This window comes from Mesoplodon mirus, assembly GCF_964341445.2.
Source record: "Mesoplodon mirus genome assembly, chromosome: 6".
NCBI classification, from domain to species: domain Eukaryota; kingdom Metazoa; phylum Chordata; class Mammalia; order Artiodactyla; family Ziphiidae; genus Mesoplodon; species Mesoplodon mirus.
The window spans coordinates 30,573,559-30,695,454 of NC_138982.1; the positions used below are offsets into that span (position 1 = coordinate 30,573,559).

At 47.8% G+C, this 121,896-nt stretch overlaps 3 protein-coding genes across 5 annotated transcripts; 2 read left to right on the top strand and 1 right to left on the bottom strand.

The window, feature by feature from the left end:
* Nucleotides 1–17,560: 17,560 nt before the first annotated feature.
* On the top strand, nt 17,561–86,757 carry COLQ (collagen like tail subunit of asymmetric acetylcholinesterase). 2 transcript variants are annotated; one of them, XM_082625690.1, is made up of 17 exons: nt 17,561–17,983; nt 54,744–54,856; nt 55,964–56,065; nt 60,713–60,757; nt 61,087–61,113; nt 63,137–63,208; nt 65,001–65,063; nt 65,567–65,593; nt 66,255–66,299; nt 66,728–66,763; nt 69,393–69,473; nt 73,909–74,014; nt 79,983–80,122; nt 81,328–81,447; nt 81,782–81,902; nt 83,281–83,383; nt 85,077–86,757. In XM_082625690.1, exons 1-17 carry the CDS (start codon nt 17,878–17,880, stop codon nt 85,144–85,146), a joined length of 1,377 nt encoding a protein of 458 aa, XP_082481816.1. In that variant the 5' UTR covers nt 17,561–17,877; the 3' UTR covers nt 85,147–86,757. The 2 variants fall into 2 exon arrangements, with proteins under 2 accessions (XP_082481816.1, XP_082481817.1); XM_082625691.1 differs by lacking the exon at nt 17,561–17,983 and adding an exon at nt 39,101–39,191.
* Nucleotides 86,758–91,452: 4,695 nt separating this feature from the next.
* EAF1 (ELL associated factor 1) lies at nt 91,453–105,438 on the bottom strand. The gene is made up of 6 exons (XM_082624863.1): nt 105,155–105,438; nt 103,236–103,330; nt 101,288–101,424; nt 99,458–99,648; nt 97,564–97,797; nt 91,453–94,720 (listed from the first exon to the last, which is right to left on the bottom strand). Exons 1-6 carry the CDS (start codon nt 105,255–105,257, stop codon nt 94,674–94,676), a joined length of 807 nt encoding a protein of 268 aa, XP_082480989.1. The 5' UTR covers nt 105,258–105,438; the 3' UTR covers nt 91,453–94,673.
* Nucleotides 105,439–105,519: 81 nt separating this feature from the next.
* On the top strand, nt 105,520–120,880 carry METTL6 (methyltransferase 6, tRNA N3-cytidine). 2 transcript variants are annotated; one of them, XM_082625410.1, is made up of 6 exons: nt 105,520–105,668; nt 106,347–106,759; nt 107,705–107,836; nt 111,820–111,990; nt 118,099–118,240; nt 120,197–120,880. In XM_082625410.1, exons 2-6 carry the CDS (start codon nt 106,535–106,537, stop codon nt 120,376–120,378), a joined length of 852 nt encoding a protein of 283 aa, XP_082481536.1. In that variant the 5' UTR covers nt 105,520–105,668; nt 106,347–106,534; the 3' UTR covers nt 120,379–120,880. The 2 variants fall into 2 exon arrangements, with proteins under 2 accessions (XP_082481536.1, XP_082481537.1); XM_082625411.1 differs by lacking the exon at nt 105,520–105,668 and adding an exon at nt 105,677–106,018.
* Nucleotides 120,881–121,896: the final 1,016 nt, after the last annotated feature.

A 121,896-nucleotide genomic window follows, 5' to 3' on the forward strand; every position in this document is an offset into this window, starting at 1 on the left:
GAAGTTCCTAATTCAAGAGCTGTTCACTTTTATAAAGACGATTGAAACTGATATATAAGGCGGGGGGGTGGGGGGATGGTAAAAGAAATTTGGAGCATGTAAGAAAGGCCAAAAAGAAGTAATGATATATATTTTATTTTATTTTTATTTTATTTTTTTGATGATATATATTTTAAATTGACCTCAGTTCAAAATATGTTTTTGAATTTGAAAACCACAGGCCTCTTCCAGAGTGCCTCAATTCTGAGAATCTGTACTCCGATGAATTGAAATATCGTTACAAACGGAAATCTTAAAATACGGTTATGTATGCTTTTAAGGTGGATGCGATGTTTAAAGGGAGGGCAGGAACATAGGGAGAAGATAAGAGACAGAAGAAGACTGCCACAAAGTAGAATTTTCCAAGGAAGTTGTAAGCTTATCCAAATTTCCCTGTGAAAAACGGTCATCTGAGTAAGTATACCCTAATAATTCAGTCACTGAAGATACACTTATTTTGCTAACTTAACCCTTAGACCAGTGGTTCTCAAAGTGTGGTCCATGGACCAGCAGCAGCACCTGGAAACATAAGAACTGCAAATCCCCACCCAGCTTCCAAGACTTCTGAGTCTTGGAAACTCAGAAATCTGTGTTTTAACAAGTCCTCTGGGTGATCTGATGCACGCTCAAGTTAGACCTGTTTACCCCAGATTCATAAGTTTTTAGTTCCAGGCATCTAAGAGAGAAAACTTGGCCCATTTTTCTGCTATTCAGGTGTGCCTCATTTCCAAAACACAGTGTGTCAGGAGGGGGAAGATGGTGTCAGGCATGAATTGGTTCTGGGTGACAATGTCACATAGTTGGACAAAGAGTGCTAAGCTCAAGAGAAGGACCAGCTGTGTGCCCCCTGCAGATTCAGGGTGGAGAGCTGGCGAGGATGCAAAAGGAACCAAGAAGACTTCTGAGAAGGAAAGAGCAGGTTGGAAAGCACAGGCTCGACTCAAGAAGAGCAGATAGTGGGAGAATGGCCACGGTTTTTTTGGTGCTCTGCCTTCAAGAGGTGGAGCTTAACTCTCCTTCCTTTGACTGTGGCCTGGACTCAGTGACTTGGTTCCAGTGACAGTGTGTCACTTCCGGGACTAGGTCACAAAAGGCTGTGGCCTTTTCCTTTTTCTCACTCTTGGATAGCTGTACTTGGGGAAGCCTGTTGATGTGTCATGAAGACACTCACAAAGCCTTGTGAAAAAGTCTGTGTGGCCAGGAACTGAGGTCTCTGAAGAGCCTCCAGCCCCAGCCAGGCCTTCAGATGACTGCAGAGACTGGGACCCCTGCACCGCCCCGCCCTGCCCCACAGTGTGACTCAGATGGCCCTGGCTTCCACCCTTTACCCCTCCCATCACCCACACTTGCACTCGAGCCCTCAGAAGAGGAGGACCTTAAATCACTGGGGTCTCTGTGTGTTTCCCCCTCTTTCGACTACAGCCCATCCCCGCAGGGGCAGAGGGAGGAGCAGTGGGAATAGATACACGAGTGAGCACGACAGGGGACCTCTCCCTGTTGCCTGGCACTACGGCACCAAAAATGCCTGTACTCAGAGCTGGAAGGGCAGTGGTGAGCAGGAACACATCTCCAGCCCCGTGTGAGGATGCATCAGGATTAACAGGTTAGGGCTATCTGAATATAGACTTGAACAGGAGTACTTCCTATAGGGAGAACCTGGGAGGGCACTGAGGACCTGAACTCCCCACAGAAGGGCTGAACTATTATTATGAGCAGGTCATACCTCCAAGCCTGGAGAAACCCGTATTACAAAGACACAGGCTGCAGTTGTGTTGGTGGCACCTTTAACGTGCTTTCCCCCCAGCTTTTTTTTTTGTCCTTTCGTTTTCATTTAATTAATTAATTAATGGCTGTGTTGGGTCTTCATTGCTGCGCACGGGCTTTCTCTAGTTGCGGCGAGCAGGGGCTACTCTTCATTGCGGTGCACGGGCTTCTCATTGCAGTGGCTTCTCTTGTTGCGGAGCACTGGCTCTAGGCGCGGGGGCTTCAGTAGTTGTGGCATGTGGGCTTCAGTAGTTGTGGCACGTGGGCTCAGTAGTTGTGGCTCACGGGCTCTAGAGTGCAGGCTCAGTAGTTGTGGCACATGGGCTTAGTTGCTCCATGGCATGTGGGATCTTCCTGGACCAGGGCTTGAACCCCTGTCCCCTGCATTGGCAGGTGGATTCTTAACCACTGCGCCACCAGGAAAGTCCCCCCCCACCTCCTGCAGCTTTACTGAGGCATAATTGACAAACAAAAATGATATATATTTAAGGTTTACAGTATGATGTTTTGATAATATGTATACATTGTGAAATGATTACCACAGTCAAACTAACTAACATATCCAACTCCTCACATAGTTACCATCGGGGGGGGGGGGTGGTGTGAGAACACTTAAGATCTACTCCCCTAGCAAATTTCAAATAGTATACAATATAGTATCGTTAATGTCAGTCACCATGCTGTACATTAGGTCTTCGGAACTTATTCATCCTGCGTAATTCTGCAGCTTTGTTCCCTTTGACCAACATCTCCCTATTTACCCCACCCACAACCCCTGGCAACCACCATTCCACTCCTTGCTTCTAGGAATTTGACTATTTTAGGTTCCATATATAAGTGAGGTCCTGTAGTATTTGCCTTTCTGTGCCTGGCTTCTTTTATTTCATCTAGTGTAATGTCCTCCAGGTTCATCTATTGCTGTGATCTGAATGTTTTTGTTTTCCATAATGGCTGTACATTACATTCTCACCAACAGAACACAGGGGTTTTTTCTTGTCAGCACTTCATCTTTTATTATTTTGATAATAGCCATCAGGTGTGGTGTGATATCTCATTGTGGTTTGATTTGCATTTTCCTGATGATTAGTGATGTTGAACACTTTTTCATATACCTGTTGACCATTTGGGTGTCTTTGGAAAAATTTCTACTCAGGTTCTTGCCCTTTTTAAAATCAGGTTATTTGTATTCTTGCTTGAGTTGTTTGAGTTCCCTATATATTTTGGATATTAATTCCTTATCAGATGTATGGTTGGCAGATATTTTCCCCATCCCATAGGTTGTTCCTTCACTGTTTCTTGTTTCTTTTGCTATACAGAGGCTTCTTAGTTTAATACAACCTCATTTGACTATCTTTTTTCATTGCCTATGCTTTTTGCGGTCTTATCTAAAAAAGGATTACACACACCAATGTCAAGAAGCCTTTCCCCTATGTTTTCTTCCAGTATTTTTATAGTTTCAGATCATATGTTTTAGACTTTAATCCATTTGAGTTGATTTTTGTATATGGTGTGAGATAAGGATCCAATTTTATTCTTCTGCTTGTGGCTATCCAGCTTTCCCAACACCATTTATGGAAGAGACTGTCCTTTCTCCATTGTATGTTGTTGCACTTTTTTGAAATCAATTGACCATAAATGTGTGGATTTTATTTCTGGGCTCTCTGTTCTCTTTTATTCATCTACATGTCTGTTTTTATGTTAGTCTCATACAATTTTGATTAATATAGCTTTGTAATATATTTTGAAATCAGGTAATGTAATACCTCCAGCTTTGTTCTTCCTGTGCAAGATGGCTTTGGTTATCAGGGTCTTTTGTGGTTCCGTATAAATTTTAGGATTGTTTTTTCTACTTCTCTTAAAACTTCCATTGGACTCTTGATAGGGATTGCACTGAATCTTTAGATGGCCTTGGGTAGCATGGAAATGTTAACAATATTAATTCTTCCAATCAATGAACACAGGATATATTTCCATTTATATGTGTCTTCTTCAATTTCTTTCATCAGTGTTTTATAGTTTTCAGTGTACAGATCTCTCATTTCCTTGGTTAAACTTATTCCTAAGTATTTTATTTTATGCAATTGAAAATGGAATTGTTCTCTTAATTTCTTTTTCAGATATTTCATTGTTAATTCTAAAAAGACAACTGATTTTTCTATGTTGATTTTATATCCTGCAACTTTACTGAACATGCTTATTAGTTTCAGTAGCTTGTTTGTGGAGTCTTTAAGGTGTTCTCTATGTAATATCATGTAATCTGAAAACAGAGACAATTTTATTTCTTCTTTTCCAATTTAGATGCCTTCTATTACTTTTTCTTGCCTAATTGCTCTGGCTAGGACTTCTAATGGTATATAGAATAGAAATGATGACAGTGGGCACTCTTTTCTTGTTCCTGATAGTAGAGGGAAAACTTTCAGCTTTTCACCATTTAGTATGACGTTAACTGTCAGCTTGTCATATATGGTCTTTATTTTAACACGCTTTTTAAAAAGTGCTTTGTAAGAGGTTTTCTGTGGAAAATTGGTAAAATCAAGTGAGATATAAAGTTTTATTCAAAGGGGAAAACTCAATTAAGAGAATGCTTTAAATTGACCCTTGTGTTGTGGGAAAAGTTGAAAGATCTGAACCTTTGGTACTTTGAGGGGTATTAAGGGACATAAAACAACAAAGATACAAGAAATAACAAGTACTAATAACCAGGTTTAAAATTTTTTTTTTAAATATTTATTTATTTATTTATTTTGTTGCGCCAGGTCTAGGTTGCAGCAGGCGGGCTCCTTAGTTGAGGCTTATGGGCTTCTTAGTTGTGGCTCACCAGCTCCTTAGTTGTAGCCTGCAGACTCCTTAGTTGTGGCATGCGAGCTCTTGGTTGCGACATGCATATGGGATCTAGTTCCCTGACCAGGGATTGAACCCGGGCCCCCTGCACTGGGAGTGCAGAGTCTTAACCACCAAGGAAGTCCCAGAAAGCTTTAGGTTCTTAAACAAGCTCTATCACATCCCCCTTTCACAGATCCCAGGCAATAGTTCAAAGAGGAATCATAGCTTTTGCTGTCAGTTTCAGGTATAAACCAACTCTCATTTTCAGGCTTTAGAAAGTCCAGCTCAATCTATACCAAAACTTCAACCTCTCATCCAGTTCAGATGCCAAGGGGTGTTAGGTACCCACACCTAAAGAGAATTACTGATGCTCTCTTATGTGCTTGACACCTGATCTGTTTCCTGCGCCCTGCACCATCACAGTGGTCGGAAAAACGTCCTAATGCATCTGCTCTGTAGCAGCCTTCCTTCTTCATGGGGTAGTACAGGGCTAAAAGAAGCCATGAGCAGTCCTCTCCTCCCACCCCACCAGGTCCATAAGCAACATGTCTTGTATATACAAGAGTCTAAACATTCCCACATATAGGCTGAGAGGGAAACCAGCATTCCTTAAGCACCCACTGTGTGCCAGGCACTTGCCACATGGTAATTCCTTTCATTCTCACAAAACCCCGGAGCCCAGTTTGCAAATGAGGAAGCAAAAGCTCAGAGAGGCTTAGCAACTTGCCTATGATCACACAACCAGGAAATGGACTTGAATCCAGTTCTTCTGAATTGTATCCACTCCCAAATTTATATCCTGAAGCTCTAATCCCCAGTACTTCAAACTGTGACTGTATTTGGAGATAGGGCCTTATGGCTGGGCCGTAATTCAATCTGACTGCTATCCTTATAAGAAGAGGAAATTCGGACACATAGACAACAGGGATGTCCATGCACAGAGGAAAGGCCATGTGAGGATGCAGCTGGAAGGTGGCCATCTACAAGCCAAGGAGAGAGTCCTCAGAGGAAGCCAAACCTGCGGACCCCTTGATCTTGGACTTCTAGCCTCCAGAACTGTAAGAAAATACATTTGTTGTTTAAACCACCTAATCTGTGGTCTTTTGGTTATGGCTGCCCTAGCAAATGAATATACTGGACTAATGCATTTTCCAGACAGCATGTGGAGAATCACAGAATGTAATTGAGGATATGTCAACATCTTCTCCTCTGAAGACTATTTCTCAGGAGTTGTTGACATGGCATTGAGGCATGAAAGCCAGAGCTGGACAGAGCTAGTTGTTTTGTTCCAGGCTGGGTGCAGGCCTGATGTGAGAGGAGTCTGGCACATGGTGGAGAGAGCCTGGGGGAGGCAGGGGGAGAATGCATTCGCCCAGCCCTCAACTTACAGAGGGGCCTCTGGAACCTAACATTTATAGGCCAGACTGTGTGAAAGTGCCTCACACGTGTCATTTCATTTACAGCTAAGGCCTCTGCAGCTGCACACTTGCATTTCCCTTGGCAAGAGGCAAGTCTGTTCTGAGACTTTGCAAGGAGAATCTTGACCCAGGCTGAATTACTCTTAGGGATTTTGGATATCTTGCAATGTAGTTAACTATTTTGCATATACCATGGAAATCCATTCATTAGTTCATTTAATGTTTATTGAACGACTACTGTGTATCAGATTTGACACTTGGGCGGATAAAGAGAAGGACCAGTCATGGGCCTTGTGTTCAAGGAATTAATAATCTACTCAGAGAAATAAGACATGTATCAAAATAACTATATTGCAAGGTTGAAAGCACAGACTAGAGCTCCCTTTATATTAGCACATATACATACACATGAACGTAAGTATTCTTCTTTTTGAATAGTTTAAGTGTCTCCTACCACGTGGCAAGGCATTGTATAAGGCATTTTAGAAGTGGTACATTGAGGGACTTCCCTGGCGGCCCAGTGGTTAAGAGTCCACGCTCCCAATGCAGGGGGCAAGGGTTTGATCCCTGGTCGGGGAACTAAGATCCTGCATGTTGCATGGCGTGGCCAAAGGAAAAAAAAAAAGATAGAAGTGGTATATTGAATCCATAGTGTGGAAGAGGAGACCCCTCTCCCCACACTTACACCCTGGGCCACCCCTTCTAAGGCCATGTGCCCATGCCCTCCAAAAAACAGGAGTTCTCGGTCTGATGGGTCAGAACCCAGGATCCTCACAGGGCCGTGTTGCTCATGAGTGGGCTCACTCTGCCTTAAAGATCAGCTCTGTGGCCTCCTGAGAATTCCTAGGGGCTGCCTACCAGGTCTGGCCTTGCCCGCCTCCTCCTCATTCTTGTCTCTGGAGGGGAGGGGAGCAGAAGCCCAAAGAAGGGCTGGTCGTCTCAATTCCCTGGGGAGGAAGAAGCAACCCTCTGTGGCTTCCAGGTCTGACCCACATTCCCCAGCTCAGCCTTTGCCAGAATCCGTCTTGGTTGTTACCACAATTAATAAAGTGTCCCCAGTTCCCACTTGGGTGCTGAGACTTGCATGCAGCCCCCTAGTCAGGTCCTGAGTGGGGAGAGGTGAGTCCCAAGGTTGGCTGTTCCTAGTGCAGGGAATCTCAGGGTTCATCCCCGACCCTTCCTCAGAGCCCCATAAGGGATGTTATCTCCACTGAGCTCTGAGAAGTTTCCTCAGCCGGTGAGCGGCCAAGCTGGGATTCCAACCAGGTACTGTTTGACTTGAAACCGTAGTGCTGTTGCCACCATGCACACTGCCCTCTAAGTGCAAGAATGAAGATGAGGGAACCACCGGGGACGTTCCCAGGAGCAAATGCATCCCTCCTGGCAGAGTTTTCATGGAGGAGGGAACAGTTAAACTTGGGAGATCTGGGAGGATTTGGCCATGCAGGGAGGGGTCTTTCCCAGTGGAGGGGAGAGCAGGAATTCTGGAATAGGTGGAATAGGAGACAAACATGAGGCCAGCATTCCCTGCTGGCAGCTCGCAGCAGGAGCTGGAATGCCCTGCACACATGGAGAATCTTCCCCCATCGCCCAGCCGTTCACACTGGGAAGCGACCGCCTGTGTTGCAGGCCACCAAGATCTGCATCCAGCATCTTAGCTTGTTCTCTTTCATCTGAGGACTCTCTGGCCGTGAGGCCCTGCCACTGGCCCCCGAAGGGCCATGGTCACGCCCACCCTGTGCCTGGGCAGGTCCCCTCAGGTGCCTCCCCATTCCCTGTGGTGTCTGAACCGGGGCTGGTGGTGTGTAGAATGCAGGCTTTGGGGTACTTGTGTTCTAGCTCTGTGGCCCTGGTCAGGTCACCTAAGCTGCCTTCATTGGCCTCTGTTTCTGCATCTGTAACATGGAGGGAGTGACAGCTACCTCCCAGAGTTGCTGTGAGGCTTTCAAGAAATAACAGGCGAGCTCCCCTGGTGGCGCAGTGGTTGAGAGTCCGCCTGCCGATGCAGGGGACACGGGTTCATGCCCCGGTCCGGGAAGATACCACGTGCCGCGGAGCAGCTGGGCCCGTGAGCCATGGCCGCTGAGCCTGCGCGTCCGGAGCCTGTGCTCCACAATGGGAGAGGCCACAACAGTGAGAGGCCCGCGTACTGCAAAAAAAAGAAAAAAAAAAAATGAAACAGGTGTGCAAGTATAATAGGTGTTTGATGACCGGTGATTGGCATCAGTGTTTTTATCCCTTAAGATCAGAAAGGCCTCAGAGTCTTCCATGAATCCCTCCCTGAGAAGTACAGTCAAATCTCACCTCTTACCTTCCTCATCGGCTCTGGCACGCCTCCTGCCAAATTCCTGTAATCTAGACGGCGGTGGGCCCTCCCCAGATCACCTCTGACCCTGGTTCCACAGTCCTGGTCACTCCAAGTCTCCTCAGCACTTCTGCATATTCCGAAGAAAGGCTTTTCTCTCCTGCCCAGTCTCTACTTTGTCCTACACCAGCCCAGGATCTGTGAGAAATGTGCCCTTCATCGGTTCTAGTAACTTTATAAAGACCTGGGGGGTGGGGAGGCCTTTGACTGGGGCCAGTGTGATGTGAGACAGATAGAGCGGTCCAGAGGGCTGGGGAGAGGCTAGGGGTCTGGGCTCAGCAGAGGTGTAGCAGCATCACACTAACGAGGAGGTGTAGGACGCGTGCAGATTGGTGCAGCCGCCTTGGGGAAACACGACCGGCCACACTCCACCCTAGAAATACACCCAATCTGGGCGTTATTCACCGTCTCCCTCATCTCCACCTTCAGGACCCTCCTAAGGGGCCTCCTGCATCCTCCCACGTCCATTTCTAAGTCCCTTTCTTGCCATTTGTATGCCAGGGTGATCCCGTTAAAACAAGAGTCAGAGCTTGTCGCTCCTCTGTTCAAAACCCTCCACTGGCTTCCACCTTAAAACGAAGCCCAGACTCTACATGACCTGGCCCCTGTGTCTTCTCCCACCCTTTCTCCCTCACCCACCCCTGCTTATTCTACTCCAGCCACAGGGGCCTCCTTTCCGCGCCTGAGACACACCACGTCCCCTCAGGTCTCTGCCAAGATGTCACCTCCTCGGGGAGGCCCTCCCTGATTAGTCCTCTCTCCATTCTGCATCACACTGAATGCCTGGACTCCGCTTCTTGTCTGTCTTGACACCTTCACTACAGTGCAATTTCCTGAGGGCAAGGAATTTTATATATTCAGTTCACGCTAAATCCCTAACTCTTAGATCTTTGCATGGGACACAGCAGGAACTCAGTAATTATTTTTGAATGAATGAATCCTCTGACTTCTCTCTTACCTTCCTGAATCATTTTTTTTTTCTATTTCCATCTTCTCCAGTGTAGCCTTGTCCATCCACCTCCTAAGGACACATATGTGTTTGCAAAACATTCGGTAACTGTATATAAGGAAACAGGTTATCACATAATCCATGGTAACCACATGGAACATTTTTTTTTTAATCTCTCTAGTGCTTAAAAAAAAAAATCACTGCTCTCTTAACCCAGATTGTGTAGGTATATATTTTGGCCTTGCAGATAGCCCTTTCCCTGTGGCTGAGCATTTTTAAAGCACTTTAAGACTTTAAGGAGGGGATTAAATACTGCACATGCTGAGGCCCTGGTTTGCAGTTTGTTCCCACACAGCCTGCAGGATGGGGAACCTCCTGGTTGCAGGAACCATAGGGCCTCACTGAACGCAAACCCCAAAGCGGTGAGAGGCTGCCATGCCTGTGTGTGTTCTCCTCCTCAGGTTATTTTTTCCTAAAGTCTGTGGTTCTAAAACGTCCCTCAGCAGCTGCTGGTATTGCTTGCATTGGCCAAGATGTCCCTTCCCACAACAGGGGTGGGCATGTGCATAATTTTACAGAGCTGGGGCGTGCTCCTTTCCCACACTGTGGAGTCGTGGGCAGCCCTGGCCTAGCAGTGTGTTAGGAGCGAGCCGTCCTGTTCCAGGGCCTCAGCAAACAGCACAGCCCCACGCCCTCGATCTCCACCTTCAGCTGCAGAGACTAGATCCAAGCTTTGAGACCGATGCTTTGCCTTTACCTTCGGCCAGGTCAAATTATGGCACGGCCCTTCCTCCCCACCCCATCCAATCTCTTGGAATCCAAGGTGGGAGGGTATTGGTGATGGGGAGAGGCGTGAGGTGAGGTCGGGGAGGTGATGGGGTCGGGAGTGATAACGTTCTCGCAATAAAGTATCATGGCCAGTACAGACAGTAAACTAGGAACATGCATTTGGTCTGGCTAGAAGACGATGAAATGAATGTCAACTATGTTTTCAAGGGCTCACCCTCTGGGAAACCTCAGGCAGACCCACCACCCCACCTGTGAGAGTGGGGCTGAGGTCTGTTGTATAGGTATGTATTTTGTTACATGTAAGCCTTTGGTGGCCTAACAATTCTTTTGAGCTCTTTTATTTCTGTGATTCTTGAAATATGTAACATCAGGAAACTGGCTTTGCTCAGGATTCAGGATGTTTTCCCTGCCTGTGGGCTTCAGTTCAAACTCCATCCAACCTTGGTTGTCACAGATGATTTTGGGGTCTCCTCCGGCATCTCGAGCCCTCTCTGACTTCCTCTCTTAAAGCTGTGACCTTCCCATTTCCCTTCCAAGAATGTGGTTTCCCCTCTTCATAGCTGAATGATTCTTGGACCCACAGCATTTCTGAGTCTGGTAGAGACGAGGTTGGCTGATGATATTCCCTTGGGGAGCAAGTCTGGCCTGAGGCCTTGGAGCAATGGTGGCATCTGGCTCGGGTGTCAGCGGGAGGTTTCAGGTCTAGTCTTGCCAGTGATCGCTCCGCCTGCTGGACAGTGGCCTGAATCTCTGCTGCTGCCCCTGGAGCCTCACAGAAGCCTCAATTTTCTCATCTGCAAAATAGGAATTAACGTTAGTCCTGCTGCCTTGCTCATGACCGTCAAATGAAAAAAACAAAACAAAACTGTTAAACAAGATTTTATAAACAGTAAAGCCCTGGGACTTCCCTGATGGCACAGTGGTTAAGAATCCACCTGCCAATGCAGGGGTCATGGGTTCCAGCCCTGGTCCAGGAAGATCCCACGTGCCACAGAGCAACTAAGCCCGTGCACCACAACTACTGAGCCTGCGCTCTAGAGCCCGTGAGCCACAACTACTGAGCCCACGTGCCACAACTACTGAAGCCCACACGTCTAAAGCCCGTGCTCTGCAACAGGAGAAGTCACCGCAATGAGAAGCCCACACACTGCAACAAAGAGTAGCCCACGCTGGCCGCAACCAGAGAAAGCCCGTGGGCATCAACGAAGACCCAATGCAGCCAAAAATAAATAATAAATAAATTTATTACAGAAACATTTATATATTCACTTAAAAAGAAAGTAAAGCCCTACATCACAATTATTTATTTAGCGCACCAATGACGTTTATTGTATAAAACAGAAGTAAAGGGGAATTAAATAATAGGAATTAAATAACAATAGATTTGGGGTCAAGGTTCTTTTAGGGGAAAAAGCAAAGTAAATGGGTTTCTTTTCTGCAGAACTTCCCAGGGGCTTTGGTATGCTAGTATATAGTATACATTGCCAAGAGGGACATACAATAGGCTGCATTTCTCAATTTATTTAAACCCGTCTGCTTTTTAAAAACGGAGTTAGAATTGGTGCACCTCCAGCTCAGCCTGGGGGAAGGCTGTGTTGTAAGGTTATTGTCACTGCTGTGACTGCACTCCAGATGCAGTGGCTCAAGGCCCGCCCAATGCAAATCTCTTCTCTGAAAGTGAGGACAACCACACCTCCTGCCCTGCAGAGGACCAGCGGGCTCACGGCCTGGGGGAGTCTGGCTAGGCACCTTAGACTTACTAGCAGCTTTCTCAGCTGAGCTTTCCATTGCGCTGCGAGGCTCCATCAGTTCTGGCTCCGACTTTAGCCTTTGCTGCGGGACAGGGCTGTGAGGAAGGGCTCTCCCAGGCTTCCCAGCTGCCCTGTCTTGTCTGCCTGCTGCTGACGCAGCTGCCGGCGGGGGTGGCCGGGGCCTTGGTGTAAGTGAATCACCCTTCATGCTGGGCCAGGAAGACCAGGCTCACAGCTCTGTTCTCTGCCAGGACCAGACAATAATGGTCTGTCTGCCCCTCTCAGCACGTCGGCAGGGACTTCTTGAACCTTGAACATGCAGGAAAGACACCTTTTCCCTTTCTTCTTTCTTCTGTACTCCTAAGATAGCCAAGAATTTGATTTCGGGAAAAAAATCCTTTTATTTTTAAATTGCAAAGTAAGTAATGCTCACTGTAAGAATTTCCACTAATACAAATATGATTTGTATAAGGTTTAAAAGGTATAGAAGGCTAAGAAGGTGTTATTTGTATAAGATTGAAAAGGAAAGTTTCCCTCTTTTTCCCCTTAGCCCACATGCTTCCATCCCCAAGTGTGTAGTGTACCTTGTTCTAGGGTTTCTCTTTGCCTTTCTCTTAGCACATATAAATAATTGATAAATAGACTTGCTTTTTTGGTCAGATTCACTGCAACTTTCCAGTTTCACTCAACATGGACAAGCTCCCATGTCAGTGCATAAATGGGAACTATCTTTTTCTTATTTTTTAAAGTCACATTTATAGAGGGAAATTTTTTTTTTTTTTTTTTTTGGCTGTGACACGTGGCTTGTAGGATCTTAGTTCCCCAACCAGGGATCGAACCCATGCTCCCTGTAGTGGAAGTGCGGAGTCTCAACCACTGGACCGCCAGGGAAGTCCCCTACTGAGGGAAAATTTACATAAAGTAAAACTTACTGTTTTTAAGAGTACAGTTGGCTGTGTTTTGACATAGGAGACAACCACTGCAATCAAGATAGAGAACACTGCTCTCACCACCAAAAGTTCCCTTTGCAATCAACTTTCTCCTCACAACCCTAACTCCTGGCAACCACTGATCTGTTCTCCATCCCTAGAGTTTTCTCTTTCCCAGAAGGCTGTGTACATGTAATTAAGCAGGATTAGCGTTTTGTGTTGGCTCCTTCCACTTTGCATGATGCGTCTGAGATTCAGCCATGTCCCTCGTTTCGACAGTTCATCACATGTTACTGACTACGGTTGCCTTGTACACAGTTTGTTTATCTAGTCACCAGTTAATGGCCACTTGGGTTGTTTCTAGTTTTTGGTTATTACAGGTAAAGTGGTTATGAACATGCACATACATACTAGTCTTTGGGTGGAAATATGTTTCATTTCTTTTAAACAAATACCAAAGAGTAGAATTGTTGGGTAGTGTAGTAAGTATATATTTAACTTTATAAGAAACTGCCAAACTGTTTTCCAAAATGGTTGTGCCATTTTGCATTCCCACTAGCAACTAGGAGAGTTCCAGTTGCTCCACATCCTCACCGACTCTTGGAATTGTCAGTCTTTTTAATTTTAGCCCTTCTAGTAGTATGTAGTGGTATTTCACTATGGTTTTCATTTACATTTTCCTAGTGACTAATGAGGTTTAGTATATTTTCATGTGCTTGTTTGCCATGCATGTATCTTCTTTGGTAAAGTATCCATTCACACCTTTTGCCCATTTTTATTTATTTATTTATTTTTTTGTAGTACGCTGGCCTCTCACTGTTGTGGCCTCTCCCGTTGCGGAGCACAGGCTCCAGACACGCAGGCTCAGCGGCCATGGCTCACGGGCCCAGCTGCTCTGCGGCATGTGGGACCTTCCTGGACCAAGGCACGAACCCGTGTCCCCTGCATCAGCAGGTGGACTCTCAACCACTGCGCCACCAGGGAAACCCTTGCCCATTTATTTTAATTGGGTCGTTCCATTATTATTGAGTTGTAAAAGTTCTTTATGTATTTTGAATACAAGTCCCTTATCATATATGTGTTTTGCAAGTGTTCTAGTTTTTGGCTTGTCTTTTCAATTTAACATTGTCTTTTGAAGAGCAGAAGTTTAAAATTTTTGATGAGTCCATGAAAAATTTTTTCTTTTTATTGTTTGTGCTTTTTGTGTCCTGTTTAAGAAACCTTTTTTCACAGAAGCAGGGATGGGAGGGAATGGGAAGATATTGATCAAAGGGAACAAAGTTTTAGTTACGTAGGATGAATAAGTTCTAGAGTTCTAATGCACAGCATGGTGACTATAGTTAATAATACTGTAGTGTACACTTGAAATTTTCTAAGAGAGTACTTCTTAAGTGTTCTCACTAGAAAAAAAATAACCATGTGAGGTAATGAATATGTTAATTAGCTTGACTGTAGTAATCATTTCACAATGTATATGTACATCAAAAAAATCATGTTGTTACACCTTAAATATATAGAATTTTTTAAAAAGAAATATTTGCCTAATCCAAGGCCACTAAGATTTTCTCCTGTTTTCTTCTAAAAGTTCAATGATTTTAGCTTTTACATTTAGGTCTATGATCTACTTTGAGCTAATTTTTATGTAGGGGGCAATGTAAGGGTTATGGTTCATTCTTGTTTGTTTTGCATATGGAAGACCAATATTCCAGCATCATTTGTTGCAGAGACTACCTTATTCTTTGTAATGACTGTATAATGTTTCACTGAATGGAGTGAAAGCCTGTTTCAAATCTGAGGCTGTGATGAATATCCTTGCATCTAAAGCACTGGGCAGTTGAATGAGTATTTCTGCGGAATCTCTGGGTGAAATGGCATGTGCATGTTAAGTGTTAAGTGATGGGAACCCCAGATTGTTTCTTAGTATCCCCCCCACCTACAAGGCTTGGGGTGGAAGGCTCTAACTTTGATTGGCTTTATTGGTGTAACCTTTCACAAATCTCAGATAATTTCTTTCTGGAAAAATCCAATAGCTTGTGTTATTAGATTCTGAAAGATTCAGAGCCCTTCCAGAAGTGTTTGAAGAGAGATAATAATTTCTGCCTCAGTCAGTTAAGGTCACCTGATGTGAAATAGGCTCATAAAACACATGGTCCATGGGACACAGAAATTTACAAAACACGATTTAATAAATATTGGGAACTTATAAATACCTCTGTGCTGGGGCCTCCCCAGAGGGTAGAGGTTCCCGTCGTAACTTGACATCAGTAGTGACTTCCCCCTGGTGGCCTGAGTGTACATTCAGCCTCCTGTATGCAGGCCACTGTCCACAGTCTCCATGCTCGCCCCAGCCCTCCCTGGACAAGGCCCTGGCCCACAGCTTAGTATGGCTGGAGCATAAGTTTATGTCACTTTTCCTACTTTCTTTTCATCTTACAATGGTGTGATTGGATCACATTAACTGACATTGTTGAGGATCTATTAGGTGACGAGGACTGTCCTGGGGCCTGTAGGGGTGCACAGAGCTCTGGAACAGTCCCTCATATATTTTTTTAAAATATTTATTTATTTATTTGGCTGCGCCAGGCCTTAGTTTCGGCATGCAGGATCTTTGTTGCCGCGTGCAAGATCTTTAGTTGTGGCACGAAAACTCTTAGTTGCGGCATGTGGGCTCTAGTTCCCTGACCAGGGATCAAACCTGGGCCCCCTGCAATGGGAGCGCGGAGTCTTAGCTGCTGGACCACCAGGGAAGTCCCAGTCTCTCATCTTTAGAGATGTTAACACAGGTTAAAGAGCAACATACGGTGGTTTAGAAGCAGTTCAAAAACAATACCAGCAGGTGTCACGGGCAGGACATAGTGACATAATCTGTGCCAACTGCATGGTCAGTGGTGAAATCTGTGCGCTGAGAGAAGGAGATATCCCTTTGTTTCTCACAGGAGGAATCAGAGCTGGACGGTAAAAGTTCAGATTCTGGCACCAAGTTACTTAAAAGTTACCTTCCCCCCACATAGCCTGCATCTTCTCCAAGCCACCCAAAGCCCACTGCTGGGGCCAGAGGTTTCCAGAGTTAATGAGAACAAGCCTGAGAATTCCCTGGTTGGACTTGGCCAACAATCACGATCCTTCTATTAAACATTTTGGGAACAGCGACATGGGGTACCCCCTCTTTAAGCTGCCCTGTTAATTTTGAATGTAACTCAAGTATATTCTTCATGCTTTTCTTATAAATCCTGTATCAGTTAGCTGTTGCTGCATAACAAATCACCTTAAGACCTAGTGGCTTCAGGACACTGAAGGCAAAAACAACAGCCATCTCATTTGCTCATGAATCTGTAATTTGGGCTGCGTTCATCTGTGTAGTTCTTCAGCTGGTCTCCCCTGGTCACTTCTGTGACTGCCATCATCTGGGGACCTGAATGAGGCCAGATGATCCAAATTGACCTCACTCTCATGTCTAGTGCCTCTTCTGAGATGGCCAGACAGCCAGGGGCCTGCTGCTTCCCACTTCCTGTGGCCTATTCAATAGTCCAGACTTTTTAATGTGGCAGCTGGTTTCCAAGAAAAGGCAAAAGCAAAAGCTGCCAGACCTGTTAAGACCTAGGCCTGGAAATGGCACAGTGTCACTTCAGCCACATTCTGTTGGTCAAAGCTAGTCACAAGGCCAGCCCAGACTGGACGGGAGGGGAAACAGACCCTGACTCTTGTTGGGAAGAGTGGAGTGTACATACAGGGATGGGAGAGATTGTTGGTGGCCATATCTGCCGCCCATTTACGATGGCTCCGCGGGTTTCATTTTGGCTGTCTCTATACACAATTTTAAATTCATGTATGAGTCATCCCGCGTTACCTAATTTAACCTTTCCAACAAGGCTTTAAAGGGGAATGCCTCCATTGTATGAGAAAACTGAGGCTTAGAGAGATCAAGCAATTTGTCCACGGTCACAGCAGAGCTGGAGTCAAGCCCCTCTGGTGCTGGCGCCGTGGGTATCGCCTCATCCTATGCTTTCACCCAACCCCACCTTCCCCCAGAGTGAGGCTCAGCTACTGGACCCCAGAGTCAGGAGCTACCACACCATTTCTGAATTAGCTCCCATGAGGCCCTGGGAGTATGTTATGTAGATCAAAGCAAAATGTGGGTTATTATTTTAATTATTTATATAGAGAGACCTAAGGATCTCTATAACAGTCTTTATAAACTCATAAGAGGATTCATCAAAGGATGTGACACTTTTTATTTGAAGAATTTTGTCTGGCCGAAGGTCAAGTCAATGATGTTGTTTCCCAAATGCAGTTTGATCAATAATCATTCACTTTGCAATCCATTGACACTTTTCATTTTTTCATGCGCTGCTTTGCATGGGATAAAGGCTGTAGATTCTGGAGAGAGATAAACACTTTTTTATGGAGAAAGCTGTCTTGGAAACTGTAAAATCTCCCCACCCACACCTCCGCGTTTTATTGGATGATTAAAGAAAAAAAATCCAGGGTCAGCTTTACATTTGTCCCCCAGTGGGTAAAAATGTCACAGACTGACAGCAGAAGGATTTGTCTCCACGGAAATTCAGTTTGAATCCAGAGGTTCGAATGGATTCTGTGATGCTGCTGGACACCCCAGCTGTGAGGCGATAGGCACTGGTGGATAATCAATGAGGAAATCTGTCTGCCCTTGAGGACTGCTTCTAGTGGATGTTTGAGATCTGGCTGCCTTTTTAATCACCTCTTCAGTAGCCTCTTACCTCAGTCGCCAAAGAAGAAAATTCAGATATCTTAATTTTAATGAGGGCATTTGATCCAGTGCTCAAGATAAATATAACCCTGTGTAGTACGGAGAAGGTTTAGTGGGAAATGGTTGGCATTCTTTCTTGGTAAAGGCATGGGGAAAGGAGAGAGAGGGAGAGAGAGGGAGGGAGAGAGAGAGACGGAGAGAGAGGCAGAGAGAGGGAGGGAGAGAGAGAGAGAGGCAAACAGCGTGGGGAAGACAAAGCACAGATAAGCGAGGCTCCTTGCAGCCCTCCGTTGAGAACTTGACACTTTCCAGACCGCAGCCAGCATGGTTGTCCTGAATCCAGTGACCCTGGGAATTTATCTTCAGCTTTTCTTCCGCTTCATCGTGTCTCAGCCCACTTTCCTCACCAGCGTGCTTCCGATTTCAGCAGGTAAAGCAGGACCACAACTTCCCTGTCTCCCCTGTGTCGGGCAGGGGGAGGGAGGAGGGCTGTTCTGCAGCCGTCCCCCTCGGGGTGGAGGGAGGCTGGGAGGGAGCCGGCCCCAGCAGCCTCCGGTTGCCCGGCCAGCCCCCGTTGGGACGCCCCTTCTGTCCTTGTCCCCGCCCGGCTGCTCAAAGCCAGAGACCCTTAAACAGACTGTTTCTTCCCCTCACTGGCTGCTGGGTTGCGTTTGGGTCGGGAATTGTGGGGAGCTTAACAGAGGCAGAGAGGAAGGCAAGTGAGTCGTCCAGACACTTCGATAAATACAGCCCTGAACCCTTCGCGGGGGGCTCGGCCCACAGAGGATGCTGTGCAGCGGGCTGACCGGGAGTCCCGTTGGTTGTCCCGGGTCCGGGGGCCCCTGCAGCCTCAGGACCAGGTCTCCGTCTCTCCGGCCCCGTGGGCTTTCCTGCTGGGCTTTCTCCCCGAGGTGGGCTTCTCTTTGGCCTCAGCGAAGAGGGGAGGTGGAGGGGCTGCAGGGGGCAGGCGGGCCCGGAGCTGGGCGTAGCGCTGGGGGTGGGGAGAGGGTTCTTTCCGCCCGGCCTGGCAACCTCTCCGAGGGCTCCAGGCTTTGCCCTTGTCGGGCCCGACCCCGGGCAGGGGAAGTATTGGGTTACCGGCACGGCCTCTTTAAAGCTTTCTGAGGAAACTCCGATGTTTCCGGAGGGCTTGAGGGGGGCGGACAGACCCCAGGCTTGGCAGCCGGCCCCATCACAGCCCCCCTCAGTTCTCGGTCACCCCTGGCTCTCCCCAGAAAAAGCCGTTTCCTTCACACCCTCCAGCACGCAGCTCAGAAGTACTTGAGTTGAGGCAGAAGTTTCACTGCCACCGCCTCTGCTGGGCACAGGCGCTCCAGGAGGGAGGGCACAGCCGCTCCAGGAGGGAGAGCACAGCTCTGGATGCAGTCCCCAGCCCTCTCCATTCATAAGAATGGCTCAGTGACCCGTCGAGCTGCCAGCATCTGTGGACCCTGAGGGAGGGACGCAGAGGAGGGCATGGGGCTAATTATAAACGTGTGAGGGGCGGGAGGAGGGCAGGCGGTTTGCGGAGAATGTTGGAGGTGGGGGGCAGGAAAGGTGGCCGGTTCGGCATGTCCCACCCCCAGTTCAGGCTGAGAGCGCCAAGCTTCTGGGAGTGAGTGGGTCGTTATTCCCCAATTCAGGGGGGAAGCTTCATAGTTAATTTGGTCTGCTTGCTGGTTCTTAACCTTGTTTGGGCCATAGCTTCCTTGGAGGATCTGCCAAAGGCTCAGGACTCAAAGAAACTCAGTCTTCTGGTCCCAGCCCTGCCTCTGGCGGGCTCTCTGGCTTCTGGCAGGTGGTTGGCGGTAGACTGTAAACATCATGCGGGCAGGGACTGTGTCTGTCTTGGCCATTATCACTAGTTACGCGGGGAAATATCGGGTAGATGCCCAATAAATAGTTGGTGAGTGGATGAGTGCATGAAGGAATGAAAACTTTTCTCATCTGTAGATTGGAGTCTGCCATCATTTTGTACCACTTAATTTAGATACAGCCAAAATGGCCAATGAGTTCTGAAAGCTGGAGAGAAGAGGACCTCTGATTTTCTTTGAACTCCTTGCCCTCAAGAGAGCCTCGGCATAGCTTAGACATCTCTTAGGCAAGACTTGGTACAGACCGTTCCAGTCAGGGTAACAGCAGGAAGGAGAAGTAACTCAGACGGTTCGAGAAAAGACTGGAATGAGGGGCCCGCTTTCAGGGGTGTGGGTGGGCTTAGGGGCGCCAAGAAGGAAGGTTGAGACATGAGCAGCCGAGGGAAGCCTTTACCACCCCGGTGCTTGAGGAGACAAGAGGACCAAGTGGGGAACTGGATCCCGGGGAGATCTGGGACCTTGGAGGAGGGGCCACTGAGAGGAGCCTTGGTCACGAGGGGACCCAAAGCAGAGAGCAAGCGCAGAAGAAATACCCCGACCGCTCTCCCCTCCAATCCGACCACCTCTTGGCAGTGCCTCTCATGGCCAAACCCAACCGGAAGCTGGGGCAGGGGAGCCCCTTGAGGCAGTCATGGGGGTCAGCCCCTGGCTGAGTGAAGGGAGTGGAAACTGAGAAGAGGTAGCTCACCTGTCCATAGGCACTTCCTCGTAAACTGCTACATCCAGGTCTTCTGGTGGGGAATGAGCTCTTTAAACATTTGGTAAAACAATGGGGTAGCTCTGGGGGGAATCACTAAGGTGTCAGCTCAACAGAGCAAAAACATCTGCTTCCTCCTGCTTCCTCACTTTGTTTGTCCCCTTCTTCTTGTCGCCAGGGCTTCCTGATAGCACAGTTCAGAAATAAACTTATGCCCTGAAACGGGAACTGTTCCTTAACACAGGAGAACTTTAATCCTTTCAAAATAGTTTCCCACAATCTGATGTGAAATAGTCTGTATTCAGAAGCTCATGGATTCTTAACTCTTCTGAAGAAGCCCAGCCCTGTGCACATAGTGAAAAGTGCCACCAGGAAGTCTTTTCATTCCACCCACTGTAGCTTAGTGAGCGCCTACTGTGCGCCTGGCACTGTGCGAAGAGGCTGCAGGGGACACAAGACAAGCAGAACACGGCTCTGCTCTGGGGGAACCGCAGGTAGCGCAGGCCCCAGAGACGGGCTGGGATGGAGGAAGCGCTCTTACAGGCCTGTGGGCTGGTTCCTTCCTTCACTCTCTTCAGAAGAGACTGGATTCCAGCAACGCCAGACACAGCACAGCTCTCTGGATCAGATGTTCATTGCCTGGCAGCCTCCACTATCGGGTCCCCGAGAGGAGCAGGAGAGAACAAAAAGCATCAAAGAGTACAAAATTGATGATAGCAATCCCAGCACGAAAGCACCTGCCCTGGATACAGAGAAAACTAGCTCAGGCCCGCACTCCAAGCCTGTGAACTCTTACGTGGGACATCATCCTCGCAGGCTCAGTGAGCAGGCTTCTCGAGGGTGGTGACGTAGCCGTAGCACAGGAGATTGGGGAGGGGACTGCTGCTTAAGATAGACACAGTGACAGTAAGAACAACAAAGGCAGCTGATAAAACTGATTACAAGAAAAATGGCAAAGAACCAGGGAATAGTTCTGAGATCAAAAAGGATAGCCAATTGGAATTATTTCTAGAGCCTCCATTCTGTTTGTATCCCCTGAAGGCACCACTGACTTACTGCTCATTGACTGGTTTGCACTGTGATGAGCATGAATGACCCAGTGAAGACAGACTTGTACTCACTTCATTTTGCCTAAGAAGGCAGAAACGTGTCATATATATTAATTTCTATTGAACATGACCCTAAGATTTAAAGTGTCAGGAGCCCTAACTTTGGTGTCTTTTAACTCCTGCCGGGCAATACACCACGCTAACACTCAGTGGCTGAACAACAGTTGTTTATTGTTGAAGTTCATGTGTCTGTGGATCAGCTAAGGGTCAGCTGATCTGGCCTGGGTTTGGAGGGCCTGGCTGGACTCGCTGTGGTCTGTGCACTGACTCAGCCCCAGGGTCCATCCACGGATGCAGCTCCGTTGTTGTACAGTTTCTAGAATGTGGTGGCACAGACCCAAGGACAGTGATATTTATAGAATGAAAGGCCTTCTGCACACTTCAGTCTCTCACAGCACCCAGGATGGGTGTGGCCTCACTCCTCATTTTCAGATGGAGAAATGAAGGCTCAGAGAGGTTAAGTGACTTGCCCAAGATGGCACAGCTGGTGTGGGGAGAGCTGGAGACTGGAACCCTGCCCACTGACTCTAAGTCCAGAGCTCTTACCAATGTAGACCAAATCTGCTATGACCATGGATAAACAGTGATAGTAGCTTTTAAGGTCCTGTACCCCAGCCTCCAAAAACCCAGCTCCAGGTCTTTATCCTCTGAACTCTCCTGCCTTCTCCTCAGGACATCAGTGCCTGAAGCTCTTAGCAAACGATTGAGACAAGGACTTCATACTAAAGGTGCACGACTTGCCAGGGTACTGGTTTGTCTTTCTTTGGAGGTATTTGTGTTGTAACAGGAGTTAAAGATCTAAGCTAAAGGATGCTCTAGTGAGATGAGCTTCAACCTGCACATTTTGGGGAATGAGGCTTCCTGGAGCCAGGGGAACCCCATTTCACAGACATTCTCTTCAGGCGTGTGAGCCCATAGACACACGTGGCTTCCCTTTTCCAACATGGGATTTCTCAGGCAGGCAGGAACTCTCCCGATGATGTTTGGGTCCAGGGCTCAGGACAAGATGGAGAGAAGACCCACCTCCAGTCCTGGAGAGTGAGTTCTTGTGGAAGCTTATGAGTTCTGTCTGGGTGCTGCAATCTTCTCCTGTGGGTGCTGGAATGTGACCAGGGCAGGCGTTTTGTGGCCTATAGGACGTGGTGTCCAGCCCTGCACTCCCCTGACTGGAAGCCAGCCAGGCCACTGCTTGGGACCAATCATGTTCTTGGCAGTAGATTATGGGCCATTTATTTGTGTCTGATGCTGGTCGGCTATTGTTTAATGTTCTGTAATGTACTTCCCTGCCATCTCCTCTGATTTAGCTCCCCATATTTCCTCTGGATAATATAATCAGAGAGGCTTCTTAAATTAAAGGGCCCTCCAGGGGTCCCAGCTTGCCCACTTCACCCCACCCCAAGCCTCTGAATGAAGCAGTGGACCCCTCTCCAGCTCACAGAGGGGTGGGTGTGAGAGACAAGGACTTTCTCTCCAGAGATCCAGGCCAAGCACCGACATTGTCACTCACCACACCCAAGCCTTCTTTCCTCAGACCCACGACCATACAAAAACAACACAGCTCCAGAAGGAACAGAAACCCCTCTGACTTCTGTGAGTCACCAAGTAGGCTGGGGACCCGTCTTCTTGAAACACAGTTCACGTCGTAACTACTGCTCGCGTTTTTCTTACAATTGGTACCAAGTGCCCCCAAACCCCTTATCTGGCCAAGCTTTTTCACAGCTGCAGTGTATTTGCTCTTCACAGTTGTCCCTGCTGTGGGAGCCTTGGGTCTGAATCCTGCCTCTGGGTGAATGTAGGGCGCTCACACTGTAACTGTGGTGTGAGCCCCGACTCCCTCATCTGTAAAATGGGTATAGTAGTCTCACAGGATTGCTATGAGCACTTATTCATTCAACAAACACTTAGTAAGTCCCAACTCTGGTACCTGGAACTGGGACGCAGCAGTGAGCAGACAAGAACATCCTGCCCACATGGAGTTCCTGTCATCACCCTGAGAAGACTAGTCTGCTGGGCTGAAGGGGTGAATGAAAGACCCTTACAGTAGAGCTGGAGCTCGCAAACCACCTGCCCAAGGACCGAGTCCAGTCTTCACGTGGAGCTGTACTCAGCCATCATGTTGCAGTACTTAAAAAAAAAAAGAGACAGAGAAAACTTTTAAAAATTGCCTTAGTTGCTAACATTTAAAACTCAAGTGATTTAACAAATTTTTAAAATATATTTCTGATGTCTCTTAAAAACCAAAAAACCTCTTGGAAACCAGGGCAACCTGGCAGTCCTGACCCACACCACAGCGACTGTTTGGCATGGAGAAGCTCCTGAGTCCCCACTGCGCGCTCCCGTCTCACACCTGGGCTGCCTTCCTCGTTACCTCTGCCTATCTGGACCTTCTGGGTCAGAAGCCCTGCTGGTTTGGACCCTGCCTCATCCTTCTTTAGCAGTCTAGGCATTTTTCCAGACTTCCCAAGCTCTTCAAAGCTCAGTTTGAAATGTAATGTTCTGGATCGGTGGTTCTCAAACTACAGCACTGGTTCTCAGCTCTGGAGAGCTGAGAATTACCCGGGATGCTTTACAGGCGCCCAGCGTCCAGGCTGAACAGACCAATTTCACCAGACTCTCCGGGGCATGGGATCGGGCACTGAGAGTGTTGAGAGCTCCCCAGGTGATTCTAACGCCTAGCCATGGCTAACCATTATAGCCAGCATCAGCATCACCTGGAAGGTTTGTTAAGACAGACCGCTGGGCCCACCCCCGGAATTTCTGACTCATTGGGTCTGGAGTGGCGCCCATGAGTTTGCACTTCTAATAAGATCTCAGACACTGCTGATGCTGCAGGTCCACGGGCTGCGCTTTGAGGACCACTGCTCAAGGTTGCCCCTGAGTTCCTGTATTAGTTTCCTATGGCCACTCAGTGGTCACATTGTCTTCTTCTTCCGTGTCAGTCTTCCTCTGCCTCTCTCTTATAAGGACCTTGTGACTACATTTAGGGCCCACCCAGATAATCTCCCCCTCCTAAATTTCTTAATTTAATCCCACCTGTAAAGTTCCTTTTGTCTTATAAAGTAACCTTTACAGGTTCCAGGAATTAGGGTCTGGACCTCTTTGGGGGCCATTAATCAGTTTTTCTCCTACAGTTGCCTTTTCCATTGGGTCAAGTGTCCCCCGAGTGCTTTCTTTAAGGACATCAGGATCAGAGGCACAGGCATGAATACTGTCGTCATTTGGATCCCTTTCCAGAGCAGACCCTGAGACAAGGATTTGGGTGCAAGTGGTGTGCTTGGGAGGTGATCCCTGTAGGGCATTGGGAAACCGAGACAGGGAAGGGAAGGCCGTCAGTCCTGGGGGAGTTCACGAGCCGATTCCTGCTGTGGGCAGCTGGGGCTCAGATCTCCTGGGACCTCAGGGAGACAGGGGACTAGGATATTGATCCACCAGCTCCTGGGGACATGCTTCCCCAGGCAACTTCCACGACTGGGGAAGCCTTCTGGCATAGTTACAGGTGCTTGTGACAGGAGCTGGCAGCCCACGGGGCCTGGTGAGTGCAGAGGCCTATGACAGGGAAGCAGCAACATCTGCCAGCAGCTGTGGTCCCGCTGGCCCTTTTGCAGTTGCTTGCCCACCCGCCCCTTCTGGACAGTGGCGGTTACAGCTCAGCACCCCCCTGCTGTGATACCAGAGCTGGGGTCCAGTAGCTAAGGGAGCTGCCACTAACACTAATAAAGTTACCTTGCATAGAGCACTGCTTATTTGCTAGACTCTTTACGTACCTGACTTCTAATCTTCACAACAATTTCACAAGACATTAGTACCCCAGTTTTACCAAAGAGGGGACTACCATTCAGAGAGATGCAGTCACTTGCCTGAGGTCACATAGTGCCAGGGCCAAATTTCCAAATCAGGATTTTCTGGGCCCCAAATTATTGCAGAGGCAGAACAGCCTATTGATTAGGAGTAGGACCTCTGGTGCCATGCTGCCTGGGTTCAAATCTTGTGTCTCCCTTAGCTTTGTGATGTTGGGCAGGCAAATTGCCTTCTATGTGCCTCAGTTTCGCTGCCTGTAAAACGGGGCTCAGAGTAGGGTTTCACTCACGAAGCAGTTGTGAAGATTAAGTGGGCTAATTAGGAACACAAAGAACTGTAAAAAAGTGCCTGGTGTGTGATGTATAAACCTTTTCTCTCATTATGTCCAGAACCCCACGCTGTCTCTACACATGCCGGGAGGTCATGATTTCCCCTAAGGTGCATTTGCGTCAAAAGGCAAAAGTCCCAAATACAATACAGACAGTCACTTTTTACTTAAAATATCCAGTGGGTTAAGGCCAAAAGAGGGGCTCAGCTTTCATCCATTTTGCATTTGTGAACCAGTCCCTAAAGCAGGGACCCATTGACCAGGGAAGGAGGCTCTTCTCGTGATGACCAGCTTTCCCAGATGGCTTTAAAAATACACCTGGCCCTATTCCATCGCCCAGCCTGGACCTTTCGACTCCATTCAAGCCCGCCCTTATGTCTCCACGGCAACCAACATAAGCACAAGCGGGAGGCAGTTGCCCGGAGCTGCGACAGCTGCAGAGGAGGCCTGGTGGCTGCTGAGGGCTTGCACCATGAACCAGCTGAGGTCTGAAAAAAGCGAGGAGAGAAAAGAAGGAACCGTGAATGGGAGCTGGACAGGCCCCTCCCCTCCTGGGTCTCCCTGCTCCTTTCCTCACGCATCCTGACACCGCTCACCTGGTCTTCTTGGCATCTTTCTGAGAAGTCTGGAGAGAGCACTGGAGCTTTCCTGCTGCAGCTGGTAGATTTCTCTTGGGACACATGCTCCAGGAAGGACCTTCTGAGACCTGGCATGGAGGTCTTGGGGACCCAGGCGGATGGGGGATGGGGTGATGATGGCCATGCTACCTGTGGAGGCCTACCTGCCGGACTGGGGCTTTCTTACTTTCCTCTGACTCAGGGTTTCTTCAAGTGTTTGAGGAGGTATGAGGGGCCTCTATGAGGGGCCTGCCAGGTGCATCATTATTGTCGAGAGTTCAAACCAGCCTGCCCTTTTTGCCCAAACTGAACTGGCTCGGTTTCTGAGATCATCTGCATTGGGGTGGACCTCACAGGGTGGCCCCCAAAAGGCCTCCAGATCCTCTGTGGTCATCCGGAAACCAGATTCTCCGCTGCTGAGGTTAGTGTTCAGGATTTAGGGGGGTTCCAAATGAGGACAACCCTTTCCCTCCTGTCCGCCTTCCTGAGAGCTGTGTCGGGCAGGTCGTGGCGGGGAAAGTCAACAGTGGACACGAGTGTCCTGAGCAAAGGCCTTGGGTCTGGGTGGCGCTCTTCCACGCTCCGTGGCTGCCCACGAAGTGAGCACCGGGAGGCCGAAAGGCTGGACAATTCAGGCCCTGGCAGCGCTTTCCCCAAAGTGTCTGAGTAAATGATTTCTTTTCTTTTTTTTCCTTCAATATCCGAGTTGACTGTCCAGCCCACGCTTCCTCTGCTGCGCAGTCAGGAAAGCGAGAGGGCACCTGCCTGACCGGCATGGGGCCTGCTGCTCGGTCCAGGTCCAACTAGAATGCGGCGGCCTGGGGACGGTTAGCCAGCGGGCTTGGCCACCTGCCTGTTTACTGATGTTCCCTGAGAGGGAACAGTGGCAGTGCTAAGGCACGGAGGTGGAACTCGGGAAACCTGGGTTCTCTCTCTGACCTGCCACTGACTCTAGGACCCGTGTACTGTTGGACCAGCCATTTGCTGCCTGTGAGACTCAGTTTTCTCATCTGTAAAATGAAGGGATGGACCAGATTCCAAAAATCCTTTTAGCTGTAGACTTTCTTTGACTTTGTGGCTCGCAAGTCACTTGCTAATTTACAGAATTAGCTCCTCCCCAAAGAAGGGGTCTCAGCACATGTTTCTCTTCCGAGCATCGGCACCTGAGAACTCACGACGTGGCAGGAAAAGGCGTGGGGTTCAGGTTCAGACAGCTGTGGACTTGAGTGACATCTTTGTGACCCACTGGCTGAGTGATCTTGGCCAAGTGGTCTTGGTTTGCTTTCTTAGCACCTCAGTTTCCACCTCTGTAGAATGGGGTTAGTAAGTGTACCTGCCTCATCAGATGGCAGTGTAGTAGGTACAGAGCTTTGCGCTGTGCCTGGAACATAGTTAAGCTCTCGGTCAGTGGTTACAACCATTATGCCAAATGGCAGTGAGAGTGTTGGAATCTAGGCTGCTTGCCTTCTCCTGGGATGATGCGTTTTTACTCTAATCCCACCTGCTCTTATTCAGTGGCTGGAGAGGTTTGTTCCTGGTGCTGAAGAGTTTCAGAATTCAGAGTCTCCATCGAAAGCCTGCACTGAGCGGGAACCATCACAGTGCATGGGCTTCGGAACCGGAGGTCTGGGCTCAGAAGCCCAGCTCCATAGGACCTTAACTGTCAGAGCCTCAGTTTTCCTCCCCTGGAAAAGGGGGGCATAATAGAGGGTAATTCGAGGGATTGTGCTGAGAATCAAAGGAGGAAGCATGGGAGGGCACGATCTGGAAAGCACGGGCTCACACCTGAGGATGACGCCTTAGCTACTGAGTCCTGAGCTGATGGGCACAGTCCACCCACAGACGCCTCCCTGAGCTGTAAGGGAGAAAGCTCTCACCTCCCCAGACAGGGTGAGCACACTAGGAGCCCCCAGGGCGCTGCAGCCTGAGGGCATTCCCCCCACTGGAAGTTGTGCAACCCTGTGTGGATCCAGCTGGTAGACAAGTCACTTCCCATATCCAATTCATCCGAGTCAGGAGAACGGGGCCCTCTGTCCACGTGGCATCTGCCTTGTATGGAATAACAGGCTTGCACCCTTCCAAATGGACAGCAATGTCAAATCACCAGGCCTGCCAGTGTGGGTCCTCCTGGGAAATCAGAGGCAGATTATTAAACATGAAAATTTCACACGGAATGCCAGCAAACGGTGGCTGACTTGACAGAGATGCTCAGTTTTCTGGCCGCATAGCCATCTGCTGCCACTTTGCATTTTGTTTGACTTTTTTTTCCTACATGAGGCAATAAAATCCATTTGAATGGATTCAGACCATCATCATCCTCATCATCCTCATTAGCATGTTTAAATCTGTCTCTGTCTCTAAATTAATTATGACTATTACTTGATAAATGTAGCTTTTGATACACATCCCATCAATCAAATGACCAATTTTTATTGCACCTCCTACTATATACTTAACTATTATATTGAACAAGAAGATTCACAAGACAAACTAACACAAGGAGCCCATAGTCTGTTTGTGACATTCAAATAACACAAATGGATGGGACTTCCCTGGTGGTCCAGTGGTTAAGACTTTGGCGCTCTTGATGCAGGGGGCACAGTTTCGATCCCTGGTCTGGGAACTAAGATCCCACATGCCTCATGGTGTAGCCAAAAAAAAAAAAAAAAACAACCCACACAAATGAAATAATAAATGAGAAGTGAAGTGGGTCATGGCAGCAGTATCTGGGGTGCACAGGTGGTTGGCATTTGAATGAACAGAGCAGTAAAGATAAGTTGATCTGGGTTCAAGTCCCACTCCCACCCTGCATGTTACTTATGTTACCGAGTGTTGCGATAGGTGATGTTTGCAGGCTTCAGAGTTTAGAGAATGTTTTTGTTTCCTGCTTTAGGTCACAGATAAAACATCTTCTGGAAAACAAGCAAACAAACAAACTTACATCTTCTACCAGAATAAAGCACAAATCAGTTAAGATTTAAACATAAGATATGAAAGCATAAAATTATTAGAAGAAACTTTGGGGGATTTGGGGGGTAATTTTAGTGGGGGGGGACCCAGAAGCCATAAAAAAAAAGGCTTCTACAATCAGTTCTACCAGATAAAAAGAAAAAATTTGTGTATAGGAAAAACAATTAAAAAAACAATGTCAAAAGACCAAAACAAACTGGGGGAAATATATGCAAGTCATATCATAAAATGATGCTTTTTAAAATATATTTTTTTTAAAATGTATAATGGAAGACCAACAACCTAATGGAAAAATGGAATAAATACATATGGCTCTAAAACGTGTGAAAATATCCCAGCCTCATTCACCGTAAGAGAAATGCACATTAAAACCACACTGAAGTGCCATTTTTCATCCATCAGATGGGTGAAATTCAAAAGGTCTGACATCACGTGTGCTGGTGAGGGTATGTGGAAATAGATACCCTCATCCACTGCTTGTGGGACGGAATGTGAATTAATGGAGACTGTGGAGATGAATTAGGCATCATGTGTAAAAACTACAAATGCACACACTATTTGACCCAGCAATTCTATTCTAGAAATTCATCCAATGGACATGCTTAACAACATATACAAAGATGCATGCAAAAGGTTATTTTATTGTATCATTGTTTTGTTGGGTTTTTTTGGAAGCGTAGTTGATTTACAATGTTGTGCCAGTCTCTGCTGTACAGCAAAGTGACTCAGTTATATACATTCAGACATTCTTTTTCATATTCTTTTCCATTATGGCTTATCCCAGGATACTGAATATAGTTCCCTGTGCTGTACAGTAGGACCTTGTTGTTTATCCATTCTGTATATAATAGTTTGCACCTGCTAATCCCAAACTCCCAGTCCATCCTTCCCCTCCCCCTCCCCCTTGGCAACCACAAGTCTGTTCTCTATGTCTGTGAGTCTGTTTCTGTTTCATAGATAAGTTCCTTTGTGTTATATTTAATTTAATTTAGTTTAATTATTTATTTAAAATAAATGTATGTATGTATTTATTTATTTATTTATGGCTGTGTTGGGTCTTCGTTGCTGCGCGTGGGCTCTCTCTAGTTGTGGCGAGTGGGGGCTACTGTTCGTTGCGGTGTGCGGTCTTCTCATTGCAGTGGCTTCTCTTGTTGCAGAGCAACGGCTCTAGATGCATGGGCTTCAGTAGTTGTGGCTCGCAGGCTCAGTAGTTGTGGCACAAGGGCTTAGTTGCTCCACGGCATGTGGGATCTTCCCAGACCAGGGCTCGAACCCGTGTCCCCTGCATTGGCAGGCAGATTCTTAACCACTGCACCACCAGGGAAGTCCCCATTTGTGTTATATTTTAGATTCCATATGTAAGTGATATCATATAGTATTTTTCTTTCTCTTTCTGACTTACTTCACTTAGTATGATAATCTCTAGTTGCATCCATGTTGCTGCAAATAGCATTATTTCATTCTTTTTTATGGCTGAGTAGTATCCCATTGTATATATGTACCACGTCTTCTTTACCCATTCATCTGTTGATGGACGTTTAGGTTGTTTCCATGTCTTGGCTATTGTGAATAGTGCTGCTATGAACAGAGGGGTGCATATATCTTTTTGAATTATAGTTTTGTCTGGGTATATTCCCAGGAGTGGGATTGCTGGATCATATGGTAATTCTATTTTTAATTTTCTGAGGCACCTCCATACTGTTCTCCATAGTAGCTATACCAACTTACATTCCCACCAATAGTGTAGTAGGGTTCCCCTTTCTCCATACCCTCTCCAGCATTTGCTATTTGTAGACTTTTAAATGATGGCTATTCTCACTGGTGTGGGGTGGTACCTCATTGTAGTTTTGATTTTCATTTCTCTAATGATTAGTGATGTTGAGCAGCTTTTCATGTGCCTCTTGGCCATTTGTATGTCTTCTTTGGAGAAATGTGTATTAAGGTCTTCTGCCCATTTTTCGATTGGGCTGTTTGTTTTTTTTGTTGTTGTTGAGTTGTATCAGCTGTTTGTGTATTTTGGAGATTAAGCACTTGTCTGTAGCATCATTTGCAAATATTTTCTCCCATTCCATAGGTTGTCTTTTCTTTTTTTTTTTTATGGTTTCCTTTGCTGTGCAAAAGCTTGTAAGTTTGATTAAGTCCCATTTGTTTATTTTTGTTTTTATTTCTGTTGCCTTGGGAGACTGACCTAAGAAAACATTGGTACAATTTATGTCAGAGAATGTTTTGCCTATGTCCTCTTCTAGGAGTTTTTGCTGTCGTGTATTAAGTTTAAGTCTTTAAGCCATTTTGAGTTTATTTTTGTAGGGTGTGAGGGTGTGTTCTAACTTCATTGATTTACATGCAGCTGTCCAACTTTCCCAGCACCACTTGTTGAAGAGACTTTTTCCCGTTTTATATTCTTGCCTCCTTTGTCGAAGATTAATTGACTGTAGGTGTGTGGGTTTATTTCTGGGTTCTCTATTCTGTTATGTTTATCGTTATGCCTGTTTTTGTACCAACTCCACACTGTTTCGATTACTGTAGCTTTGTAGTATTGTCTGAAGTCTGGGAGAGTTATGCCTCCTGCTTTGTTTTTTTTCCTCAGGATTGCTCTAGCAATTCTGGCTCTGTTATAATTCCATATAAATTTTTGGTGTACCATTGTTTATATCAGCAAATGTTTGCAAATCACCCAAATGCACATTAGTACAGGGCAGGGTGAACAAATTATGGTTCTTCCAAATGAAGGAATATTACATAACCATAAGAAAGAATGTGTATGCATTTTATGCAGTAATACAGAATACTCTTAGAAATACTGTGAAGTATCACAGGTATAGTATTATATTACAGGTAACCGTTTGAGCAAGAGAGGGAAATATTATACCTACTTATTTGCTTCTGTATGCAGAAAATATTCATGGAAGAATACACAGGAGGCTAATTGATAATAAATAATTGGAACTGGGACAGGGTAGGAGAGTTTTCAAGTATACGCATTTATACTTTTTGAATTTTGAATCACATGAATGTATTACCTTTTCTAAAGAATTAGACAAAATCCCGTATATACATACAAAACAGAGCCTCTCATCTGGAGCACAGGATGGGATTTTTCTGTCTTTAAAAGTCCGTTAGACCCCAATTAGCAAAGGGAATTGAGATCTCAGAGACTTTCCAGAATGGTAGAATCACGTAATTATAGCAGTGTTTATAAGGTTCCTTTTGCCAACTTGTTCAGTCAGTAAGCTCTATTGCTCAGTTGAGTTAAAGGGGGTCAACCCAAGGTCCCCCACTTTCTGGAATCCAGGGACTTCAGTGACTCATGAGACCAATGGGTAGAAGTGTTCACTGTGCCAGTAGGCAGCCACGGGCACCCAGGGACCCTGCTTCCCTCTTCCCCACCTGCTGTGGACCCTTGGATAACAATTACTGGAGGTGATGGGGCAGGGGTGGAGGCTCTAGGGAAAGGGCTAAGTGAGCCACATGGTTTTGAATCATAAGTGTCCGTAGAGCTGGTGGAAATACAGGGTCTTTCCACTCAGCCCCAGTTGTCAGCACATGTTTGAAACAGCCGACCCTTTGGGCTCAATGCAGCTGGAGGGTTTCATCTCTGACCTGTGGCCAGATCTCCCGAATAACTCTAGAAACTTGGCCTCCCCCATCAAGCCAAAGCAGAAGAGTTAATAGGACTCACTGATTTATCCTGGCCGCCATAATCAAATTCAGAGCCAAGGCACAGCCAGCCCTGAGGAGGTTTCTTGATGTTCCCTCAGCTCCTAATAACATTGCCTCCTTCTTCCTCTCCATTTACTACATACCATTTGGTCAAATTAGAACTTGAACTCAGAAAAGCAGATGCCTTCCTTTAGATAACATCCAAAAAATTCTCTTGTGGGAGGAAGGAGAGATGGGTTTGTCTCCTTAGATCTACGCACAAGGCAGTCACTTCTGATACATGACTTACTACAAATTAATGGCCGGTGTGAGGTGATTTTCCTTCATCCTTGTGGCTTGGGCAGCCTTATCGGGGGGGTGGGGTGTGGAAGGGGATGTCCACCTCATGTCTTTCCTGAGGATTTGGTTACTTGCTCAAGGTCTCCGGATTAATGGCTACAGGCTCCTCCAGGCGACGCTGGTGTCCTGGTTCTGTGTGCAGCTCCAGAGCGCCCAGATATTTGCTAGCAAGGATGTTGGATGGCCCACCCCCAATCCTAACCCTGTGGAGGTAACTTCTGGTTCTCTGTTGCCTACTTAAATTTTTTTAAGTTTATTCTTTTTTATTAGGAAAAATCCCAAACATTCAAAAAAAAGTGGAAAGAGTTGTCCAGGGAACACCAGTATGCCTACCGTTATGGGATGCCTTGCATCTCCCCCCTCCCCCAAAATGCATATATTGGAGTCCCAACCCCCAATACCTCAGCATGTGACTGTATTTGGAGATAGGCCTTTAGAGAGGTGACTAAGGTTAAGTGAGGCCATAGCAGTGGCTCTGGTCCAATCTGACTGGTGTCCTTATAAGAAGAGGAGATCTGGACACACAAAGAGACACCAGGGATGCTTAAAAAGAGCAAAGGCCATGTGAGGACACAGGGAGAAGGTAGCCATCTGCAAGCCAAGGAGAGAAGCCTTGGGAGAAACCAAACCTTCTGATACCTTCATCTTGGACGTCTAGCTTCCCAAACTGCAAAAAATGTATTTCTGTTATTTCAGCTGCCCAGGTACTTTGCTATGGCAGCCCTAGCAAACAAATACACCCAGCACATAGATTCTGCAGTCGTTATCATTTTGCTATATTTACTCTATCCTCTATCTGTTTATCCACCTTATTTTATTCGATGAATTTCAAAATGAGTTGCAGATCCCTTGCTCACCTTGAAGAGTAAACTATTCAACAGAGAAAGTAAATGCACACATGACTGAACCCTCTCTGTGGCCAGGATAGTCAGGAAGGTCGGATTGCATTTACCAACCAGGAAACTAGGACCCGAAGATGAGTGATCATGAGGTTTGGTTAGAAAGACATGGGACTGGGTGTTGGAAACGCCTCCAAGCCCAGCTGGCTGGGACACACCTGCATTTGTCTGAGGTTCCCTGCTCATTCTCGCTGGCTGATGAGGGTGTGGGGCAAGGTCACCACTTTGTGCTGGTCACCTCCAGAAGTCTCCAGGGTCAGACATCTGGATTCAGCTGATGTCTTCAATTCAAGACATCTGGCCAACTACCTACCAGCTGTGTGTGACCTCAGGCGCATCCTTAGATCTTGACCGTCATCTGGAGATGAGGCTGATGATACTGATATCACCGCGTGCAGTGGCTGTGGGGACCAGGGAAGGGTACCGGATGCTCACGAGCGTTCCTGTGGCTGGTGCTTCACCCCCCATTGGTGTAATGCCACCTGCTGTGACAAACAAACGCCAATATGTCCGTGACTTTGTCTAGTCAAAATTCATTTTCTGCTCGCCGAAGAGTCCAGTAGCCCTGGTTGGGGGTGGCCAGCCTCCTCACTGACATCCAGAGATGCAGGCCCTTTCCATCCTGGCTCCAGCATCGCCCAGGACCAGAGTCTCCTGCATCCAGGCAGAACCATAGGTGGTTCAGAACCATAGCTCCCTCACTGCGGGGGAGATGGGCAGTGCCACTGCTTCTCAGGGATAGCTCTGGCCTATGGGGTGGCGGGGAGCACACATTCTGGGGGAGTTCCAGCCTTCTCCTCACAGCCCCAACTCCGAGGAGGTCCTGGGATGTAAAGTCAGCAGCTGGGGGTTAAGAGTAGAGAGAGCCAGCCACCAGGGAAGGGCCAGGTTGGAGGGCAGCCGCCTGGCCCACAAGAGCAGGGAAAGCAGCAGGAGCGGGGAGGGCAGTCTGACGGGGAGCCATCACCGGGGCTGGGGAAGCGGCCACCAGGAGGCCACCTTCTCCCAGGGCTGCACGAGAGTCCTGTTGAACTCTGAACCCAGTCCTAGCCGTGTGGCCTGGACCAATCTGAAATTTACAGATTTCTCCTCTGTAAATTGAGGGTAATCGTTCTCTGAGGATTCAGGGCGATAATGCGTGGGCTGTGCTGAGTCCGGTGTTGTCACTGTTTCATGGATTTTGCTAAACAAGGCCCAGCAAGTAAGCAGTGCAGATGCCACTCCTTCCTCTCATCTCTGGGAGGCAATACCCATAAGTCATGACCCTCTTTCCTCAGAGTCCTTCTCAACACAGTGTTCCAGGAAATCTGCACCCATCGTTGGCGTTAGCAGATGATATGAAAACTCTTTGTCCTCCAGAGGCTAGACCGTGGGCGTTTTTGTCTCTCCGTCCTGGTGGCATAGCAAGGGCTGGACACATAGTACGTGTTCAATAAGTGTTTGTGGGCTGAAGTAGGATCTGTTACAGGGCTCTGCTGTGGACAAAACACTGGATCTGTGTCAAAGAAAAGATGATTCTGATGCTTGGTTTTTTTGTTTTTTTTTTAAGAAGGATATGTATTTATTTTTGCTGTGTTGGGTCTTCATTTCTGTGCAAGGGCTTTCTCTAGTTGTGGCAAGTGGGGGCCACTCTTCATCGCGGTGAGCAGGCCTCTCACTATCGTGGCCTCTCTTGTTGCGGAGCACAGGCTCCAGATGCACAGGCTCAGTAGTTGTGGCTCATGGGCCCAGTTGCTCCACAGCATGTGGGATCCTCCCAGACCAGGGCTCGAACCCATGTCCCCTGCATTAGCAGGCAGACTCTCAACCACTGCGCCACCAGGGAAGCCCAATTCTGATGCTTGTTGAAAGAGTAAGGGAGACCTTGATGGAGACTACTGCCGTGGGTGGCAAGACTCTCTCAAGAGGGGAGAGAGATTGGGCTCAATTCTGAATTGAACAGGAACAAGTGGGGATTTGTAGTCAAGGAGCAGATCGAGGGGTTGGTAGATAGAAAATTACCAAGAGACCTCAAGGGTAGGGGGATCTTGCTAAAGCCACTTAACAGGATTCTTGCTGAAGGCAGCCCAGGTGATAAGGAATCAGGGGTGGGGGAGATGAGGAATTTGATCAGATATCAGGGGTGAACGGATCTCAAGGGTGGCGATTCTCTCTAAACTGACTTAGCAGGCTTCTTGCTAAAACTGGACTCAGCAAGGAAGCCCAAGGTGGGGGCCTGGTTCAGAGCCTGACCAAAGTTTGGTCAAGGAGAGCATGTCTGGCAGTGAGAAGACAGACCCCAGGTCCTCCAGCCTACTTCTGGGGAGTCTGAGTCCTTGGGAAGGGTGCCGAGTTAGCCAGGCCACACAGCCTCTCTGGGCAGCAGGGGTGGGAGACACGGCCAGGGGAAGATGCAAAGCAGACTCCACTTTGGGGGCTCATCAGGAAACAGGCCTGCATGTGGCAGCAGTGGGGACAGGGGTGTTGGCCTGGTGCCTGGGAGGCAGTATTCCAGAAAGGTCTTCTGGCCTGGGTGATGAATTCCAGAGCTGTGATTAAGACAAAATACTGTGAATATGACACCTGCTGACAGCTGCAAGAAGGCCCCGGAAACTTTTACTATGAATTAGATTTTGCAGGCAGCTCTGCTGGGTGAGCTAGTGCTTGGGCCAACAAGAGGCTGCGTCGAGGGCAAGGACTGCTCTCCAGGGGAGAAGAGAGGAGTCTCAGGAACCATCTCTCCTGGGAGAAGCCGGGGCTGGAATGGGCTTAGAGCGCATCTGGTCCAACGCTCCCATTTACATTTGGGAAAACCAACACCCAGCACGGATGTGAGTTCTCCAAGGTCACGCCGCAAGTTACTGGCCACACAAGACTGGAGGCCAGGCCTTCTGATCTCAAGCTGGCATGCTTGGCTGAGGGGCAGTTAGGCAGTGAGCACACCTCCAGGTATTGGACTTAAGGAAATTCAACTGCTAGTGCCCGGAGAGACGGAGACAGAGAATGAGACCAAGTTAGAGATAGCGAGACAGAGAGAGAATGGGATCGAGGCAGGAAAGAGAGTCGCAGAAGGAGGGAGACAGAAAGAGACATTGGTGAGCCTGAGACATTAGGTTGGGAGTAGAGACGCGGACACCTGCAGGGCTGGACAGGACCTCAGTGATCCTCTAGTCAGCCACCTTCGTTCGGACAATCATGAAACAAAGTATAGCTGAGTGGTTTACTTGTGTAAACCTTTTGAGGAGAAGTTTGATGTGGAATGGTAAAAAAATAAATGCTTCAGGTGCTTAAAATGGCAAAACTTCCGTCTCTAAGGGTTTTTGAAATGAGGCTTGAAAAACTGAAGAGCTGCAGGAACAGGCCCTGGCACCGGGGGATCTGGGTAAATGTGATGCAGAAGACCTTTCTGCCCTGGGCTGGGTTTCAGGACTCCATGCCCTCTGTGCCGTCTTCCCTGATGTTTCTGCGAACAGAGGGAAATGCTCCAGACAAGGAACAGAGCCTAACCCTCTCCTCCCTCATTCCTCCCATCATGGTACCAGCAGATATATATACTTTTTAATATTTATTTATTTATTTATTTTGGCTGCACTGGGTCTTAATTGTGACATGCGGGATCTTTTAGCCACAGCATGAGGACTTCTTAGTTGAGGCATGTGAACTCTTAGTTGCAGCATTTAGTTGTGGCATGCGTGTGGTATCTAGCTCCCCAAGCAGGGCTCGAACCCAGGCCCTCTGCACTGGGAGTGTGGAGTCTTACCCACTGGACCACCAGGGAAGTTCCCCAGCAGATCTTCTCTACTTTCAAAGCACAGCTCAAATGCCACCTCTTCCAGGAAGCTTTCCCTGATTTCTCACTTGTGTCCCCTGCCCCAACTGGTACCCATCACTTCTTCTTGTAAATCCCTCCAGACACCCCAGCCCCATGTTAGCCGCTTTTATTTTTCCACCTCGTACAAGTTATCTATGAAAATGTTGACAAAAGAGCCCCTATTCTGTGCTAGGAACTCCAAAAACCTTGCTCTAATCCTTACAACGAATGAGCTAGGTGAGTTTCGCCATATCCACTCGACAGGTAAGTAAGCCGAGACTCTGAGAGAGTGAGTAATTTCCTCAAGTTCAGATAGCCAGTAAGTGGCAAAAGCAGGGCTGCAGCCCAAGTTTGCCTGACTCTAGGGCCTGTACTCTTTCCACAACACTGACTGAGACGTTCCGAGGGCAGGGACTGTGTCTAGTCATTGCGTCTTGCAGGCATTTGGCACTAACTCACTGTGTATTTCTGAATGAATGAAACAGCAGATGAATGAATGAATACAAGAAGTATCCTTTCTTTTGAAGGTTGTAGCTCAGTGGTCGGCAAACTAAAGCCTGGGGGCCAAATCCAGCTTGCCTCCTATTTTTGTAAAGAAAGTTTCATTGCAACACGGCCACACGCATTCCTACCTGTGTTGTCTATGCTGCTTTCATGCACCATGGCAGAGTTGCGTTGCAGCAGAGGCCATGAGGCCCATAGAGCCTAAAACACTATCCAGCCCTTTCCAGAAAAAGTTTGCCAACTCCTGTTATAGCTCATGGTCCTTACTAAGCTGGTTAAAACAGCAGTGCTTACTGCTTTTATGATCTAGAATATTCTGTATGTTTGTGTGCATGCTTGTGCATTGGGTGCCTATAAAATGTCAGATTTCCACGTGTATCTGGTATATGTCACTTAATCATTTTACAGGGAAGTTTCATCTAAAAAAGTTTGCCTCATGGGCCCTTTGAAAATATATATATAAATACATATTTAAAAAATTAAGTTTAGCTTTGTTGCCAGCACTGGCATAGATGTGGTGACATTCCCTGGAGCGGAGGCAGGCAGACTTCCCCCCACCCCACTCCCACGGCGGCTGGGGTGACAGTGAGGATGGCCCTGTGAGGCTTGCCAGAGTACAAAGCAGCCTGTTTAACGGGTTACCCTCCGTTTCCCCTCTGCTGCAGGGGCATCAGTATCCTGGGCTCCAGCCCCACCTCCTCCCCTGGGCTCTCCCTGGGGAGCTCTTCCTCTCCCAAGCCACCCCCAGTGCATCCTCCTGAGAGGCCAGAGCTCTGCCTCCCGTTCCTGCTCCTGGGAGCTCAGGACTGGCCTCCGGACCCCTGGCATCTGGGGCAGAAGCGACACCAAAGCAGGGATTGTCCGACTCCCACCCCAAATGCCCAGCAGGCCAGGCGCTGGGAGCGCTGGGGGCGTGACAAATCTCAGCCAGCCTCCAGTGGGTGTCCCCCCGCCAGTCCGCCGGGGCCTTGCCCATGATGATGGGGCCATCCCTCAGCCGTACTCACCTGCTCAGCATTTCAGGACTGCTCTGTTACTCAGCTTGCTGCTTGGGTGAGTTGTGTGAGTGTGCGTGTGTTTGTTGTTTTGGAAAAAAGACTCTTGGAAAGCAAACTTGTTCTGGAGGTTTCAGCAGCCTTTAAATTTTAAACTCCTCCGCCGATGTTGGAATTGCAACGTAAAGGGGTTTGACATTGGAGTTGATGGGGATCTTGGCGCACGTGCGTGTGTGTGTGTGTGTGTGTGTGTGTTTGTGGGTGTGTGCCTCTCTTGTGACCCTGAGTGGCAGGCTGGCAGCTGCTGCTCCCTTGGCTTTGAAGTAGCATGGTGTTCTGTGGTCCGGGGCCACCCTGGCACCGGGTGGCCAAGACACTCTCCATCTCTCTCCTGGCTGGCTGGCAGCTCCAGGCTGGGTCATGCAGCTCACTGTCATCCCAGGGGCAAATGTCTTCTCTGTAGGCTGTGTCCTCACCTGCCTCCCAGGCCTGCTCAGTCAAATCGCAAGGCAGCAAACTCCTAACATGGTTTTTCAGAGACGTTCAAATAACTTCAAGCTCTAGGATCAGAATATTTTTCTCAAGGTGTACGTGGTATGAGTGGGGTTGGTGTGAAGAAAGTTGTAAGGTGCAGCCTTCTCTGGAACCTGTGAATCGGGGAAAACCAGGCAAACTGCCGCTGGTCAGGGTGAGAACTTGGTTGTAGCTGAGCCATCTGACTCACTGTCAGAACCCTTAGTGATGCTACGAGCGTGTGCCCTCACCTCTCCTCTCTTCGGGCTCTTGCGAGCGCAAGTTCCAACAGGCAGGGGAGGCCCAGAGCGGAGGGGGCGGAAGTAATGAGCCCTAGCAGCTGTGAAGCAGTTAGTGCGTGGCTGCACCTGTAATTTTTCCAACCTGCAAAGGCAGGATGTGTGTGTCACGTCGTTCCTTTGCTGCCTTCTAATGACACATTTGCTTGATTTGAGGGGTTGCTGCTTGATGCAGAAAAAGGGGGCAGAAACAGAAAAGGCTGTCTCGAGTGCCCTACTGATGGGCTGGTCTGGTGAGTGAGAGACCCAGCCGGACACAGGGGTGATCCTGGGGTCATATGTGTAAAAAAAGGACTTTGGAGGTGGTTTGGGCCAAATTCCTTGTGGTGCAGATGGGGAGCCTCAGGTTGAAGAAGGGAGTCGTGCCGGGTCCCATGGTCACCTGCACCTGGACTCACACTTTGATCTAAGTCCCTATGTTTCCAAGAGTAGGTCAGAGTGAATCACTTTCCAAGGATATGCACCACACTCAAGTGCGTAGTTTGTCCAAAGGGCAAAAACAGCATTAACAACAGCAAAAAGAAGAAAACCCCAAATGTTTGCCAAAAGCCTGCATTACACTCAGCATTGTTTCTACCTGTGACGTGGCCCTGCAGTGGCCACACACAAAATGGCTTTTGTGTCTGTAAGTCAGGGCGGGCAGTCCCGAAACTCCATGGGGGTTGGCATTTCCAAGGCAGCTGCCTGGGGCTGAGCCACGTAGGGCACCCGGGTTTCTGCAGGCGCCGTGTACACACACACACACACACACACAGGATTGTTTCCATTACAACAGAGCCTCTGGGGCTTTCCAGGCTGGACCCGAGCTCAGACACGACTCCACGGAGGCAGCCTAGTCCGGAGAGACCCGCAGGCCACTCAGATGACACCAAAATAGACATGTGAAGGCCTGTTTTAGTGATTGGGAGGAAGAGGCGAGGGGAAGCTGTTCCCAAACACGTCCACCTGATGGAAATATTCTGAGCTGGAATGAGCTGGAAATAAACTAGACGGCGCTAAAAACAAACCTCTCCAGGGAGCTGGGGGGCAGGCAGAAATAGATGGTCCTCACCTGCTGAAGATGAAGTGGGGGGAGGGGGAGGGGACAGAGGGAGGGGGAGGGGTGGACAATGCAGTAGCCTCGGCAGGAGCAGCTGGTCGTGTGTCTTCCCTAAGGGACCTCCAGCCTCCAGGAGGGAGTGAAGGAGGGACGGCTCTAAGGGGCCAGGGTCTTTCATCAGTGGAGGCTGCAGAGGGTGCGGACTGCAGGAAGCACCGGGGCCCTATGTGGTCTGCAAACAGGAGTGATGAGCAGTGCGCCTTCGGTACACGAACCTGCCGCCCCCCGGGTGCCCCTGGCTGGGAGAGGCCGTGCGGAGAGCCACAGCTCAGCCCTTGCTGAGGCCCAACCGAGGCGGAGGAGAGGCTGCAGCTGGGGCCGGGGAAGGGCTGTGGAGAGCTGCCCGCCTGCCCCAGGCCAACCACAGCAGCTTACACTCTAGGAGAGAAACAGGGAGAGGAGTGCCATTGCTGCTGACGTCAAGCCTTGTAACAACACAGCGACCTGGCTGCCTGCCCTCCGGCTCTGCCGCGGCTCCTCTTCTTGGACACAAACAGCCTCACAGAACGACAGCCAACGGGGCCACTCTGTGACCGTGATGGATCAAGATAAAAACAAGGCTACTCTGTCACCATGCCAGACACGGACACAACAAGACTATCCCCCAGCCAGCGGGCCCTCTGTCCTTGCTCACGTGGGTAACTGTGCTGCTGCTTTATGCCCACAGCTCCTGTCTCCTCTTCTTCTGGATGAGAATTAAGATGTAGCCACAGGACTTCCCTGGTGGTCCAGTGGTTAAAAATCTGCCTGCCAACGCAGGGGACACGGGTTCGAGCCCTGGTCCGGGAAGATCCCACATGCTGCAGAGTGACTAAGCCCGTGAGCCACAACTACTGAGCCCGAGTGCTGCAACTACTGAAACTCATGCACCTAAAGCCTGGGCTCTGCAACAAGAGAAGCCAGTGCAATGAGAAGCCCGCGCACTGCAACGAAGAGTAGCCCCCACTCGCCACAATTAGAGAAAGCCCACGCGCAGCAATGAAGACCCAACACAGCCAAACAAACAAATAAATAAATAAATTTTTTTTTTTTTTAAAAAGATGAAGTCATAGACTAACCCTCATGTCCTGACAGCAGCCAGTCCAGAGCAAGGCCAGACTTGGCTTCCCCATAAGCTCCCGCCAGCATCACGTAGCAAAAGCCCAACTCCTAGAATAAATCCTTCCTCACGGCCTCTTACTGAGATGCCGATGGGTCCCCTAGTGTGCGTCCTCCCTCATGGCGATGAGGCACTTTCTATCTCAGGTGGTTGTTCCAGGAACCCCTGGCCTTCTTCTTAGCTCCTGATCTTTATTTCCACACACATGCAGTCATAGTGTCCAGATCAAATGACTCTGGAACCAGAGTTCAAATCCTGACTCTGTCGCTTACTAGTTGTGTGACCTTGGGCAAGTTGCTTCACCTCTTTGCCTCAGCTACTGGATCTGTAAAATGGGGATGATGATCATGGTAATAATAGTACTTAACTCTCAGGGTTGCTCTGAGGATTAGGCGAATTTATATGTGTGAAGCATTTAAATGGTGCCTGGCATGTAGTAAATTTTAAAAATTAATTCAGCAAACATTTTCGGAATATCCAGTGTATGCCAGGTGCTGTGCTAGACCCTATGGATCAAAACTGATGCCCATCCTCACAAAGAGCACAAAGAAACACCCCATGGATAGAGCTAACATGGGGTAAACCCGGAGAAAGCATAGCAGGATCCCTCGGTCTTGGCCTGGGAATCGAGGAAAGCTTCTTGGTGGAGGGTGAACCTGACAGTTCTCGCTGTAGAGTAAGAGTCTCCAGGACGGGGCTGGGTGTGGGAGGGCAGAGTGGGCCCTGAGCAGAGGGCGCGGCAGCTGCCTACAGGCAGGGGCCCATTTAGGCACCGCTCTGCCCCCACAAGGCCTAGTCCAGTGCCTGGCACAGCACAAGCACAGATGAACAAATGTCTCACACTAAAGCTGGAAGCTTTCCTCACAACCAGTGCCTTCTCTGACTATTCTATCTTAGACTCTGACCACTGTTGCCCCAGGTGCCCTGCAACATCAAAATCACCCTGCTCCTTCCTCCTCTTTCACCCCTGCAGTGCACTGACCCCCAGTTTCTTTCTCCCCAGGATGTTTGCATGGCCCCTTCCTTCCAGCCCTCACTGCTTCCATACCAGCGCAGGCCCTCATAGGATATCTCCACAGCCAGCCTGCAGCCTGCTTGCTGCCTGCCGTTCTCTGAGCTCTCCTTGCCCACCTTGCCCCTACACCGTCTTTCCCAGCACCGTGTTGATCCTACTACTCCTTCACTCAGCACCTTCTGTGGCTCCCTACTACATTTTTTTTTTAAGTTTATGTTAACCCTCTTATCTATTTATTTATTTTTGGTTGCATTGGGTCTTTGTTGCTGTGCGTGAGCTTTCTCTAGTTGTGGCGAGTGGGGGCTACTCTTCATTGTGGTGCACGGGCTTCTCATTGTGGTGGCTTCTCTTGTTGCGGAGCACAGGCTCTAGAGCGCAGGCTCAGTAGTTGTGGCACACGGGCTTAGCTGCTCCACGGCATGTGGGATCTTTCCGGACCAGGGCTTGAACCCGTGTCCCCTGCACCAGCAGGCGGATTCTTAACCACTGTGCCACCAGGGAAGCCCCCCTACTACATTTTGAATAAAGCCCAAACCCTTTGGTGGGGGATCCAAAACTGCGCGATCTAGCCCCAAACTAACTTTCCAGCCTTCCTCACTTACGCTCTTCTTTCCAGATTCTCCTCTCCCATTAGACCTACACCTTAAAACTTCTTGCTTCTGTGCTCTATTTAACTTATTTAGAGGGTCTGCCTGCCCTTGCTCCCTTCCAGAGAACCTTCTCCCATAGCCTCAGTGGAGCTGGCAACACACTGAGATGCTGCTGAAGATTGGGCCTGGTCCCGGGTGGGTCTGCACAGCCACCCCAAGGACCTGTCACTTGGCTGGAAAAAATGTGTAGGGCCATCAGAGTCCCCTCATGGATATTTGAAACAAGAGCCACAAAGGGATGTTCCAGGCAAAACAGATGCTGGAGGCAAAAGATTTGAGGTGAGACTGGGTCAGCCATCATGCAGTGATGGGGGAGCGAAGATGCAAAAAAAGACAGGGTGGGTCAGCCTGTGGCAGTTAGTGCCCATCTTGCTCTCATAAAATAAAGGCAGAGCCACCTGAGTGAGGATGACACCAGTAAGCAGAGCCGAGAGGTCGGGAGAGACGATTCCTGCTGATGTCATTGAATTCCAGGTACAGCCCTGCCAGAAGCCATCTGCCTGAGGACTCCTTAGTTACGGCCAGCAAGATGGCAGAGTAGAAGGACGTGAGCTCACCCCTTCTTACAAAAACACCGAAATCACAACTGAACAACCATTGACAAAAAAACCGCTGGAACCTACCAAAAAAATACCCTACATCCAAAGACAAAGAAGAAGCCACAATAAGATGGTAAGAGGGGCGCAATCACAATAAAATCAAATCCCATACCCACTGGGTGGGCGACCCACAAACTGGAAAACAATTATACCACAGCAGTTCTCCCACAGCAGTGAAAGTTCTGAGGCCCATGTCCGGCTTCCCAGCCTGGGGGTCTGACAATGGGAGGAGGAGCCCCCAGAGAATCTGGCTCTGAAGGCCAATGGGATTTGATTGCAGGACTTCCACAGGGCTGGGGGAAATGGAAACTCCACTCTTGGAGGGCACACAAGGTCACGTGTCCACCAGAACCCAGGGGAAAAAGCAGTGACCTCATAAGAGACTGGGACAGACCTACCTGCTAGTATTGGAGGGTCTCCTGTGGAGGCGTGGGGCAGCTGTGGCTCACTGTGGGGACAAAGACACTGGAAGCAGCAGCTCTGGCATGTGCTCATTGGCGTGAACCCTCCTGGAGGCTGCCATTTCCTCCCCAAGACCTAGCCCCACCCAACAGCCTATAGGCCCCAGTGCTGGAATGCCTCAGGCCAGACAACCAACAGGGTGAGAACACAGGCCCACCCATCAGCTGACAGGCTGCTTAAAGTCGTCCTGAGCACAGCCCTGCCCACCAGAGGGACAAGACCCAGCTCCACCCACCAGTGGGCAGGAACCAGCCCCTCGCATCAGGAAGCCTGCACAAGCCTCTTGGATAGCCTCGTCCACCAGCGGGCAGACAGCAGAAGCAAGGAGAACTACAACCTGTGAGCTTGCAGAGCAGAAACCACAATCACAAAAAGTCAGACAGAATGAAACAGCAGAGGAATATGTCCCAGATGAAGGAAGAAGATAAAACCCCAGAAGAACAAATAAGTAAGTGGAGATAGGCAATCTGCCAGAAAAAGAATTCAGAGTAACAGTACTGAAGATGATCCAAGATCTCAGAAAAAGAATGGAGGCACAGATTGAGAAGATGCAAGAAATGTTTAACAAAGACCCAGAAGAACTAAAGAACAAACAAACAGAGATGAACAATACAATAACTGAAATGAAAAATACACTAAGAGGAATCAGTAGCAGAGTAACTGAGGCAGAAGAACGGATAAGTGAGCTGCAAGACAGAATGGTGGAATTCACTGCCACAGAACAGAATAAAGGAAAAAAGAATGAAAGGAAATGAAGACAGTCTAAGAGACCTCTGGGACAACATTAAATGCACCAACATTTGCATTATAGAGGTCCTAGAAGGAGAAGAGAGAGAAAAAAGACCTGAGAAAATATTTGAAGAGTAATAGCTGAAAACTTCCCTAACATGGGACAGGAAACAGTCACCCAAGTTCAGGAAGTGCAGGGAGTCCCAGACAGGATAAACCCAAGGAGGAACATGCCATGACACATAGTAGTCAAACTGACAAAAATTAAAGACCAAGAAAAAATATTAAAAGCAATAAGGGAAAAGCAACAGATAACATACAAGGGAACTCCCATAAGGTTATCAGCTGATTTCTCAGCAGAAGCTCTACAGGTCAGAAGGGAGGGGCACAATATATTTAAAGTGATGAAAGGCTAGGACCTACAAGCAAGAATTCTCTATTCAGCAAGGCTCTCATTCAGATTCGACGGAGAAATCAAAAGCTTTACAGACAAGCAAAAGCTAAGAGAATTCACCACCACCAGATCAGCTTTGCACCAAATGCTAAATGATCTTCTCTAAGTGGAAAAGAAAAGGCCATGACTAGAAACAAGAAAATTCCAAATGGAAAAGCTCAACAGTAAAGGCAAACATAAAGTAAAAGCAGGAAATCATCTGCGCACAAATATGCTATCAAAACCAGCAATCGTGAGAAGGGAGAGTACGAGTGCAGGATACTGGAAATGCATTTGAAATTAAAAGACCAGCAACTTAAAACAATCTTGTTTATATACAGACTGCTATATCAAAGCCTCATGGTAACTGCAAACCAAAAATCTACAATAGATACGCACACAAAAAGGAAAAAGGAATCCAAACACAACATTAAAGTTAGTCATCAAATCACAAGAGAAGAGAACAAAAGAGGAAGGGAAGGAAAAGGACCTGCAAAAACAAATCCAAAAAAATTAAGAAAATGGCAATAGGAACATACATATCGATAATTACCTTAAATGTAAATGGATTATATGCTCCAACCAAAAGACATAGATAGACTGGCTGAATGGATACAAAAATAAGACCTGTATATATGCTGTCTACAAGAGACCCACTTCAGATCTAGGGACACATACAGACTGAAAGTGAGGGGCTGGAAAAAGGTATTCCATGCAAATGGAAATCAAAAGAAAGCTGGAATAGCAATACTCATATCAGACAAAATAGACTTTAAAATAAAGACTGTTACAAGAGACAAAGAGGGACACTGCATAATGATCAAGGGATCAATCCAAGAAGAAGATATAACAATTGTAAATATATATGCACCCAACATAGGAGCACCCCAATATATGAGCCAAATACTAACAGCCATAAAATGAGAAATCAATAGTAACACAATAATAGTGGGGGACTTTAACACCCCACTTTCATCAATGGACAGATCATCCAGACAGAAGATCAATAAGGAAACATAGGCCTTAAATGACACATTAGACCAGCTGGACCTGATTGATATTTATTGAGCCCTCTACCCAAAAGCCACAGAATACACATTCTTCTCAAGTGCACATGAAACATTCTCCAGGATTGATCACACGCTGTGCCACAAAGGAAGCCTTGGTAAATTTAAGAAAATTGAAATCATATCAAGCATCTTTTCTGACAACAACACTATGAGATTAGAAATCAACTACAAGAAAAATACTAAAAAACACAAACATGTGGAAGCTAAACAATATGCTGCTGAACAACCAATGAATCACTGAAGAAATCAAAGAGGAAATTTAAAAAAGACAGGGTGAACAGATGCACAGAAGGAAGCATAAGAGAGGAGAGGGGGAGAAGAGGAGGGGGAGGGGGAGAGAGAGGAGGTGGGAGTATGGAGAGGAGAGACTGGAGGGAGGGGAAGGAGAGGGGAAGAGAGAGGAGGGGGGAGGAGAAGAGGAGTGCCAGGAGTTTCAGTTCCTGCTCTTCCTAACATTTGGCAGCTTTATGATAAACCTCCCTTTTCTCCCACCTGAGCCGGTGTGAATGAACTTCTGCTTCTGGCAGTCAAAGTGGCCTGAATAGAACATTGTCTCTACCTGCTGCCTCCCCCTGGGGAGCCTTCCTCCTCCATCACCCCTGCCCCATGCAGTCCTTCAAGGCCTAGCTCTAGTGCCCCTGACTGCCCTAGACAGTTCCTGGGTCTGGAAGACTTCCTGTCTGAATCTTCCCCAATCTTCCAGAGCTAGCAGGAATGCCACCTTCTCCAGAGAGGCTCCCATGTCCCTCCCAGCTGGTCATCACCTCTTCCTTGCTTCTCTGAATTCCCTCAGTTCCTTGTTAACTTACCTGGCCTGGGGCAGATGCTGCTTTCGTGTGGGAACCAGATTCTGTGGACTGTTCATGACCAAGCCAATCTCCAAACATGGGATAAACCAACAGTTTCTAATGGGGCCATTTTGTTTTATTTTGTTTGTTTGTTTGTTTGTTATTTTTTAATTTTTATTGAATTACAAAGTTGCGTTAGTTTTTGGTATACAGCAAAGTGATTCATATATATGAATATATATTCATATATATGATATATACATATATATATCAGATTGTTTTCTATTATGGTTTATTACAGGATATTGAATATAGTTTCCTGTGCTATACAGAAGGACTTTGTTGTTTATTCACTTTATATATAGTAGTTTGTATCTGCTAATCCCAGACTCCTAATTTATCCCTCCCCCATCTTTCCCCTTTGGTAACCATAAATTTGTTTTCTATGTATGTGAGTCTCTTTCTGTTTTGTAAATAAGTTCACTTGTATCATTTTTCTAGATTCCACATATAAGTGATATATTTGTCTTACTCTGACTTACATCACTTAGTATGATAATCTCTATGTCCATCCATGTTGCTGCAAATGGCATTATTTCATTCTCTTTTATGGCCAAGTAGTATTCCATTGTATGTATGTACGTACCACATCTTCTTTATCCATCCATCAGTGGACATTTACATTGCTTCCATGTCTTGGCAATTGTAAATAGTGCTGCTATGAATGTAGGGGTGCATATATCTTTTTGAATTAGAGTTTTATCTAGGTATATACCCAGGAGTGGGATTGCTAGATCACATGGTAGCTCTATTTTTAGCATTTTAAGGAAACTCCATACTGTTCTCCATAGTGTCTGTACCCATTTACATTCCCACCAACAGTGTAGGAGGGTTCCCTTTCCTCCACACCCTCTCCAGCATTTGTTATTTGTAGACATTTTGATGATGGTCATTCTGACTGGTGTGAAATGGTGCCTCATTGTAGTTTTTTTGTGTGTGTGTGGTACGCGGGCCTCTCACTGTTGTGGCCTTCCCCGTTGCGGAGCACAGGCTCTGGACGCACAGGCTCAGCGGCCATGGCTCACGGGCCCAGCCACTCCGTGGCATGTGGGATCCTCCCAGACCGGGGCACGAACCCGTGTCCCCTGCATCGGCAGGTGGACTCCCAACAACTGCGCCACCAGGGAAGCCCCTCATTGTAGTTTTGATTTGCATTTATCTTTTTTTTTTCACACTGTATTGTCATTTTTATTACAAATGTAGTGAACACAGGTCAATAATATGGGTTCTATTCATTTGTTGTTGTTACGTAACTCAGTTCTTTTTTTTATTTTTTATTTATTTATTTAGTTAGTTATTTTTATTTTTTTTATTAGTTTCTGCTTTATAACAAAGTGAATCAGTCATACATATATATCTGTTCCCACATCCCTTCCCTCATGCATCTCCCTCCCTCCCACCCTCCTATCCCACCCCTCCAGGCGGTCACAAAGCACCGAGCTGATCTCCCTGTGCTATGCGGCTGCTTCCCACTAGCTGTCTACCTTAGGTTTGGTAGTGTATATATGTCCATGCCTCTCTTTCGCTTTGTCACAGCTTACCCTTCCCCCGCCCCATATCCTCACGTCCATTCTCTAGTAGGTCTGTGTCTTTATTAGTGTCTTACCCCAAGGTTCTTCATGACATTTTTTTTCTTCTTAAATTTCATATATATGTGTTAGCATATGGTATTTGTCTTTCTCTCTCTGACTTACTTCACTCTGTATGACAGACTCTAGGTCTATCCACCTCATTACAAATAGCTCAATTTCGTTTCTTTTTATGGCTGAGTAATATTCCATTGTATATATGTGCCACATCTTCTTTATCCATTCATCCGATGATGGACACTTAGGTTGTTTCCATCTCCGGGCTATTGTGAATAGAGCTGCAATGAACATTTTGGTACATGTCTCTTTTTGAATTATGGTTTTCTCAGGGTATATGCCTAGTAGTGGGATTGCTGGGTCATATGGTAGTTCTATTTTTAGTTTTTTAAGGAACCTCCATATTGTTCTCCATAGTGGCTGTACCAATTCACATTCCCACCAGCAGTGCAAGAGTGTTCCCTTTTCTCCACACCCTCTCCAGCATTTATTGTTTCTAGATTTCTTGATGATGGCCATTCTGACTGGTGTGAGATGATATCTCATTGTAGTTTTGATTTGCATTTCTCTAATGATTAATGATGTTGAGCATTCTTTCATGTGTTTGTTGGCAGTCTGTATATCTTCTTTGGAGAAATGCCTATTTAAGTCTTCTGCCCATTTTTGGATTGGGTTGTTTCTTTTTTTGCTATTGAGCTGCATGAGCTGTTTATAAATTTTGGAGATTAATCCTTTGTCAGTTGCTTCATTTGCAAATATTTTCTCCCATTCTGAGGGTTGTCTTTTGGTCTTGTTTATGGTTTCCTTTGCTGTGCAAAAGCTTTTAAGTTTCATTAGGTCCCATTTGTTTATCTTTGTTTTTATTTCCATTTCTCTAGGAGGTGGGTCCAAAAGCATCTTGCTGTGATTTATGTCATAGAGTGTTCTGCCTATGTTTTCCTCTAAGAGTTTGGTAGTTTCTGGCCTTACATTTAGGTCTTTAATCCATTTTGAGCTTATTTTTGTGTATGGTGTTAGGGAATGATCTAATCTCATACTTTTACATGTCCCTGTCCAGTTTTCCCAGCACCACTTATTGAAGAGGCTGTCCTTTCTCCACTGTACATTCCTGCCTCCTTTATCAAAGATAAGTTGACCATATGTGCGTGGGTTTATCTCTGGGCTTTCTATCCTGTTCCATTGATCTATCTTTCTGTTTTTGTGCCAGTACCACACTGTCTTGATTACTGTAGCTTTGTAGTATAGTCTGAAGTCCGGAGCCTGATTCCTCCAGCTCCATTTTTCGTTCTCAAGATTGCTTTGGCTATTCGGGGTTTTTTGTTTTTCCAAACAAATTTTGAAATTTTTTGTTCTAGTTCTGTGAAAAATGCCAGTGGTAGTTTGAGAGGGATTGCATTGAATCTGTAGATAGACCAATCACAAGCACTGAAATTGAAACTGTGATTAAAAATCTTCCAACAAACAAAAGCCCAGGACCAGATGGCTTCACAGGCGAATTCTATCAAACATTTAGAGAAGAGCTAACACCTATCCTTCTCAAACTCTTCCAAACAGTTTCAGAGGAAGGAACACTCCCAAACTCATTCTATGAGGCCACCATCACCTTGATACCAAAACCAGACAAGGATGTCACAAAGAAAGAAAACTACAGGCCAATATCACTGATGAACATAGATGCAAAAATCCTCAACAAAATACTAGCAAACAGAATCCAACAGCACATTAAAAGGATCATACACCATGATCAAGTGGGGTTTATTCCAGGAATGCAAGGATTCTTCAATATACGCAAATCAATCAATGTGATACACCATATTAACAAGTTAAAGGAGAAAAACCATATGATCACTTCAATAGATGCAGAGAAAGCTTTCGACAAAATTCAACACCCATTTATGATAAAAACCCTGCAGAAAGTAGGCATAGAGGGAACTTTCCTCAACATAATAAAGGCCATATATGACAAACCCACAGCCAACATTGTCCTCAATGGTGAAAAACTGAAACCATTTCCACTAAGATCAGGAACAAGACAAGGCTGCCCACTCTCACCACTCTTATTCAACTTGGTTTTGGAAGTTTTAGCCACAGCAATCAGAGAAGAAAAGGAAATAAAAGGAATCCAAATTGGAAAAGAAGAAGTAAAGCTGTCACTGTTTGCAGATGACATGATACTATACATAGAGAATCCTAAAGATGCTACCAGAAAACTACTAGAGCTAATCAATGAATTTGGTAACGTAGCAGGATACAAAATTAATGCACAGAAATCTCTGGCATTCCTGTACACTAATGATGAAAAATCTGAAAATGAAATCAAGAAAACACTCCCATTTACCATTGCAACAAAAAGAATAAAATATCTAGGAATAAACCTACCTAAGGAGACAAAAGACCTGTATGCAGAAAATTATAAGACACTGATGAAAGAAATTAAAGATGATACAAATAGATGGAGAGATATACCATGCTCCTGGATTGGAAGAATCAATATTGTGAAAATGACTCTACTTCCCAGTGCATTTAGCTAATAAGTAATGATGTTGAGCATCTTCTCATGTGCCTATTGGCCATCTGGATGTCTTCTTTGGAGAAATGTCTATTTAGGTCTTCTGACCATTTTTTGATTGGGTTGTTTGTTTTTTTGTTGTTGAGCTGTATGAATTGTTTGTGTATTCTGGAAATTAATCCCTAGTTGGTTGCATCATTTGCAAATATTTTCTCCCATTCTGTAGGTTGTCTTTTTGTTTTGTTTATGGTTTCCTTTGCTGGCAAAAGCTTATTAGTTTGATTAAGTCCCATTTGTTTATTTTTACTTTTATTTCTATTGCCTTGGGAGACTGACCTAAGAAAACATTGCTACAATTTATGTCAGAGAGTGTTTTGTGGGGCCACATTGGAAATTTTCATTTTCAGTTGTCACAGTGGCTGAGGTGAGAGGTTTCCCGCAGAGTGGGACAGAATCATACATGAAGAGTGGTTCCATGTCCCACATGACTCTGAAATGTCACATGGATGATACATACCCTGTATAATTATCTCATCCTAGAAACTAATTCTCTTTGACATCAAATTTGTTGAACGGTTGTAGTATGAAACTGAGTTTTCTGAGACTACAACTGCTGAGTAATGACTGTGCTTTGTTTGGTTGGGATTTTACCCAGTGTTTTTCATCATTTGAGAAAATCACATTGCACAGTGGGCATGTCACTTGAAGCATTTGTGTTGCCTCTATTGCACCTTGTGTTTGTAGCTGTTACATTCACTGCGGTTTCACATATAGGTGCAAGCATCTAACTACATCATCATGTTTCCCGATGTGCTAGTGCCTGACCACTTATAGTCAAAATATGCATTTTGGGCTTCCCTGGTGGCGCAGTGGTTGAGAATCCGCCTGCCGATACAGGGGACACGGGTTCGTGCCCCGGTCCGGGAAGATCCCACATGCCGCGGAGCGGCTGGGCCCATGAGCCATGTCCTCTGAGCCTGCGCATCCGGAGCCTGTGCTCCACAAAGGGAGAGGCCACAACAGTGAGAGGCCCGCGTACCCCCCCCAAAAAAAAAGCATTTTTATATCATAAATCACTTTTCTGAGAGTTCTCTTTTATATTATATTCAGAGCATTATATTGATTTTTTAATTGTATAGGTATGTTGTATTATTTATGAATTTCATTTTAGGATAACAAAGGGGTCTTTAAAAATATTCCTTACCAATGGGGGCATTGTGTCTGAGGGTGCTGAGGACCATTGGCCCTGCCCGTGGATGCTCCTCTGCTGGGTGTGAGGGTGTGGGTGTGCTCAGGGCCGTGATTCCCGGGGCTCTGGAGCTGACACAAGCCACCCCACACCGTGTGCCTCCTGGGGAGCACCTGCTGGTTGCCTGATGTGTGAGGCAAGTCCTGGATCACAGGGTGGAAAGAGAAGGCGAGCACTGTCCCCTGGGAAACAAGACTGAAACTGGGTTCAGGGCAAGAGGAGTGCAGGGGGTGGGGGGAAACCCGCCCATGTTCTGTGAGATCAGAGGTTTGGAGAAAGGGTGGAGATGGAGGTGCCATCACGAGACCAAAACTGGGAGCTGGAAAGTTACAGCTTTGGGCGATTATGGATCTCACTGCTATGAATGTTCTAGTACGTGTGTTGGGTGAACGCGTACTCCCTTTTCCATCGGTAAGCACCTAGGAGTGAGTTGCCGAGCTATCGTATGTGCCTCTATTCAGCTGTAGTAGACAATGCCGAGAGTTTTCCAAAGAGGTTGAAGCAATTTCCACTCCCACCAGCCAATGCATGAGCCTGAATAGGAGCCCTATTCAGCAGCAGAACAACGACAAGCAATGACCAGGAAGCCCCTCACAGACACTGTGTAGAGCAAAAGAAGGACACAAGAATTCACATTCATATAAAGTTCAAATACAGGCACAAGGACTCCCCAGGGCTAGCAGCCAGGGTGGTGGACAGGGAGCAGTGCAGAGACTGGACAGGAGCTGAAAGGGCTTCCAGAGGCCAGGGAGTTCTGTGTCTCCACCCAGGTGCTGGCTTCTAGGGTGTGTCCATTTTGCAGTAATCCAGTGGGCTGTACGCTTAGGATCCGTGTGCTTCCTGCCAGGTACACTTCAACACTGAACGTGTACTAACATTGAACACGGGCATGTGACAAGGAAGCTATAAGAATCCAGGGCCCTCTCTTCATCTCCTCACACCTGTGTCTGGAGACATTAAACCTTAGCTCTCCAGTGAGCCTGGGTGACCTGGAATGTCTGTGTAGAATCTGGAGTCACATCTATGTTTGAAATCCTGCCTCTGGGTCTGATCAGCGCTGCGCCCAGCCCTGCTGCCTCCCCCGTCAGAGCAGTTCCTTCTGGGCACAGCATCAAGGGTATTAACAGACACTGCCTTCTCCCCAACTGTTGGGGGCACCTTATGAGTAAGTTTGAACTTGGCATTCCTTGTCCCATCTACGGAGTGACCAGTCAGTGTCTGGAGAAGCAACCCTGGACCTCGTGGTGGTCACAGTGGCCGCAGCATCTGTTCATTTATCCAGTGAAGGCAGGGGAGGGCTAGGCTAGGTCAGGTACAGGCAGGAGGGGCGCTCACACCCAACAGCCTGGAAATGAGACTCGGAGATGAGACGTAGTCTTCCCGGGCGTGGTGGACACCCAGAGGCCCTAGCACTGACCCCACGCTAATGAGCATTGTTTTCTCTGAACAGCCCTTCCCGGCCTGGATCAGAAGAAGCGTGGCGGCCACAGAGCATGCTGCCTGCTGACCCCGCCGCCACCCCCTCTGTTCCCACCACCGTTCTTCAGAGGGGGCCGAAGTCCGGTGAGTAGCTCTGGGCTCGTGAGAGAGCAGAAATGCAGGTCCCAGGGCCACCACACAGCTCACCTTCTCCCCCACTGCTCCGTGGGAGTCTGTCCAGAGGCATCTCGCTCTCTGCCCTCAGGTGGCAGGTAGAGCCCAGGTTGGACATTTAGCTGTTTCTGGTACGTGTCTGTTCTCCCACCGCCTTAAACAAGTGATGGAGGGAAGTGCTTCTCAGCAGGGAATTGGACTTGGCAAGGTGTCCCATCCTCTCAAAAACATTGAGGCGAATTTATAACTTTCTGGGCTCCTATCAGTGGCTCGGACATGGAATTTTCCCTTCTCCCCAAGTGCTTGTGAAATTCCCTTCCACAGCCCGAATTGAACTTACACCATATCCATGAGGTGACACAGGAAACAGTCCTGTGAGAGGGAACGGAAGTGGGGAGAGAGGAAAAGGTGAGGAAAGGGCAGGATCAGAGAAGCTGACGTAGAAGACAGCTGGCCAGGGCATTTCAGGGATCTGAGATGCTCAGATCTTTCCAGAACCTCTTAGACCTGTACCCTGCAGTACAATAACCACTGGCCCTATGTGACCAGCTCCAGTTGAGATGTGCTGAGTGTAAAATACACATTGGATGCATTTTATAAGAATGTAAAATATCTCAGTAATTTTTTTACATTGAATATACATTGAAATAATAATACTTGGGATGTATTGGGTAAGATAAAATACTTATTAAAATTAATTTCACTTGTTTCCTTTTACCTTTTTTATGTGGCTACCAGGAAATTTTGAACTATATAGGTGTCTCCCATTGGTGGCTCACATTTTATTTCTCTTGGACGGTGCTGTCCTGGACATTGGATAAAAGGCCCCTGAGTGAGCTTCCTAACTCCATCCGAGGGGTCATTATCTCTCTGTAATCCATTCAAACCAGGTTCGTCTCAGAGCAGATAAGAGAATGGAAACTGGGGAGCCAGAGGTCTCCTTCTTGAGACGCCCACTGGGGTGTCAGGGAAACGCCAGCCTCAGGGGCTGGGCTATAGAACAGGTCTGTGTCCAGGAGGTGACCATTCTTCTGTCCCCCAAGTCTGACCTGTAACCTGTGTCGCTTTGCCTTGAAGCTTCTCTCCCCAGACATGAAGAATCTCGTCCTGGAACTGGAGACCACACGGCCCCCATGCGTGCAAGGGTCGCTCAGCTCCCCCGGGCCTCCGGGGCCCCAGGTCGGTGCATCCCCCAGGCCCTACCCCGCTGTCCTCTGTTCAGAGCAGGGATGCCCTCTGGACAGAGCTGCCCCTTTTCAGGTGACATGGGGTTGTCTTCCTGCCCTGGACAGAACACTGGTTCATCTCTGGGGGAGTCTGCCTCCCAGCCTTGACATCCTACTCCACACAATGGGAATAAATAACTTCCCTTGCAGTACTGGATTTGGGGGGGTGACCCAGTGAGCTGCTTGGTCGCTTGGGCACCCCCCAAAGTGGTGATAATGGGTGTGGTTATTATTATAGTTATCATCAGACAAACATTTGATGACAATGTGACCCCACCAGTGGACCCAGAGGTACCTGCATTCAGGCCAGAACAATGGAGGTAACAGGGAACTTGTTACCCTGAGCTCAGTTTGGCCCCCAGATACTGGCACCACGTAGCTCACCTTTCCCCACCAAAGCTCAAGTAAGAGTGAGAAGCAGGCAAAATGCTACAGAAAGGATTTTCTAGGCAGACAAAGAGTACCCTCCAGAGACCCTGTCTCATAGACTCCTGGCCCCTCTGGCTGGCCTGGGAGAGGGGGTCCATCGAGGAGGAACATCCCTCAGCCTGGGGTCTGGGCCTGCCATGGGGACGGGAAAGAGGAATTATGTCACCCTTCCTGGGGAACCCCTCCTGTGGCTTTCCATCACGGGATGAAGACTAAGACAAACTCCTCACCCTGGGAGCAAAGCCCCACACGCGGGGACCCGTTATCTCCTGCATCAGCTCAAACGACCACCACTGCCCACTCAGTGTAGCCACAGTGCACCTCCTGAGTCCTCAAGCCCCCAAAGCTTGCTCCAGCCTTAGGGCCCTGAGGCTTGTGGCTCCGGCTGTTTGGTACATTCTGCCTTCTGATTTTCACCACGGCCAGCTCCTTTGTCCCTCAGCACTCAGTGTGCCCACCACCTCCTCAGACATGTCTGCTCGGCCACTCCGCCTGCAGTACCCTCCCCATCACTCTCCACCCAATGACCTATTTCCTTTCTCGGCATAGTTTGCTCACGTTGTTATGGTTTTCTTATTTTTTGTTCCTAGGCTCTTTGGTCTCCCCTCCATAAAATGTCAGCTCTATGGCTGGAGTTGGCAAACTATGGCCAGGGGTCCAATCTGGCTTTTTTTTGTAGTTAAATATTATCGTCTCTGGCTGCTTTTGCACTAACTGGTAGAGTTGAGTAGTTGTGACAAAATTGCTATATCAGAGCCAAGCCTAAGATATTTCCTATCTGGCTTCTTACAGAACCAGTAAATTGACCCCTGGTCTTGCGAGCAGGGACATTGCCCGCCTTGCTCATGCTGTGTGCCCAGCCCACACCAGTGCCCAGGGTGTAGAGCTTCCCCATCAATATTTGTTGAATGCAATGAGGAAAACAGGTGGACCAGAGCTGCCACAGAGGGGCTGGGGAGTCCGCATAAAGGAATGGTAGGCACCCGAGGGTCAGCTCTGGGGGGACTTCTATCTTCCCAGCCTTGAAGTCCATGCTGACAGCAAGTGATAGCACGTGAGAAACGATGCTGAAAGCTCAGCCTCCCTGCACTGGTGCCGAATCAAATCTCAGAGACAGAGTTTTGGGTGAAGTAGGAGAGGACAGCTTTATTACTTTGCCAGGCAAAGGGGGCCACAGCGGGCTAATGCCCTCAAAACTGTGTGTCCCAACCCCAGAGGACTGGATGAAGAGTTTTATAACAGTGGTTCAAGGGTGGGGTCTCTGACAAGATTAGGGTGTGAGCAGGGCCTGCCCTCCTTTAACCTCATCTCCTCATCTTGATGAGCTTCTCTGGTCCCTTTAATCTTGCCTCAGGTGGTCTCTTGGCTGATCCTCCTTTGTTCGAATCCACCCTTTGGAACTCAGGGAAGGTCATAGAGGCTTGCCTACAAGAAACAGGGGACAGTAAGGCCAGACACTATAAAGCTCTTAGAGGAAAACATAGGCAGAACACACTATGACATAAATCACAGCAAGATCCTTTTTGGCCCCCTTCCTAGAGAAATGGAAATTAAAAAAAAATAAACAAATGGGACCTAATGAAACTTAAAAGCTTTTGCACAGCAAAGGAAACCATAAACAAGATGAAAAGACAACCCTCAGAATGGGAGAAAATATTTGCAAACGAAGCAACTGACAAAGGATTAATCTCCAAAATTTACAAGCAGCTCATACAGCTCAATATCAAAGAAACAAACCAATCCAAAAATGGGCAGAAGACCTAAACAGACATTTCTGCAAAGAAGATATACAGACTGCCAACAAACACATGAAAGGATGCTCAACATCACTAATCATTAGAGAAATGTAAATCAAAACTACAATGAGGTATCACCTCACACCAGTCAGAATGGACATCATCAAAAAAATCTAGAAACAATAAATGCTGGAGAGGGTGTGGAGAAAAGGGAACCCTCCTGCACTGTTGGTGGGAATGTAAATTGATACAGCCACTATGGAGAACATTATGGAGGTTCCTTAAAAAACTAAAAACAGAACTACCATACGACCCAGCAATCCCACTACTGGGCATATACCCTGAGAAAACCATAATTTGAAAAGAGTCATGTACCACAATGTTCATTGCAGCTCTATTTACAATAGCCAGGACATGGAAGCAACCTAAGTGCCCATCGACAGATGAATGGATAAAGAAGATGTGACACATATATACAATGGAATATTACTCAGCCATAAAAAGAAACGAAATTGAGTTATTTGTAGTGAGGTGGATGGATCTAGAGTCTGTCATACAGAGTGAAGTAAGTCAGAAAGAGAAAAACAAATACCGTATGCTAACACATATATGTGGAATCTAAAAAAAAAAAAAAAGGTTCTGAAGAACCTAGGGGCAGGACAGGAATAAAGACGCAGACATGGAGAATGGACTTAAGGACACGGGAAGGGGGAAGGGTAAGCTGGGACAAAGTGAGAGAGTGTCATGGACATATATACACTACCAAATGTAAAATAGGTAGCTAGTGGGAAGCAGCCGCATACCACAGGGAGATCAGCTCGGTGCTTTGTGACCACCTAGAGGGGTGGGATAGGGAGGGTGGGAGGGAGACGCAAGAGGAAAGAGATATGGGAACATATGTATATGTATAACTGATTCACTTTGTTATACAGCAGAAACTAACACACCATCGTAAAGCAATTATACTCCAATGAAGATGTTAAAAAAAAAGAAACGGGACAAAAAAAGGCCTCCGTGTCTGGGACCGCCACAGGCCCCGCTCAGTTTCAGAACCCACAGCGAACCCATGGGAAGGGTGTCCCTGCTGCCCCCAGACTGCGGTCTCCAGCCCCACGTGCATGCTTCCAACCTCGTGCAATCCCACGTGTGTCACTCCGAGGCTGTGCTGCCGACTCTGGGGACACAGTGTGAGGACCAGCAACACTGGCATCACCTGGGAACTTGCTGGAAACGCAGAATCTCACCCTCCCCATCTCCATCCCACACCCTTCAATCGGAATCTGCATTTTAACAAGACCCTCCAGAGGAAATCAGTCCACATCAAAGTTTGGGAAGCGCTGAGCTAGGGAGAGCACAACGGCCTGATACATATTTCTAGTCCATTTCAAGAAAATGGAAAAAAGTGGGGCTTGGAAAAGAAAAAAGAATGAAACTGAAACTCTCCCTCCTCCCGTCCCTAAAACAGGAGAATAAACCAGAGATAGTGGTTCCCAAACTTTTCTGCACATTAGAATCCCCTGGGATGCCTGTGTCCCTCGGGAATTTTAAAAGATCCCCAGGGGTTTCTAATGTGCAGAGAGGCTTAGGAACCCCTGGCTGAGGGGTTGTTGATCATTTGGACAAGCCTCATAGAAATCCTGTTTCAGACAGGCTTTGTGTGAGGTGTGCTTACCTGCAGACCTTGGGGATGAAGTGGTGGCCTGGGGGTTTTGGTGGCTTCCTCTCTGCTGTCCTGGGGAGCTTGGAAGACAGTTGGCCAACTGAGCATTTCATAGGCGCGTACGCTGAAGGCAGCTGCGTCCTGCTGTAGGGGGTGTCAAGCTTTAGTGCGACGGGCCCTTGAGTCCCTGAGCTGGACTCCGCCCCGCTCCCGTGGCCGGGCCGTGGGACAAAAACGTACTCTTCACATCTTAAAACAGACTTTTGCTGTACCTGGTACCCATAGATCCACCATGGGAATTTCTGTGTCAGCTGCTCCTGCGAGCAAAGCCTAACTTCCGTCTTGTCTGGGCCCCAGGGAAACTTGGCAAGAGCAGCCGAAAAGACGTGAGAGGTGGTGCAGCATCTCGTTGTCAGCAAATAGCATATCCTCACGTCTCTTTAGCCGCTCTCACCAAGCACTCAGGATGTTTCGGGCAACCCAAGAATTCCAGGGAGAAAATGAAAATGACAGAGAGTAGGTGTGTGACCATTAATTACAATAATGGTGCTGCTGGAAACAGCCTAGAGGAAGCAAGAGGCGGCGGCCTAGGGAGGGCGCCTGGGCTGGAGAGTGTGGAGTGTCCTTCCTGCCGTGCCTGGAGCCCTGAATCTGCGGAGAGAACGAGGCTGCTGAGGAACTAGGGCCCCAAGAGCCCCTCCCGGCCTTGGCTCCCTCCCACCGGCCCGCCTTGGGCTCATGCATGCTTTCTTCACTTCTTATCTTGATTGTGTAGGGCCCGCCTGGGCTTCCCGGCAAGACAGGACCAAAGGGAGAAAAGGTACGAACCACCTGTATCTTCACCCCACCTCTCCTTGGTAGTTCCAGCCTGTTTTCTGGGGGCGCCACTGAGGGTTTTCAAGTTCAGATTTCAAAGCATGTGCTAATCCTGCCTTAGTGCGTGAGGATGGGCTCCGGGGTGACTGGGCTGCTGAAGGTGTGGGACCCCACTGGTGCATCTGGGGGGGCCCCCTGACGTGGCGGGGGTGCTGTGAACCACCAGGTGACCAAGCCGCATGGGCATGCCTGCTCATTAGCCCTTTTAAGCCCTCTGATTCCAGAACTTTTCCTCCAAAGCAGCCTCTGCTTACCTGTCTTCTCCATCCACAGGGGGAGCTTGGCCGACCGGGAAGGAAGGTATGGTCCATGCTGTTCTGTCAGCATTACGCGGGCAGCTGTGCTCGGCGTGCGTGAGTGTGTGCACTTCTAGGGGTGGGGACCAGCCGCGCACCTCCGTGGCCCTGATACCCGGATGGCTGATGACAGCACTGCCATCCTGATGAGGACAGTAGTGACCTCGTCTTTCTGCCCACTTTTCAGTCAGGAGCTGCAGCCTGCTACTGGTGGCATTCAGACTTCTGCCAGAGGCTGCCAAGCCTGGCCAGATTTCCCCCAGCCTCACACCACCTCATCCTTCCATCCATCAGAGAAACCCTCCAAGGCCTCAGCCAGCAGCACCAAATGACTCTCACTGTCAATTTGATTAAAGTGGAATAAAGTGTCAGACAGAAACAAATGGCTTTGCTTTAAGGCCCAGCTGAAATAAATGGGAGTTACTTCAGGTCACAGGGACTCAGTAAACCAAACACATGTTATTAAGGTTCTCATTAGTGTCAGGAAGGAATAAACCCCCTGCCGCTTGCTGTAGTCAGTGGATGCTGACACTGAAATTGTAGGTCTTGGTGATATAGAAGGAGGTTCAAAACTTTGGCCAAGAAAGATGCTTCTGGTCCTAAATATACATTACTATTTTCCCAGTTAAATGTTTTATTCAAATACTTTCACTATCAATAAGAGCCTCAAACAGACCTTTGTAAGGCAAAGTGCCAACCCTTTAAGGCACAGCTGACCACTCCAGTCAAGGCCCAGTGGTCGACTGAAGTGCTGGGCTGGGAGGATTCCGCCATCGTCTCCATGCTCAGGACTAACAAGGGCCGTGATTGATTAGTGATGTCTGCCGTGGATGAGGCAGGCAGGAGCAGGAACTAGTACACATGCCAGCACCTGTGATGTCTGGGTAGGGGCTGGGCCTTCCACATCTCCAGCTTGGCTAACTGTAACTAGCCAATGGGTACAGAGGTCAACATAGACCCCAGGTCGCTGCTCCCATGCTCTCTCTTTTTTTTTTTTCCTGGTACGTGGGCCTCTCACTGCTGTGGCCTCTCCCGTTGCGGAGCACAGGCTCCGGACGCGCAGGCCCAGCGGCCATGGCTCACGGGTCCAGCATGTGAGATCCTCCCGGACCGGGGCATGAACCCCTGTCCCCTGCACCGGCAGGCGGACTTTCAACCACTGCGCCACCAGGGAAGCCCGCTCCCATGCTCTCTTGCAGGGCTTACTCTTCCATAGCTCCTTGGCTTATGTTGGGTTCCCTAGACACAGAGATAGAGATGGTCCATGCCATGTGCAAGTGAATTAATGATTAAGGGAGCTCTCTCCAGAGGAGCCTGAGGGGAGGGGATACCCAGATGGGGCAGGGAAAGAAACCCAGCGTGGGGTGGTATCAGATGACATCCAACTTCAGTCTGATCCCTAGGGGAGCTCTGGAGTGTGAACGGCACCAGAGAATTTGTCCTGCCTTACCTTGATGTAAGGGGGCTAGGCTGTTGACTGCAGGAAGGGGAGGTACATCAATTGCTGGGCAGCTCCAATTGCCCCCGGCAAACCCACACTTGCAGGTTGTAAGAAGGAAGGTGTTGGTACAGCAAGGAAGGTAGCCCCTGGGAAATGGGCATGCTGAGCAGGGGGGAAAGAACTTGAGGGAGTACCCCCAGCATCTGCTGCTGCTCTCCAAACATAATCCTCTCCCCTCCTACGTTGTCTCCTTGGGGAGAACCTATGGGAATGCAAGGGACATTTGGGTGGGTGGGTAGAGATGATAACTATCGAAGAACCAAGAAGTTTAGAATCCCTTCCCTACCACCTTCCATTTCTTGAATAGAACAATCTTGTGTGTTGACATAATGTGACACCAAGGGCTTAAACTCATACCCGAGTGGCCCAACTTTCTAGGCCATCAGTCTTTGGAGGGTGGGGATGAGGGTCCTGGGGCCATGCTTGGAGGCCCCATACTCCCCTCTAGGCCACAGAGGCAAATCTGTGTTTTTAGAGGGAGGGAAACAAACCCAGTTGTCCTGACTTTTGTTCTCTGTCTTTGAAGGGCAGACCTGGCCCCCCAGGTGTTCCTGGCATGCCTGGGCCTGTTGGCTGGCCCGGCCCTGAAGGCCCCAGGGTAAGTGTGGCAGCTCTCAGGGCTCCAGTGGCATCAGAACTGGAGGGGAGAAGATGGCGGCTCCCCAGGCCCCTGGCACATAGTCGGTGAAACTCACTTCCTCCAGATGGGGAGGAAGGAGAGAGCCTGAGGACTGACCCGAGGTCCCTAAACACTTCCTCCTTTGCTTGGACTGCAAGACCTTGGTCAGTCCCACAGCTCAGCTTCTGTGGGAGGAGAAACGAGGGGCTGCCGCCTCTTTCCCAGGGGCCCTGTCCTCCTTTGTCCTGAGAGTTAGTGTGCAATTCTTTGGTTCCCTGAGATGATGCAAGAGGGGCTTGTGTCTGGAAAGCTGTTGGCCTGTCATGCTAATTGGGCAGGGGGTGGAGGGTGAAGGCGTGGGAGTTGGGGGCTGGAACAACGGAAATCCTATATTCACAGAGGGATTGTCAAATGCTGGTGAAATCCCCGTCCTCAGACAGGTTAGGAAAAGCTAATACATCCACACCCATGTCTTTTTACACACTTTGGTCATAGACTATTGGGTGCAGAGGCCACGACTCAGAACTTTGACCTGCAGAAGTCAGGGGTGAGCAGGTGAATGTCACTGTCTGCTCTGACTCACTTACTGGCTGTATTTATTCTGAGGATAGAAAATTGTTCCCAGTCCTCTTAGAAAAAGTCCCAAGGATATTTCTTTAAAAATCCACTGTATAGAGCTGAGCCGTCCAATATGGCAGCCACTAGCCACATGTGGCTACTGAACCCTTGAAACATGCCTAGTGCCACTGAGGAACTGAATATTTAATTTTAATTAATTTAAGTTTGAATTTAAAAACCTGTACTCAATTCAGTTAGTTGAAAATATTTAAGTATTTTGGAGTAAATTGAGTACGTGAATCTGCTTTTTTAACTATAAATTTTTTGAAATCTAAATATAGATCAAGTATTTTAGATGAAAGTTCAGCACCTGAATTGAGATGTGATTTAAATGTAAAATACACAACAGATTTCAAATATTTATTATGGAAAATGGAATGTAAACCTCTCAGGAATAATTTTTACATTGATGGCATGTTTAAAATGATAATTAGATTAAATTAATTAGAGTAAATAAAATATGTTGTTAAAGTTAATTCCATCTGTTTAGTTTTACTTTTAATGTGACTTCTAAAACAAGTTTAATATTAAGTATGTGGTTCACCTTATATTTCAACTGTTTAGCGCTGGTTAAAGTTTTTTAGCACAAAGGGCACTGAGAGTTCCAAGTGTAAACCATTCTGAGGGGTAACAGATCCCACCCATGAATCCTAGTCCCCTGCCTCCGTAGTATACACCCAGAGGCTGATGTTCAGTCTGCTTGGCTGCAAACTTAGGGTAACAGTATATGGAAACATCAGAAAAGTCCTCACTATGCAAAGAGTAGAGCAGATGTAGTTTTTTTGGGGGTGCAGATACCTTGTCCTTTGAGGCCTCAGTGCCTTCATGCTCTCTCCCCCTCCCTTTCCCAGCCTCCTCTGGGAGAAGATCAAATATCAGTCAATTTACAACATGTTAGTGAGCATTTAGTTTGAAGATCTGCTCTACCTTGGACAATTTTATTCTATGTTTCATGTCAAATACCAGAATGAAGTGTGGAGTCTGTAGTCTTGGGCCCCTGGGAGCCAGCAAGGGAGGATTTGGGGTCCTCAGATTCACAGGCCAGCCCCAATGTCCCCAGTTCCATCCTGATCTTGCCCATGCCTTTCCTGGTTCAGTTTCTCTAGGAAATGTCACTGTAGGTCTTTTTTCCCCCTTCTTCTGATTCCCACAGGGTGAAAAAGGTGACCTGGGGATGATGGGCTTGCCAGGGTCAAGAGGACCAGTGGGCTCCAAGGTCAGTGTGTTGGTCCAGATAGATTTTTCCAGGTCTTCTTACTAAGGTTCTGGAGCAGCTGATGTCTATAAAGTGGGGACTGGGTGGCTGCTGTCCTGGGCCGGGGATTGTCACAGATATTGGAGAGCCCCTTGCCAGAGTGTGCTTATCTTTACCAGCCCTCTGGGGGACATCGTGTCCTGGGACACAGGGGCAGAGGGATGCCAGTCCTGCCGTTATCTTGGGCAGCAAGGGTCAAGCCTCTGGACAACAAAGCAGATGGAAACCTTTGTTCGGGCCTTTGGGAGAGTAAGAAAAGCAGTGTTCTTTTTAGGCCGGGTTTAAACACAACCCTCAGGGACATCTTTGTATTTCCTGCTGCAACTCCCCCACCCCCCAAAAAAAACGTGCAGCTCAATGTGGAGACACATCTCACCACCACATACAGGGATGGCCTCCGCTCTTGCACCAAACCCAGAAGTCCTACAGGGCTGATTGTCAATTCACCTTCTGCTTTCTTTTAGGGCTACCCTGGATCCAGAGGGGAAAAGGTTGGTGCTTATCTCTGATGGCTCCCCAGAGCCTGGTCTGGGCTGTTGGGTCTGGGGTCTGTGATGAGCAGAGGATGGGCCCAGGGGTCTCTTTAGTCAGCGACTGCAGCCACAACTCCTAGATATTACCCTGTCCTTTGTCAATGGGCTGCGAGACAGGAGTGAGGGGCCTCCTAGCCAGGGCAAGTGGGTTAGGGAGGACCTCCCGGAGGAGGTGAAGGCCCCTCAGGCAGGACAGTGAGAGCTGAAAGTTGTGCTAGGTGCAGTGTGAACACAGCTGGCATGGGGTGCTGCACAAAAATGGAAGATGTGTCCTTAGAGCAAGCTTCTACCACACAACCTTCTTGTCTGTCAAAAACGGAGCAAAAACCAAAAAACCCAGCCAGACCCTGGGGACAAATTTCCTAGAGGATAAGAGAAAATCTGGGACCCGGAATTTTCTGTGGGTTGTCCTTTATTAGTGTAGAGGTCTTTGAGGTCCAAATAGAAGTTTATCTCACAAAGCATGCCTTCCCTGGGCCAGTCTCCTAACCTCTGAGCCTATTTCTTTGCCTGGGAAGTGAGGGTGCTGACCTATGGAGCTTTCAGTTTGAAATGCTCCAGGCCCCCCTCCCCCCCAATGGAGTTAACTCATTGACTCTCTCCTGTGGTTTCCTCCTAGGGATCCAGAGGTGAAAGGGGTGACTTGGGTCCCAAAGGAGAAAAGGTAATGGGCGTTGCATAAAAATGATAAACTTCAACAGAAGTGGCAGCCCCTGCCCACCCCCAACTTGCAGGCTGACTGGCTGAATGAATGAATGAATGAATGGCTGACTGACTGATTCACTGACTGACTGACTGACTGGCTGACTGACTGACTGACCGACTGGCTGACTGGCTGTCTGTCTGTCTGTCTGACTCACTGGCTAGCTGAATGGCTGACTGACCAACTGGCTGACTGCTGGCTGGCTGGCTGTCTGACTGACCGACTGACTGACCGACTGACTGACTGGCTGGCTGTCTGACTGACCGACTGACTGACTGACTGACTGGCTGACTGACAGGACTTTATCTTGAAGAGCTGACCAAACTCTTCCTCAGCCCTTTCAAGCATTATTTCAGAGGCAGTCACTGTGTTTGTTGTTCTCTTCACAGGGTTTCCCAGGACTTCCTGGAATGTTGGGGCAGAAAGTACGTACCTAGAAGTAGTAAAAATAGGTCTCAGTAACAAATTAGACCTTCCAAGTGCAGCGAAAAGAGGTCTGCCTCTCCATTCATCAGGCATGAAAAGCGGGTTTTGCTGTGGAAGTTTCTAGTTTGAAAGGGGAGCAAGTTGTTGAATGCATCAGTGGGACCTCCCTCCAGCTCAGTGGGAGGAAGGGATTCCCCACCTGAGTGGAGAGAGGCGTTCCCTGCATCTTCTGTCTGTCAGAGGGCTATGGGACTGTTCAAAATCAGAAAGCTTTGTGCCCGGGCACTCAGACTGGAGCAGCAGTGGTCAAGGGCCCTGGAGTGGGTCTGAGACCACTGCTGACTGCACCCAACTCAGTGCTCCTTCAAGGGGGCACATGCACTGCCAGAGGCCCACAGAGTTATTTTAGTGGGTAACAGCTAAAACATTTTTTATTTGATAGGTAAATTTATTATCTGTTTAAGTATTTAGTGGGATTTGCTTGGGACAAGACTTAAATAAGGAGTTAATTTGGTTGACTTAAAGAAAAAATATTCAGTGAATAACAATAGAATGGTGTGCAGATATGATAAAAACCATGAAAGTGACAATTGAGTGACAGACTTTTTTAAACTTTTACTTAAGGTTAGGGAAGAGTTATGGGGGTGGCGAGGGGAGTGTCAGAGAAAGGGTGCTTGAATGATCACTTAGGACAACCATCATCACAATGGTGGTTCCTCATGCTGTAAGGCACTGACATTGGAAACTTATTTTTGCCTAAGCCTCAGAGCATGATATTCTTCAAACAGGCAAACGGGATGCTTTCTTAGAACTCTAAATTGTTTTCAAGTTCACCTTAAAATTTTATTTTCCAAATTTGAATGAACAATTTTTATCTGACTTTCTCTTGTCAGTAGATCATATTTAAATAATTTCAATCATCCGACATGATTATAATTTATCACTGCCTAAAGCTGTCAAAAACTCTGTCTCTGCTACCTACATAGAGTGTTGGGTTAAAAATAAATAGATTAATTATATAAGCAAGTGAAAGGAAACATTAAGAGAGACAAATAATTTTATTTTAAAATACTTAGTCTAGGTTTTCATTCAGTGCAACAGTGGACATACATTCCTGTAAAATTAAGTGTGACAGCTTCTCTGGTCTCTGCACCATTTACTAGACTTGCCATACAGAGTTCTCTCTCCCTCCCAGGGCAGCCTGTTTAAGACAGAGCTGATATGATGACCATAATTAGGTCTTTGGAGAGAAATTAGATCAAGACATTACTTCACCAGATGCTTCCAGCTGGTGAAGACAAGGACCACACTTTCTTCAGACGATCTTTTCCAAAAAATTATGCTGTTTATGCTGCTGTTTTCTCCCAGCCAAACAAGATACCTCTGAGCTCCCTCTAAACAGCCAAGGAAAATTATGCAAACATCTCCATGGCCACAGAGAATCCACCCTATCCTAGCAGGCCAAAGGACATGACGGACGGGAAAGAAATCGTAGGTTTAGGGACAATTCTAGGTGAGGCAAAATGTTGGTAGCTTGACAAATTCATTATACTGGCTGAGCCAACAGGTAATTTCAGAGCTTTATGCTTGATCCTTACTGTGTATTGGTGTTCCCTGGAATTTTCCATTGTGTTGTACCTCCTCTGGCCTCCCTGGGAGAAGTCGTCCGGGCGTTTATCCTCGTCTGAGTGGCTGGGTCAGCTCTTCACGGGCACCAGCTGTTGCCTAACAGAAACTCTCATGGCTGCTGTTGCTAAGCTTAGCTTGTGTGGTGCCTTCTGGGCTATGGAGGGGTTACTGGGAGTAGGAGGGATGCCCTGTGGGGTGGGTTCATGAGCCGAAGAGGCCACCACTGGGCTTGGAATCCTGGAAGAACATGGGGAAGGAGAGGTGAACCAAGATGGAGAGGTGGGTTTTACAAAAGGCTGGCCTTAAACTCTGGAACTCTGCAGTTGGTACACGTGGTTCTGATGGTTCCAAATAGAGCTTTTCAATTAGGACTGTTGCTTACGCTGCTTTCCATGCCTTTTACAATAACTAGATTGAGTGTGTGAACATGTGTCTGGAACATCTCTCCCACTAAGAGTTTTTATCTGAATCAAACAGGAGTGAGGTGGAACTCAAACCAATGTTTTACTGAAGAGTGGGGAAATATATAACGTGAGCAGAAACATCCCAGAGATGACAGTTGTCAAAACTGTGTCCAGTCATTCAGAAACCCATAGATTTGAATTTGTGCTAAAAACAAAGCAAAGCACAGCATAAAATTTCAACTAAGGGAAGGCATTTCCCCCATTGGTGTCCCAGGCACAGGGGACTGAAATGCAGGCGCCTCCCACCCTAGCCTCTCTGGATGGGGATTTAGGAGCCAAAATGTGTGCTGCCCGGCAGCTGCCTCTCTCAGATAGTAACCTCCCCACCCGCGGTAACATTCTCCTTCCCATCCTCTTCCTTGAAAAACCTCTCTCCCTTCACACGACCTCATCGCTCTCCCAACCTCCCAGAGCAGCCTGCCTGGAAAAGACTGGGAGTGAACAAGGACAGGCCCCGTGGCTGGAGATTGGATCGACCTGGAGCTGAGCTTGCTCCCTTTGCCCTCATTCCTCTCTTGCTTCTCTTTCTTTCCAGGGTGAAATGGGACCAAAGGGCGAGCCCGGGATAGCAGGCCACCGGGGGCCCACAGGAAGACCAGGAAAACGAGGCAAGCAGGTATGGATCCCAGGGCTCACCGGACCTCCTGAGCTGGGGTGCGGTGTAGAGAGGTGGGCAGGGTGGGGCGGACAGGTCAGGGACGTTGCGGGGACACAGTCTCCAGCACCCTTTGGGCTGGGGGGGCAGTAGCAGCACCCCTTCCGGGGCTCCTGGGCTCTCCACCGAGGCGGGAGTTAGAGACGGATGGGGTAGGATGCCCGTCCAGCTGTGTCAAGGCTAGAGGCAGGAGTGGGTCTTCGGTTCATAAGAACAGGTCTGTCTTATCCAAGGCAACTGGGAGTGGAAATCAGGTCTGCTCGTTCGCCCAGAAAACCTGCTTTTTGCCTCAGTGCCCCAGACACAGATGGAGTTCTGGAATCAGCCCAGATATTTTCCTGCTGTTCAAGGATCTGCTGGGTCTCAACAATAGGGTGCTTTCTCCTCACTCAAAATCCCCATTTGTAAATGACCCCTTTATTGGCACTATTCAGGGTTTAGGGAAAGTTTTCATTCTGAATTCCCCTGGTCAGCAGGCTCTTGTGTCAAACCATGTGATGTGAGCTGTCCCCAGGGCCTCAGAGAACCTCTCCCCTTTGCTCGAATGAGATGTGTGCCCCTTACTCTTTTGGTTGCCAGTCTGTTGGCTTTTTACCTCCTTTCCCATTATACATGTAATATATGATCATCACAGAAAACAGAAAATTCAGAAAACTAGGAAGGAAATCATCTAAAGACCTAACACCCAGGTACAACCATGTTACCATGTATGTACACTTCCTTCCAGTATTATTGCTTCCGTGGACTTTCTAGTCGTTTGTTCCTTTTATATCCGATATATACTTATTGTATCCTAAATTTTTAAAAATCACAGCACACACATTTTAACTTGTTACTGCATTCATTAAGCACTCTTACTCTTAAACATTTTTTTTAAATCTCTGCATCGATTTTGGTAAATAAGTAACCAGAGTAGATATCTTGGACAAGAGAAGCCTAACCAAATTATAAATAATGCTGAGAAGTGAATGTGTTTGGGCACATTTCCATTCTTTCCTTAGGCTAGATCTGTGGCTTTCAGACTCTGGCTTCCATCAGAATCATCTTGGGGGCCGATTAAATACAGATTCCCTGCCCTGGGTGCACTGGTGGTGGTCCGAAGTATGCCTCTCCTCTTCCCCAGTGTCGAGGCCTCACTTCCCAAAGACTCTGATACAACTGGGGCTGCAGCATGGGTTGTTGTTGTTTTTAAAGCCCCACATGAGTCTAATGTGCACCGGGATTCAGAACCACGGTAACACTACAAAGCCAATTCTGGTCTTTTCGAAATGAACTTAGGAAAGACATAGACTCCACCCTGATGAATCAGCTTCCATGATGACTTTGGAAGTCACAAAGTTCCAGTTTAATTTTTAAAGATTTACAGTTGGTGGCATGGCCGCGGGTGGCTTCACAACGATGCCACAGATACCAATGTCCTAAAAACTAGGCTCAGAAAAAGAAGAAAAAAAGGAAAAATCTTTTCAAAAAAATCGTTTTCTCCGCTACTGCTGCGTTCCATCCAGAATGTGTTATGCTTGGGGTTCGAGAAGCCGGTCGGCTTCTGTCATCTAGTTCTTTCCTTGGGCAGTGTTTGTCTTGTCCTGGTGAGGGCCGAAGCCAAGAAGGCTCTTTCTTGACCCTGTTGAGAATGATTCAGTCGGAGCAATCTTAAAAACGACACCAGAACCACATCTGGGAGCTCAGAGAAGTTAGGGAAATGAGCTCATCTTCCTCCAAAGACATTATAGACACCCGAGTGTGCTCCAGCCGAGACTGGACTTGTCAGCCTTGGGAGCGGGCCATGGTACTTTCTTTTTGTCATGAATTAATTGCCTAGTAGAGTCTTACATACAGAGTGTTTGTTGAGCCATGGTGCTAAGAGTCTCTGGAGGTTATGGAAAGTCAACACAAATCCTGGAATCAGAAATCTGGAAGGGGATCCAGGAGTAAGAACTTCAGATCCAGAAGGACTTTAGAGACCACCGACCCAATTCCCTGCATGTAGTCACCAGAAAACCAGGGGCCAGGGAAGTGGCCTGACCGCCCAGGACCCCCAGCCAAGCCAGCTTCCAAGCAGGGTTAGAACCTGGAGATCTGAGACCAGCTTCTTCACAGCAATCTTCACATCAGCCTCCTGCTTCAGGCCTGGCCCCCAGGCAGACTCAGGACAGCAGCTCTTGACTTTATCACACAAATCTTCAGTCACGGAGACACAACTTCCTTGACGGGAATCACCAGACTTGGTGGCAGTAAAGGAATAAAGAATGCTTTTCCTGGAAAGCGCTGCTCAGTGACTCCTGCTCACAGGGGACGAGGCTGTTCTGAATAGATGGCTGAGCAGCAGAACATCTGATTACCGCTGAGGTCAGAACAAGGAGCTTTTCCAGCTCCTTCAAGCTGTGGCACTTCCTGTGCTCAGAGCCAGCTGATGTGGCTCTTAGAAGAACAAGCCTTTGCTGTGGCTATATTAAGACGGTGTGACTTCCTTTGCTATCTGGGACCCATCTTGGTTGCCTCACGGAATGCTAAGGCAAGGCTTAAGACTCCCTCCATGAGGGTGGAACTGGAGACAAACTCTGACCTCACGATCCAGCATTAAGTGTTTAAGAACTCCTTGGACATTGCCGAGAGCGCCCCCAGGGCCATGCTGACAAGGCGACAGGTCACCCCTCACATGGTGGTGAAAGGCGTGCCCGGCCTGCCTGTTCCCCAGGCTTGGGAAAGGTTACATTTCATTAGGTGGGCGAGGTAGCCACAGCACAAGGTTATGAAGGGGACCAGGCCAAAGCCATCAGGCACCAGTCACCGTCCTGGTCGGGGCCCGGGCACGAGTGGACAGTTAGCAAATGGCTTGGGGGAAAGGATCTACAGGTGTGCCAGCCTTGGTTTCTGGGGTCATTCCTAAGGGCAGCTCTGGGGGGGAGATGTGTGCTCTTAACCCTCCCTGAGCAGACAGCAAAGAGGACATGTTGTGTGGAAAGACTATACCTGCAGGTGTGCCTTTCGTTAAGAATCAGGACTTTTCTAACTGTGGGAAAAAGATGAAACCAAGCCAGTTGCTATGATAATCAGCTTGGCCCACAAAGCCCTCGATTCTGTGCAAACCACTTTTTCACCTTTGAGATCTCTGTTAGCCTCACAGCAAGCCTGTGCAGGTGTATATTGCCTGGCCCCGTTTCACAGATGAGAAAACTGAGGCACAGAGCAACAACATGAGTTACCCAGGGTCTCATGGCCAAGATGAAAACCTAGATCTCTCGACCTAGAGCCAACAGACTACATCCGCTTTGTGTGTTCAGCTTCTCCTCCTTCCCCATTTGGTCTGGGGAAAGGAGGTGAACAAAACAGATTCTGGCCCGCAGGGAGCTTCTGTCTCCTGGAGAGACACAGAGGAAATGACCACACGAACAATGGTAGTTATGATCAGGGATAAAGGCCGTGAAGGAAAAGGGCCTATGACAGGGAGAACTGACTTGGTCAGGCAAGGTCAAGGAAGGCTTTGCCGCAACTGCATTTTAGCTGGGAGTTGAAGGATGGGAGGGAGTTAACTAGGCAGAAGGGTGGGAAGAGGGGTTTGGGGCCGAGAGAAGAGTCTCGAGAAGGGAAAGAAAAGGCATGGTGCTGTTGGAGATCAAAAACGCCAAAAGGCTGGGACACGCGTGGAAAGCCTGGCCGTGCAGGGCTGTGGAGGCTGCAGTGAGGAGCCGGGTCTTCATCCTGAGAGCAGCGGGAGGCCACGGGGAGGGAACAGCTCTTGTGCTGAGACAGAAATTGTCCTGATGAGCAGGCAGAGGCCTGCTGCCAGGTGACTGGCCTAAATCCCTGCTCTCTCCTGAGCCTTTCTTTCCTCACCTGCCCAGTGAGGGGTGTGGTTTGGATTGGTTCCTATTCGCTGTCAGGTGCTATGTGTCTAGGACAGAGCAAGAAGTGATGTCTGTAGAAAACAAATTTACTGTTACCCGAGGGGAGAGGGATGGGGGGAGGGGCATTTTAGGGGTATGGGATTAACAGATACACATTACGATACATAAAATAGATAAGCAGCAAGGATTTACCGTGTAGCACAGGGAACTATACTCAATATTTTGTAATGACCTATAATGGAATATAATCTCCAAAAAAACCCCACCAAATCACTACGATGTACACCTGAAACTAACACAATATTGTAAATCAACTATACTTCAATTTTTTTAAAAAAAGTAATGTCTATAAGCATGCATCCATCACTGTCTCAAATGTCACTTGCCCTGAGGTTTTTAGGAGCTTGCTGGTCCCTCTAGGACCTCTGGGACTGCATCCTCCCCCTGGCACTTGCTCCAAAGTGCAAGGTGGTCCCTAATTTAGAGATGAATGGGGGAGGAGGTTTGCCATGTCCTGCTCTTATAACAGGCTCTGCCTTTCTCTCTGTCAGGGGCAGAAGGGAGATAGTGGAGTTATGGGCCCACCAGGCAAACCTGGGCCTTCAGGTCAACCTGGCCGTCCAGGCGCCCCAGGCCCCCCAGGTCCCCCGTCTGCAGGTAAGAGCTACACTGCTTCACCTGATCCACACTGTTGCCCTCCTGGCCAGCCTCCCAGAGAGCACAGGGAGATGTCAGCAGAGGCCTGCCTTGTGTTCTGAGTTGGAAAATGCCTGAAGCATTTCAATATATTTCTAATTTATCCACAATTAGGCCCATTCAAATTTTACACGAGAGAGATAAACACTATTCTGGCTTTGTTTTGGCATTTTGGAGAACACATGGAGGAGTGAAAAAGAAAAGAAAAATCACATTGGTGATGTCATTTACACTTTAAGTGAAAAATAACAGGCAAGTATTTCATCAACTAACACCCTTTTCTAGAAAAATGTTTCATGGCTCCAAGCAACGCTCTTAAACCTAGAAGTAAAGATGACATTGCACATTTTTCTGTCTTACAACACAGTGTTATAAAAGAGTCCTTACAGGTTTGCATCGAATATAGAAAGAAATCACTGTAAAGGAACGAAAGTCTACCATTGAAGAGGGTGCGGGTACACTGCTACCTTGTTTTACCTTGTTTAATTTGAGGAGCTAAGCCTTTTATTTAGCTTGTCAGCTCAGAGGAAGGCCTTCACAGCACATCATCTATATAAGCGCAGCATCTCTAGGTCCAAGAATACTGTTTACTGACGGTGCAAGATTCTTTGTCCTCAGTTATACGAAAGGAATCAAAATTTTTATTCTAATCCTTTTCTTAAGAAAATGAAGGCATTTAAAAATCCCAAAGCACACTTTTCCCCACTGTGGGGAAGTGTGTACAACCACGTCATGGGAAGGTCAAGAAATGTCATTTTGTTAATCCTTTAAACCAAATGAAAACTGGCTCTGAGACTCCAACCTGCTAGGATGCCAGGGAAATTCAATCTCAGGCATTAATGGGGTTCTCTCCACTTCTTCAACTGCCACAGAACCGTGGGGCAAAGATCCTGGGGAGTTATGGCAGATAAACATCACGGGAGGTCCCTCCAGCCCTCGATGTGCCCCATTCACCTCTGAAATGCCTGTTGCCCAAGGCCACACGGTCAGACACGTGACCACCTTCCTCACGCCAGGCTTGGCTACCAGATCGTCTCCAAGCCTGAGAATCCTGCTCCCTAAGGCTCAACCGTCCCAGGAAGGCCCCACAGCTGTCCCTCCTGAGACCTTGGCTCTCCTCCAGGATTTGGGGGTCCCCGTGCTCCCACATCTGGGGTGATCCTTCCCTTTCTGTCCTCCAGCCCCTCCCTCCTCACACTCGTCATACAGCGCCGCCCCCTTAGGAGCTTTTCTCTTTTGAGAACAGAAGGCAGAAGTCTTCAAACAGTACCTGTTTCTCAGCAAGGGCAAGAAAGCACAAAGTCTTGCCACCTCCTTGAAGTCAGGAAGGAAAAAATAACGGAAGAACAGACATCAATTACTGTGACGAGTTATCCTGCCCCCCTTATTTCTAACTGTTAGGGGAGCTGGACTGAGACGCACCTCAGGCCCTGTGTCCATGCCCGGACCCTGTTTCCCTGCATTGACTGGATGATCTGGATGAAGGTTCTTCCAGCCAGTCCTTTCCCTCCTTGGTTCGGACGCATAACGTTCCACTTGAGCCCATGACCCTGAGCTGCCAACCCCAGAGACTGGGAGTGTGGCCTGAAGCCCGGGTTTTGCCTTTGGAAGGGATGCTCTTGATTCTTGGGGTATTTAGGAGCTCACAAAACTGAGGAATAGCCAGGAGGCGTGCAGTTGGGGGGCGTCTCAGCAAACTAAGACCTCACTGGTCTCACTCTGTGTATCTGACTTGAATCCTGGTTCCCTCCTAGGGCCTGGGGTAGGGTGAGAAGGGCAGGGCCTGGAGACCCTCAGCAGCTCCCTCAGATGCCCGCTGTTTTGTCTTGCTAACCCCATCCCTGTAGCAGGGCCAACGTAATCCTGTTTTCTCTCCTTGGTCCTCTGGCACCTTGTCTTTCAGCCTAGTATGCCCACCCCCTTCCCTCTCTACCACCCCATCCTCTCCGAGATCCCAGCCTCAGTGCCCTCTGCCCTCCAGTGGACTCTGCTGTCTGTTGAGCTGGAGCATATTCCTACAGTCCCTCTGGGTCCACGTGGCCTGAAATAGTGTTCCTGTCATCCTCTGGTCCAGGGGTCCCCAACCCCCAGGCCTGTTAGGAGCCAGGCTGCAGAGCAGGAGGTGAGTGGCGAGTGAGTGAAGCTTCATCTGCCGCTCCCCATCGCTCGCATTACCGCCTGGAGCATCCCCCTACCCCTGCCCCCCATGGAAAAATTGTCTTCCAGGAAACTGGTCCCTGGTGCCAAAAACGTTGGGGACCACTGCTCTGGTCCACCCCACCAACTCCTCTCCTTCCTTCAAAGCCCTCTCTTCAATAAGGCCTTCTTGGTCCCTAACGGGGTGAGTCTCCTTCCCTTGGGCCCCAGTCCCACGTTGCATCTGCTACGGCCCCTCCACTGTTAACTGTTTTCTGCAGATGTGTTTCCTCTTCCTTCTAGATGGCAGGTCCTTGAGGCAGGGTCTTGGCCAAGTCAGCTTTGCATCCGCATGGCGCTGGGCAGGTGGGGTGCATGGGGCTGGCCCCTGCAGGTGCTCACACACCTGGTCTACTTTGACTCTCGGGCTGTCCCACCTGCATTACCGCAGGGCAGCCAAGCAGGATGCGGGCCGGCTCTTTGACTGAGGTCCCCTCCCTGTGCCTTCCTTTGGGTCATTTCCCTTCTGGGGAGCCTCCCAGACAGAGTGAGGCTGCTGAAGAAAATGGGGCAAGAATCCTGCTCTTTAGACATGTTTTTGGGGGGATGGGTAGAGAAGGAGAGGGAGGAATTTCAAAGAGACCCTCCTGTGCCCGGGACCAGCTGGACCATCCTCAGGAGTCGGAACATGCCTCCAAAGCGATTTCTGAGACTACCTTTGGGAGCCTGAAGAAGTTCCACTCTCAGGAAAACAATGTGTCTACCTACACCCAAGATTCTGCTCACTGCTTCCCAGAGCTCCAGACCCCCTGCCCCCGATCCATCTTGGGAGATCCTCAGGCTCTGTGGACCCCAGGTCAAACTGCCTGGTCTGGTCCATCCTTCTCTTTATAGAGGAGAACTTTGAGCCTCAGAGATCACAGAGATTCCCCAAGGTCACAGAGCCGACTGGTGGCCACTCCTGGTCCAGAATTGCTCTGTGACTCCTGGTCCCGAGACCCTCCCACGTAGCCATGCAGCTTCTGCAGGGGCAGAGTGGGATGGGGGTGACATGGAGACGACTCCATGGCTCCTCTGCCTTCTCCCGGGTTACCCCTCGGACCTGCTCCCACTGCAGCGGCCAGTGGAGATGGGAGGCTCCCTGAGCAAAGATGCAGCAGAGCTGGGTCCTCCGGCTGCCGGGGATGGGGGAGAGGCTGCCTGCTGGACAAGCTCCGAGGGGCTGACTTGGGGAAGTTTGGGTTGCTGTGCCCTTCAGTGCAGCCTGGCAGGAAGCAGGCAGGGGTAATGGATGCCCTTGGACAGCTGGGAGGAAGCGGCAGGGAAATGATGGTGGGGGGGGGAGGGGGGCAGGAAGCAGGCTCCCTGCCACATCCTGTCGTCCTATCTGGAGGCCACCTCTGCTTCTGGTGCCTGGTGCTGGGGGGCGGGACGGTTCTGGGGAGATGGAGGCGGCAGGAGCTTCTCATTACCCAGGTTAACCAAGAAAGAGGGGCTGGGGACGGGGGAGGGAACCACGGCAAAATGCCTTTAGGATGTAATTTGCAATAACCAAATTACAAATTTGGCTGAGTCCTTCCTGACCCCAGACAGGGCATAAGTGAATCATTGTGGTACCTGGGAATTGCCAGCTTCCTGCGAGCATCAGTATTCCCGGGCACGTGTCTTTTGAATGGCATAGTGTTAAGTCAAACATGAACTCAAATCTCAGCCTCACCACTAATTAGCTGGATAATGGGACAAACTCCTGAGCCTCTCTGAGGCTGTGGTTCTGGAGGAGAAGTTGGCGGTCACAGAGCCTGCTGGAAGGCGGCTCCCATGCTCTCCTGTCCTTGGTTAACTCCCCAGAACATTCCTGAGCTGGTGGGGTCTCTGTCCCTCCAGGCACGAGACTGGCGTTCCTCCCAGATTGTATTTGTATTTCTTGTTAGAACGAGCGACCATAACTTGGTGTAAGATGCTGGCAAGCCTCCCTTCCCGGCAGGCTGGCAGCATCCCCATCTTGGACACGTCTGTCCACCGGCTCAGGAAGGCTCAGGGTGTGGGCATTCCTGCTGGGGTCTCCTCCTCCAGCTGCAGCTGCTTCCTCGGGGTTCTGACCAGACCTCTCCCCCCGGGGTCATTTTTTCCCCACCCTTGTGGGATCTGCAAACCATGTCCCCAATTGCTGACTGCCCTCAATACAGTAATACAACCTGAAACCAATGACTGGCTGATCTCCAAGCTCCCCCTTATTTTCCCGGCAGGAGGGGTACTTACTTATTTCTGTTTTCAGTGCCCATCTTTTCCTCTCTTTCTTCTCTCCCTGTTGGTGGCTCTGGCTTTAGCACTTTTCTGCCAGCCGGAGTGGGACCTCTAGTCTTTTCTGAAGACCTTCCCTTTCCAGTTAGTCTGCATTCATTCATTCAGTTATCAAACATGTACTGTGCCCCTACTTTGTGCCACGCCCTGGTGAGTGAAAACAGGCATCCACTTGCCTTTGTGGAGCTGACATTCTCCTGGGGGAGATCCAGCTGGCCTGGATAATCTCACAGTGAATAGAATCACAGAGATAAGTGCCAGGAAGAAAAGGCCTGGGGAACTAAGAAACTGTACTCAGTGTGAACAGGATGGGAGTGTGAGGATTCAGAAAGGCTTCTCTGAAGAAGTGATGTAGGAACCCAGATCAGGAGTGAGCCAGGAGGTGCCTGGGAAGGGAGGGATGGTGGGTGAAGAGGAGGATAGTCTGCTGGGGGGTTTTGTGCAAAGACCATTTCCCGAGACCAACGGCTCTCAACCTCGGTGCTCACTTGTGAGAGCTTTGAAAAGCACGGATGCCTGTGTTCCATTCTCAGCAGTCCTGATGGAATTGGTCTGGAGTGTGGCCTGGGCATCAGGGCCTTTACAAGTCAAGGTGAGAACTACTACCCTAGTAGGCCTCCTACCTTTCAGGGAGTGAATTTCCTGATCACATCTTTTCCGGACACTTTTTTCAGAATCAGGTAAGAACAAATAGGCTGAGCGTTTTCAAACATTCCGTTTCTTCCAGAAGAAATCAAAGAAACCCACATTCAGAAATCCCTTTGTTAAATTCCTATATATAAGAACAAAATAAAATGAGTAACAAAATAATGAGAGTTATCAGCCAGCAATGCACTCACCAGGAAGAAGTCCCCATTGGGAATGGTCTAAACATAAATAGGGATTGTTTCCCTCCTACAACAAAGAAGTCCAGAGGTGGACAGTGGCTGGCTTTGGTTCAGCCTCTAGGTCTCGCTCTCAGGGCCCCAAGCCCCATGAGGCCCTGGTCTTCCCTGCGATCTGGCTTCTCTTCTCACACTTGTTACTTCATTGTTGCAGCACAGCTGCTGCAGCACCAGACATCTTGTCTGTCTTCCAGACAGGAAGAAGGAGGAAGCTGTGTCTCCCTCCAGCTATGCTTCTCCCTTATCAGGATAGACTTCCCCAGACACTCACCCTTCTCCCACCACGGATCTTACATTGGCTGACACTGTGGCATACGGTCACCTCCAGGAGCAAGGGGGTCTGGGAGGTAGAATGCCCATCTGTCTGGTCTCTAAAGTATAGAGAGAGGGAAGGGAGGAAGAGGGTTGGGAAAGGTGTTGCCACACCCAGTGTGGTTAAGGGACTCACACCTTGGACCAGAAGTGTCTCTCTGGACCTCTCCTCCAGGCCTCCCTGAAGTCCACGCTGTGGACTTCAAAGTTCTTTCTGTCATGAAGGTTGCTGACATCTCTCTGGGCTGTTTGGTTTTCTCTTCCTTTGCTAGTAACAGCAGTCTGTTGCTTCCTAGGGCACCTTGTAATGGGACCCAAAGGGGAAAGAGGATTTCCCGGGCCTCCAGGAAGATGTCTTTGTGGCCCTCCCATGAATGTGAATAACCCTTCCTACGGGGAGTCTGCGTATGGGCCCAGTTCCCCACGAGTTCCTGTGGTAAGGCTCTTCCGGGTGGAATCTGGGGTGGTCATCCCTCAGGACTCTTCACATGACTGATGCTCCCCGGGCTTTGTAAAAGCCTTTTAGTAAAACTTATTTCCTCCGTTATACTGGGCACAAGCTCGTTACAGGAAATTGGAAAATAAGGGAAAATCAAAAGAAGAAAACCAAGGTTGTGGGTCTATTTTGGAGTATTTTCTTTGTCTTTGTGTGTGTGTGTGTGTGTGGCTGTGCCGTACGTCTTGCAGGATCTTAGTTCCCCGACCAGGGATTGAACCCAGGCCTTGGCAGTGAGAGCGCGGAGTCCTAACCACCGGACTGCCAGGGAATTCCCTTCTTTGTCTTTTCTAAGAAAAAAAAAAAAGATAGAAAACTTCAAATAAATACAAAAGCAGAACAAATAGCATAAGGAACCTCTTTGTACTCTTTACTCCCGGCTAATCTTGTTTCCTTTTTACGCTTACTCATGACAGCCTACCTACCTTAGATTATTTTAAAGTAAACCCGGACATCAATTCATAATTTGAATGGGTAGGTAACACTCTGCCCATCATGTGGCTGTGCTGTGATTTACTTAACCAGAGCCCAATTGTCACATATGTATCAGGTGCTCCCAAGCTTTTCCCTGATATAAATAACACTGTTATGAACATTTTGAGTATAGGATTTTTGTTAAGAATCATTTCCATGTGTTGAATTACTTGATTAGATGACATCACCTTTTTATTTATGTCTTTGTAACATTTTTTAAAAAAGATTTATTGATTTATTTATTTGGCCGTGTTGAGTCTTAGTTGCAGTCCGCGGGGTCTTCGTTGAGGCGTGCAGGCTTAGTTGCTCCACGGCATGTGGGACCCTAGTTCCCCAAACAGGGATCGAACCTGCGTCCTCTGCCTTGGAAGGCAGATCCTTAACCACTGGACCACTAGGGAAGTCCCCAAGTCTTTGTAACATTTTAAATGTTATAAATTTTAAACCACAGTAGATATTTTTATTTCAAACTCAGACATTAGGAACTGGATTGGGAAGATGTGGGAATCAAGACATTGGTCCCCACTTCAGGAGGGAGGCAGGAGTGTAAAAGCAAACCCCCCTTCCCACTGATCACCAGCCCAAGGTCAGGGATTGTTTCCTCCTCTGGCTCTTCCCCCGCCCTCCGGAGAAGTGTTTCCTGGAATCCTCACCAATGTTTCCTCCGGCAGATATTTGTGGTCAACAACCAGGAGGAGCTTGAGAGACTGAACACCCAACACGCCATTGCCTTCCGCAGAGACCAGAGGTCTCTGTACTTCAAGGACAGCCTTGGCTGGCTCCCCATCCAGGTACGGGGCACGCAGCACACACGCCATCAGCAGAGGGACGCATCTCCAAAGGAAGGAGAGGCCTGGCGCAGAGCTTTCCATGGAAGTCTGAGCGCCCTCCCCCAGCCCGCCTCTGAGAGCTCGCCAGGCCCTGGCTCCCCACGTGGAGCTCTGCTCTGGGCCAAGGCTCCAGACAGGCTCCCAGCCCCGCACAGCCTTCCTGCCAACCACAGAGTTCTGGTTACCGGGGAGGCGTGCCTTCCCCCACCGCCCTGCCCCCGCCCAGAGCCTCTGTCCCCGGTGCCCGGCTACCTGTCCCACCGTACCGGTAACCGTGCTGTGTTTCTCTGGCCAGCTGACGCCTTTCTACCCTGTGGACTACCCCGTAGACCACCGCGGCTCCTGCGGGGACGGGGTCCTGCAGCCGGGGGAGGAGTGTGATGACGGGAACGGCGATGTGGGTGACGACTGCATCCGTGAGTGGCCCCAGCTTGAACCGCCGCCGGGTGGGGTCAGGCCAAGCCCTGGACACCAGCTGTGCTGGTTTGGGACAGTTCTGGAGCCAGAGCTGGGCTGCTGAGGGGACGACCCTCCCCACTGAGGCCAAACGTGAGCCCTCCCACCGTCCAAGCATGGCAATGGGGTTGCTGTCAAGGATCTTGGCCCCAGAGAAGCCACCGGGCCCTCCCTTTCTTTTGAATCCTACTTCTTGGCAAAACCCACGTTCTAATCCAAATTCTTACCAAAAGATAAAGGTGATGCAGGGCTGAGAGGCAGACGGGAGAAGGCAAGAATCTGAATCAGGACTCACTTTTAGCAGACAGAGTCCTCATAGTAGAGCTCTGTTTGGGGGAGTGGGCAGCGGCTGGGCTGCCTTCAGGCTTATGGATGCTACCGGGACAGGCAGGCAGCATAGGGCTGAAGCGTCGCTTTTCTTTCTTCTTCTTTTTTTTTAAAAAAATCAAGTGACAAAAGCAGGAGATGAGGTGGAAAGCATGAGCTTTAGATTCAGATAGAGTTTGGACACAGGCTCTGGAAGCCACTGAGTCACCCTCAGGCTCAGAGAGGAGGCTACACGGTGAGTGGGGTGATGGAGGGCCTCACTTTCCCCACCTGAAAAATGGGTACGACCGCACCGAACGCTCAAGCCTTTAGATTCTGTGAGATTCTGTGAGCTGACGTGCGCGTGGATTGTCTGGGTGCCGTGAGGGCTCGACATCCCTTTACTGCATTATTTTTAAAGTCCTGCTGTGAGAAGCCAGGGCTGGGGACATGTAGGTGCAAAGGCGGGTTCCTCGCCAGCAAGGAGCTCAGAGGAGGATGAGAGTGCGCAGGGGCAGGCGCAGGATGAAGTGTCTGGTTCTCTCCGTGTAGCTGCACTTCCCGCGACAGCTCCTGGGCGGTGATTCCTAGGATGCTGGCTCTGCCTGGAGTCCCCCTGCCCCTCGTGGAGGTGACACAGCAGGAAGGAACTAATAGGGTCTCGAAGCCCTATAAAAATGAGGGTGGGTTCATACTCCTGGCCCCTCCCCTGGTGTGAGAACAGAGATCCCGTGGAAGACGGTCTGGCTCCCGAGGGACACAGGAAGCTCCCTGCAGACAGACAAGTGCCACCAAGGCTGTGACATGCCCGGTGCTCCCCGTCTCCCTACCCTCACCTCGTGGGAACCCGCGGTGGTCCTGCGACGGAAACAGTGTCCTCCCGTGGGATTGGGGTCTGAAGCTCTGGACATCCCTGCAGGAGGGTTCAGGCCCTGTGGGATGGTGGGGGGTGCTCCTTCAGGCCACATGGTCCTGCCAGGCTGTCCCCCACCCCGCCCCCCTCTCAGGGCTTCACCTCCTGTGTCCCTTCAGGCTGTCGCCGGGCCTACTGTGGAGATGGTCACCGGCACAGGGGCGTGGAGGACTGTGACGGCTCTGACTTCGGCCACCTGACCTGCGAGACCTATCTCCCTGGGTAGGGACCACCTCGCGGGCTGTGACCACAGCCCGGCCTCCCTCCCTCCTGCCTACTCCTCTTCCCTTCACAAATATTCCTGAATGCCTCTGTGCTCCTGGGGCTTTCTGGACTCTGAGGTATGGTGACATACAACACATGCATGTCCCTGGTCTCGTGGGAGGACAGTACTAAACACAGAAACCCACATGTCACTCAGAGCAGTCGCCCGCCCCCAGCTCCGCCTGGGCCCCGGGCTGCAGTGCACCGTGGCCCTTGGATGAGCAGCTCCGTCGCTCCCGTGACCACACTGGTCTCCTGGGAGTGGGCCTGCCTGGGAGGGGGGCTGGTGGAAGGGGGAGGTATCCGGGCATTTCAGAGACTCTAAGCATCTGTAACCTGAATTCTCTGGAACCACTGGGCAGGCCTGTGGGTACACATGAGATCTCACCAGCCTTAGTATCTAACTTTGGTGGCTCCAAGGTCCTCCCAGAAACCCCCAGGAATGTAGTCTTCCCTTCAAGCACCCCCTGTAGTTGTTTCTGAGACCCCTCAGTGGGTGTGCACGTGGCTCAGTATCCTGAGTGTCCTGGCCCCCACGAGGACATCTCCCAAGCCCGAGGGCCTCTGCCCTGTGAGGCACGATCCCATGCCCAGAATGGGGTCTCCTGGGCTCCGTTCCCCCAGTCCTCCCAGGACCAGAGTTGCGTAGCTTGTAGGGAAGGTAGGGAGGCCGCTCCTCTCCCAGTCCACATCCTGCTTTTCCCTTGGCCCTAGAGTGGATCCCTGGTTCCTCAGGAGTCCATCTGTCCAGCCGTTCCCTCTGGCCCCACTCCTCTGTAGGCTTGGACCCAGGCCCTCAGCAGGGCTGGGGGACAGACACAAGGCCTGTCTCTCTCCTCCAAGGGGGTCTCCTCAATGCCCACCCCCAAACGCAGGGCAACAAATCAAACCGGGCTGGGGAAGCTCAGACCCCAAACTCCAAGCACTGTAGGCCGGGCCAGGACCCCACTGCATCTGTGTGTCTGTGTGCACTGCCCCTCCCTGAAGTAGGGAGGCTCCTGCCAGGCCCCTGCCAAAGAGCTGATGGAAGGAGACCACTGAGTGTAGACAGTCGGACCTGGGGTAAGGGACACGTGGAGCCCAGGGCTCACCCCTGCTCTCTGTGGTTACTCTTTAATCCCGAGAAGCCTCAGAGGATGCTTGCGAATGTGGGCGTGGTGTATCAATAAAACACAGTCTCGGAATTAGCACTTGGGCTTACAGACGTGTAGGCTGTGCTCTCCAATATGGCAGCCCCCGGCCACATGTAGCTATTTAAATAAAGTTAAATATCCGATTCTTCATTCACACTAACCTTCTTTCAAGAGTTCAGTAGCCACATATGGCCAGTGGCTGCCACAGAAATAGTGCAGTGTGGTCTACTGGACAGCGCTGGAGAAAGGGCCGATTCTCTCTGAGAGGCTGCGTTCAGAGCCAGGCTACCTACCAACCCCTTTCCCCCAGATCCCTCGGATGGACTCAAGGGGAGAAGCCCCAGAGGCCTGGACTCAGCTGCCCCAAGCCCCTCACCTTGGAGCCCCTCGCCCTTGGGAGGGTTGCAGTAGGGCAGCTCTCGGATGAGGCTTGTGACCAGAGTCCCGAGAGGCGGCCTTTGAGAACATGGCTGTGTCCTCGGGGCTCCTGCCCACTGCCCCGTGTCTGCCCCCCTCAGGTCGTACGGAGACCTGCGGTGCACCCCGTACTGCTACATTGACTCCACGCCCTGTCGCTACTTCACCTGAGGGCCGCCGGGAGGAGGCGGCTGCACCCACAGAACTGGCAGCAGCTTCTCCACCTTCGGCAGACTGACGTCACCCTGTCCTGGTCCGGTTTCCACCACCTTCACGCAACAGAAACAAGGACAAACTCTTGCTGCTAAGATGTGCTTTTAACGCAGTCCGACTGGAAGAACCTAGGACCACTGCATCCTGTCTTAACCCCGAGTACCGGGCCTCCTCCACACGCCCATCGCGACCCTCTGGCCAGACCGCCGGCCTGTGGGGCCCTCCCTTCCGAATATCGTGGACTTGGCTTTGCACTGTTAGGCACACAGACTGTTGGAGATTGCTCCCGTCCACTGGGGGCATCTGGGGCGCAGGCCTCTCGTCTCCTCTGACCTCTGGAAATGTGGGCATTCTCACCCGGCAGCTGGCCGGGGCTCCCCGGGCCTGGGAACCACAGAGCAGGGAAGTGGGCCTGTTCTTTGGGGGTGGCCCCCAGATCTGGGCCCAACTAGGGACACCCCCGCCCCGCAGCTAACCACAGCCCACCGCAGCCTCGTGTGGATGCGGCTTCCCCAGGCAGATCCCCAACTGTGAATAAGTACTGAGACTGCCGCCAAACCCTGGGGTGCTGGGGTGCTTGCCGTGTAGACGAAAGCAGAGCAGTGGCCTTCTTTTTGACGTTTCCCGAAGGGGCTGCTCTTGGGGCCTCCCCATCCCCGGCACCATCCTGACCTGGCTCTGTGCACTTGGACCTCCATCCTGTGAATGTCCCTCGTGTCCATTTCTCCTTCAGGACGTTGGCTAGCAGGCCGGCCACTGGTGTTTCCCGAGTCCTTAGGAAACTGCCGCCTGGTTTCTCATCTGGGCCCCACGACTGAGTACATGCTCCGGGCAGAGACGGCATCTGTCCTGGGCGCCGGCTCCTGGCTGCCTGCTGACTCCTGTGAGCCCTGTGACCTCCCTCCCTGTCTTCGTGGTGCATAGTCTTGTCCTCGTGTGCGTGCGCCCGAGCCCCCGTTTCTACAGGATCGTTAGCCCTGCGTGTCTGTGAGCTGCCTTTCATCACCATATTTCCTGAGTGAGGCTTAGCTTTGTTTGGGAAAGACGTCTTCCCCACGGCAGACCTCAGGTGGGGTTTGCCCACTTGCTACCAGATGGAGGGACACTCCTGGGCCTGTGTACAAGGCCTGCGTCTCGGGCACTTGGCATTGTGCTGGTGGCCAGTCGTGGGCGAATCAGCCCCGGGGTGGGTGGACACATGGGTCAGTCTGGCTCCCTCCGCCTCTACTGCAAGTCCCGGGCTGAGGTTCCATGGCCCATGTCTGTCCCATGTGAAGCCACCACCTTCATCCTGGCATCTCCAGATGGGAAATCAAGGAATAAAGGCGGTGTTCCTCCCTACTGTGGCTCTCTCTTCCCCGGGGGTTTGGGGCTGGTGTCCCAGAACTGCTGGATGGGATAAGGGCTCTGAAATCCAGTCTGCTTCCAGACTCGACAGAGGGTTCTAGAATGGGAAGTAGTCCTGCTCCCTCAGGGACGAGGGAGGAAACTGAGGTCCAAGGTCACCAAGCCGGGTCTTGCTCACCCCCAGCCTTGCTTTATGATCTTGCATAGGACAGAATGGAGGTCCAGTACTGCCCTTGGACCTGGCCAAGAGTGGCCCAGTCCTGGGTCCCACTCCTTGGAGGGCACTACTCTGGCCTTCCTCTGGCCATGACCCTCCCCACAGGGCCACGGTGACACTTGCACACTCCATGTTGCAGGTCCCAGGAAACCCTAACTCTCCACCCGAGTGGTCCTGAGCCTGCTTCCGGGGCCACACAGCCCTCTCTCCACGCCTGTCTTCCTGACTGTGGCTTGCACACACCTGTAAGCACGAGGGGTGGCCAGGGACAAGCTATTTGCAGGGGTGGTAGATGGAGCTTGGAGACACAGGCCACACATCCCAGCGTGAGATGGGCCAGGGGCAGGGAGGCCCGCTCTCCTGGTGCTGCCACAGAAAACTTTGAGGAATCTAAAGATTCCAGTCTTCATGAAAGTGTAAGCAGAACCTATTTAATGCGTAACAGTTTGTCAGTTTGATCCTAATGTAAATACTCAGATGTTTCGCGTGGGAGCCACCATCTGTGCTCTTGTCCCTGGACCCCACAGTATTAGAGGGGGGCCCGCCTCCAGCTACTTCTAGGGAGAGTTCTGAAAGGTGCAGGAAATGAAAGGATTCAAGGTCACATGTGTTGAGAATATATATAGTAATAGTCATTCTCCCCCTTCAGCGTTCTGAAATGAAAAGATTTTGAAAGATCGGGGAAGGTGGACCCGTGCCTCCCCTGAAACATTAACTCCGCGGCATAGGAAGCAGCTTTGCCAGGAGCACGGGCACCTGTCAGCAAGCCAGGCAGCCGCAGAAACACCTCCTGGGATCATCTGCTGGTGGGAGGCCCCTGACCCGTTCATACTTGGTTCATCACTTCCTACAGCCTCAGTTTCCTCACCTGAGAGACTTGAGACAGAGGTTGAATTTTCTTCCAACTCGAACGGCTGATGAGTGTGGATTCTGCCCTCCGGCTGTGACAGGGTATGTCCTTGGAGGGGTGATGGATTCCTTTGGCTACTCTCAAGCTGTCACATGGCATGGCTGAGAATATGACAGGGCCTTCATCACCAAAGGAGGCAGTGTCAGTCCAGATGCTTTTGTTGGCAAGTAGCAGAAAATCCAGCTTAAGTATGATATAAACCACAGGGTAGAATTTATTGGCTCATATAACTCATAAGTTCCGGGAGTGGAGTGGCGATCAGGCAAGGTTCAATCAAGGCTTCCACTCCATTTCTAGGCTTGATTTAGCCTCTCAGCTATTTGCATCTCTCCTGTTAATTCAGTCCTTAGCGTGGTCACAAGCTGACTACTACAGTTTCAGGCTTACATCTGGACCTTGTAACGTCCACAGGAAGAGAGAACATCTATTCCAGTGGCTCTCAAGAAGTTTTTTTCCCCCCAGGAGTCCCCAGCAAATCTTGCCTTGAGCCTTGTTGGCCTGTTTTGGGTCACATGCCCATTCTTGAACCGGTTCCTGTTGTCAGAACGCTGCCTGCTGATCAGATCACAGCTGGGTTCCTGAACCCAGGGTGGCAAAGGTTTTAAGATTACCCTTAGCCCACCCCCTGGGGATTCACCAGAAGCATATAGGCTGTGTGGGGAAGGGGTGGCTGCTGGACCGGATATATTGGGGAACAGGAATGGGGCAAATGTGACAAACTTGTAAGCAAAGTAAGGTCTCTGAAGGGAACTTGGTAACTGAGATATAGGAACCAGTGCCTGGGAAGACGGTAGGACAAAGTTTCTGAGCATCTTGGGGCAGACACATGGGTCCATCCATCACCCTAATAGGTAGGGGTGTGGAGGGCACATATGGGTCAAATTGCTTAAGATTCTCCAAACTTCATTATCATCAGTGGGCCAGCTAACACCCCAGTGACTGCTTTACTTGGGTCGTCTGCCCCAGCCCTCCCCTGTAGTGGAGCGAACCAATTTAAATTTTCAACGAAACGCACATCTTCCATTTGTGTGGTAGCAATGGGCTCACACACAGTTCGAGGCCCCTGGCGACGCACCGAGGAGATTATTACACTTGAGCGGCCCAGCTACCACCATGGGCACAGAGGCTCCAGGGTGTGGGCTGGTCCCCCACCTGCATATTCATTCTTAACCATTCTGGGGGGGGTGCAAACCACACAAGAGTGATGAGTTAAGAATTCCCCATCCCACCTCATCCAACCCGCCCGCCCAAGAAATAGAGGAAGAGGACTCACACTGCCTGTATCAGAGGGGCATTCTCTCTTGTGGCTCACTTGAGTTCCTTTCAGCCCCAGGCAGCGGACTTTTAGACGAGTCTCCGAGAAATCTCACCAAAGAAAGGAAGCAGCTATTTCCCCTGCCCTCTCTTCCCCCTGCCCCACTCCCTTCACAGGAAGGTAAAGGGGCCCACGTCACAGTGAACTTCTGCCCCCAGTCACTTCTTCAAAGGCAATGATGAATTTTGTCTTTGATGTTCCAACCCATACACAGAACCATACTCCATGGGTGCCCCACCCCAGGTCACCCTCATCCAACACCTACCTAGATGGGAAGTTCAAGGCAGTCATCGTGGTCATGGGTCATCACTTGAGGCTCACCAAGGGTGTTGTGTCCTGGAGCAGTGGTTCTCAAGCTTTAGCGTTCATCAGAATGACCCGAAGGGCTTGTAATTCTGACTCAGCAGGTCTGGAGTGGGGCCTGAAAATCTGGGTTTCTAACAAGGTCCCAGGGGATGCTGATGCTGCTAGACCAGGGACCTAAAGAGCCTGCTCTGGGGAGATGTCTCATCTGAGAACTGCAGAAGACTAGGCAAAAAACACAGGGAAGACAGTTGGGGACTTCGGGTGGGTGGCTTTTTTATACTCGTCGTTAAAGCCGGGGGGAGGTCTATGTCCCTTCCTCTTGAATCTAGGTGAGCTTTTGACCAATAGAACACTGCAGTGGTGATGCCGTGTGCCTTCTGGGCTAGGTCATAAAAGGCCACACAGCTTTTCAGAACACCTGTCCTAGGGGGAGGCAGCCAGCGCCTAAGATGGCCTCCCTGAGATGGCCTTGCTACAGATGCCACGTATGGCCCCAAATGAGCCTGCTTCCAGACACCCACCACGCGCCAGACATGTGAGTGAGGCCAGCTTGGACTCGCCACGCCTGCCCATCTGCCAACTGAGTGACGTCAGTTGAAGCCACAAGAAGCAGAATTGCCCAGCCAAGCTCTGTCCTAATTCTTAACCAAAAGATTCCATCAGATCAAATGGTGGTGGTTTTAAGCCACCAAGTTTCGGGGCAGTTTGTCGTTTAGCAATAGGTAACCAGAGTGTTGCTTTGGGTTGGAAAGGGTAGGTTAGCAAACTACACGCAGTGAACAGAGTGAAGTGCCCGCCTAGAGGAGCCACTGGCTTGGGCTTGGCGCCCTCTGCAGGAACCACGAACACAAAGCTGTCTTTCTTATCTGTTCTGGACTTGTATCCCTCTGGCCAGGAGAAAAGCCAGAGAGCCCTGAGGGGCCTTAGTGATCATGCAGCCCAGGGTTCTCAACCAAGGTGGAGACATGGGGTCCATGGAGGCAGCGGACTGATTGCAGTAACTGCCCCAATTCCCACACCTCCCGGGATCCAAAGAACCTTGCCACCCCTCACATCGATTGCTGGGGTGTGTCTGCCCACCCGCCCCTCGATTCTGAACTTGGCCCTGTGACTCGCTTTGGCCAGTGAGATGTCAGCAATTGTGACAGGGGTAGTCTCCTCTCATCTAGCTTCTCTGCTTCTGCTGTGACAACATGCCCAGGCCAGGCTGCTGAGGATGAGAATCATGGAGTCGACCTGAGCTGCCCTAGCTGTGAGGGCGGAGGCCATCCTAGACCAGCTAAACCTGTCAAATCCCAGGCACAGGAAGGAGCCCAGTCAAGACCAGAGCTGTCCAGCCACGTCCAGCCTAAATTGCAGAATAGACGCTTATTATGTTAAGCTTCGAGCTTTGGGATGGTTTGTTACACACTGTTGTGGTGGCAATAGTTACCTGAGGATCAATAGTCCCTTAGGTGATGGACATGCACCACCGCTTCCCCACTGAGAGTCCTGGCTCAAGTCTCCCATTTCCACCGGGAGACATGGGAGCCGGGTGTAGCATAAGCAGCAGAGGATTCCTGGCCTAGTTCTCTGAACGCATAATTGTCTTCAATCCAAATCTACGGAGCACCCAATAGGTCAAAGATGCCACAGAAAATTTAAAAGGAACGTGGTCACTTCCCACATAGGGATTTACAGCTATCCGGGCGCCAAGACCACAAGATAGGCGTGGGTGTCGCTGTATCCAAGGTGCGGAGGGCAAGCAGGAGGCAGGACCATTTCCAGACTGTGAGTGTCGACTGGGGGTCAGAGGTGTACACGTGTCCTTCTGTGCAGCGCGGCATTCCAGGTGGAAGGCCTCCAGTGAGCTAAAATGACTAGGATACACGTCTAGGGACACAGTTTAACCCCTGCATGGTTCCCAGACCCAAAACTAAAAGCCTGCCTTTCCAGACCCAGTAAAATGGCCTCAGATGCCATGTGGCTTGCTGAAGCCGCCCTTTAGTTTTGAACTTCACACCTTTTAAAACTAAAGTGTACATCCTAACGATCATAAACACCAAATTAAAAGGGAATCAATTTAGGTAATTAGGCTTAAGCACAAAGGATTCTTAAAAGAACCCTACATTTTTCACTGATTCCTAGATTGATTTCTAGTAAGAAAATAAAACCCACCAAGACATGAAGTGTATTGCTGACCTTAATTTTTTACTTAAATATAGTGATCTTTTAAGAGAATAAACCAAAAACACTTTACAGCAAATACTTTACATAAATATAAACGTGCATGTCTACCTCATAATTAAGCAAAATAAACTTTCAGGCACAAGATTTTAATAATCATTAAAGAATGAGACAATGAACCCAAGACAAAGATAACAGGAGCAACAAAAAGACATTTCGTAACGCTTCAATTTGTCTTGTCATCCAGCCTACTGGTTAAGGCCTGAGTTTCGTGAATCCTACCTTCCTCGCCAAATGGAAATATTCAATTTGGCTGTACCCAATGTATATCCACATAACAGACAGTTACTCTCTCAAAATAATGTAATAAATACATCACACGCACACACACACCGCACACACACCCTACTTAACCAGCCTCTCAAATAGGGAAGTAATAAGGATTTTGGAATTTTCAAGTTTTCCCACCACTGAAGCACATACATATTAACACCACACATAGAAAAATATGACTCTGCTACAGAAATGAGTGGCATCATGAGAACCTCTAGCTTGTTAAGTTTCCCCAAATCATGTCTTTACTGTGGCTTGCTTGCCATGGCTCCTCAGGTGCTTCGGACTTAAGTCTTCACACCTCGCCGCTCGAACCACAGCGCGGCAGACGTTACACAGAACAAAGAAAAGGCAATTTTAACAATTCAGTTAGAGACTTCAAAACCATGAAAATCAGCATGGACAGCTTCCAGCTGTCTCCAAACACCTGGAACGTTTCCTCTACGTCTGCCCTCTGTGCTCCACTGGCTGGTTCTCTGCCCCCTTCCCACCAGGCTGCGAGCATCTACAGGTCTGTTCCTGGGCACCCTCCAGGGAACAGAGATGACCACGACGGTGCCTGCTTTGAAGGAGTTCGCACCAACCAGAGCTCGAGCAAGAGGAAGGTCCGTGTGTGCACACAGTACTCCAGCTGGTGAAACCAACAGAGGAGGAGTCCATGAAGGGGGCACCCACAGAGACCCCTGAGTGGGGCTGGGGGAGGGGAGAGTGACAAGGCACGGAGGCAGGAAGAACAAGTCCAGTTTGGCTGGCAGGAGGGCACTCGTGAGAAGTAGTTTACGAGGCCAGATTCTTCATTTCCAAAAAGAAAAGATTCCTTACTCTGCTGGGTAAAGCTGGAGGGCTTGGGGAAGGAACCGCCAACGGCTTTTATGCAGAGAACAAAACGGGAGCTGTGCTAGCAGATGTTACAACTGTGCAGGGCCAGGCAGGACAGATGATGGGGAGAGGGTCTGAGCTCAGAGAGCCTAACTCACCAAGCCCACTGCCACCTGCAAGCACTTCCTATAGAAACAAACATCTTGACCCAACAGGCCCCAAACCGCAGTTCTGTCTACATATATCAAGACTCTGGGAGGGGGAAAAAAAAAAGACAGAGGCTTAAATAGATATTTATAGTTCAAGTTCCTGGAACCTGCCCCAGCTTGAGCAAGTTAAGAGCAGTGAAACAATTCTCACATCCAGTAACAATTCAAGTCTCCCAACCATGACCTTTGGCTTCCCTGAGCTTTCATTACCAAGGAATTAAAATGCAATGATCAGTTCATTATCAGTAAGTTCCTACCTGCCATGAAATCCACTGAAGTCTCATGACGGGCTGAGAACCCAGCACAGGGCACTGGCGTGGACCCCCGAGTGGCACGTGGCAGTGGCGTGAGCGTGCTGCTGGCCCCCCTTCTCCAGCTCACTGGGGTCACTGTGTGGGTCAAACAGGTGACTCTGCAAGGCTCAACTCTAAGCCCCCACCATGGATCATCTAATTTCTTTCTAGGTCCAGACTGCTTCCCTCCACTAGCTGGGGAGGGAGAGGCCACCTCGAGGAAGAAAAATCACTCTTAATGTTCTTTATACCACTGAACCAAAGGAGACAGAAATTTCTCAGGACACAGTCATTCAAATTACAGAAATGGGCTACTCCATACTAATTATGGGACGGCTTATCACACATTTGCTGCATACAGAACATTTACTAGTCACCAGTTTCCTGCAACAACAGATTCATCTGGAAACTGCACACTGCAGAAGGCAACCTTGTGACTTTCTTCTAGTTGCATATAAAAAATACACATCAGTTTGGGGGTCAGGCACAAACAGTGGTACAAAAGCATGAACAGAAAAACCTTATCAAAACATGTGCTCGTTTCACACTGCACGACTCCTATCCAGATTCTGGTCTGGAAACCGGTGGCCAGATCATTTCCTCAAAGAGGCTTCTTCACCTCACCTCTCTTCCACTCCTAGTCCCCCACTGAAACCTACTGAAAGAAACACACTCATTATGGATCCACATGGAACTAAAAGTCTCATATTTAATCAAGTCACATGCAACAGCACAGCGGCTGGTTTAATCTGCTCCCCCAGCCTCATGTACTTAGGGACTGTTTGGATCTAAGCTGGAGCTAGAAGTAGCCAACACTTCTTCCTTTTGGAATCCAATAAAAGCTCCAATGCACAACTGTTAAGTCCCATGTGTACTTAACTAGAACCTCTGGTTCTAGTAAGTGAGATTCAGGGGCTGGAGCGGTGGGAAAAGCCTGGACTGGGGGCAAGACACTGGTCCTAAACCAGCACTGCGCAGACGAGGGGCTGAGCCAGCAGAGCTCTGAGGTCCCCACAGCTGACCCTCTCGGACTCCATCCTGAAGTCCGTTTCTACACAGGCTTCTCAGGCTGGGTCAGACAGAACTTCCTCACCACTTTGTGTCAATAATTGAAAGTGGTTTAAACATGTGTCTATCCTGCAGTTTGAGGTGCCCACCCCTCAAAGACTGTGTTTCATTTCACTGGTGCAGACCATTTGGCCAAGCTGGTGGCTGCTGAGGTTTACAACTGGATCACTGGCTAGGTGAAGAAATGGCCTTTGAGTAACCTAAACCAGGGCACGTTTGTCTGTTTTTCGTTAACAGTGTTAACCAAATAAGAGATATAAATTCTGTTAGTTCTGCTATAGATCTACTTAAAACTTTGAAACGTGACATTGTTCAAAAATTACACGAGAAAATCACCCATCACCGCTATGTTAAAGATATGCACATCTGAGCGCTCCAGAGCCTCCAACTCCCCCTACAGTTCCTGATCCCCACATTTTCCTCTCAGCGTGGACTCCACGCTAAAGCAGCCCAGTCTCGCAGCAGATCTGTGCACAAAAAGTTGATTTCGAAAGATCCGGCTCTAGTCATCACTGTCACTGCCAGACTCACTCAACTGCAAGTCATTTCCTATAAAGAGAAAACAAAATCAAACCCAAAGTACACAATTTAAAAATGACTTCCCCACGGTTCTCTGGTTGACTGCCTGGGCTCTCACACTACAGTAAAACCAGGCCAGTTCCATTTAATTAGGGAGGAAAACGGATGTGGCTCAGTGACAGAACTGGTGTAGTCAACGTTTTAAAAGAATTTGCTATTTTTGGTATCTGCAAAGCACAGCAATACTGCTCTCTGGGATAAAACAGGGGAGGGATAGGCTAGACATACATGTGTCAATAAATGACAAAAAATATTTATAAATAACTGACTCACTGTCTAGTAGAATTGTTCATATTAAGTTGCTTTATAAAAGTGAAAATAATACCAAGTTGGGCTTCCTGTTAAGGAGGCTGAATACTACTTATACTGTGCATACCAGTCATATACTAATCCAGTACCCCCCGGACCCCTCTGGCCAGAATCTTCACGTTACCTTACACCACAAGTCTGAACTAGTGAACTCTGTAAAGCCTCAAAGTTTTGTCCAGTGTGCGACATTTAGGTTTTAGGAGTGAAGAATGTAAGTTTTCCCATCTAATATGATAAGAATAACAGGACCCCAGTTGATACCACTTGGAAAAGAAAAAAAGTGAATTTCTGTATTTCTGGATTACTAATCTCTAGGCCACCTCTCCTCAAAGTTTGTTCTGAGAACCCTGGGGTCCCTGAGACCCTTTCAGAAGGATTCGACCTGAAGGCCTCTCTTTTCTAACTACATATCTATGTGATGCCACATTTTCTTCATATACTTCAACCTAAACAACTTATGGCAACAGACTGAATGCAGAAGCAGATGTAAGAATCCAGCTTTGTACTAAGCCAGATGGTAAAGAGATTGGCAAAATTTTAAAGCAATGTTACTCCTCATATTAAATATTTTTTTATTTCGAAAATTTATTTTTCATAAAAATGTTATTTTTGTTAACAGGTGATGGTTTACTGTTGTTCTTTTAGACGAATTACTATTTTAAGTATTTCTCAGTTTTCATTTTTAATATGGTAAATATTGATAGATATAAGCTACACACACAAAAGCTCTCTGGGGTCCTCAATAAGTTTTACGACATAAAGAGGTCTGAGACCAAAAAAGGTGACATCTGCTGTTCTAGACGTGGGGAAGGCGACGGGATCAACACCAGCTGACAACCTCCAATCAGCAGAGCTAAGTGCCATCACTTACAAAGAAGGTGACATGCACATAAACAGGTCAGTGTAATGGAGCTGAAAACCCAGTTCTGAAATTTCTTATACAATCAATTTGACCCAGGTTCAAACTGATCCATTTGTTTTTCTGGCGGGGTGGGGGGGGGAAGATATAATACACATTACCATTCAGAAAAACAATATTACATTACTCTGTATGTTTTCACATTAGGGTTTACCAAATTTGCGCTATTTACTGTGATTTTAGGGTTTATAAATTGGTTCCAGTTGACGATCCTGGTTTAAATAACTCCAGTACTTTACTGTATATGAGGTATGCAAAGATTAAGGTCTTGCCATGGAAGAGCCGCGGGCCAGGAGGACTTGGAGCCATGAAGAGCTAACAGAAGTTTAAGGCGCTGACAGGTAGGTAAGATGCACTGAGCCGTTTTTGGCTCTCTTCTTCTAAGGAATAGTTTAGCACTGACTGGGCAAAATGAAGAGCTGAGTTATAACCACAGTAGCTGTCTGGTCGTTCTCCACTGTGAATTCCAAACTCGCAGTGTGAAACTTACTATCCCAAGCCAACTGAGAAGAGCATCAAGTACACCCTGCTATCCAGAAGCTGGGCCTATGTTAACAGGATAGCAGATAACAGCCTTAACTGATGTCACAACAGTGTTGAACTCACTCAGATAGTAGAGCAAGGCCCAGCACAGTGGTTCTCCACTGGCACCTATTCTAACGCCACAGGGGCACGTGGCAATGCCGGGAGACATCCTGGGCTGACACACTGGGGGAAAGCGGGAGGTGCTCCGGCACCTAAGTGGGTAGAGGCCAGGGATGCTCTTCACCATCCTACAAGGCCGGGGCCGGGCCTCACATCAGGGGTTTACGTGATGTCTACAGTGTGGAGCTGAGAGTGACCCCTGCTTGGCCCGCAGGAGCAGGGTTACCTAGGCTAGCTTCCCGCCACTGCCTCCTGACCTTCCAGCCTCCTCACAGGAAGTCAGACTGGAAGAGAACATCCAACTCCAGGGAGTCGGGAGAGAGGAGGGCGCAGAGGCCCTGCACTCTCCCCACCTCCAAGACAAAGACATTTGTGTTTGTTCTCCCCTGCTCTGCTTTACCACCAACTGCACTGAAAGCCACCAGACGCTATAATGTCCCTTCCTTCCCTCCTGCGAAGGCTAGCTGGCCGCCAAACACCTTCTAAGGGCACAGGTTCCCAACTCTGTGGGCTGTGGGATACCACATTCTGATGGCACTGGGCTCTCAGGACTGTACAGAACCTGGAGATGGGGGACTGGGTGGGGTCAGGCGGCACCCCTAAAGCCTGGTGTATGCAAAAGTACAGAGCCCTGCGGCTCATGTTTCAGCACTCTCCAGAATTCACAAAACCTAATTTGTGCCAATAAGGAAAAGAAAAGAGATGGAACAGATTTCTAGTTTTGTGCTTTTTCTTTTCTTTTCTTTTCTTTTTTCACTGTTTGGTAACTTACTCCTTTCTGCTTCAAATTGCCTTTGTCAGGACCCTTTCCTATGCCTTAAGTACCGTCAGGTTTATAGACTCTGGTGTAAGATGAACAGAAGCTCCAGCTCTGGCCTGACGTGCTCTCTCCCCACCCCCAAGCCCCCGCCGCGGCCCAGAAGCGGGAGCACGCACTTACTGAGGGTGCACATGAGCTGGCTGCTTCCCTGCGGCCGGCCGGTTCCGTTGGCGACGGCCGGCCTGCTGTTGTAGGGCTGCTGGTGCGGCGGCGGCGGAGGGGCCGCGGGGCCGCCGTCCTCGCCTCCGCTGCTGGAGCTGTCGTCGTCGCTTCCCGACGAGCTCTCGGAGTCCGAGGAGCTGCTCGCACTGCTGCTGCTCATCTGCTCGATGACGTCCACCTCGGCCCTCAGCTCTGGAATAAATGACGGGACGGGGTCAGCGCGTCAAGCCTCTGTAAACAGTAATCTGGCAAAACCAAGAGCGACGAGGAATAACTGAAAATGAACTCCTGCTTCCTGAGTCCTTAAAAACACACAAAATGACCCAAAGCAAAAGCAACAAACAGAAACATCTAACACGTCTCCAGAGAGACAATGGAAACATTTAATTCACCCAAAATAACCAAAAAGCAGGCTGCTCCAGGATAATGGTTCTTCTGAGAAATGAATTAAGTCTATTTTGCCTTTATCTACTTTAAAAAAAAAAGAATTATGAATTATGGGATTAAACACCAAATAAGAGAAGAGCAACGTTCTGCTCATGGGCTGAGAAATACCTGACCAGGAACCGGAAGGTCTGAGCACTTGCTTTGGATCCACCTCTAACCAGCAGGGAGACCCAGGCGGAAGGCAATGAATTTTCCAAGATGCTCTGGAAAAAGGAAGGGCCACAGCAGACAGCCTCTGGGGGCCTTTCCAGTGTTCACGTTCCACAGGTAAACAAGGCTCGCAGGGGGAGCCGTGGTGGCTGAAGAAAGATGGTGGGACGACACCCCTCCTCTGTGCTTTACACATTTGACTTACGGCCATGCCTCCAGGTACCGCAATGTTAATAAATGTAAAGCAGGGAAGGAAACACATGTTCTACCTGACCATTTTAATGTGAGTGAGTACATTAATGATTCACCATAGGCTACATCAAGGAAGATGCCAGATTTTCCTGTCCAAACCTACTACGAGGCCTTAAATGACTATGGTTCCTTTAAGCATAACTGGTAACAACAACCACTCATGGTCCAATTCCTGTTCGACTAAAGTGAAAACTTCCATAGACAGCATTCCAATATCCATGAGGAAAAAAAAAAAAAATCCAGAGGCTTAAGAACTGTGTACCATGCAGAGAGTGATCTCGTTTGTGAAAAGACAGTATTTCCACAGGGTGGAAAGGGCAAACTTCCCAAGGGCAACTTTTTATCTTTTCCTGTTTACTACTGTTATGGGTTTAACTTTGTTTCATAGAACTTCACAAATACGAAATATAACACTTACTTGCATAACTTCCCAAGTGTCTGGACAACTAAAACCATCCACTGTGTGGGGGAGAGAACCAAGGTGAGTGCCTCTGTCTTGGTTTTACCTCGGAGAGCCTGACCAGACCTCTAAGTCCTCCTAGGCCAGCGTCCCCAGTGTCCCAGGCGCTATCATATTTACGCACTTTTGTTAATACAAAGCAGTGGTCGTAGAATTTAACCTAGACGCTATACTAACATTGGCACACTTGGTTTTTACCCCCAGTACCTTGTAATTCTCTTCTTTCAAAGCCTTAAAAGGTGTGCTGTACGGACCTTTAGATGGCAGGCAGGCTTGTTTAAACCTCAGGCCTCTAAGCAGAAAGCTGCAAAGACAGCCACAGCTCAGGTCACTGTCCCGGACTCTCCCTTGTCAAACGAGCCAAGCGGTAAACCTCGCCTCCCCGCCCCGCCCCACCCCGTCACCTGTGGAACGGCGGGCCCTGCGGAAACTGTTAGATGGCGGAGAATGCCCATGCCGCCGTGTACATGGCCTCGTGATCTCCACGACAACATCAATACCCGCCTCCAAGTTGCTACCATGGCCCCAGAAAACGCTCTCTACCTCTTTTGATATCATCCAGCTGAGGTTCAGGTGAGGGGTTATCCTTCAAAGGAGAGGTCTTGGGTCCAACCGGAGGCTTTGTTGGAGCTCTGAATGGCACAGGTGGCGGAGGCGGTGGTGGCTGTGATGGCTGTGGGGGACGCGCAGGCTGCTGTTCCATTCGGGCTTGGATTCTACTGCTCCCCTCAGCTCTGAAATGAGATACGGACTTTAAACTGGAGGGGCAACAACAGTGGTTCTCAGGTTTGCCTCGCTTACCAAGCACCTGGAAGTCTCTGCAGAACCCCAGGCTCTTTACAGACAGCTTCCAAATACTGATATTTGTTAATTTTATCACACAAACTACTCATTCTACTGCATTCCAGTTCTGCACCGTGCACCAGAGACCCAGAGACGAATAAAACAGACTCGCTGCCCTCACGGAGCTCACATTTTATATCAAGCAGCAGGTAAGACACAGAGGTGGGATACAGTGTGATTACGAGAACCCATTTTAATAACGGAAAATGTAACTGTTCACCTTGTGTGCAGTATAAAGTTACAATTACATGTGAGTTATTAAACTAGCTCTTGAAACACTGGCCTGTTAGCAATTTTCCCCATTATCTATACACTGCTTTTGCTCATTCTGTCACAGGCCAGCTCCTGGTGGCAGGTAGGCAGAGCACTGCACCCCAGACCAAGGAAATGCTACCTGTGAACAGTTTCTTTTGTAAATGGACCAGCTCCGCAGTTGTCAGACTTTGGTGTCCACACAGATCACCTGGGGATCTCGTTAAAGTGCAGATTCTGACTTAGTATGTCCTGAAATTCTGCACTTCTAACAAACATCTAAGTGATACAATACTGCTAGTTGCCAGATGACACTGAGTAGTAAGTCAAACTCCCACAAGCATCAGCTCTCAGAGGCCTAAGAGCAGCACCTGGTTGGTGGAGGTAATCAACACAAACACACTGCGAGTCACAATCTCACTGATCCTCAGTCTCATCGTGTGTGTGTGTGTGTGTGTGTGTGTGTGTGTGTGTGAGAAAGGGTAACAACACCACCTTTTCAAAAGTTATTTGTAAAGATTAGCTAATGCACGTAAAACATCTAGCACAGTGCCTGGCACGTGGTAATAAATAAATAAAGTACTCTCAATAAATGGTAGGTACTTTTACTCTTTGTGGAATGAGTAAAGAAAAATGGCTTGAGGAAGCAAAACAGAAAAACATCAAATACTCTCTTTAAAATTTAATTACTCTATTACAATAATTATTGTATCACGATATAAAAATAGAACCACTGGGTTACTTCTATTTACAGGATGAAATTTGACTTTAAAATAAAGTCTAATTGGCTTCACATGACACGTGTAATGTCTGTTGAATTAAAAATTAAAGAGAGCTCATTATTCAAAAAAATAGACAAAGCTTTACTTTGGTGTAATAATGATCTCAAATGTACCTTGTAAAAATTTTATGTTTTCACTCTAATGAAGAATATATATTATTAAATTATTCTTTCATAATTTTAAGTGTGTAAATTTAAACCTTATCCCTTTGGGGGTACTATATCAACAATCACGAAATTAATAAAATGGATTTAATCATACAGTACACTCCTTTCTCCAATGTTTTCTCTGTTTCAGGTCTTAAAAGCATTATCTCTCTTTATTGCCTTTGAGGAAAAGATATTTTATTGACTTGTCTGAGAAGAGAGAGGTGGAGCTGCTGAGACTGCCAACAGGACACGAAGCACCCAGGTTCTCACATCCTTAGAAAATAACTGAATAGGTAATGTAAATCTATAGAAACGGCACATTGATCTGCATCTGCTTCTTCACATACCTTGTTTTCTTGACCTGGATGCTGCTGCTGAGCTTTTCCAGCACATATTCTCCAGTGTCGTGATTGATGATAAGCACACAGTCCTTCTGGTAAGGCCGCTTGTTCCCCTTGAACACAGTCATCGGTGGTGTGGATCCCTACATGCCACAAAAGTACAAGTCAGACAATCAAACCAAACACACCAGTTATGCATATCAAAACTGAATTTACAGGTGGCTTTACCTCATCACATCTTTTATCAGAGCTACTCAAAAAGGAACAGAATGAACCGATTTGTATTTTAACTCCTACTGGCTTCCCAAGCAAAACTAAAGAGGAAATAACAACACGGCAAGAATCCGTGACTGTGCAACTGGCTCTAAGTAATCAAGAAATAAATATAAAATTTTAAAATTACTGTACATTTTTCCAGGGATTTGGGAAATGTTACAAATAATGGTAAAATGTGAACTGAGAAACATACATTATGCATTACGTGTCTGACACTGAGAAGAGCTCTCACTATGAGCAGTAAAGCTAGTGAGTGACCTCCGTACTTCCTTGTAATAGGAGAGTCCAGGCTTCCCCCCATGCCAAGTAACCACAGAGCATTCTCCAACGGCAGCTCGTTATTCTGGCTGGTTCACAGTAAGTACATCATTCCACTCACCCGCTTAAGCCCTTGAGTCACTACCCATCACTCTAAGGCCAAAGAAGAAAATCTTTAAACGAGCCACCTGGCCCTTCCACTGTGCCCAGCTCCACTCGCCGCAGGCTCTGCAGGCTCCAGAGCAGGAGCTGGCCTTCTCTCAGACCCAAGCTCTTTCTTGCAGGGATTTAACAGGGCTTCTGCCTGCAACATCCCACCCTCTCCTTCCCTTTTAATTATTCAACATTCAAATCTGCTCAAAGGTCATTTCCTCAGGGAAGCCTTCCCAGATTCTCCAAAATAAGTGCTACGCTTTCTTATATTTATTTAAATTCCCTAAGGGCAAGAAACGTGCTTGTTTTGTTCAAGACTGTATTCTCAGTACCTAGTAGTGAGCCAGCATCCAGTAGGTGGTCATTAATATTTGCCAAATATAGTGTTTAATCCTCTGTATGGAATCAGAACTGCTTGGCTGCTTGACTCCTTATTCATACAGTAAAAATTAAGAGTTGGAAGAGACCTTAGGGAACAATGATGTAACCTCTTCATTTTACATTTGGGAAGCCAAGGTCCAAAGGGAGATGATGTAACTTGCCAAAGGCAACAAGTAATGAGATAGCAGTTTGAACTAGCAGACAATAAGTTTTCCCCAGCACAAAGCTTCCCAGGTCTCCCTGTCCAGAGCCTTTTCATTCTATCACTGGTTACCGAGAACTGATGTTCCAGGACAGGGCTGGGACATGCACTGACCCATGGTCATTAAGAGTATTTTGTCTGATCCTTTGGGCTTTGTGATCAGAGCGCCGCCTCGGGCAAGGCTTCTCCATTCAGCTTTTAACCGGGTTCCTCAGCCCTAAATGGGCTGAAGGCTCTGCACCTCTGGTTTCTGCCTGAAACCACCAGCCTGCACGTCATCCCTTGCCGGACTCACGATGTGTGTCGACCCTGCTCCTGCCCTCTGCACTCCTAAGCTGCTGCTTTACATCCACAGGGCACCTGGGCCTTTCTCTCTGTAGCTGCTGGGGGGAAGCTACGTGTGTCTAAGGGAGGGGCCAGCTGTCCACACAGGAACCTTGTCTACTTTGGGACAAATGGAGGAAAAGGGAGCTTGGGGAAAATGACAAATAATTATTTTTACTCAAGTACCTGGGAAGCATGAATTCTACCCCACCCTACCCCCAAAATTCCTTTTTCCCTTATACTGGCACTTTAGAAATCTAGAAATATTTAAATAGGAGGAAAATCAAATTGCAATAACATAGAATATGAGGATTCACTGTGATTCCACATTAAAAACAACAAAAGTGGGATAAAACCTACAGGGATATGTGGCAGCGTAATTGTGACTTCATCTCCTTTGCCGACCTGAAGCTCTCCTTCACAGGAAGTGTCTATAGATGCCGGCTTAAAGTCATCTAAAGGGAAAGGAAAAAAGCATTTATCCACCAGGTTACTTTTGCTAAGGGTTTGCAGGGCATTCCCATGTAAGAACTGAAATTTTTTATAACTCAAATAAATGGAAAATACACACCATTTAGAATTTTTCAAAAAGCAATTTCATTGTGGACAGCTTCTCATATAGAACAGCAGACAGAATACCACGAGCCGTGTGTACCATCACCCAGCTCTGGGACAATCTTGTCTCATCTGTACCTCCACATACTTTTCTTCTCATTCTCAGCGGATTATTTTGAAGAAAAAAGGCTAGAATTTACACAACATTTTATTAAGCAAAGATATCCCCTTCCGCCAAATGACAAATGAAAAATTAATGTCTTATTATCCACAATGAGGTGTTTTACTAGGGTTATTAAAAGGATCAAAAGGAACGGAGCATATTTTTAAGATCCTGTGATTGTAAAACCCAATATGAAATATGAAAGGCCATAGCACCATATAAGCTGATTTCATTTTGATAGGAACTGCCACACTCCAGTTCCATAGCTTTAACAAGGATTACTCCTGTAGATGTCTGGAGCAGAAGGTTGAACTGTATTTCCAAAGGTTAATCCTGCCCACGTTTCTGAATTGCAGTTAAAGCACAGCATGAACAGCCAGCCACCTTACTCCCTTTTAACACAAACCTGCCTCAAACGGCAGGCCAGGTGCTTCTGTGAAGCGTCTTATTTACATTCCACATTGCCCTTCACTCTGCTAAAACATCAACTCAGTAAACTGCTCAGGAAATGACGCTCTTATCATATTCCCAATACCCTCCCTCTGAAAGGGCTGACCTGTTGTCAGTAGGAAGCAGAGTAATGGCCTGGCAAGTGACCACAGGAAGACAGAACTGCATTATCTAACACACCCTCTTCCAAGGTGTTGAGTCACGTGTAGGAGGAGCTCCTCTGACAAAAACAAGTCTTAACCAGCATTGGGGCTACCAGGAAGGGAAACCAGGAGCCTGCGAATCACAGCGGGATGCTCAGTCAGCCAATTCTTCACCCAGGACACAGAGTGGAAGGGCCCTCTCTCAATAGAGTCTGTAACCATGGAGAAAAAGGAGGTCCAGCATAATGACTATCTCCACATTCCTTAGGCCTGCTCGCTCCTGCTTCCAGACACAGATCAAGCGCTAACTTATTCCTGGCTCTCAAATCCTAATTTTATTCTTCACCCACAAGGGACTTGGTCCCGAGGAAAAGTTGGGGTAGTCCAGGTGACCTCAAAAGACATCAAAATCACACGAAAAGCTAGCATGGAGACATGGAGGAGGGAGACTGATGAGGCGCAGAGAGGATGTGGATTCTGGGGCTGCAAAGGGGATGAAGCACTGCGTCAGGGAGGGCAGAACCAAAACGGACGAGGGAAGAAAAGTGAGGAAAACAGGGAAGAAGAGAATGGAATAGGAGGGAGTGGACGCGGATCCCGAGGAAACGACAAGCGTTTCCTTGAAGAGTGGAGACCCCCAGTGGGGTCATGGCGGAAAGGGGGCTACAGAGAAGAGCTGGAGCCTGATGTGGTGTCGCAGCCTTTCAGAAATAAGAGGGGGAGCGTCAGTGCGCGGGAGGGCTGGACGCGGCAGGAAAAGGGGCCAATGGTCTTCGGAATAAGAGTTTGGTACCACGAGGCAGAGGAATAGTGGGAAGGGAGTAAAGTTCTGGTTTGGGAGTGAGCTGGGAAAAACCCGAGGTTCCCGCGGATCCGGGCTGAGAGGAAGGGAGCTGACGCTGGCAGGGCTCCCTGGACACCGGCGGGGCTAAGAGCGGCCAGGGGCGGCCGTGGGGGCGCGGACTCACAGCGGATCGTGTGGAAGGAGGCCCGCGGCCGCTTCTCGAAGCTCTCCCCGAGCCGCAGGCAGTGCTCCTCGCGGTCCAGCAGCGGGTTGGCCGTCCCGTTCATGGCCCCCCCCGGGCCTCGCGCCCGCACCGGTGCCCTCCTGGCGCGCCCGCGGCCCGAGCTGCCGGTACCGGCGTCCGGGGGAGCCGCGCTCCCGGGACAGCGCTCCGGGTCGCGCGGGGATCCGAGCCGGAACCCACCCGCGTCCGGAAGCAATTCCTGGCCTCCGCGTCCGGAAGGTGGACGACTCTGAGGAAGCGGGGCTCCGGAACTTCCGGCTCCGAGGAGGGACTTCCGGGCCCGGAGCGGAAATTGCGGGGGCGGTGCCAGGTCAGAAGGACTCCGCCTGAGAAACCCGATTCGAAGCCTTCACGGGCGGTTGTCCAGTCGAAGGGTTCTTCCGCTGTGGCTCCCAAATTTTACTTCCGAGGCTGGCCTAGCTGAGGGCTCAGCGAGCCCGGCCCCACCCTCCAGGTGAACCTAGGAACTGATGACGGGGTCCCAGCGCGCGAGGGACTAGGTTCACGCCGTCCTCTCAGGCCCTCGCGGCCGGGCGGCCCGGGTTATCCCGTGTATCCTGGGGACCCCACGCCACGCGTCTCTGAGTCTCTTCCTCCCCTTCGCGTGCCGACGGCGACGCGAGGCCCTTAGTCCCTGGGAAGTGACGCCCCCTCTGGTTCATAAGGCTCAGAGTCTCAGGCCACCCGGGCTTATCTCTGTTTTCCCCGAAAAACACTGAGTCTCCGGTCCTTGGAAACGGTGACCCTCCTTCTGTCTGTGAATTGACCACCCGCTTCCAGTTCGTGCAGCCGTTTTGGTTGTTTGTAAGACACCCCTCTCACGGACACCCAACGTTGATGAACCCAAGGTTTCTCAGTCAGTTCTCGGCAGTGACCTTTTTCTAAACCAGAGCGATTTTTTGTATTAGTTAACTTACTCTGGTTTGAATTACAGTTCTGTGCGTGAGAGCTCTGGCCGCTGAATGTCAGCCCTCTGAAGGCAGGGGCTGTGTCTTGGTCATTGTGAACGATTCTGTAGCAGGGCAGGGATTTGTGTAAGGTCAGCACCTAGTAAATGTTTGCTGAGTTGAACTGTTAGGTGAAAGAACTGTTGTAGGACCACTAACTCAGCATCTTTAAAAAACTGTTCTAGAACCCCCCAACCGGAGTCTCATTCTTTTCCCTGCGAAACACCCGATGCTGCCTGAGGCTTGGACCCAACCTGAGGGACCACATCTGAGAAAACCCTGCCTGTGTTTGCAGTATCCGCTTGAATTCCTCAGGTTGTTCAGGAATGGAGAATCTCCAGCAGTGTTAAATATATTACCATCAACTTAGGAGATGGCTGCTTTGCAAAGGAAAGGGCTTCAGGCAAGGATTCTCAGCTCTGAAGAAGAGGAGAAACTGACAAGAGACCAAGCTTTAGTGTCTGATTTTAAACAGCAAAAACTGGAAAAAGAGGCTCAGAAGAACTGGGACCGTTTTTACAAAAGACATAGCACTAATTTCTTCAAAGATAGACACTGGACCACCAGAGAGTTTGAGGAGCTCAGATCATGTAGAGAGGTAAACTAATATTACACCTTATTTGAGCTGTTCTTCATTTAGAATGTGTAGAAGAGGGGGTGTTTTATTGCATTCCCAGGGGGAGTGTGAGATAATTTATGAAACCTCTCAGAGGCTTCATAAATTTTTGTACCTTAGATATACACTGTTTGTCTCAAGTAGTTTTAGCAGTTGCTGAACTGTATAATACAGAGGAGAAAAGACGCTCTAACTGCAGTCCTGTTGTCTAACAAAGGCCAGTCACAGAATTTTGAAATCAGTGACTGGTGGGGCTTTCAGCCACTTCACACTGACATATCAGGCCATCAGCATCATGCTTCTGTATTATGGCAAGAGAAGGAAAAGTAGATAAATATATGCTTTTTTTGTAAGTTAAAAAAAAAGGGGGCATTTTCTGTTTCTTTAAAGCTAATCTGAAAGTTGTAAATATTAAATTCATGATGAATGATTTAATGATTCATTGACATTAAATCAACATTGATTGATTTAATGACATTGATTTAATGATTCAATGACAGGTTCATAATAATAATAATGGTGAACACTTTATCATGCCCGTTTTCTAGAACTTTACATGTGTTCTGTCACTTAAGCCTTATAATAACATGGTGAAGTTTGGCATTAGTATTATCCCCACTTGCTGATGAAATTGAGGCACAAAGCCGTTTAAGTGATTTGTCCAGTGATAGAACCCGGGGCGAGGGGAGGAGTCCAGATTTGAGTGCACGCGGTTTAACCTCAGAGCCAATTCTGTTAACCATTATGCTGTGTTTTCTCCACACCAAACTGCCCAATGTTGGACGAGGTATCAGTGGCTTTGGGTTATCAATTCACTTAATTGTCTACTCCATGGGGGCAGAGACCTTGTCTCATGTTCTGGACCTTTTAGTTTTTTCTTCATTATGTAGATGTAGTGTACTGTAACTTTGGGTTCTCTTTCCTCAGTTTGAAGATCAAAAATTGACCATGCTTGAAGCTGGCTGTGGGGTTGGGAACTGTTTATTCCCGCTTTTAGAAGATCCGAATATCTTTGCCTATGCCTGTGATTTTTCTCCAAGAGCAGTTGAATATGTCAAGGTTGGTGCACCAGCTGTGTGTTTTGTTATATTTTCCTAGACTTGTTGGACCTGCCTTCTACACCCATTTGCCCAATTTTAGTCCTCTCCCTGAAGCTAACCAGCTATGATCACTGTGAACCTGGTTTTCCTGTTTACATGCACGTATAATATATACAGAAACATAGCAGTATTCAGAAAAGTAGAAAGAAACACCAAACAACATCCTTATCCTTGTATCCAGATTTAATGCTTGCCAGCATCTTGCTATGTTTGCTTTATAGACTTGCTAAACTGTTTTAAAGTAAGTTACAAACGTTGACACACTTCACTCCTAAACATGTATGCCTACATCTTCAAAAAAAAATGAGGACTTTTTCTACATGACTACAATATACTTATCATGTCTGACAAAAATAACTGTAATTCCCTAATGTCATTAATACCCAGTCTGGATTCAGATTTCCCCCGATAGTCCCAGGTGTCTTTAATAGCTATATTTAATTAAGGACTACATCTTACACTTTATTATGTACCTTAAATCTCCTTAGCCTAAAACATTCCTGCCCTTCCCCTTGACCTTTTTTCCCCACTGACATTGAATTTTCGGAGAGCAGGCCATTTTCTATAATGAGGTACCACATGCCAAATTGGGTCTGATTGTTTCTTTTTTTTTTTTTTTAACTTTTTTTTTTTTTTTTTTGCGGTACGTGGGCCTCTCACTGTTGTGGCCTCTCCCGTTGTGGAGCACAGGCTCCGGACGCGCAGGCTCAGCGGCCATGGCTCACGGGCCCAGCTGCTCCACGGTATGTGGGATCTTCCCGGACCGGGGCACGAACCCGTGTCCCCTGCATTGGCAGGCGGACTCTCAACCACTGCGCCACCAGGGAAGCCCTGATTGTTTCTTTTAATCATTGTTTAACTTGTTTCTGTATTTCCTGTAAACTAGAAGTTAGATTAAATCAGGTAAAATACTTCGGGCAAAAATACTTTAACAGCTGATGTTGTTTCTTTCATATTGCATCCTATCAGGAGTCAGTAGTGTAATCTCGCTGTAAGTGATGCTAGTTTTGATCGCTGGGTTAAGGTAGTAACTACCTAATTCCTTTGTTGCGCAGGTATTTTCTTTTTGTCACTAACAGATATGTGGGGGATACTTTGGCAACATGCAGATATGTAGTTTTCCATCAACCTTTCACAGTTTTAGCATCTATTAGACTTTTTAAATAGTGGCATCACATTATGCTATAACCTGCTTTCTTCACTCTATGTTATATCTTGCTGAGTTTTTCATCCTAGTACATGTAGGTCCATTGCATTTCATTTACCTGTTGTAGTATTCCATAGAACGGATATGCCATACTGTAACAATTGCCTTGTTGATAATTCTTTGAATTGTTTCTAATTTTTTGCTCTTACAAGTAGGGTTAATGTAATCAAAATTGTACACATGCCCCAAAACACATGTGTGCACTTATTTTTGTGGTGAATAATAGAATAGAATTCCTTGGAGAAAGGATACATGTTGAAATTTAAGTAGATAATGCCAAGCTTCCGTCCAGAAAATTATACCGATTTATAATTTCACCAATAGCATAAAGATATTTTTTCCTCTATGCCCTTAACATTTGGCATCAGTCTTCTTTATATCTCCCAATCTTATGGGCAAAAAGTACTGTCTCCAATTATTTATTTATTTATTTTTGGCTGCATCATGTCTTAGTTGTGGCATGAGGGCTCTTCTTTGCAGCGCACGGGCTTCTCTGTGGTTGTGGTGCGCAGGCTCCAGAGCATGCGGGCTCAGTAGTTCCAGTGTGTGGGCTCTCTACTTGTGGTGCTCGGGCTTGGTAGTTGTGGTGTGTGGGCTTAGTTGCCCCACGGCATGTGGGATCTGAGTTCCCTGACCAGGGATCCAACCCACATCCCCTGCTTGATCTGTGACCCAGGATGTGATCTATCCTGGAGAATGTTCCATGTGCACTTGAGAAGAAAGTGTAATCTGCTGTTTTTGGATGGAATGTCCTATAAATATCAATTAAATCTATCTGGTCTGTTATGTCATTTAAAGCCTGTGTTTCCTTATTAATTTTCTGTTTGGATGATCTGTCCATTGGTGAAAGTGGGGTGTTAAAGTCCCCCACTATTATTGTGTTACTGTCGATTTCCTCTTTTATAGCTGTTAGCAGTTGCCTTATGTATTGAGGTGCTCCTATGTTGGGCGCATATATATTTATAATTGTTATATCTTCTTCTTGGATTGATCCCTTGATCATTATGTAGTGTCCTTCCTTGTCTCTTTATTTAACATTCTTTATTTTAAAGTCTATTTTATCTGATATGAGAATTGCTACTCCAGCTTTCTTTTGGTTTCCATTTGCATGGAATATCTTTTTCCATCCCCTCACTTTCAGTCTATATGTGTCCCTAGGTCTCAAGTGGGTCTCTTGTAGACAGCATATATATAGGTCTTGTTTTTGTATCCATTCAGCGAGCCTGTGTCTTTTGGTTGGAGCATTTAATCCATTCACGTTTAAGGTAATTATCGATATATATGTTCCTTTACCATTTTCTTAATTGTTATTGGTTTGTTTTTTAGGTCTTTTTCTTCTCTTGTGTTTCCCACTTAGAGAAGTTCCTTTAGCATTTGTTGTAGAGCTGGTTTGGTGGTGCTGAATTCTCTTAGCTTTTTTTTTCGGTATGCGGGCCTCTCACTGTTGTGGCCTCTCCTGTTGTGGAGCACAGGCTCCAGACACGCAAGCTCAGCGGCCACGGCTCATAGGCCCAGCTGCTCTGCAGCATGAGGGATCTTCCCGGACCAGGGCACGAACCCATGTCTCCTGCATCGGCAGGCGGACTCTCAACCACTGCACCACCAGGGAAGCCCCATCTCTCTATTTATTAAAGTCCTTATTTACATTAAAGAAAAGTTTGATATTTTTTTCCATAATGCTCTTATACATGTGTTAAAACCATCAACCGAAATGTACTGGGAACACACTTGTAGTTAAAAAAAAAAAAAAGTTAGGTTTCATTAGCTTGCTGCATCAAGGGAAAATATACCCAGAAGAACTGTGGGAGCATCTCAATAAAGGAAGTTGGAAGGACTTTTCATAGGGTTAAGGGAGCAGAGGCTGGTTTTGGATTATCATCCCTCTGGAGTTACATGCTTCTAAAATGCTCAGTTTGGGGCTTCCCTGGTGGCGCAGTGGTTGAGAATCTGCCTGTCAATGCAGGGGACACGGGTTCAAGCCCTGGTCTGGGAAGATCCCACATGCCGCGGACCAACTAGGCCCGTGAGCCACAACTACTGAGCCTGCGTGTCTGGAGCCTGTGCTCCGCAACAAGAGAGGCTGCAACAGTGAGAGGCCCGCGCACCACGATGAAGAGTAGCCCCAACTCGCTGCAACTGGAGAAAGCCCTCACACAGAAACGAAGACCCAACACACCCAAAAATAAATAAATAAATAAATTAATTAATTAATTAATTTAAAAAAATAAAAAAGAATAAAATGCTCAGTTTGGAATATGTGATAGACTGTGTACTCAGTTAAAAATGATTGGTTAATATATTTAAAACAGGTAACCACCAAGGACCTGCTGTATAGCACAGGGAGCTCTGTTCAATACTCTGTAATAACCTAAATGGGAAAAGAATTTGAAAAAGAATTGGTACATGTATATGTATAACTGAATCACTCTGCTGTACACCTGAAACTAACACAACATTGTTAATCAAGTATACGCCAATATAAAATAAAATTTTTTAAAAGGAAAAAAATGATTTGTTAAAATGAAATCTTGTCTGTTGTAGCAGTAATGAACACTACATGCTTTCATGTGCATGTGCAAATGGTTCATTACTATTTTACCCAGTTACAAAGTGATCATTGATTTCCGTGCAGCAGTGTACACGTAGAAATAGGATCTCCTTTTGATGCTGTGTTTTTCTCTATGTATCAACATGGATGTGGTGTTAAAATTATTTTGTGTTTTTCTCCTCTCTAGCAAAATCCTTTATATGACACAGAAAGATGCAAGGTATTCCAGTGTGATCTGACTAAAGATGACCTTCTGGAACACATGCCCCCAGAGTCTGTGGATGTTGTCATGTTGATATTTGTGCTCTCTGCGGTTCACCCTGATAAAATGCGCCTCGTCCTACAAAACATTTACAAGGTTAGTGATTGGGAACCTGCACTTGAGGGTTAGATGTCCTGATCTTTTCACTGACCTTCCCTCTGAGGCTCACGTGCTGTCTCGATTGACAGAGTCTCCCCGTTCTCACGAGGTGGGCTGTGTAGTCAGTGTAGGGAAGAAAGTTCTCCTGCATAAAACATCCACCCTAAATTCTCATTTGCCTGGTGGCCATCGCTGCCCTTCAGAGCTTGGCCAGCCTTGGAGCAGGGCTGATTTTGCAGCTGCCTAGGCTCTGCAGAGTCTTGCTGTAAAGTGAGAGGAAGCATAGTTCAGTGCACAAGAGCACACAGTCTGGAGTCAGGGTGCCTAGAATCAAATCTGGCTCCCCTAATGTAGGCCACTTCCTTTACCTTTCTGAGCCTTCATTTCGTTACCTGTGGAATGTTGAGATAATAGTTCCTAGATCTTAGGATTTGGGGGAGATTACATGAGATGTGTTTTAAGTGCTTAGTGCAGTGCCTAGAAATGGTGAGTGCTCTTTAAAAGTCAGCTGTGGTCGTCATTGTTGTTACTCCCATCATTGTTGTTAGACTGGGGAGAACCCAAGCTGCTGTGGCCGCCAGGAGGCTGCTGCAGCACTCAGGGTGTAAAGCATCACTCCTAAGTCATGTGACTCAAAACAGGCCACCTTTTTGTTCTTCTCTGGGCCTCAGTTTTCTTGTCTGTAAAATGAGGGTGTCTTTCACTCTTGGGGTTATTGTGAGATGCAGGTAAGATCAGGTTCGAGGTGCTTTGTAAACTACAATAGAGGCTCTCTTAGTTGTACAAACAGTGGGTAACCATGTTGATTAACTTAAAATCAACTAAGTCAAGAAATGATTTTTTAAAATGGTACCTTCTTACCGTAGACATTTTATTAGAAGTTAAAATATGTTAATACTCACTTATCATTCTTTTCATGTAGAGCCAAGGCCTTTTCTTTTGAGTATGGGGCCATTTATCTTACATAAATCACACATGTAATAGAGTTTTGGTTTTTTTACAGCAAGAACTTAAAAACAATTGAAAAGTAATATGAGGGCAGATTCTTTTATATTTTTACCCAGACTTTCATAGTTGATTCTCCCATGCTTAATTAAACAGAAGTTTGTTCAGTGCTTGTTTAACAAGTCTTTCCAAAGTATTCAACATACTTTTCATAGGAAATAAAACTGCCTTCTGTTCACGTTTGTATTGCATTGTTTATATGCTCGTATATAATGATAAATCTCAGAACAACAGCACAAGCAAGCTTGGGAATGAACACCAGTGACTGATGGGAGCACCAGCTCCCCGGGAGGCCCTGGAGTGTAATGGCGCATGATCTAGAGAGCCTGGGAGCCTCACCTGCTCAAGGGGTCGTGGCTTCCATCAGTTTACAGAGAGAGTGGAAAGTGTCCAGCAAGCTGAGGAAGTGGACATTAATTGAGAACCTCTGTATATGTAGAGCTGTACATTAAAATTTAACCCTGGTTCGTGATGTTTGAAAAGAGTAGTGAGGTAGAAATTTCAAATGCTGGAAACCTGTTAGGGAATAACTATTCTCACTGAAAACAATTTTTAAAAAAATTCAGATATTGCGGCATTGGTTTTAGCCCTCTGCTTGTGAGGTTTTGTAAGGTTTTTTCCTCCTTACCTCTCCTTTCCCTGCCCTGGCATATGAACAGATGAGAACCCAGCGTAAATCCACAGATGGGCATGGGACTTAAGCCGGGTAAAGAGGGAAGAGGGGACCGATGGGAGGATCCCTGATTTGATGACTCAGTTGAAGGTGAAGGTTTATGAAAGATGGGGAATTAGAGAAAGAGCTGGAAAAATGGTGGAGGGGGTGGTTGGAGAGTGACTTGTGTGACATTGAGAGTACGAAGGGGTTATACTTTACAGTGTTGACAAGACCTTAGGACATTACTGTGGGAGCGAGTGATTAAGGTAGGGTGGCGGATGAGATCTTTGGAAGAGAGAAGCTCAAATCATTGAGGCCAGCATATTTGGAAGCATAATCCATGTGCATGTTGAAACTGATGGGGATTAAGAATGGAGTAGTATGAGGATAAAAGCATAAACCAGAAGATGCATTCATCATGAAATGGTGGGAAATGACCCTGGAACCAATAGGTGACTAACAATAAGGGATAGTGGGTGATATGATCTGATGACAGGAGATTCAGACCTGAAGCTTGGGGAGGAGAAAGGGGAATGCACAGAAAGTAGCAGTGGGGCAAGGAGGACCCCAGCCCCATTCCCACGCCCAGTGATACAAGGACCATGGGAGAAAGCACAGCCTGACTTGAGAGGTTGCAGGGAAAACTGTGTCCTCGGGACAGTCAGGTTTTTGTTAGCACAAGAATGTGAAGGGAACATTCAGGATACCAGTGATTTCACTGATGGAGGGTTTTGGGGATTAGGAAGGAGTAGGAGGTAATAGGGGCAGAGTAAGGAGTGTCTGGAACTTTGCTGGGGACGAGAGTGCCCACTGTCAGTGTTCTATCCATCATTATACTGGAGGTCCTAGTCAGCTGGAAAAGACCAGAAGAAGGAATAAAGGGTTTTAGAATGAGAAAGAAACAGAACCCATTATTTGCAGATAATATGATTGTCTAATGAGAAAATAGTAACAGAATTACATAAGTGTAAGATGAGTGTGCTCAGTGCCACAGAACTGTACACTTAAAAAAGAGTAACATGCATTGTGCAATCTTACTTTTCCACTTCATGTTACGTGTTTTGTTTTACTTCTTTGTTTGATTTTGAGTGTTTTGGTAGACATTTTTTTTTTGAGGAAATTGACAGCTGATTTTAAATTTACATGAAGGAACAAAAGAGTCAAAACACTCTTGAAGAAGAAGGCGATGGGGAGATTTATACCCTACCAGCTATAAAGGCTTGTTACGACTACAATTATTAAGACACAATGGTATTGGCAGAGGGACAGACAAATTGACGAATGGAATGTGATAGCTTAAAAGCAGATCCATATATATATGGAAATTTGATAGTTGATAGAGGTGACATTGAAGATCACTGGGAAAAGGACTGCTCAGCAAATGATTCTGGGACTGTTGGTAGTCCACGTGAGAGAAAAACAAAAATTGTATTCCTACTTCACATCCTATACAAAAGTCATTCCAGGTGGATTTAAAGACAAATGGAAAAGACAAAAGTTTAAACCTTTCCGAAGAAAACATAGGAGAAAATCTTTGACTTCAGAGTAGGGAAAATTTTCTCAAAGATTCAGAAACATTCTATGCATAAAGATGATGGTAAAAAAAATTAAGAGTTTCTGTTCTTCAAAAGACAATATAATACAAAGAAACTGAAAAGACAAGGTGGGAAAAGTAACTTAAAATCTACTCAACTGAGGGACTTCCTTGGCGGCCTAGTGGTTAAGAGTCCGAGCTTCCACCGCAGGGGGCATGGCTTCGATCCCTGGTCTCTTAATATCCAGAATGTATAAGGAATTCCTGAGTAACAGTAAGAATGACAATAGAAAAATGAGCAAACAGTCATTTTATAGAAGAGAACACACAAATAGTTAACATATGAAAAGATAACCTCAATAACCCAGGAAATGGAAAGTAAAACCATAATGAGACACCATTAGATTAATAAAGTTAAGTCTGACAGAGCCGGGTATTAATGAGGATATGCCTATTCTTTACTTAAATGGAAGCATACAGCATGTTATCTATATTTTAGTATATAATGAAGTGTTATATTAAAAGAAAAGTTAACTTGAGCTGTCCCAGTCCATACCTGGCCCCTTTCTTATAGTAACAAATTCCATTTCAGCAGTCTTCCTGTTTTTACCCGCCAATAGAAATCCTTTTTCAACTGACCTAGAATGAGTTCACGGCAACATTGTCATGCTGTCATGCATAGTCAGTCACTGGTTCATTAATTTGAGACCATATGCTTCATCAGGAAATTACTGGAAGAAGCGAGCTCTCAGCCTCTGACAACCAGGCACGCTTGATCAGCTACAGTAATAAGCTGTTGTAAGAGATTGTACGCTGTTGTACGGTAGAGATAATTACTCTAGGATGTTAACACCTGAGAAATTTTAAAGCCACATAATTTTACACTTAAAGGCAGCCTTAAAGTTGAATTCCCTCAGTTTTGGAATAGAATGGTAAAATAAAAATAGACCAAATTTGTCATCAGAAGATGAGATTTTGGTCTTCCCTGTGCCACTGACTTGCCTTGAAAGCCCAGGCTAGTCACCTGTACTCTGAGCCTCACTCAATGTGGAGTGGGTCTGGTCGACCTCGCCTGCTTTCTTCCTGGAGCTGTTGGGAGGGTGAGGAAAGCCGCTGGCTGCACAGCCCCGCCATCAAAGGAGGTGTTATACCATAATTACTGTCTTATGGACGAGAAAATACATTCAGAGGGATGAAATGTTGTCCACGGTCATTCAGCCAGTTAACAGAAGAGCTGGGATATGGACCAGGATTTCCCAAACTCCTGAGCAAGGGTCCCATGCAGCCTTTCCTTCCCTCTGAAATTAAGAATGGTTTCTTTCTCAAACAGACTAACATTTTCAGACCTTTTCCTTCTCAATTATTCACACTTTAAAATTTAGCATTTCTGACAAAGGTATGAATGTTTTTATCGAAGAGGCACTTTACTGACAATATTTTAAATGCATGCTAGTGTTGATAAGAATTCGCTAAATGACGGAATTCCCTGGCAGTCCAGTGGTTAGGACCCCATGCTTTCAGTGCCGAGGGCGCGGGTTCGCTCCCTGGTTGGGGAACTAAGATCCCACAAGCCATGGGTCGTGGCCAAAAAAAAAAAAAAAAAAAGAATTTGCTAAATGAGAAAACCTGCAGCACACTTTGAGGTATTATGGGCAATCTGTCCTATTCTGTTCAGGAGGAGGAAACACATCAAATTACATCAAAAATCTACTGTAATAAGTGCTACATGTCATGTCTTAAAAATCGTCTTGTTGATGTGATGGGGCAGAATATATTTAATAAAATCAATGCCCCCTTTTGAAGTCCACTCTTATTGGGTAACGTTACGCAGTTTGAAAGGATCCCCACATAAAAAGCAAGTGTCACAGCGAGTACCACTTTCTTTTCATTCTGAAGAGCATATGGCTATTTGCTGTGTAAGAGAGGGGCAGTTATACCACTCCCGGCGGATTTTACCTTCCAATTTTTGAGACATCTGCTCTGTGACAGCTATTTCTGAAAGGCTGTAGTGAGGGACTCCCACCGGAGCCTGACACTGGTCCCTTCTCTACACACTGCACTAGCGTGAGGATGCTTCGCCTCAAATCAAGAAGTGCAGCAGTGTGGGAAGAATACTCAAGTCACCCCTTCCCTCACAGCCTCTCTTGTCAGTAGTGAGGACAGAACTGGAATGACACCCCCTGCCCCTACTCCGCCCAGGGCTAACAAACGTCCCTGATCCTGCAGTGTGATGCCTTTTACCCCAGCTTGGGTCCTGCCTCCCCTCCTTAGTAGCTGTTGTATGATCGTGGGCAAATCACTTCCCTCTTCTGCTACCAGTTTCCTTGTCTCACAGAGGATAATCACACTCCTTCCTTCCTTCCTCCCAGAATTGTATGAAGACCCAGTGAGAAAATGTCAAGCTATAGAGGGCCGTCCACTGTTAGCGTGGTGGGCAAGCCATACAGAATTGTAGCGTGGGAGACCAGAGCTGAGACTCAGGATGAGGAAGGCCAAAAAATCAGTAAAAAGTGAAAATGACATAGTATTTTTTTCAAGAAACAATTTGACTGCAGGGTCATGGATTAGGAGATGGCTAATAAAATGGTGGGAGAACGTGCTTTAGTGAGGGTATGATTGTTTCTTCTGATGTCTTTAACACTTTAATTGTGTGACACTGGACCTTCCACAGTGTCTCATTAGTGCTCAGGAAGTACCCCCCCCCCCCCCAGTGCACAGGACACTGCCAAGCCTTAGCACACCTTTGCTTATCAGGCCCTTTTCCTTCATAGTACGGGTATTGCAGTCTGGCCCCTTTCATAACTGTCACAAATGCAAGTTATTTTAATCCCTAAATAAATCAGGTTTTATTTTATAGTAAGCTCTGTTTGACTGGGTCCCTGAATTACTTGCAGCCTGTTTTGTTTCGTAGGTATTAAAACCAGGCAAAAGTGTCTTGTTTCGCGACTATGGGCTGTATGATCATGCCATGCTTAGGTTTAAAGCCGGCAGCAAACTTGCAGAAAACTTTTATGTTAGACAAGATGGAACCAGATCGTATTTTTTCACTGATGGTAAGATTGCTGGAATCTGTCTTGACTGCTGTTTCCTTGATTGCATTGTCACTGTGGTACCAGTTGGAGTGGAGGTGACTGTACCCCCCTCACAAGCACAAGGTCCCAGAACAAGCCCGCTCACGCGCACCACTTACCAGCCCCGGCTGTGAGCTCACAGGCTGCCTCTGGTGACGGTGTCCAGTTAGTGAGCCGGATCAGTGGACAGGCTCTGATGCGCCGCCATGTGGGTGACACCAGGAGCTGCGCTGGAAAGGGGGGAGAGCAAACCAGAATCTTCACTTCGTTCACTCAGGAATAAAGCAAATAGGACAGGGTAGTGCCTTGAGATTACTTGAGTCTCACAAAGGTAAGAAACCTTTTTCTATAAAAGTGGTTGAGGGACTTCCCTGGCGGTCCAGTGGTTACCTTCCAATGCAGAGGGTGCAGGTTCGAGCCCTGGTTGGGGAGCTAAGACCCCACATGCCTCAAGGCCAAAACATAAAAACAAAAAACAAGCAATATTGTAATAAATTCAATAAAGATTTCAAAAATGGTCCACATCAAGAAAAATCTTTAAGGAAAAAAGTGATTGAAACTTTTTACACAAATTTGCTATAGAGGGGTCTTTAAAAGGTCATTTTTGATAAGAAAACCATCCAAACACCAAACATGATTTTAGTCTTCTAGGTATTTTGAACGTTAGTTTTAAGCCTGTTAAATACAGGCATGCCTCGTTTTATTGTGGTACGTGGATATTGCATTTTTCGTAAATGGGATGTTTCTGACAACCCTGTGTCGAACAAGTCTTTTGGCACCATTTTTCCCACAGCATTTGCTCACTTCATGCCTCTATATCAGATTTTGGTAATTCTCGCAATATTTCGAACTATTATAAATTATTATATTTCCTATGGTGATCTATGATCAGTGATCTTTGATGTTACTATTAAGACTCGCTTCAGCCTCAGATGATGGTTAGCAATTTTTAGCAATAGAGTATTTTTTAATTAAGGTGTGCACATTGTTTTTTTAGACACAGTGCTACTGCACACTTAATAGACTACAGTGTAGTTTAAACATAACTTTAATATGCACTGAGAAACCAGAAAATTCGTGTGGCTCACTTTATTGCAATATTTGCCTTTATTGTGGTGGTCTGGAACCGAACCCACAATATCTCAGAGGTATGCCTCTAATCTGAACCATAAGATAATTACCTACTTAAGCTCTAATTTTTACAACATTTGTATTTCTTGAAGTGAAATATTCTCTTAAAAATAAAGCTAAAAATGAATGATTACCATTAAAACTATAAAACCATTAAAAATGTATGGTGAAAATTAAAAATTTGTTTTAATGTTTTGGATTCATGAAATCTGATTAAACCAATTATAAATAATTGAGAAGATGCAATATCTTCAAAGTGCTTTAGAGCACGTTCTTTGGAGTAATGCCCTCGATAAGAGTCTTTGTTTTTGCTACGTAGCCATTCTGTTTGTTTCACTTAATGTGTAGTGATGTATTACTTGGATTAACTTTTCCTTAGGGTATGTCACCATCAGATGATTTTTTTTCTCCCCACTTTGGTCACTGATTTTCCTCCTTCATGTTAGCGTAGATGAGGTGCTTGATGTAAACAAATTGAGCGCACACGCACTTTGCATGAGTACAGCCAGTCTGGAATTGTGTTTCTTTTTACTCAGACTCTTATCCTTGGGGAATCACAGTAGGGCAAGGAGGGTGTACTCCAGGTTGTTCTTAAACTTTTTTGCTTATTGTTTATTTGGGAGTTTTTGTTTGACAGGGAGAAGTAGGAGTTTGTTAAGTTTCCAGAACAAGACCTTCTTTACCTTTTAGTGTTGAGGTTCTCCTTCCATTAAGGACGCCCTGTCTCAGCCTCCCGCCCCCCTCACCACTGCTCAGTGGTGCAGTGGAGTCCAGACTGCGAGCGCTGTTGATCTGCTTGTCTTCTAGAATTCCTGGCACGGCTCTTTATGGACACAGGTTACGAAGAAGAGGTGAACGAGTATGTGTTTCGCGAGACGGTGAATAAAAAAGAAGGCCTGTGTGTGCCGAGGGTTTTCCTTCAGAGCAAGTTCCGAAAGTCTCTGAAGAACCCAACTCCTGTGACCCCGCACCTGGGCCACGAGTCCTGACCTTTCACGAGGTTGATGTCTGTGCCTCCCCTTGAAGAGGAAAGTTTAAAGTCACTCTTTTTATTTTGTGTACTTTTATATTTTAACTTTTTAAAATGAATATATATACTTTTTATATTAAAAGGTAGCAAGTGTGTGTGTGTTACAGAATTGTAAATAAAATTGCAAGACCTGAAGAGGAAAGTTTTATGGCATAAAGTGATTTAGCCATGTTGTCTAAGATTCCACAGAGGAAAGCACAAGGGCCTTGTAGCACTTAAAGATACCCGTGTCATTCATTACTCCTGAAGTCTGTCAGTGTGTCTCTAGGCAGCATGTCAGACAACACTGTGGAAAAATGAGGCCAAATAGACTAAAATAACACATCCCTGTGTATTTTTAGCTTGAAGGATTGTTCTCTTCTTTCTCCAGTGTCTCATGTTTGCCCATTTCCCTCTACTTTGGTTCATTTATGTGCCTCCTCAGGACCAGTGTCCACAAATGCCACTTTTGCATTGGAGGTCTCAGGAACACCCCATGGCTTCCTGCTTCATTCTTGAGACCGTCTGTAATTGGGCCAGTCCCTGGCCACAGTGCCCTGAGGGAGATGGGAAGGCCATCCCCTGTCCCAGCTCCCCACTGGGAAATGAGGTGGCGGCAGCTAAGAGGCAGCGACTGCCATGGCTAGTTGCTGAGGTGGCATATGGGAAAATCCTCAGATTGGTCTGCTGACCTGTTTCCCAAGCATTCCTGTGTAATGACTTTAACTTTATAAAATGAAATCAGAGTTCTTTTGGCCTTCTAACAAAGCTGATCCTGTAGGCCATGATGAAAATGGTTGTCTTGAGTGTACTGCCTGGACCGCACACACAGCCAGCTAGGGCCCTTCAACGCCAAACACATTTGAAGGGGAGGGGTCCCTGTGGGGAGGGGCTGGCCAGTAGTCATGGCCGTTCTGTACAATTAGAGTCAGCCCTCCCGCTCCCGGAGAGAAGAGGGACAGGCAGTGAGGCTCAGGCGGCATGCTTGCTGGGTGTCCTGACTGCTTGGGCGGGTGCTAAGGGGCAGGGGAAGCAAGAGGAAGCCCTGTCTGTTGCTGGTCTGTTGCTTTATGTATTCTCTCCCTTTCTTTTGAAGGCTGGAAGATAGCTATCCTGGGTAAGAGCAAAACTGATGAGGACTAGTACAGAGTTGTCCTTTGAAATCAGCTTGTAAAGAAGATGAACCTGGTGGGGGACGGGGAGTCACAGGCTTCCTCATGGAGCGAGGGGCAAGCCCAGCCCCAGAGCAGTTTGTTGGGGCAGAGCCTCGACCAGCCCCAGGCTCCCCACCTCCAGTCCAGGGCTCTTTCCTCCAAGTGGCTCCAGCAAGTGCATCCCACACCCAGCTTCAGCCCCAGAATGCTGCTAAGTGCCCCCCCCTCGGAAGTCCTTTCACCCGTTTCCTCCAATAGGTCTGACCAATGTCAGTTGGGTTTTAGTGGCTGAGCTGGATAAAAACAGGATATTTAAAGTAGAAAGTGGGGAGCAGTGTGATGTA

What these genes read in the sequence shown, in the direction of transcription:
- COLQ (XM_082625690.1), top strand. Translation starts at nt 17,878, where the DNA reads ATGGTTGTCCTGAATCCAGTGACCCTGGGAATTTATCTTCAGCTTTTC. An exon ending in GAGGACCAGTGGGCTCCAAG is followed by an intron (nt 65,064 to 65,566) that starts GTCAGTGTGTTG and finishes GCTTTCTTTTAG; the next exon opens with GGCTACCCTGGATCCAGAGG. An exon ending in CTGGAATGTTGGGGCAGAAA is followed by an intron (nt 66,764 to 69,392) that starts GTACGTACCTAG and finishes CTTTCTTTCCAG; the next exon opens with GGTGAAATGGGACCAAAGGG.
- EAF1 (XM_082624863.1), bottom strand. Translation starts at nt 105,257, where the DNA reads ATGAACGGGACGGCCAACCCGCTGCTGGACCGCGAGGAGCACTGCCTG. An exon ending in CTCCTTCCACACGATCCGCT is followed by an intron (nt 103,331 to 105,154) that starts GTGAGTCCGCGC and finishes CTTTCCCTTTAG; the next exon opens with ATGACTTTAAGCCGGCATCT. An exon ending in GCTGGATGATATCAAAAGAG is followed by an intron (nt 97,798 to 99,457) that starts GTAGAGAGCGTT and finishes CATTTATTCCAG; the next exon opens with AGCTGAGGGCCGAGGTGGAC.
- METTL6 (XM_082625410.1), top strand. Translation starts at nt 106,535, where the DNA reads ATGGCTGCTTTGCAAAGGAAAGGGCTTCAGGCAAGGATTCTCAGCTCT. An exon ending in TCCTACAAAACATTTACAAG is followed by an intron (nt 111,991 to 118,098) that starts GTTAGTGATTGG and finishes TTTGTTTCGTAG; the next exon opens with GTATTAAAACCAGGCAAAAG. An exon ending in ATCGTATTTTTTCACTGATG is followed by an intron (nt 118,241 to 120,196) that starts GTAAGATTGCTG and finishes CTTGTCTTCTAG; the next exon opens with AATTCCTGGCACGGCTCTTT.